Consider the following 107,500-nt stretch of genomic DNA (forward strand, 5'->3'; position numbering starts at 1 on the left):
AGAAAACAGAGAAAACAGAGAAAACAGAAAACACCAAGAAAACAGCAGGAAACACCAGAAACACCAAGAAAAACAGCAGACAAACAGAAAACACCAGAAAACACAGAAAACCACCAGGAAAACAGCAGAAAACAAAAACACCATAAAACAGCAGAAAAGACCAAAACACCATAAACACCAGAAAAATCAGCATCAACAGAAAACACCAGAAAACATCATAAAACACCATAAAACACCATAAACCACCATAAAACATCATAAAACATAAACACCATGAAACATAAAAACTTCATAAAAAAACATATAAAAATAAACCATCATAAACATCAAAAACACCATAAACACCAAAAAAAATCATAAAACATAAAACACCATAACATCATTAAACATCATAAAACACCATAAAACAACATAAAACATAAAACATCATAAAACATAAAACACCATAACATCATAAAACACCATAAAACAACATAAAACATCATAAAACACCATAAAACAACATAAAACATCATAAAACACCATAAACACTGTAAAACATCATAAAACATAAACCATCATAAAACATAAAACACCATAAAACATCATAAAACACCATAAACCACCATAAAACATAAAACACCATGGATAATGCTCAGCTTCAGATATTTTCCTTTACAGACTCACAGACAGAGTCACAGACAGACTCACTACTGACACATGGTAGAAGTTGTTGGTGGAGGATGTTGGGCGCAGCATGTCACATCCATCCTTCTTTCTACAGCTGTTTATTTCCCCCTACTGGTTGGTTAGAGGAACTGCTGCTCATCTTCTACAGATAAACTAAAGTCACCTCCTGGTCCACAGATCACATCTGTCCATCTGGTTGCCATGGCGATGGAGTGCTCAATAAAACCAAAATAAATAAATGACTAAAAATGGCAGCTCTGCAATCCATCTCAATTTTCTAAATCTATTACCTTTCTTTGTGTGTGTGCTCCAGCCCGATCTTTAAAAACTCAGCTTGTTCAACAATTATGATATAAGTGCAAGAATCCACTCATTCATCTTTACGCCCCTCCCCCACGCACACGTGACTCGGCTAAATGAAAAATGGACACGCTTTAAGAAGTATTGATTCCAGCTTTAAACAAAGGTACAGTCAATATTATTTACTCCTAAATATATCTTTGTTATCTGTGCTGCAGTCCTACTTACTGCTCCGTCCTTGTAATTGCAGACATAAAAATAATAGAGCAATTCCCACAGAATTGAGTGAGACAGGTTTGTGATGCATATTCTCTGCAGAGGAAATAAAAGACACAAAACTTTTCACATGCATCAAACAAATGTGCCTTCATGGTTTTTACATCAGTGCTTTTTATTCAATGTCCTTGGAATTATTCACTCAATGTTTGTTCAGCTTTTTCTGGATAATTACAGGTGATTTATTTGTGCAGAATCTGATAAAACAATCACCTCCTTTAAAGTAAAGAGAAAATGTAAAACATGAGAAATTAGTTCATATTACATTTTTCAAAAATATTTTTTTTCTAACGCAATGGTTTTTATATGTATTTTTTGTTATTAGTGAAAAACTAAAACATGTTTATTCAACTCTGATCTAAGCTATAATAACCTCATGTAAAGAATTTAAATATTCACCAGTGGTGAAATAATCCAAAGTTTGGGTCAAAATGAAAAAATAAAAATTAAGAATTCACATTAAAAAAAAAAAAAAAAAAAAAACAGTTTTATATCTTAATAGAGTAACATTTATACTATAAATTAAAACAGATTATTTTCTTACATTCCCACATACAGTTATTGACCAATGAAAATAGTTAAAAATAATAAAATATATATTTGCGGAAAACAAACACAAAATGGTGTTTTTTTTTTTTTTTTATCCTGCTGAGGATTTAAAAAAAACCCAAAATCAAACTGGAAATACAAAGGTTTTTTTTCTTATTTCCATACATTTCTTATGTTTGACAAAATATGTTTTAACATTTATCTTATATTTGTTAATATTTATTTCCACAGTTTAAAGGCATATGTATCAAACATGTATTCAATAGTATTTTAAACCATCATGGTGTGAAGTTAGGAAATAAAATGTTCCATATTTGGATAAAAGAAAATATTAAAGTATAGCTGATGTCCACTGGAGGGCGCTGTTTCCAAATGTGGGAACATTTTCTACTTGTTACTATTTTCTTTCATTCAGTGATTCTTTACACGTGTTTTGATCATTTTATTAAATCATTTATTTTCATTCAAACACTAACATGACACATTAAATCATATACAGTCAGCTTCAACATTATTGGCTATTTTATTTGTGTTTATTTTGTTGCACAAATCCACATCATTTGGCTGAACTTCACTTGTATCTTAATTACAGATATTAGTTTATTTGTGTTTATTTTGTTTCTTTTGTTGCACAAATCCACAGATATTAGTTTTCACTCCTGTTCAAATGTTCTAATGGAATAAATACTTCGTGGACTAAATGTTGAAAAAACATTTTAAAATTTCATTTTCACAACCAGGAGAAAATAAAAAGATATTAATTTTTTTTTTCAGGGGCCGAATACGAACAAGTTTGACCTCAAGTAGACCACAGAGGTTGGGAATCGAACCATTACAACATTAGTGCTACTTTGCATCTCATGTATAATATATATATAGTATAAATTAGGTTTGTTCCAATTATTCAAGATTTGAAAGGAATTCCATCATGTTCTACAAACATCTGCAAATATTGTAATAAATAATTGTGAAGTTCTACTTCCAAATAAATCTGTTGAAATATTAATTGTATTATTTTGCATGGATACCAATATTTATGTTTGCATATGATACAATGATTTAAAACTACTCCCAATTTCTGGTTAATTTCAATGAATAATTCCCATGAAAAGTTTCTATTTTTTAAAATTCCCGAGCTTAAGTTAAGAAATTTGCCAGATATTTTACAACTAAAGTATTAGGTAATTTACACAATGATTCATGTTTTCTCACACATTTTTAACTTTTCCCTGTGGGCCAGATTGGATGTTAAAAAGGGTCAGATTTGGTCCCCGGGCCTTGGGTTTGACACAGGTGCTCTAAGACCAGAGTGAAGGATCAGAAAACAACTTGTGATGAATTAAAACAAAACATTTCTTTCTGCATGAAACATAAATCAAACAATGATATGAATCCTTTCCTCACTCATTATTTTTGTTTCTGAGTTTTCATCAGATTCCAGTGAGAGACGTTTCTGCACAAAATGATAGGTTGGAAATGGAAACATTATTAAACTTTCTCTACATCCACTATCTATGTTAGGTTTCATTTCTACTAAAGTTCTACTTTGCACGTTGAAGCATGTTGGTACTTTGTGTGATGACATTAAATATCTCATCTCCACATTCATAAACCTTTAATAGTGTTTATTAAATTTAAAGACAATGTAGTACAAACAATTCATGCAATAATAAGTCATTTCTACAGTAATTTACATTAAAGTAGAGCCTCTGATTTTCCGCGATGGAGGAAAACAGACAATATTGAATTCACAAATGCAATATTAGTATTATTTATTATCTTTGATGAAGCGGAAAATGCAATATGACACTGAATATAGCCTCACATGCATGTTTTAGGATAATATACTGCATTTACACACACGTTGTCTTTGGAAACAGTGATTAAAGGAAAAGAAATGTTACATCTTGTAAATTGACTATGAAATCATTTAAATATGAAAATCTATCTAGTTTTTTCTAATTTCCGTGTTTTCCACATTAATCTTTTTAAATTCCGTTTATTAGAAATATTTAATCATTTTTTAAAAAAATATTGTTTTCAACTCTTGTGAGGAAACAAAATATTGAAAAACAAAACCATAATTAAACACACATTACAATAAAACAATTAAAAAGGTTAGATAAAAGTTGTAGTGACATAGATTATTGTGATTTATTTCATATAACGAGGTATGAGAGCAGCATTAATGTCACTCAATCAGTTTGCAGCACTTCACCACAAAGGGGTGGAGCTTCACAGACACAGGAAGTGGTGTCCTGTGTATTTAGGATGAGTGATGAGTTTCTACGTGTTTGAGTCTGGACAGATGAGTGGTCGCCGGAAACATCCGTGTTTAACAGTGGATTCTGTTTTTATTGGTGGATTCCATTAAGGTAGAAATTATAGAACCATAATCGCTTCACTTACCTTCTGAAATGGAAAACATCTATACAACACGTATTAAAACCGTTATTTAAATATGTTGGGACAATATCACACATTCTATTCTACCATTTTTTGCTGTAAAAATCTCTGGCTTTAGCAGGTTTTAGCAAACGTTAAATCTGACGTTATGACATTTTCTGCTGTTTGTAAATGTGAAATTATTGACATAAAATCAGAGGCTCTACAGGAAAACACAACAGTTATAGTCATTTAGAATATTCTGATAATAATAATAATAATGTAGTGGTGGATGTCAGGGTTGGAGTCAAGTACTTCTTCAATTACTACTCAGTTATGATTACATTAACTGGATTTTTTTAAATTACAAATTAAAATTATTTTTCCCCTGAAAGTCAATTACAATTACATTCTCAATTACTAAGTTCTCCTTTAATAAATAACCTTATAAAACGTGACCTCCCTCTTGTGTTAGCATCTCTAATGCTACGGGTCAGTTTGAACCATTGTCCTAAATCAGCTGTAAATACACTAATAAAAATTATCTATCATTATTAGTTTCTCATCTATTGATTACCTTGTTAGGATTCATAATCAATTAATATATTGGTATTAATATTTCTGGTGTGGACGTTGAGGTTTTTTTTTATGTCACTATACCCATAGATTTATATTATTTTTAAAATTATTTTCAAGTGTTGATATGAAACACGTTTTAATAATTATTAACTATGCATGTGTAATTATACTGTAACATGGTTCCCCAGGTTTGTGTTTAATTAAATTGTGAATAACTATTGTTTATAACTTTTTCATACCATAAGTTAATTACGATTACAACAGTAACTGATTTTTCCAATGACAATAATGTCATAATTGTAATTAATTCTAATTCTAATTGAGTGCAACTCTGGTGAATGTTAAACGGATTCATTTATTAACGTTATTAACGTTATGTTCAGAAACATTTGGCCATGTGTCCTGAGAGGTGGTGAGAGCGTGCGAAGCGTCTCATACAGGTGGGACAGGAGTACGGTTTCTCTCCCGTGTGAGTCAACATGTGGGTCTTTAGGTGTCCCGTGAGGCGGAAGCTCTTCCCACACTCCTCACAGGTGTACGGTCGCTGGTCGCTGTGGCTGCGCCGGTGTTTTCCCAGGTCTCCTGATGACGTGTAACAGCGGTGACACTCGGGACATTCGAAAGGTTTCTCTCCCGTGTGAATGCGTTTGTGCTTCACCAGGTCGCCCGACTGCACGAAGCTCTTGTCGCACTCATCACACTTGTAGGGTCGCTCTCCAGTGTGCGTGCGCTGGTGGTTACGAAGGTGCGACAGGCGGATGAAGCGGTTCCCGCACACGGTGCAGTGGTATGGTCTCTCCCCGGTGTGGCTCCTCAGGTGGATCTTCAGAGCGCTGAAGTCTGAGATCTTTAATCCACAGTCTCCACACTGGTGAGCCTTCTCCTTACTGTGCAGCTTAGTGTGGACCCTCAGGCTCCGCTGGGTGTTGAACTTTTTACCGCAGACGCTGCAGTGGAATGGTTTCTCACTGGAGTGAGTTTTCACGTGATGATCGCGACTGGACTTGAAGCCGAACTCCTTCCCACACTGGGGGCAGGAGTACTCCTTGGTGCCGGAGTGCGTGGTCAGGTGACACTTGAGGTGTTGGGCTCTCTGAAAAGCTTTCCCACACACCGTACATTTGTACTCTCTCTCCCCGTGTGAATCTTCATGTGCTGCCCTCCACCCCGCTGCGCTCCACAAAGCGTTTCCCACAGTCCCTGCAGACAAAGGGTCGGTCGCCCGTGTGCGTGCGCATGTGGTCCTTGAGGCTCTGTGGCGTGCACAGCTTCTTCCCGCACTGCACACACTGCACGCCGGTGTCCAAACACACGGGGCGGTCCTCGGGTTCTGAGCCAGAGAAGGATTTATGACACGTATGAGGCCCCTGGCCCCACGTGGATTTGAAGTTCTTCCCACAGTCGGCACAGCTGAGATGTCCTCCCCGGGTCACCACGGACATCTGGTGCCAGCGCTGGCAGTGGTTCTTCAGGTTCTTCAGGTACTGGAAGCTGCGAGCACAGGTGGGGCAGGGGTGGAGCCTACGAGGGGGCGTGGCCGGGTGGAGCTCCCGTACGTGGACCCTGAGGTGGACCTTAGAGCTGAAGGAGCGGCCACACGTGGGACACGGGAACTTTGGGGAGATGGGGAGGTCTCGGTTTGAGCCGCAGCTCGTCAGGTTCTCCAGATACTGCTTCTGATGGACCCACTTGATGTGTTTCTGCAGGAAGTCCACGTCAGTGAAGGAGACGTCGCAGTGGGGACACGGGAAATAATCAGAGGATGATTCTGAGATGACAGGAAGAGAAACATGTTGGTTTTACTGATCATTCTGGGTAAAAAGGAACCAAACTTTGTGATTGTAACTGGATTATCATTAATTACTAAAGATATGGACATTGAAATTATTTCTGACTAGGATTCATTGAGCAGAGAAACTAAAAAAAAGTGTCATTAGCACTGAAGCCAGTCAGCACTAAAGTAAGGGTGTGCGATCTGACAATTTTAGATTGTTAAGGAATAAAACAAAGCACTTTTTTTTTCACAGTTCACAGTATTTTTTTTACTTGCCAAATCAATCAATTTGCTAAATCAGACTCATATCAGCAGTACTCTCACTGAGAGCAACGCACGTCCAGGGGATCATGAACTTGGGCGCCGACCTGTTATCCAGGGCTGCGCCACTTTACAGGGAATGGATGTTGCACCCAGAGGTGGTGCGGCAGCTGTGGGCCCATTACGATCGGGCCGAGGTTGACCGGTTCGTCGGGATGGAAGCTCCCCTCGGTGAGACTCTGATTCCCTCCACCCTGTCTAGGGTGAAGGAATACGGGCACACACTGATCCTGATGGCTCCACTGTGGCCGGTCATGCATTGGCTGGCGAAGATTTACAAGCTGCTGTGTGCTCGTCCCTGGCAGCTCCTGCATGGACCTGCTGTCACGGGGGAGGGGCACAGTTCTCCAACCGCGTCCAAACTGTCTGGCACTGTGGGTTTGGCCCCTGAGTGGCTCAATCTGTCAGCTGTGGGATTATCACAGAGTGTGATCTCCACCATACATAGTGCTCGAGCCCCCTCCACTAGGTCTCTTTATGACTCTAGGTGGAGTCTGTTGATGGGTGGTGCCTCCAGAGGAACTTTTTCAGTGCCCGGTGGGAGTGATTTTGTCATTTCTACAGGACCTGATTGACAAAAACAAAGCCTTTTCCACTGTGAAAGTGTATTTGGCGGCGTTCCCCGCATGGCACGTTGGCTTTGGGGATAAATCGGCCAGTCAGCACCCGCTGATCTGCCGGTTTATGAAGGGAGCACGTAGGCTCCTCCCCGTGTCCAGATCACTGGTGCCACCGTGGGATCTGGTGGTGGTTTTGGAGGGACTTAAACGTCCTCCTTTCGAACCACTGGAGGAGGCGGGCCTGAAGTTCGCCTCTCTTAAGGCTGCCTTGTTTCTGGCTCTGGCTTCGGCCAAGAGGGTCAGTGACATCCATGCGCTCTCGGCTCGTCTGTCGTGCGCTCACACTCATCTCAGGGTCTTGCCACATCCTGGGCTTTGTTCATGGGAGTGTCTGTTCAGGACATCTGTGCGGCGGCGAGTTGGACCTCGTCTCTCACGTTTGTCCACTTTTACATGCTGGACGTTTCCGCCACGTGCAATGCACGGGTGGTTTTACTGTCCTGATGTGATCAGACTTCTGCCCTGGAGGCTGGTACTGCTTGATGAGCATGTCTGCTCTATGAGAGTCTCCATTTCCCATAGTGAGACATCTCACGAAATAGAACTTTAGGTTATGTACATAACCCTGGTTCTATGAGTAATATGAGTGAGATGTCTCACCAGACTACCCTTCTTGCTTGAACGAGGAGAAGAGGTGTTTATTTTGAATGGTGCGCATCTGTCCACGTCCTCCTTTTATAGGAGGTGGGTCTCCCCCTAGTGGACAGACGCGCTTCACCGGCCAATAAAATTGCAATAAAATCAAGATTGTGATTTTACAAAGAAAAAAATTGTGATACAATTTTTTTCCCCATATCGCCAACCCCTACACTAAAGTAAACAAGGTAAACAAGATGATGCAGCACAAGGCGGCTCTTACTACAAAATGTATGAAAAACTGTTTTAACACTTAATAAGTAGCATCACTTGTGATTGTAGATTTTGACATGTTGTAATTCCAAGTCCACATATCCAGAATGTAATTCTAACTAGTTGTAAATCTAATTATTGATATCTAGAATTGTATTTTCACAAGTGTAAATCACCATTGTAAATATCTGAAACTTCATTATAACTCGTCACAATGTCCCATTGACTTCCATTCAAATTGAATTACAGATAACGATAATTAACTTTTGACATGTTATAATTTCAAGTCCACATATCCAGAACACAATTCTAATTATTTAGATCTACAAATCTATTCTCACTAGTCATAATGTTAATATCTACAAATGTTCTTGCATTTCAGATATCATAAACTAAACTGTAGATATCACTTGTCAGAATTAAATTACTGATAGACGTTATCATTTTTAAAATCAACCAATGGCTGAACAGTATGATGACACACCAGGAATGTAATAGTTGATTTATAAAATTCTAAAACACATTTTCACGAGCTACTATAAATATAACATGAAAACTGAATAGTAGATATCTATGTTTATTCTTACATGTGAAAAAGGAATTACTGACATCTGTATTTAAGTTTAATCAAATTTAATTACTACATGTAAAAATATATTTGTAACACGTTAAAGATGTTTTCCAGTTATCTACAATTAACATTTCCACTATTGAAAACAACAATAGCAACTAGTAAGTAGAGCTGAGCAATATATTGAGATTTAAGATATAATTACGTAACAATATCACCTACATTGATATATATTTTTAAATATCGTATATCTACATTTTGAGAATACATTTTGAGATATGAGTTTTGGTCCATATGGCCCAGCCCTAGTAGTGAACCCTACATGTTAAACATGTTTCTCTGGATTGGTTCAATGAGTCCAAAACAAGGGAAATAAAAGAATCTCTGAGTGACACCGTGAGGACAATGTCAGTACCTGTGCCGTCTTCATCATCATTCTGCTGAGCACTGCTGGAACTCTGCTTCTGCTCCAGCTCCTGTTTCACCCACGGCTCTGGCTCCAGCTTCACAGGAGCTCCAGAGGGTTCTGGTTCTGGTTCCTCTTTGACGTCATGAGGAGGACACAGGTGGACCAGGAGATCCTTAGAGTCTGTGTGGAACCCACTGATCTCCTCACACTGAGGTTCCTCCTTTATGTAGACATGATGAAGGCCATCATCATCATCTTCATCAGTGTGTGTTTCTCTCTCAGCTTTCACTGTGATTTTCTGCTCCTGGGATTCTTTCCTCTGGCTGTAGTTCATGGTTAAAGTTTCACATCTGAGCAGCTGTCAATGAAAAACACAAATAACCTATATAAATATATTACATTAAACAAAGTCACATCTAACAGAACATAGATGTTTAACTCTATTAGAAACAGTAGCTTCATCTTAGCTTAGCTTAGCTTAGCTTCCAGCCCTTAGCCGAGCTGCTGCGGTGTGATTATTCCGTAAATTCAGGCGCCTTAACGACTAACAATAGTCACAATTATTAATAAATCATAAACATTAATCAGAAAACCTACATTGGCAACAGCTCAGCTGTGTTTTTGTCTTTTTGTGAGGCTTCAGCTTTCTTTCTTTCTGCAATGCGAACACTTCCGCTCGTCCTAGCCAATCAGCGCAGAGCAAACGAAAGGAGCAGCAGCCAATGAGAGAAGGTTTTACAAAGACGGTCAGAATCCTATGAAAACGTGTTTATACGTTTACACTGATTGGATCAGAGACATAAGTATGTTTTTAAATGTAGACAGAATTCTAAATAATGTCGTGAAATTAACTTTTTATACATTATCCGTGGTATTGTTTTACTGTTTGTTTTTGTTGCTATTTTATTTTTTGTAAAATCAAAATTTTAAGATTTTTTTTTTTTTTAATTTCAAGTGTAACATTATTATTATTTTTTCTGAGAATTTTTGTTTTGACAAAAACATAAATTTTCGTCATAGTTGCCTTACAGGGCCACAGAAAATGGGGACAAAATAATGATAATAATAAATAAAAGCAGAATAAATATTTAAATACATACTTAAAAAATAAATAATTGCTAAAATAAATACATAGAATGAATAAAATTAATACTTGTAATTTTGTCTTTGTTAATATATTATATATTTATTTACTCAATTATGCATGCTTTGTATATGTATTGATATATACATATATATATAGATATATATGCATTTCCACATTTTTTAATTACTACGTATTTCTGCATCTAATTAAGTATAAAAAACAAAGCAAACGTACAAAGTCATGATGCACAGACTTTATTTCAGCAGTGAGAATCTTCACATGGTCTTCTGTACAACACTGTTCCCTTCTTTAAAAACAAAACAATAACCAAGTTATGTACAAAAATAAAACATTTCAAAAACGCATACAAACACAAGACAGGAAAAAACCATTAATGCATGTACGGAGATGGTGTTTTTTAAATAGTGATGCATCCAGTTCCATGTTTATGTCATAGATCAGTGAAAGAAGCCAGTAGCACCATCAGAACGCACTTTGTTTCCTCTGATTAGTGAGACATCTCACAAAATATTACTCATAGAACTGGGGTTTTATGAGTAATATAAATGAGGTGTCTTACCAGACAACCCTTCTTGCTCGAGCGAGTGAGAAGAGGGGCTTATTTTGATTGAGGAACTGCACATCCACCTTCCCTCTTATAGAGGGTGGGAGTGTCCCTGGTGAATGGACAGTTCTTCCACCCAACCGGTGCTTGGTGGATTGAAAAAGTGCTTGAGGGCTACGAGTGTTTATCCCATAGTGAGACATCTCACTCATAATACTCATAGAACCAGCCGTTACGAAAGTAACCTCAACCTTTTCAGCCCATGACCCCCCAAAATAAGGGTTCTAGAGACATTAAAAGGAGCAAAAATATGGCAAGAAAAAAAAGAGTCATCTTAAAGATGGAAATCCTTGTTTTAATCACTAATAAAATGGTTCAAAGTGATCAAAAAAAAAATGGTGGAAAAGGAGGTGAAACGGGATTTTAAAAACCACAGAAATTGGTTCAAAGTTGTAAATTAGAGTGAATAAAAGATAAAAACAGACAGAAAAAGTGGTAAAAAGGTCTCAAAGTGCCAATAATGGGACAAATAGTTTAAACTGGCAAATAATGGGCATGATAAATGATGAATGTGATTAAATTGGCCAAAAATATTCATGAAATATGGTGAAAAGTGGTTAAAAGTGACAATAATGGGTCAATATATGACATTAGGTGTAAAAGTGGTGGAAATGGTTTATAAGTGCTGAACATTTGCAGAAAATGCATTGGAATGTGATGTAGAAGTGTCAGAAATGTGTGTAATGTAGCAAAAATACATTAAAAGGAGCAAAAATATGGCAAAAAAGTGATGAAAATAGTATAAATAAATTCGCTAGCGTGAGTAGTCAAGCTGCAGTAGCATAGGGTTCTTATGTATTCGCTGACACCACCTTTTTTACCTGGTCCGGTGTCAGAGGCTAGAAATACAACACAGGACGGAGAAATACAAATACCAATCTTTATTTAATTATTTCACTAAGACAGGGGTGTCCAATTCCGGTCCTCGAGGGCCACTATCCAGCATGTTTTAGATGTTTCCCTCTTCCAACACACCTGATTCAAATGATTAGGATCGTTATCAGGCTTCTGCAGAGCTGGATGAGGAGTTGATCATTTGAATCAGGTGTGTTGGAAGAGGGAAACATCTAAAACATGCTGGATAGTGGCCCTCGAGGACCGGAATTGGACACCCCTGCACTAAGAGATGCACACCCTTCAGGACCACTGCAACCAGGGTCAAACCCAACATACACTAGAGGGCGGCAGAGGACCACTTTTACTTTGAGATGACCCTGGTGAAGGCTGGACTGGGTGAATTAGGCATCAGTTGATTAAAAATAAGCTGCAAACATAATACAAGTGTAAAACAGTGAATCACGGTGTAATGGAATTATTTAAAATGGTAAAACTTATCTATTCTGCTGTCGACAAGACCCCCGTGAGTTCATAGAGTCTGCGGGAACACAGCGTCACGTCAGCAACCACAGGTTAACGTCAGGTCCACAGCATCGCTCCACAGGTGATAAAACAGTCACAGTTTTCTCTGTGACTCAGCAATGTGCTGACTCAGCAGGAAAAACTTACTTAAGTAAATAAGTAAAGAAAAATAAATAAAACGTTTGTTTTCATGATCATTTGCGTAACAATGATGCGTGAGGTAGATTGAGACATTCAAAAAAGAGATTGTTGTAAAAAAATGAAAAGTAGAAGACTTTCTTTTTTTCTACCCATGCTGTTAGAAACAATTCCATGGTCGTCTTCTTCTTCTTCTTCCACCACATTAAAAATATTAGGGTAACAGGGTCGAACCAATGTTGTGGGACACAGATTCCTTGCATAATAAATAACATTTTAAAAAGTATATCTATTAAAACAAACATTTCCACAATTACAACAGACGTATATCAACAAAATAATACAAAAGAAAGGATTGCATTTTAAGTGTTTTAAATGAGGTTTAATTTGGTCCTGAAGGGGGTGGGACAAAAACGGGGTATTCCATTTGGTATTTAAAAAAATATTTCCAATCTACATTTTCTCCAAGTTTATATTTGGTGTCAGGACAAGTACAAGTTACTCATCAAATAATTGTTTTACCAAATTGTACATGATATTAGGAAACTGAAGGGCTGGGACTTAAAATGTCCACCAGTTCTGGAATGACATATTCTTCTAGTTTGTTGTGGTGGATGGTCTGATGGACCCAAGTGAAGTGTTGGGACAGAACGCTGAGGTCAGTGAAGCAGACGGTGCAGAGCGGACACGCGTAGATCTCAAAAGGTGATTCTGAAAAGGAAGAAACACGTGTTTTAATGATTATTCTGGTTAAAAAACAAACAAACTGGATTATCATCAATTACTAAAGATATGGACTTTTTTTAGGTTTCTATGCAAAGTGATTACTGACTACATAATGGATAGAAAACTGTTTTAACACTTACAGTAATAAGTAGCACTACTTAGAATTACAACATGTCAATGAAAAGTCTACATATCCAGAATATAATTCTAGTTATTGATATCTACAATTCTATTCTCACTAGTCATAATGTTATTGTTTATCTACAAATGTTCTTACATTTCAGATATCATAAACTAAACTGTAGATACTTGACTCTACGTATAACAGTGGGGTACGTATAACAGTGGGGTACGTATAACAGTGGGGTACGTATAACAGTGGGGTACGTATAATAGTGGGGTACGTATAACAGTGGGGTACGTATAACAGTGGGGTACGTATAACAGTGGGGTACGTATAACAGTGGGGTACGTATAACAGTGGGGTACGTATAACAGTGGGGTACGTATAACAGTGAGTAGTATCTGGTTTGTGAATGTGGTTTTTTGTATGTATGAATGAATTAACGTTGTGTGTGACATTATGAACCTTTGGCATTTGTCTATGTTTTATGGTCTTATTGTGAATACTGTATAGCCTCATGTGACCCCACCTCCTTGTAACCCATCTCTTTGTGACCCCGCCCCCATTTGGGAGAACAGATGGAAATTAGTGACTGGCTACAATCTGGCGTGTTTACATTCATGTATTTTTTATCCATGTATGCCCATTAACATGCACTGTCCCAATCAAATAAATAAATAAAATAAACAATTCACTCACACATACTGTCCTTTATAGGCAAAAAAGACTAAAGTGCAACATATTGTGCAACTCTGTTAATAAATGAACTTGTTTGACATATTGCATCAGCAAATTTATCCCAGAATTGTCTTTCTGGTTGGACTTCATTTGAATTTATTTAAAATTATTGACATTTATATCGTATATAGACATTTTGAGAATACATTTTGAGATATGAGTTTTGGTCCATATGACCCAGCCCTAATAGTGAACCCTACATGTTAAACATGTTTCTCTGGATTGGTTCAATGAGTCCAAAACAAGGGAAATAAAAGAATCTCTGAGTGACACCGTGAGGACAATGTCAGTACCTGTGCCGTCTTCATCATCATTCTGCTGAGCACTGCTGGAACTCTGCTTCTGCTCCAGCTCCTGTTTCACCCACGGCTCTGGCTCCAGCTCTGGCTCAAGCTCTGGCTCCGTCTCTGCCTCCAGCTCTGTCTCTGGCTCTGGCTCCAGCTCTGGCTCCAGCTCCTGTTTCACCCACGGCTCTGGCTCCAGCTTTGGCTCCATCTCTGCCTCCAGCTCTGTCTCTGGCTCCGGCTCTAGCTTTGGCTCCAGTTTTGGCTCCGTCTCTGGCTCCAGCTTTGGCTCCATCTCTGCCTCCAGCTCTGTCTCTGGCTCTGGCTCTAGCTCTGGCTCCAGTTTTGGCTCCGTCTCTGGCTCCAGCTCTGTCTCTGGCTCCAGTTTTGGCTCCGTCTCTGGCTCCAGCTCTGGCTCCAGTTTTGGCTCCGTCTCTGGCTCCAGCTCTGTCTCTGGCTCCAGTTTTGGCTCCAGCTCTGTCTCTGGCTCTAGCTCTGGCTCAAGCTCCTGTTTCACCCATGGCTCCAGCTCCGTCTCTGGCTCCAGTTTTGGCTCCAGCTCTGGCTCCAGCTTCAGAGGAGCTCCAGAGGGTTCTGGTTCTGGTTCCTGTTTGACGTCATGAGGAGGACACAGGTGGACCAGGAGATCCTTAGAGTCTGTGTGGAACCCACTGATCTCCTCACACTGAGGTTCCTCCTTTATGTAGACATGATGAAGGCCATCATCATCATCTTCATCAGTGTGTGTTTCTCTCTCAGCTTTCACTGTGATTTTCTGCTCCTGGGATTCTTTCCTCTGGCTGTAGTTCATGGTTAAAGTTTCACATCTGAGCAGCTGTCAATGAAAAACACAAATAACCTATATAAATATATTACATTAAACAAAGTCACATCTAACAGAACATAGATGTTTAGCACTAGAAGCCACATTGATGGGTCATTTTATATTTATACCTATGGAGCCCACGGAATGGTCACTTGAGCTGAAGGCTTTTAAAATTGGGGCTTTTGCCTTTACTGTTCATATATATTTGTTATTATGTTGTTACACATATATGAAAATTGTTCTCCTATCCCTGGGGAGCAGTTCTGTGTTAAGGGACTGAACACCTTCTCCTACACAGACAAACAAAGGACCCACAGGAGGGGAGACACAGTTCTTTCTGATGATGCTCAGATCCTATTATAGCTACAGCTCCTCTGCTTCATACTCCTGTTTTTTCTCTGTTTACCTTTATTGTTGCTAATGTTTTTTATTTTATTTACTTTTTTAGTTTTAACTGTAAAGTGTTTTTGAGTTTTTTTTTTTTTTTTTTTAAATGTGCTTATAAATAAAATGTATTGTTATTATTGATGGTGAAGCGAGATTTCCGAGTGTGAAAAGCACAGTATGAGTGTGTGTGCGTGTGTGTGTGTGTGTGTGTGTGTGGCTACAGTTTCAGTTTGGACCACAGAGCAGAAGTGAGATATGAACTAATCACTGGTTAAAAATCCCAGTAAAACAATCACCAGTAATAAATATTATCTCCCTGGTAAAGACAGTAGCTCTAACAACAGGTAAAATAATAAACTGGTGATATTACAGCCACTGTATGAAGACACATTTATTATGCCTCTGGGTCCTAGTGCCTGCTGTACAGTGAAGCCTGTTCTGTTTACTGAGGTCTGTGTGTTTAATAAGTCTGGATTAGAGGTTTTAAAATGTGACACATTACGAGGAACAAACCTCTCAACATATTTAAGATGTCACAGTACAGTACATGTACAGTATCCTATTAGTGAGTCCTCATCAGTTTCATGAGGATGACCATTAGATGGTCTTCCAGAGTCAGAGAACCACACACAACCTCTACACCGTCTTTAACCACATGTAGAACCCAGTTTAACTATATGTAGAACCCAGTTTAACTACATGTAGAACCCAGTTTAACCATATGTAGAACCCAGTTTAACTATATGTAGAACCCAGTTTAACTACATGTAGAACCCAGTTTAACCACATGTAGAACCCAGTTTAACTATATGTAGAACCCAGTTTAACTATATGTAGAACCCAGTTTAACCACATGTAGAACCCAGTTTAACCACATGTAGAACCCAGTTTAACCACATGTAGAACCCAGTTTAACCACATGTAGAACCCAGTTTAACCATATGTAGAACCCAGTTTAACCATATGTAGAACCCAGTTTAACTATATGTAGAACCCAGTTTAACTATATGTAGAACCCAGTTTAACCATATGTAGAACCCAGTTTAACCATATGTAGAACCCAGTTTAACTATATGTAGAACCCAGTTTAACTATATGTAGAACCCAGTTTAACTATATGTAGAACCCAGTTTAACCATATGTAGAACCCAGTTTAACTATATGTAGAACCCAGTTTAACTACATGTAGAACCCAGTTTAACTATATGTAGAACCCAGTTTAACTACATGTAGAACCCAGTTTAACTACATGTAGAACCCAGTTTAACTATATGTAGAACCCAGTTTAACTATATGTAGAACCCAGTTTAACTACATGTAGAACCCAGTTTAACCACATGTAAAACCCAGTTTAACCATATGTAAAACCCAGTTTAACCATATGTAAAACCCAGTTTAACTATATGTAAAACCCAGTTTAACCATATGTAGAACCCAGTTTAACCATATGTAGAACCCAGTTTAACTATATGTAGAACCCAGTTTAACTATATGTAGAACCCAGTTTAACTATATGTAGAACCCAGTTTAACTATATGTAGAACCCAGTTTAACTATATGTAAAACCCAGTTTAACCATATGTAAAACCCAGTTTAACCATATGTAAAACCCAGTTTAACCATATGTAAAACCCAGTTTAACTATACGTAAAACCCAGTTTAACTATACGTAGAACCCAGTTTAACTATACGTAGAACCCAGTTTAACTATACGTAGAACCCAGTTTAACTACATGTAGAACCCAGTTTAACCACATGTAGAACCCAGTTTAACCACATGTAGAACCCAGTTTAACTATATGTAGAACCCAGTTTAACTATATGTAGAACCCAGTTTAACCACATGTAGAACACCGTTTAACCACATGTAGAACCCAGTTTAACTATATGTAGAACCCAGTTTAACTATATGTAGAACCCAGTTTAACTATATGTAGAACCCAGTTTAACCATATGTAGAACCCAGTTTAACTATATGTAGAACCCAGTTTAACTATATGTAGAACCCAGTTTAACTATATGTAGAACCCAGTTTAACCATATGTAGAACCCAGTTTAACTATATGTAGAACCCAGTTTAAATATATGTAGAACCCAGTTTAACTACATGTAGAACCCAGTTTAACTACATGTAGAACCCAGTTTAACCACATGTAGAACCCAGTTTAACCACATGTAGAACCCAGTTTAACTATATGTAGAACCCAGTTTAACCATATGTAGAACCCAGTTTAACCATATGTAGAACCCAGTTTAACTATATGTAGAACCCAGTTTAACTATATGTAGAACCCAGTTTAACTATATGTAGAACCCAGTTTAACTATATGTAGAACCCAGTTTAACCATATGTAGAACCCAGTTTAACTATATGTAGAACCCAGTTTAACTATATGTAGAACCCAGTTTAACTATATGTAGAACCCAGTTTAACTACATGTAGAACCCAGTTTAACTACATGTAGAAACCAGTTTAACTATATGTAGAACCCAGTTTAACTACATGTAGAACCCAGTTTAACTACATGTAAAACCCAGTTTAACTATATGTAGAACCCAGTTTAACTACATGTAGAACCCAGTTTAACCACATGTAAAACCCAGTTTAACCACATGTAGAACCCAGTTTAACTATATGTAGAACCCAGTTTAACTATATGTAGAACCCAGTTTAACTATATGTAGAACCCAGTTTAACTATATGTAGAACCCAGTTTAACTACATGTAGAACCCAGTTTAACTATATGTAGAACCCAGTTTAACTATATGTAGAACCCAGTTTAACTACATGTAGAACCCAGTTTAACTATATGTAGAACCCAGTTTAACTATATGTAGAACCCAGTTTAACTACATGTAGAACCCAGTTTAACCACATGTAAAACCCAGTTTAACCATATGTAAAACCCAGTTTAACTTTATGTAAAACCCAGTTTAACTATATGTAGAACCCAGTTTAACTATATGTAGAACCCAGTTTAACTATATGTAGAACTCAGTTTAACTATATGTAGAACTCAGTTTAACCATATGTAGAACCCAGTTTAACCATATGTAAAACCCAGTTTAACCATATGTAGAACCCAGTTTAACTATATGTAGAACCCAGTTTAACTATATGTAGAACTCAGTTTAACCATATGTAGAACCCAGTTTAACTATATGTAGAACTCAGTTTAACCATATGTAAAACCCAGTTTAACCATATGTAAAACCCAGTTTAACCATATGTAGAACCCAGTTTAACTATATGTAGAACTCAGTTTAACCATATGTAAAACCCAGTTTAACTATATGTAGAACCCAGTTTAACTATATGTAGAACCCAGTTTAACTATATGTAGAACCCAGTTTAACTATATGTAGAACCCAGTTTAACCACATGTAGAACCCAGTTTAACCACATGTAGAACCCAGTTTAACCACATGTAGAACCCAGTTTAACCATATGTAGAACCCAGTTTAACTATATGTTAAACCCAGTTTAACCATATGTAGAACCCAGTTTAACTATATGTAGAACCCAGTTTAACTATATGTAGAACCCAGTTTAACCATATGTAGAACCCAGTTTAACTATATGTAGAACCCAGTTTAACTATATGTAGAACCCAGTTTAACTATATGTAGAACCCAGTTTAACCATATGTAGAACCCAGTTTAACTATATGTAGAACCCAGTTTAACTATATGTAGAACCCAGTTTAACTATATGTAGAACCCAGTTTAACTATATGTAGAACCCAGTTTAACTACATGTAGAACCCAGTTGAACTACATGTAGAACCCAGTTTAACTATATGTAGAACCCAGTTTAACTACATGTAGAACCCAGTTTAACTATATGTAGAACCCAGTTTAACTACATGTAGAACCCAGTTTAACTATATGTAGAACCCAGTTTAACTACATGTAGAACCCAGTTTAACCACATGTAAAACCCAGTTTAACCATATGTAAAACCCAGTTTAACCATATGTAAAACCCAGTTTAACTATATGTAAAACCCAGTTTAACTATATGTAGAACCCAGTTTAACCACATGTAGAACCCAGTTTAACTACATGTAGAACCCAGTTTAACTACATGTAGAACCCAGTTTAACTACATGTAGAACCCAGTTTAACTACATGTAGAACCCAGTTTAACCACATGTAAAACCCAGTTTAACCATATGTAAAACCCAGTTTAACCATATGTAAAACCCAGTTTAACTATATGTAAAACCCAGTTTAACTATATGTAGAACCCAGTTTAACCACATGTAGAACCCAGTTTAACTACATGTAGAACCCAGTTTAACTACATGTAGAACCCAGTTTAACCACATGTAGAACCCAGTTTAACCACATGTAGAACCCAGTTTAACTATATGTAGAACCCAGTTTAACCATATGTAGAACCCAGTTTAACCATATGTAGAACCCAGTTTAACTATATGTAGAACCCAGTTTAACTATATGTAGAACCCAGTTTAACTATATGTAGAACCCAGTTTAACTATATGTAGAACCCAGTTTAACCATATGTAGAACCCAGTTTAACTATATGTAGAACCCAGTTTAACTATATGTAGAACCCAGTTTAACTATATGTAGAACCCAGTTTAACTACATGTAGAACCCAGTTTAACTACATGTAGAACCCAGTTTAACTATATGTAGAACCCAGTTTAACTATATGTAGAACCCAGTTTAACTACATGTAGAACCCAGTTTAACCACATGTAAAACCCAGTTTAACTATATGTAGAACCCAGTTTAACTACATGTAGAACCCAGTTTAACCACATGTAAAACCCAGTTTAACCATATGTAGAACCCAGTTTAACTATATGTAGAACCCAGTTTAACTATATGTAGAACCCAGTTTAACTATATGTAGAACCCAGTTTAACTATATGTAGAACCCAGTTTAACTACATGTAGAACCCAGTTTAACTATATGTAGAACCCAGTTTAACTACATGTAGAACCCAGTTTAACTATATGTAGAACCCAGTTTAACTACATGTAGAACCCAGTTTAACCACATGTAAAACCCAGTTTAACCATATGTAAAACCCAGTTTAACCATATGTAAAACCCAGTTTAACTATATGTAGAACCCAGTTTAACCATATGTAGAACCCAGTTTAACTATATGTAGAACCCAGTTTAACTATATGTAAAACCCAGTTTAACTATATGTAGAACCCAGTTTAACTATATGTAGAACCCAGTTTAACTATATGTAGAACTCAGTTTAACCATATGTAGAACCCAGTTTAACCATATGTAAAACCCAGTTTAACCATATGTAGAACCCAGTTTAACTATATGTAGAACCCAGTTTAACTATATGTAGAACTCAGTTTAACCATATGTAGAACCCAGTTTAACTATATGTAGAACTCAGTTTAACCATATGTAAAACCCAGTTTAACCATATGTAAAACCCAGTTTAACCATATGTAGAACCCAGTTTAACTATATGTAGAACTCAGTTTAACCATATGTAAAACCCAGTTTAACTATATGTAGAACCCAGTTTAACTATATGTAGAACCCAGTTTAACTATATGTAGAACCCAGTTTAACTACATGTAGAACCCAGTTTAACTATATGTAGAACTCAGTTTAACTATATGTAGAACCCAGTTTAACCATATGTAGAACCCAGTTTAACTATATGTAGAACTCAGTTTAACTATATGTAGAACCCAGTTTAACTATATGTAGAACTCAGTTTAACTATATGTAGAACCCAGTTTAAGGAGAAATGTTGATTCCTGACCATTGCTCTTAATTCTTCATTCTCAGCTTTCAGTTTGTTGATGTCCACACGGAGAACGTCACACTCAGTATGAAGTTGGCTGTACTTATTTATGAGGTCATCGTGGACAGCCTTAGGGACCGTAGCTTCTGAAGAAAACATAAGAATAACTAAGACATTTAGAACTAAAAAGGTACCATCCCAAATCCACATGTTGAAAACTGTTAAACATAATCATAAACAAATGCTTATTCAGCACATATGTACAAATATGATAATATGATTCATCCTATTTGTGACTGAGAGAATTTAGTTTTGATTAAAATAGAGGTTTTTTTCTTAAAGAAAATATGACCATGTTCACAGACAGTCTGGGTCAGAATAGTGTTGTGTTCTCACCACTATAAATAACAGCACGAGACTCTATTTCACAATCATCTGGAGAGGGAGAGGTAGGCGTGGACTGGTGGCCATTGTCCAGACATCTGCTAAAGGTTTCTACCCTTTGTCTTTTTCTCTTAAATCTGAAACACACATTAGAGAAGAATCATTTAGTACAGAAAGAAAAGCACATGTTTATTACAGGGTCAAGTCCAGTAACCAGACTCATACTGTGACATCATATCTGAGATGTCTACATACCATGTCTCAGTGAGCTTTATGACAAACTATAGACAACGTTAACTCCTATAACAAATATATCTACATTAACACAGTCAACATTAGGGTTGGGCATCGAAAACAGGTTCCAAATAGGAACCGGTTCCAGAACCGTTACAAAGATGTTTGAATTTCTATTCTTGTTATAATTCCTAAAAACCAGCATTAGTTTGTTTTTACAGCTTTCTCTGTTTGTTTACACAGGGTTTGTATAAGATGTGTGTGTGTGTGTGTGTGTGTGTGTGTGTGTGTGTGTGTGTGTGTGTGTGTGGCTACAGTTTCAGTTTGGACCACAGAGCAGAAGTGAGATATGAACTAATCACTGGTTAAAGATCCCAGTAAAACAAACACCAGTAATAAATATTATCTCCCTGTACAGTGAAGCCTGTTCTGTTTACTGAGGTCTGTGTGTTTAATAAGTCTATGTTTATGTCTCTGTCCATCCACACTGTTCATTATATCCATGTGTTTAAGGCTCTTATTAAATAGTCTCACTGGAGTCCAGGCCGCCGCCATCTTGGATTATGTCATCACCAGCGCAAGTCGCACAAGCGCAGAATGATATGAATGAACTTTTTCTTGACACGTGCGCTCCATACAACTATTACAGTATAAACAATTCACACATTTACCCGTTTATACATGTATGTATATAATATGTTCCCTACAATATAAACAGGTTCACAATATAATTATTTTTATAGTTTCTGTTTCTACTGTATCCAGAATAATAATAATAATAATTCTCAACAAGAACTATTGATTGATTTGTCACATGACTGATCCAGGGTTTGAGTTTGTTTTATTTAGTTTCACATCTACCTGTAGATCTATGTTTTTTACACTGATGACAACTTGTTTCTAGTTTTATTTTGTGAATAAATATCCTAGTTACATTACAGCAACCAATATAAACTGTATCAACTCAGTGAATTAATAAAAATGGTTTTTCAGATAAAAAAATGATCCTGTGAAATCTGTGACGTGTTGACCTGCACAACTCAAAGAATCGGAATCAGAATTGTTCAAATCCAAACGATGCCCAACCCTACGGAGCCCCCCCTGGTGACATTGGAAGAAAAAAATGATGCATGGCCACAAGCTAATAAACGTGTGGCCACGAGATAATGCTGTGGTGACGTGAGATACTTATGTGAGACTGATTGTTACTACGGCAACACCATCCAAGCTTCACATTTCCTTGGTCGCGCTATAAGAGTTTCACAATAATGCTGCACGTCTATTCTAGCATGTACGGTACAACCCTAACGGCTGAACAGACAACAACAAAAAACAAGGACGTTTACAGTGGTACCTCTCCAGTTTAGCATCGCCGTCTTTGCCAGACTGGTTTGAACAGGAGAAGATAGACGGGACAAAGTCAGGACTGTTGTAGTCATCAGATGCTTCTCCTGTACAAATAAAGAGGTACGTTATTAATAAAACCTTTCACATTCTGGAACTGTGTATGTGCGACCTGGGGGGGGGGGTCATAGGTCGAGAGGGATATAAACGTAAACAAGCTCGTTGACTCTGGTGATATTTCCAACCTAATGGCTTTTGTAATTATTCCAGAGATGTTTTAATAGTGTTTATATTATTAATATTACACATATTCAGACTAGAGGAGGGGCCCAGGAGCCTCATGTACAAAAAGTACGTACGCCCAAAAATGTGCGTACATCAAAACCCACGACAAAATACTGATGTTGAGAAACTGGAGTGAGCGTTGAAACGTGTGTACGTACGTTTCTACATAATAATGCTTTAAATTCTAAGGATTAATGAGCAACACAATCAAAATAATACAATACGTTCACACATGAACCTGTGAGCTACTGTTGACATGTATCATTTACACATTTCTAGTAAGTTACAGTTTTTAATTTTTATTTCTGTCTAACATGAGACAGACATGTTGTTCACTGTAAGTCAGAGCTCTGTGATCAGCTGATCTACTACAGGTGATCAGCTGACCTCTGAGTAACACACTTACGTCTGAACACTTTTTTTTTTTAAAGATATCTTCATTATTTTAGAAAGAAACATTTACATCAATTACCATCTTTTAAACATTACAGGCAAGAAAAAGCAAAAACTATGACCAAACCACATAATGCAGAATTAAGCAAGCGTGTATCACAAAAGCGTGATGTGGGCGGAGCAAGGAAACAAGAAAGAAAAAAAAAAACACATGAATAGGAGTAAATGTTATTACAATAACAAGAGATTATAAAAAGAATTCCAAATAAAATGGCTACAGATCCAAGACTTCAGGCAGTAAAGAGTTGATCAAAGGTCTAAAATATGTTGAACGAGTCTCTTTAGGATTATCTGTCCATGTAAGACCATAAACGCCTCTTCACACAGTCTGTGTTTTCTGTCGTCTGACGTAAGTTAGAACCAGGTCCCATATTTTATAGGATGAAGAGTGTTTGACCTTGAGCCAGTAGGTCATTGGCTCCAGGGGTAAGAGTTCTATTATACTTTGACCCACATTGAGAGCTGAGGAGGTTTGTCAGAGATCTATTTAAGTAAAATACATCTTCTAGCACCAAACAAAAGGACATCAAGGAGCTTCAACATGTTGGGATTAAGGTTAAGAGCAGAATGCAAACTGAGAATACAAGATACAGGCCTAAGATCTACATTTTTACCAAATATTACAGAAATTTCTTTACATACATATTCCCAAAACATTTTAATACGTCTGAAGACTTTTAACGCTTTCAGTCCAGCCATCATTAGCAGCTAGGGATGAACGATTCACTCAACTCCAGATACAATTCAATTCATGATACGATTCTCTCATATTTTACAAAATGGGACTGTAGACAAATGATGACTGAAAAATATTCCTTTAATTTTTTGGAAGAAAAAAACTATAAAAAACTACACTGTTTTCCTTTTATTTTTCATTGTCAAAAGAATCCCTTGATAAACTATTCAAAATAATGCAATTTAACTAAAAATTAATCTTGAATGAAATAAATAAAGGAATAATACAAACAAAGAAGAAGCCTATTAACTTAAATTCTGGTTCTATAGTAAACAATGCAAAACTGCATAATAGTTCTTTTTCTCTTTAAAAGTGCAACTGAAAATGTATTTTGTGACTTAACAATTGGACTTAAAAAAAACAAAAAACAAACAGTCATTTCACTGTATTTACGTCATATATTTGTTTGGACCAATAGAGGGCGCCGGTAACCCAGTGGTCGTTTGGCATGCAGCTAATCTGTGCAGTGAAGAAGAGATGCTATGCTAGCAGACAGAGCTAATAGAAAAACTTGACTTTTACAGATATTCACGTAATATTACAGATTTTTTTTCGGTGCTAAAGGGGTAAAGAATCATTTATGAACATGTTTAAGTGTAGAAGGCGGCCAGAAAAAAAATATTAGCAGATTCCGCCCGCCGCCAACACTTCTGGATAGCGCCCTCTGCTGGTTAAAAAAACATACTGCGATTCAATTTTCATAGCATCGATGTGAATCGTGATACCTATGAATCGATTTTTAACTGCTTTACGATTAATCGTTACATCCCTATTAGCAGCCACACACACACACGAGTCAGACTGATAACCACGACCCACCGGTGCGGTGTGTGTGCACGTGTTTGTGTCACGGGAGGGTCGTATCAGGCAGAGGGGGAGGTGGTGGGGTTGGTGATTGAAGTACTGGTAAACGGACTTCACTTTCATGGATTGCGTTAATACCAAAGTGTTTTACACTGAGTCATGTTAATCTGTTACACATCCACAGCCTGTTTGATGATCATTAGATAGAGACACACATTAATTCTGATGTGTACGATCAGAACATCATATTTTGCGATTAGTAGTATAGCATTTTACGTGTCTTCCTTAATCTGCTATCCATTTCTTAACCCACACAAGCATTCAGTGAACTGTGTGCATCAATATTAATGTCTATATTAATTCCAGTATCTTCACTGTTGAATCATCTCCGTCTCACATGTTTTAAAATCTCTTCTTTCCTGTGTTACTGGTGGTTAGAGCAGCTTTTTCTGATGACGCTGAAAGGAATCCCTGTGATGATCTCATTTTAATATGATTTACATATGTGGACGTGAACAGGGAGGGGAAACGTGCGCTCACATTCGCATTGATTCAGATGTTCAAATGATAGGTGCGTGGATCCAGTCGTACTCAGATTTGAACATCTGGATTTTTACGAGCGTACGCCTGTATCTGGAATGAGACGTATGCTTTTTTCACACCATCTTATATGCAAGTCTGTACATAAGGCCCCAGGGCGTTTCGCTAATGCCACTTTCGGCTAATTTGAGCACAAACCGATGGAAGCAGCAGTAGCGATTGTTATGTAGTGATTGATATGTATTTTTTTCTGTATTTACCTTTACACAGTGTCTATCTGTATGTAGCCAAGAAAATAAATAAAGAAGTAAAAATCGCTCTGAGTCTGTGTGGAAAAACAAACATAAAAAGTGTTTCTATCGAAGCAGAGCTGTCTTCATGGAGCTCATTCCACCAGCAGAAACACACGAACGACCAATCAGCTACAGATGGGTGGACTCAACGTGCATAAACAGCCTATCATATCTCTGGACGTCACCAGTAACAGGCAAACAGCCAATCATTCAGCAGCTGTGGAGTTTGGTTGCCATGTTGGTATGTTTTCAAGTGAGTAGCGTGCAGTGTGTTTAGACTGTGCAGAAGGAGAGCAGAGGCAGCCGCTATGTAGCGGAAACTGGTACCAGTAGTATCGTAATCTACGGTAGTAAAATGAAATGCAGAAAATAGACATTTCAGTGCTAGTATTAATAACTTCTCTGTAAACATGGACACATACTGTATCAGTGCTGAATGAACTGGTTTTATGAAAACTGGAACATTTCACTGCATATGAAACATAAACATATCAGTCAGTACATTATCCTGGTATCTATGGTCTCATATACAACAACATGTAACTTTTCCTACAGATCTACTGTAGCTCTGATGAGATGTTAACACACTGAGCAGGTGAAGATGCTGCTCTCCACGAGAAACAGACGTAGTTTCAGAGACACATTAAAGTTAAGCAGGCACTGGTGAGATCTGTGTTCACTGGTTATTTATGTAGTTTTTTGGTATTTTAAATGTGGTTTCAGGTGGTTTAGGAGCTGTTTAATGCAGCCAGGACAGGAGCAGGAGGGCGTCGCCCCTAATAAACACTCTCCAGGAACACGTATTCACATAAAAAAGGTTCTTTCCTTCTCAGTGATGCTTTTCATGTCAATTCTGTCCATTTGATTTTGTCCGTGATTCCATTAACGTGGATTTTATATGACCCTACACTTAATTTGTGTAATAGGAAGGATGAAAATAAATTTAAAAAATAAATTTTTAAAAATTTCAATAAATAAATATCGATATTTGGCGCCAGTGAATCCATAACATCAAGGACATCACCGACCCCCACCTGGACCCCCTGCAGTTTGCCTATAGATCCAACAGGTCAGTAGACGATGCTGTAAACCTGGCTCTCCACTTCATCCTCCAGCACCTGGACTCCCCAGGCTCCTACGCCAGGATCCTGTTTGTGGACTTCAGCTCTGCTTTCAACACTATAATCCCAGCTCTCCTTCAGGACAAGCTTTCCCAGCTGAACGTGCCAGACTCCACCTGCAAGTGGATCACAGACTTCCTGTCTGACAGGAAGCAGCACGTGAAGCTGGGAAAAACCATCTCTGCTCCAGGACCATCAGCACTGGATCTCCTCAGGGCTGTGTTCTTTCTCCTCTGCTCTTCTCCCTGTACACCAACAGCTGCACCTCCTCTCACCAGTCGGTCAAACTCCTGAAGTTTGCAGACGACACGACCATCATCGTCTCATCTCTGATGGAGACGAGTCTGACTACAGGTGGGAGACAAACCGGCTGGTGTCCTGGTGCAGCCAGAACAACCTGGAGCTCAACGCTTTAAAGACAGTGGAGATGATAGCAGACTTCAGGAAGAACCCAGCCCCCCTCACCCCCCTCACCCTGGGAGACTCTACAGTGAGCTCTGTGGAGTACTTCTGCTTCCTGGGGACCATCATCACTCAGGACCTCAAGTGGAGCTGAACATCAGCTCCTTCATCAAAAAAGCTCAGCAGAGGATGTACTTCCTGTGGCAGCTGAAGAAGTTCAGTCTGCCAACAAAGATGATGGTGAACTTCTACAGCTCCATCATCCAGTCCATCCTCTGCTCCTCCATCACCATCTGGTACCTGCAGCTACGGCCAAGGACAAGGCCAGACTGCAGCGTATCATCCACTCTGCAGAGAAGGTCATCGGCTGCAATCTGCCCTCCCTCCAGGACCTGAACCCCTCCAGGATTTTGAGGCGTGCAGGAAAGATTGTGGCCGACCCCTACCACCCCGGTCATAAACTGTTTCAATCTCTCCCTTCTGGAAGGAGGTTTCGGTCCATCAGGACCAGAACCTCCAGACACAAAAACAGCTTCTTTCCCTCTGCCACCATCCACATGAACCCCCCACCCCACCCGATCACCACCTCCACCAGCTTGATATCTGCTGCACTGTATATATATATTTATATTTATCCTATTTATCCTTTATTCTCTATCCTTTATTTATCCCTCATCCTTTATATTTATCATTATTATTATTATTATTGTTGCTGGGTTGTTCTTTGTTGTTTTGTTTTTATTTCTTTTTGTTGTTTGTTTTGTGCACCAACCACCAAGTCAAATTCCTTGTACTGTCCTTAAAACGGTACATGGCCAATAAAACATTTCTGATTCTGATTCTGATAACTCATCTCTAGACGAAACATCCTGTTATATCGTCTTATCAAGATATTGTCACATTCCTACATCATACCCCCCATTAAAACTTTCCGTTCAGTTTTTTGGTCTATTTTGAGGTCGTAGTTCTAGTTCTAATCTCTATGAACAACACGTTGGTAGAATGTTCAGTGGGAAAGATACGTACATTCTTGGCGTAGCTGGACTAACTCATCAGAGCAGTACGCTAAATGGGCGGGGCGTGCTACCAGGGCTCCTCCTGCCGGACCCTACTGCGCAGACTCTGGCTCCAAATTTGCAAGATGGCAGCGCCCTAAAGCGCTGTGTTTTAGCTTCAAAGAGTGGGAACAGCTACAGTGCACGCCCACTGGTTGGCGCTAGCATGCTATGGCTTTAGCAACGTATTTTAGCAAATCTGAACCAAACTTACCAAAGTTCTCCAATTTCAGGAATTAATAACTCACTTTTTTATACATGAAAGACTCAATAATTGTGTTTATAAAACCAGCGACGGTGATGCTGATTAGCTTGTTACATTAAATGAAACTTACCTGATATGAAATGATCGCTGCAGATTGTTGCGTTTTGTATCATCTGCTCGTTCCAATCGCTTCTTGCAATGGCCTGCAGCCAAAGACGTCTCTTGTTTGTATTTAAAGTTGTACCATTTGACGGAATTCTGTAAAACTTGCGCGTTTTATTGTTTTTATCCAAACGGTTTGTGCATCCAACCACACAGCAAAACATGTTTACAGCTGCTCTTTCTGCAAGAGACATGCTCAGTGTTGCAGGAAGTGACGTAGAGTGACGCAGACCAATAATCCCGCTGCTCCTCGGAACGAGCCCGTCCTTTACTCTGATTGGATCAGACATAAGCATGTTTTTAAATGTAGACAGATTTCTAAATTATGTCGTGAAATTAACTTTTTTTTTTTTTTTAAGTTCAAGTGTTACATTTCTTTTCGAGATTGTTTTTATTTTTGACAAAAATATGAATTTTAGTCATAGCTGCCTTATTGGGCCACAAAAAATGGGGGGGGATGACAATTATAATTAAATAAATAAATTCGGAATAAATAATTAGACATATACTTGAATAATTGCAAAAATAAATACATATAAAGAATATTAGAACTAATTTTGTCTTTACTATATTTTTATATTCAATTATGCATGCTTTGTGTATATATATATATATATATGCATTTCCACATTTCTTTATTTACTACGCATTTCTGCATTACATGTTAATTAAATATATTAAAAAAAACAAAGCAAACGTACAAAGTCATGATGCACAGACTTTATTTCAGCAGTGAGAATCTTCACATGGTCTTCTGTACAACACTGTTCCCTTCTTTAAAAACAAAACAATAACCAAGGTATGTACAAAAATAAAACATTTCAAAAACGCATACAAACACAAGACAGGAAAAAACCATTAATGCATGTACGGAGATGGTGTTTTTTAAATAGTGATGCATCCAGTTCCATGTTTATGTCATAGATTAGTGAAAGAAGCCAGTAGCACCATCAGAACGCACTTTGCTTCCTCTGATTTTTCACATGAACAACGGCTCTATGCAGTGCAAAAAACACAATTAAAAACACACACAAAACAACAGTAACAGTAAAAAGAAAAGGCAGACAAATGTGTTCAAAATCTCTCACCAGGAGAACATTTTGCTTTAACGACACTTTAACAGAGAAATGTTTTTTTTTTAAATCAGTTTAAAGTTGTTTAAATCAAAATGTATCTAAAGCGCAGACAATCATTTTAAAAGACGTGTCAGAGCAAAGCAGAAATGTTGTAAATATTTGTTTTCTGTTGAGTTTTAATTTGGAGATCCTTCATTATTCCTTAATTAAACGGTTAGCATCCTTCAGGAGCTAATGCTACACACACTTTATCAACAAAGACAAGGCAAGAAGTGAAGGCAGACGAGCAACATGTCGCTCACACATCAGTCCAACAATGAGTCAGCATCAAGTCCTCGTTTTCAATGAGATCCACAACCGTTTCACAATCCGTTTGTTAGTTGAACTGCTAATGCTAATGCTAGTCCTGTTTGTATTATGATTGTCACTCTCTGTGAAGCAGTGGTTCTCAACCTTTTCAGCCCAAGAAGACCCCCAATATGGCAAGAAAAAAAATCATCTTAAAGATGTAAATCCTGGTTTTAATCACTAATAAAATGGTTCAAAGTGACCAAAAATGGTGGAAAAGGAGGTGAAATGGGATTTTAAAAACCACAGAAATTGGTTAAAAGTTGTAAATTAGAGTTGATAAAAACAGACAGAAAAGGTGGTAAAAAGAGTTCAAAGTGTCAATATTGGAGCAATTAGTTTAAACTGGTAAATAATGGACATGACAAATGGTAAATGTGGTTAAAATGGCAAAAAATAATCATAAAATCTGGTGAAAAGAGGTTAAAAGTGACAATAATGGGTCAATATATGTGACATTAGGTGTAAAAGTGGTAGAAAGTGATGAACATGTCTGGAAAGTGGAAAAATGTGTAGAAAAGTCATTAAAATGTGATGTAGAAGTGTCAGAAATGTAGCAAAAATACTTTAAAAGGAGCAAAAATGTGACATGAAAAAGCGATGAAAATAGGTTAAAATATGATGAGTTTGGTGGAGTTGTAGAAAAAGGGTAAAAATAAATATTCTTTGTTTCTTGAAGACATGCGACCCCCTCCCAGAGTTTCGCGACCCCAAATGGGGTCCTGACTCCCAGGTTGAGAACCCCTGCTGTGGAGCATAAAGCACACGTGGTGAGTGGCTCCTTTGTCCAACACTTATTTCTTCTTTCAATGGATTTAACAAACGTTTGGTGACGTCTGATTGGTTGAAGCGGTTGTAGCTCATTCTACTGACACCAGGGGGAGCTCTCAGCCTCACACACAGTAAATCAATAACATTAATACAATAAAATACAGCTAGAGCTCATTTTACAGTGTATGTACATGTGTTCAATACACTCACATCCATCCTCATGTTTCTCTCAGAAAAACCCATGACTTTACACACTTATTTATTAGTGTTTATTTATTAATATATTCTTCGTTGTTGTTGTTGTTCACATGGCCATGGTGGTCAGGTGCTGATGCCCCAGCAGCCCCTTACGTCCTGCGCCCCCCCCTGGGTGCCCGCTCCCGTTGCCATGACCACAGTACTCCTGGAGGTTCTGGCGCAGCGTGACGAGGGCGGAGCCTAAGCAGGCGCGGTTAGGGGCGAGGACGCCGCCTGGTAGCTGGAGGAGAACGGTGGCCACGCCCGCCATGCCGTCGTCCGTGGGCTCCAGCGTGATGGGCCCCACCTTAAAAGAGGAGTAGGAGAAGCCCATGAGCTGTGACAGGAAGGGGTCGGAGCGGCAGAAGTGCTGGTAGCCCCCGCTGTAGGTGGACGGGTGGTGGTGGTGGGGGTGGGACCCCAGGGTCCCCCCGGTGGTGCCGGCGTAGTGATGGCTGCTCAGGTAGTGCAGCTGCCCGCTGTTTCCCCCCAGGTGGTGGTGGTGATGGTGGGCGGGGTTTCCTGAGCCCGAGTCGTGTTTGTAGGTAACGGCCCCTGCCCGGCCCCGCCCCCCCACCACCACCCCGCCCACCTTCCCTGTGCGAGCTTGAGCCAGCGTGACAGCTCCGCCCCCTGAGGGCAGGTAGATGAGCTGGGGCTCGTCCGGCTCCAGGTAGATGGTGAGTTTGGCGAAGGGTCTGGACGCCATCTTGGTCATTTCCTGGATGTGGCGGCGCTGCTCGCGTCTGAAGTCCAGGAACTGTTTGACCTTCCACAGGAGGACGCACACGGACAGGAAGAGGAAGAAGCAGGAGAAGAAGACGGAGAAGAAGACGAACAGGTCGATGTGAGCCTGGTCCTGGCGTAGGAACAGGAGCCCCTGGGACTCCCCGTGTTTATCACCAGAACCCACGCCACGCAGAGCGATGTAGAAACGACTGGACTTCAGAGAGTGGACCTGAGATAGAGGAGATAACATCAGCACTAAATACACCACCACAGACATTGGTGGGTCACACACAGCTTTTTGTCTTTTATTTTGAAAGAAACTTTTCTTTTGACAGTAATGCTGTGAAATGCATGTTGCATATGGAGAGAAATTTGTCTTTTTTATGCAATTCAACAAAAATGGATTTGGAAAAAAGATTTGCAAACAAAAAAAAAAAAAAAAAACAGCATTTAAAAGAAAAATAGTAATGATAGTTTTGTTTGTAAATCTTTTTTTAATTTCAAATCCATTTTTTGTTTGAATGCATAAAAAAGACACACATTTCTCTCCATAGTTGCACAGGAAAATATATAGATTTATGCTTTAAAAAAGATTATATATGTATATTTTTTTTTTTTTTTTTTTAAAAAACTACATTTGGTTGGATTCTTAAAAAAAAAAAAAAGTGTGTCACGATTTAATGACCATGGAAAAATGTGGGTCCCAGGGTGAGACCAGCTGAGAACCCCTGGTTTATCAGACAAAGTGGGATGAGAAACATTGAAATAATTACAGCAGGATTTTTCAACTTCTACTTTGGGGTCTTGACCCCATGTGGGTTCTCCTGAAATCTCCAGTAATAATATTTAAAATGTAGCAAAAATACATTAAAAGAAGCAAAAATATGGAAAGAAAAAGTGATGAAAACAGGTTAAAATATGATGAGTTTGGTTTAGTTGCAGAAAAAGGGAAAAAATAAACAAAAATGGGTTCAAATTGTTCAAAAAAAATTCTTAGTTTCTTAAAAGGGGACCCTCTCACAGTGTCCTGCAACTCCAAAATTAATAACAGTAGTTGACTATTGTAGTATTATTTCTTCATCTTATTATTATTATTAATAAACAGGAACATTTGATAAAATCTGAACAAAAACATAAAAGTGTAAAGTGACTGTAAATATTTCCTGAAACGTATTTGGGTAAAACCAGACTCAGTTAATAATGACTAATAATGTACCTCGTGAGGGAAGGTGATGACCACCCGGTCCCTAACTCCTCGGACCACCAGCACAGTCTGAGGTTTCCACACGGTGATGTAGCTGATCAGACCCTCAGCTCGCTCCTCTCTCAGCTCTCTCTCTGCTCCTCCAGCTTTGGCCTGCAGCTGCAAAGGATTGTGGGAAATGAGCTGCCCCCCCAGGTTGGACGAGGCGTTAGGAAACACCTTGATGGGTGACGGCGGTGAGTCCTTCTCCGAGGGTGTGGCGGCGCCGCGGGACTCATCCTCTATCCTGATGGTGTGGATCCCCGTCCAGCGGTTCACCTCCACCATGAAGGTGTCGTGGGAGTTGGACACGTACACCTCCACCTCCCCGAAGGTGACGTCGATGGTGACCCTGATGTCCACGTTGGTGAACTTTGGCTGCGCGGCGAAGAAGACGGTGCGCCCCTTGGGGAGGTTCCGTATGGAGGGGAGGTGGAAGCAGTTGGTCTGGGAGGTGGGGTCAAAGCAGCACTCTGTGTCCACGTTGAACTGACGGTAGCACTGACGGCCGTTCACCGGGGTGCCGTTAAACGAGTCTTTGCACTTTGCACACTGGAATACACAGTTTAACCATAACAACATTTAGAGGAACTTTTAACACTTGAAAACATCGCTGAGCCTTATTTTATTCTTTAATCCTTCTTTTTTTGTTTTATCTGAACAAAGTCACTTTTAATATGTGGACCAAAGCTGAAAAAACATACTTAAGTTAATACTAAGGGTTTCATTATTCATCCATTAGCTTAATTAATAGATTTATATTCCTACGATCCAACTACATGGATCTGTGCTCGGCTAGTTGTCCTTCCTGATCACACACATTGATCTAAAATGGTTTTCAAAAGTAATCAATGGATACAAGTAAATAACTGATACATTTAATCACAGAGTTTATATGAATGTGTTTTAAAGCTCTTTTAATAATAAAAATGTTAGTGTGTGACGTCATGGCCACGCCCCCAGCAGACAACTAAACATAGTTACAGATTGAATTGTTGTAAACGAACCAACAACAAATCGTGATTCAAAATAAATCATAGTTAATACACAACACTGTAGAAATTAGGGGTGGGAGAAATAATCGATGCGTCGTTAATCAAACATGGTAATCAGTTATTGATTCATACATTTCCAATAATGGTTTACTTTAATAATGACTGTAGAATAATATTTCAATGGATTACTTTATTTAGTTCATGTTTAATAAACTTTATACAGTTTATCATTTAGATTTAAACTTGTTTTTTATTGTGCGATGCCTAAAGATTCCCACCATAGGACAAATGCTAGGTTATGTTTCTATTGTTTTGGTGACTGAGCTCCTGTTTACACAACAACGTTTTGCCTCTGTTTCCGTTTTTGTTTTCAAAATGTTCTGCATTCATACATCAACGTTTTCAAAACGATCTCTGTTTACATGGGACCGCTGTTTACATGAGCAAACACAATAAGAGTGTTCGTATGCGTCAGTCTTTGGATTTAAACTGAAATTCTCCAACAAAGTGTTGATTTATTTCATCATCACTTGGATCAGAGGAGACATCATTCATATCTCACCAGATTCTGACCAATCACAGAGCTGCTCTCATACTGAGAGATATTTGACCAATCACAGAGCTGTTTTTTAACATGGACTCTGGTTGGACGCTACGCGGTGATGGTGATGTTTACTGAGGAGGTGAATGGAGGCTGTCCTCTGGTACATGAATAAATGATGTTATAAAGGTGTAAATGACTAGTTTGTGACACGTTGTGTTACTGTGTAAGTCACATGTGCAGAGCAACTCTCTGAGCTGTGTGTGTTATAGCATTAAACCTCTACATAGCGTCTGTGCGTGCTGTGCACTGATGTGAATAGTGTAGCAGTTTTGGGTTAAGAAGAAAAAGAGAGAACGTCGTTATTCTGGTTCAGGTCGTATTCTGACGGCTACGGGTCACGTCTGACATTATAGGTCTGATTAAAGCTTAAGCTAAAGCTAACATCTGAGGCTCTGCATCCCATCAGTGAACATGCCTGAGATACAGGAGGTATCATTTCCCTGTTTACACGGACACGGAGCAGGTAGCGTTTTCAAAAACTTCCACTCTGGAGTCCATTTTTAAAAAGTTCCATTTTAAACCCTAAAACGCTGTAGGCATCTAAAAGCACCGCCAAAACACAACAAAACGTTTTCACGAGAATATGTAAACAGGGCTTTAGCAGCAGCTCTGTGTGTGTGTGTCCACCTGTTGTCTGTAGCAGTCCTTGCGGTCGCTCTGGGGGCTGCTGAGACATGATGACGTCTCCGTGTTGTTCTGACAGGGACACCCAGTGCCGTCGTGTTCATTACACGTGTCTGCGTGTCCGTTACACTGGCACCTGCAGAGAGGGGGAGGAGCCTCTAGTAATCAATCACACCTTATCCAGGAGTAGAAGCTTTACTCCTCCTTCAATACGTTTGTGTTTGTAATGATAAACAATGTGGACGTTTTAAAGCTGATTATTTTAAATCAGGGGTTTCAAACTCATTTTAGTTCAGGGACCAAATACGGACAAGTTTGACCTGAAGTGGGCCACAGAGGTTGGGAATCAAACAATTGAAACATTAGTGCTACTTTGTATTTCCAAGTATAAATGATATAAAGTCTGTGATATTCAGTATAAAACCCTAACAATATCAATCAACAGGTGACAGGTAGGGGCCATATGTTTTTAAATTTGGGGAAATTTTGTCAAATAATTTGAGGATTAAGCAGAATTTTGGAAAAATTAGGTTTGTTCCAACAATTCAAGATTAAAAATGACATCCATGGTGTTATATAAGCATTAAAAAGCTGAATGTGAGACAAATTCAATAAAACTCCACTTGAATAAATAATAAATAACGTTATACTTCCAAATACATCTGTTGAAATGTTATGTTTTTTTAAGTGTATGATTTTGCATGGATGCCAATATTAATGTTTGGATATGATACAGTGATTTAAAATTAATCCCAATTTCTGCTTCATTTTAATAAATAATTCATATGAAAAGTTTCTATTTTTTAATATTGTCAACATTCCTGAGCTTAAGTTCTTGTGGAAGTTTCCCAGATATTTTACATCCCTAATGAGATTATTACACAATGATTCATGTTTACTTCACCCTGTGGGCTGATTAAATGTTTAAAAGGGCCAGATTTGGGCCCCGGGCCACAAGTTTGACACAAGTGCTTTAGGGCGACTCATTAAACGTTACTCACTTCTCACATTTCCCCTGTAGGAGGAAGTACCCACTCAGACAGCTCTCACACTTGTCTCCTACGCTGTTGTTCTGGCAGTTCACACACACAGCGTTGTCCTCAGTGGGACCCTCGGACACCCAGTTCTCAATCTGAGGGACAAAAGAAAAGGGACAGAATTTAAAGCCCATGTGTCAAACACAGAGCAGCACAGAATCTAATTTGGCCTGTGGGACAATTTATTTAAATAGGAAATGACAGGAAATACATTCTTCATTAGAAACATTATATACAATATTTATTGATATAAACAAAGGTTATAGGTGGACATTTTATCATTTTAAAATAAGGAATCAACTTATATGGTGGAGTGACTTATCTGGGGTTTTTTTTTTTTTTTTTTAAATTAAGTCTGGGAACTAGGGTAAAAGTCTGTTTCATTATTTATTTATATATATATATATATATATATATATATAAATAACACCTCTGCCATCAGTGTGAGGTGGACAACATGATACTTTTTATATCAAACGCAGCAGAATAAAAGTTCATCTGTTGGTCGTTCTGTGTGATGAGATTAAAACATATGAAGCTCTCGTCCTAGTTTCCTCGTAAATATCCAAATATCACATAAACAAAACCAGATTTCATTTCACAACAGAAAAACACTGCTTGTTTGGTTTTTCTGTTTCTGGTTTTAACTTAAAAAAGCTAAAAAACCAACACGTTTTTAATTTTTTCAATTTGGTTTTGAAACAAAATAACCAAAGAATGAAGGGAACACGGATCTGATTATTATACAGTTGTTTACATGTGGTAGTGTTAAACAGTGAAAAACAAACTGGACTGAATGTGTCCTCAAAGATCTGCTCACGCTGCTGGGGTCCAGAGGAAACAGTCGTGGGTTTTCAACCGTCTTCTTGTGTTCGTCGCGGGAAAGACACACCACGCTGTTTCCTTTGCAGAAGTCACGACACGGATGGCACGTCCCTCCGGCCTTAGCCGAGCCCACGAACAGAGGTTTGCACTTCTCACAATGCTTTCCCTGGAAAACATGGAAATAATAACGTTCCTCAGACACCAACGACCTAATAATAACGCTAACGATGACGTCAGTGTGAGAGCTTACGATGGTGTTGTTGTGACACTCCAGACAAACATCTGGCTGACTCACTCCAGCACAGTTGCTGTGTTTGTTGCAGCTGCACTGAGAGGAACAGTTTTCTCCCACAAAGCCAAAGTGACACTGACAGATTCCTGGAGACACACACGTGCCGTTCACACAGCCCTGCGCACACACGGGCTCACACTGACCCGACACGCTGTGTAGGGAGCAAACACAGAGTCAGTAACGGAGTGGAGTGTGCACCATGTTTGGTACAGGGTGGGAGTCAATTACATCTTCAATTATCCATGTTCAATTACAACTCAATTACCATTACAGTGAAAATCAGTTTTCCCAATTACAATTGAAATTATTATTTTCCCCCTGAAAGTCAATTACAATTTTGTTGTCAATTACTAAACTTCAAATTCAATTAATCACAATTACTGAGCTTTTAATAAATAACCCTTATTAAATGAAACCTCCTTCTCGTGTTAGCTTTCTGTTAGCATCTCTAATGCTAACGGGTCCATTTTAAATCATCTGTAAAATACACTAATAAATATGATCTATCATCTTATTAGTTTCTCATCTATTGGTTACCTTGTTAGGCTTCATAATCAATGAATATATTGCTAATAAGGTTGTACAACTTAGGTCAATCTAAATAAAATACTCCACTTGAGATGAGCTTTTCATAAATGTGAGCATCAAACTTGTACAATATATATTCATAGAGATATTTTGTTTTACGAGAACAATGTATTTGGAAATGTTCCATTTTCAAATACAATTATAATGATAATTGAGCCCCAGCCTGCTGTTACATGTGTTTAACGTGTGTTTAACGTGTGTGTGTGTGACCTGCTGAGGATGTATCCATGCTTGCAGGTGCAGTGGTATCCCTGTGTGAGGTCATGACAGTCCTGGGTGCTGTTACAGTGGTGATGGCCGTTAGAACACTCGTTCTCCTGTGGGCAGTGAAGGAACGACCAGCTGCTGTTTCTGAGGGGACACACACCCTCACTCACACCTGGGACATGCACGCACGCACACACACACACACGCACGCACACACGCACACACGCGCACACGCGCACACACGCACACACGCACACACGCACACACGCACACACGCACACACACGCACACACGCACACACACGTTTGCTTTCAGGTGCCTGTGAAAAATTAGTGTTAAATATTCATTTGAAGGATTAATTAAATCTAAGGCTACAGTTATATGAGATTTTGACAAAGGATAAATGAATCAAAACATAATAAAGTGTAAGTACACCCTAAAACCACTTTTCCCTGCTGAATACATATATGATTAAGTATGAAGTAATGTAGTTTATTGATCCTAGTCCCACTCTACACATTTTAGTTTAAGTTACATGTGTCAAACTCATGGCCCGGGGTTCAAATCCAGCCCTTTGGAGCATCTAATTTGGCCCGCAGAAGTGAGCGAAAATTACAAAGAAAACATGAATTATTGTGTAAATGAAACTAAACACTCCTGATGCTTAAATCACATGATTGCAGTAGTTTTTAGTGTAAAACTGTTGAATAAGTCGTACAAAATCCTTTAATTTTCCTCAAATTATTACATAATGTTTCCATTAATTAAATAGAAATTGGTCACAAAATCTAGGAGTTTAAATCCTGTTAGGACTGATATCTGTCACTTGTTTCTTACATATTTTGTATTTCATGTATATGTAGAAATGTAAACTAGGACACAATAATGTTGTTAGTTAATTGGTAAAATATCACAGTGACTGCCCTCTTTGGGTTGAACGCTGCTATTAAAATAAAATATTTCTATTGGCTAAGATTAGATCAGTCACTGTTGGCCCCGCCCCCTCCTATCAAAGATGAAGATGAACTGGTTTCCTCAGTGAGCATTAATTGTCAGCTACATGTGGAAATGTGCAGCGGTGTGGGGGCGGGGCTACTGTGACTGACTGGGCGTGTCTTAACTACACTAGGAGCCACGCCCATAATCAAGGCATTTTTTTTAATTTCTCCTAGTGGCAACTCAGCAGACCCCTGGGGGTGGATGAACACTATAAATGATTATAATCAATTTCTTTGGTTAAAAACTATTTTAATGTCCTCCTCACCATCGAGTCCTCCTTGCATGCAGTGTCCGGCCCCGTTCCCTCCGCGGGCAGCGCACCAGCCGCACTGAGGTCTGGAGATGCAGTGGGAGCACTGGGTGAGCTGGGAGCAGTGGGGGGAGCAAGAATCCCCCCCAGAGAGCAGACGACCACACTGGCCTGCTTCACACCTCAGGGGCACAAACGAGGGGCTCATGCACTGCAGGAGACACAGAAGTTAGTGTTGGTCATCATCTATAGTTACACTACAAAACCAGGACCAGTTATAGTTAATAATTCATTACAATTATAATGCAATTACAATTGTAATATATATGTTTAAACATCTGTTGCTGTTGTAATTATAATTGAATTGTAATTGAGTAAAGATAATTGACTTTAATTGTAAGTGGCATAGAAATATAAAATATATTATATATTATACATTGATATATATATAATATAAAAATCAATTACAATTTAATTAAACTCAAACCTGTTGAACCATGTTACAGTTCTATGCCTTATATATATATATATATATATATATATATATAAATATATATATATATATATATATATATATATATATATATAGCCAGCTCAATGGCAAGAACAAGACCCGGGCAATAAACAGCTACGCCCTGCCAGTAATCAGATACCCTGCAGGAATAATAAGCTGGCCAAAGGATGAGATACAGACCACAGATGCTAACCATGCACGGAGGGTTCCACCCCAAATCCAGCACCCTGAGACTGTACGCTAGCCGTAAGGAAGGAGGCCGAGGACTAGTGAGCATGAGAGCCACTATCCAGGATGAAACATCTAAGATCCATAAGTACATCAAGGACAAGGCTCCAACAGATGACGTGCTCAGTGAATGTCTCAGACAATGGGGAACAGAAGATGAGGTGCTGGAGGTTCCATCATGGGAGGACAAGCCCCTACATGGGATGTACCACCCAAACATAACTGAAGTGGTGGATATCAGGAAATGGTACCAATGTCTAGACAGAGCTGGACTAAAGGACAGCACAGAGACACTCATCATGGCTGCACAGGAGCAGGCCTTGAGCACCAGAGCAATAGAGGCCCAGATCTACCACACCAGACAAGGAGGTGCAAAGAGGCCAATGAGACAATCCAGCACATAACTGCAGGGTGTAAGATGCTGGCAGGGAAAGCTTACATGGAGCTCCATAACCAAGTGGCTGGTATAGTGTACAGGAACATCTGTGCAGAGTATGGGCTGGAAACCCCAAGGTCAAAGTGGGAAACACCTCCAAAGGTGGTAGAGAATGACCGAGACAAGATCCTGTGGGACTTCCAGATACAGACGGCCAGAATGGTAATGGAGAACCAACCAGACATTGTGGTGGTGGACAAAGAGCAGAGGAAAGCCGTTGTGGTTGTCATAGCAACACCGAGTGACTTCAACATCAGGAAAAAGGAACACGAGAAACTAGAGAAATACCAGGGGCTCAGAGAAGAGTTGGAGAAAACCTGGAGGGTGAAGACATCAGTGGTGCCCGTGGTCATTGGGGCACTCGGGGCAGTGACCCCCAAACTGGAGGAGTGGCTCCGATCCCAGGAAATACATCAGACATCTCAGTCCAGAAAAGTGCAGTTCTAGGAACAGTAAAGATACTGAAGAACCCTCAAGATCCCAGGCCTCTGGTAGAGGACCTGAGCTTGGAGAAGAAAGAGAGAGAGACCGCCCACAGTGGGTGAGGAAGAGTTTTTTTTTTTTTATATATATATTAATGGTATAGTGACAGAAAAAAGATTCAGACGCCCACACCATAATTATTAATACCAATATATTAATTGATTAGAAAGCCAAACAAGGCAACCAAAAGATGATAAACTAATTAGATGATAGATAATATTTATTAGTGTATTTTACAGCTGATTTAAGACATGGGTCAAACTGACCCGTTATTAGATAAGATTAGATTATCCTTTATTTTATGCCACAGTGGGTAAATTCACATTTTACAGCTGCCAAAGACACAAAGAGCAAGCAAGAAAGCTAAATACAAATACAAAAAAAATATAAAAAATAAAACAAAAAATAGATATTGGTCAAGATAACAGTACAGAAAAGATATAAATAAGCAGTAAGTGGGGTTTTACAGTGAGTACAGAGTAATATTGCACATAGTAAGGCAGTGGAAGAACTTTATTATTATTAATATTCACAGTAAAACAACACTCCAGGTTTACCTGCTGCAGGGCCACGCTCCACACACAGTGCTGCCAACCTCCATCAGAGCCTCGGGAGCCCAGGCAGAGGGTGCAGTTGTGCAGGGTGTGGCAAGGGGGAGGGCAGGGCAGGGGGGGGGACGACTCCACCTGCATGGGGGACACGTTGAGCAGAGCGTAGCTGAAGCATGTCCAGTCGTACGTGGGGTTCACGCTTAGGATGCGCCTCGTCTCGCCTGAGGAAGACAAAACAGCTCAGATTTATATCCTAAAGCCTCACAACAACCATGACACTCCACATTCTGAGCCCCACATTCTGATAGGGCTGCACAATGAATCGAATTTTAATTGTGATCACGATTTTGGCTGCCACAATTAAATTAACCCGATCGGTAATACTTTATTTACATTTAAAATACGGACTCTTTGGTACATTTTAAATTATTGGGTTAATTTTATTTTATTAATATATTTTTTATTTAAAGGAGACATATCATGGTTTTAAATCCTTCCTTTTTACATATAAATCATACAGTTGTGGTCTATATAAAGTGGAACTGCACTGCTTGGGTCTGAATTCCTCATTATTATAGCTCCACCCCTTTTCTGATGTGCTTCTGAGAGCAACTCGTTTTGGTGCTGTCTCTTTAAATGCAAATGAGACACTTCATACCCCGCCCCCTCTTCAGGTGACACTCAGTTCAACTCCACCCTGCTCGGCCATTTTTGTAGTTTGATAGAAGAGATACGGCTATGTAGCGGAGCATAAACTTATTATTCAGAGGTTATTTACAAAATGTCAACAACGTTAGACTTGTCCATCCAGCCTTACATGTTCCAGCCAGAGTCTGACCCAGTGGAGCGAGATGAAAATTAAGATGATGAACCTGCAGAACCCTAACAAGTGAGCTAACACAAGCACCGAGCTAACGCTAGCGCCAAGCTAACGTCACGAAATGTATTTTAATACAGTCTTTTCAAAGACAAAAACGTCAAAATGAAATGACTAATGAAAACTTTAGACTTAAATTAAATCACGTAGGCCATATCATCAAGGATCTAAAACGAGCACACAGCGCTAACATATGAAGACGGTGCAACTGCTAATGCTAACAAAACAATGACAGGGACGTCTTATCATCATCACTTTTTAGCGTTATTTACAGCTTACCGAAGTGCTCTGTTCATCGTCTCCAAAGATAGAAGGAATTGAACCCTCAATCAGACAAAGTCTTTCTGTAAATCCTTCTTTATACTGGTGGAGGTTGATGAAGCAGTCATCATTGAAGTGCTTCACACACACAAAAATGACCTTATCCACAGATGTGGTACATTTCTATAAAAAATAAAACTCAACCAGACACTTTGAAAAGGTTCTGATGCTGGGAGACGGTGTAATGAAGCGTGTGGGTTACTACATCCAACAACCCAACATTTTGACTTATCCTCTCGTAACTTCTGCATCCTAGAGCTTGGACTACAAAATAAAAGCCAGAAATAAAAATGGTGGATTGCTCGAAGTGTTGGACCTGGAGTTGATGTCCTAATTTGGCAGTTCTGCTGCAAATACTGTGATGTAATAGTTCAAAAAACATAATAGAGAATAGAAAAATCGAAACAGATTGAAAAATATGACCAAAACATAATATAAAGATATCTACGGAGCACCTGAAGAGACTAATTTGATTTTTTCTGTACTTCTAACCACTCTAAATATACAACAAAATGCATTTAAGGGCTAAAAAAGTGGATTTAGCATGATATGTCCTCTTTAAGAAGCTTCATTTTGCACTGTAGACCAGGAGTTACCAACATTTTCTGAAACCATGAGCTACTTCATAGGTACTGTATAATCTAAAGGGCTAACAGTTTAAATACCACATGTCCATGGTTTCACTTTAATTAGAGGGTAAGATAATAAGGAAGGCTAACAATAACTTAAAAAAGTAGTAAATGTTTCAACACGAAACACTTAATTTCTCCTAATTTATTCAACTGTTTTATTTTCTACATTTCATAGAAAATCCCCATGTTGCTATTTTACTAGCTACTAACAAACAACATTTAACTAATACAATTTGTAAAATCCACCTTGTGTTTGTTAAAAATATGTTATGTCATACCATAACCCATACACCAAATCTGCAGCATACGTGAAAATAAACATTTAAAGATGGTTATTTTAACACTAAAACTTTATCAGCAGTATTTAACACTACTAAGAAATAACTACATCTTTCATCTGTATTTATCTTTGTGGGTTTGAATCATGTAAAGTAAATCAGATTTTAGATGGAGCTCATTAGTGACTAGAGCTCCTGAGAGACCCTCACATGGTGCCCACAGGCACCGTGTTGGTGACCTCTGCTGTATACTGTTTGTTTAAAAGTAATGTAATAAAAACACAGATTTTTCCCTATCATGATAAATAATTGTGATTACAATATTGATGAAAATAATCGTGATAATCATTTTGGCCATAATCGTGCAGCCCTATGTTGTGATTACCTGTGCGTTTGAACTGACGCGTCCACATGCACTTCCCGGAGGCGGTGCACTTGGGGCAGTCGGAGGCCTCGCAGCTCGTCTCCGTGCAGTTGCTGGAGAGGAAGATCTCTCTCTGGTTGATGCGACAGTCGTGCTCTGACGTGCAGCTGACTGAGCTGCTGATGCACGCCCCCTCTGGACAGTTGGTGCACCACTTGCACTGTAATGCAGGCTGAATAATGTAAAAAGGAGGGATTTTACCTCCCAGTTACACCCACGTAGTGGGTGAATTATGCTGCGTTCAACTGCACTCAGAACCCGGATAAATCTAATAAATCGAATCGGAAAAGCGCAATAAAGCGGCCCTTGAGCTCAGGACCCCGACCTGGGCAGGATCCAATCAGCCCGAGTTGATGGGAATGACGTTTTATCAAAATGGCGGTCCACACTGTGAGATGTAAACAGTCACTTTCTGTAGCTCTTATAGGTTCCCACAAGAGGTCAGACTATGCTAATTTAAGTTTGTCAAGTTTTATAATTATAAAAGAAAATCCACAACAAATATGTAACAGCGTTAAAAATGTAAACATGTATTTAATAATTATTTTAACATGTAAAAAGAATAATTTACCTTTGAACTGGAGGTGAACGTGTGCAAATAAAGGGAAAGAGTCAAGACACAAAGTATGGTGATGAAAATGTAAATTTTCTGCCTTGAAGAACCTGTTCTACAACTGGTCAACTAGGAGCACACTGTAATATTATTTATGTCTAGTTGTACATTTGAAATATGTAATTTGTAACTTACTGTATATGTTAATGTGCAGAGTTAAAAACACAGCTCTTGTGTTGTCCCATTTACAGTTTTCACAGTGTTCTACAAAGCTTTTCTACTGCTGAGAAGAAATGAATGCTTGTGGAGTCGCTACACTCACTCCTCAACTTTTACTTTCATGTGTTGTTTAATTTGTCGTTTATGTAACTAAAAGTGTAGAATAACTTCGTAGAGGTGTTTTCATTCCCCATCAGTAGTGATGCCGTGTACTTCAATGCATTCTTTCTATGGTTCAATGACAAAGGATTCCCCTCACTGGTGCATTCAAGTCAAACCTAAAGTATAGGACGTTTCTCTCTCTCTCTTACCCTCCAGTAGCTCATATATATTTCCCCAGAAAGCATTTTTGCACCTCAAAAAATATAAACACAAACAGAGGTCAGAGGTCAGTCATGTTATCAGAGCTACTGAATGAAACACATTTAGGAAGATATTGACGACTCACATCTTTAAGAGTGCAATCGAACACAGCATATTAAGTAAGGAGTTTGAACTTACCTGCAATGAACCGGAGAACGTTTTAGGGTGTCTGGCCAGGCACTCGCTGCATGTCTTTAGTCTGCGGCACTGGTCTGGTTGGCGAGGGGTGGGGGAACAAGGCGACAGGCCAGTGAAGCAGCTCAACCTGAGCCCAAACAATCACACGTTTTATTCAGCAGGTGCAAAAAAGAAACAAAAAGATAACTTTCAACTATAAAAGGAAGGTATTTATTCAGCTGATCACCTTTCTGCCACATCGGAGGACGTACAGTTTCCTCTGCACCAGACGCAGCTTCCTGTGGTGGCGTTGCAGGCCTCAGGTGTGGGCAAGAGGGTACAGGGGTCAGAGGGCACGGACAGGGTGAGGAGTCGGCCCAGTGTCACCCCGTTGAACCCCCCCGACAGGAAGAGTCGACCCCCCCATGTCGTCATGGCCAGAGATACTGAACGATTCACAGGGTTCCCAAGAGCTGAGACTGAAGAACAGATGGAAAATTATACTCCTGCCCTGTAATTGTGTAATTGATAAACAATTACAATTATGACGTAATCATAATTACATTTTAATGTAATTGTTTTGCTGTTTTAATCATAAATACATTGTAATTAAGTTCAGATAATGAACATTGTAGTTATAATTGGCATGGGATTTTGGAAATTAAAAACTGTCAATTACACTTCAATTAAACGAAAAACTGGGAAATCATGCTACAGTTCTAGGTCTTACACATATGTAGTTAATGAGTCTAAAATCATGTTTCATATCAAGTTTATATATACAATATAAATCTATGGGTATAGTGACATACAAAAGGCTCGGACACCAACGCCATAAATATTAATACCAATATATTAATTGATTAGGAAGCCTAACAAGGTACCAAGAGATGAGAAACTAATTAGATTATAAATAATATTTATTAGTGTATTTTACAGTTGATTTAAGACATGGGTCAAACTGACCCGTTAGCATTAGAGATGCTAACAGAAAGCTAACACAAAAGGAAGGTTACCTTATTTACTAAAGACTCAGTAATTGTTATTAATTGTAATTGAACTTTAGTAATTGAGAACATAATTGTATATAATCAGTTGTAATTAAACAAGAATAATTGAAGACGTAATTGTAATGGCAAACATACACACACAGAAACACACCTGGCTGTATCCAGGTGTTACAGTTGATCTGGTACAGTGACACAGAGTTACTATAATCTTCTGATTCTGTTCTCCCACCAACGATGACCATGGTGTCTCTGATCAAAGCTGCAGCGTGGAAGAAACGGGCCAGAGGCTGCAGAGCAGACACACAACAGGAGGTTAAACTAACCAGTTAAACTAACAGGTTAACCAGTGACTAGTCTGAATAATAAACAGCTCCTCACCTTGTTCCCCTGTGAGGGCACTAACAGGGACCAGGTGAGGTTGGGGTAATACAGACTGTACAGCTCTCCTGACGGCTCCACCGTCTCCACATGGAAGCGATATCCACCAAACACGTAGATGGCATCGGTTTGCTCGTGGTAGATGGCAGAGTGGCCGTATAAACCTGGAAGAAGAGAGGTTAATGGGAGGTGAAAAAGTGTTTTTACTTAATGTATTTATTTATTTTTCACTCGTCTTTGAGAGATATTTATTTAATTTCTGTATTTGTCAATGTTTGTCTCATAGGACCTGACACTATGTTGTACGGTGACCCTGAGGAATGTAAAAAAGAGAGAACACACACAGAATACAAACACAAAAGACAATTGAGTGTGTAGTGGTTAATACGTTAGTGGTATGCAGGGGTATAGACTACTTCTTCTACAGGCCACCTAGATGTGTGTTCAGTCTGCTAAACTTTAACTGTGACTTTAACTAGAATAAACCACATTGAAATGCTGTTCAATTAAAAGATCTGGGAAGAAGGTAGAGGAAAAACCTTGGAAAGACAGACATTTCTCTCCACATCCGGGTCACTGCACCATATTGTCTAAGCTTTTTTCTCTGCCTTCTTCTCTGATCTTTTAATCCAACAGCTCCAAGGACAGACGACAAGATTAGTATAATTTTAATGAGGTTTATTCTAGTTACAGTCACAAGTAAAGCACTAAGCACATGTGCAGGTGGTCTGTGGAAGAAGTAGTCTATGTCTAAATCTCACAGTCATCTTCTGGGCTCGGCCCTCTCCTTGCACCGTACACATGAGAGGCTTATATAGATGTGATCTAGCTCTATAACACAGGGCAGACCAACAATGTGTGTGTGTTCAAACCAAAGCCACAGAGTGTCAGGGCCTACAAGACAAACACTGATAAATACAGAAATAAATAAAGATATGTGGTCTGGTTATAAGAGTGCCTCACAGACCTGTGGGTGGAGTTCCAGCGTGAGCAGAAATGCTCCAGTTCCCAGAATGTGGGCTGAACTCCAGCAGGTGGTGGTTGAACCCATTTTCTGGGGAATATCCTCCAATCAGAAGCACCGACGAGTCTCTGCGCACAGTTAGTGTGTGACCAGCCACCGGAGGCAGCACTGAGCTCTGTCAGAGGTCACACACACATCAACATCAGGACTTCTCTAAGCTTTTGCATTTCTTCAATGGGTGGAATAATCCCAAACCTTGTGTTCCCTCCACACCAAACTGCTGAGATTGAGACTCCAGGTTTCCATGGAAACGCCACTTTGAGTGACTCCGCCTACAACCAGCATGAAGTCGTGAGTGGCTCCATGGCTTCCTGAGGGCGACTCGTGACTGGTGAGCAGAGCAGACGCGTGGTGGTAGCGAGGCCCCGGAGTTAAACCCTCATCCACAGAACTGGTCAACATCTGGGTCCAACGACGCTCAGCCACAGAATATCTACACACACACACACACACACACACGCACACGCACACGCACACGCACACGCACACGCAGACGCAGACGCACACGCACACGCACACGCACACGCCAGAGAATGTTAAAATACTCACAGGTGGAGTTTAGAACCTAGAGAACACTCTAACCTGTAAACATTCCCCAGGATCCCCTCAGACAGAGAGAGACCACCGTACATCCACAGGTTCCCCTGAGGTCCAGACACAAGGGTGTGTCCCATCCTGTGCAGGAACCTGTGGGCCTGGTTCTGTCAAAGCAATACACAGTCCAGTTCAGTGTGTGTGTGTGTGTGAGTGTAGGTGTGCGTGTGTGTGTGTGTGTGTAGGTGTGTGTGTGTGTGAGCTCTTTCATCTGCTCATGCTCTTACCACAGTGAACGCCGTGTCCAGCAGTGTTTCCCACACCAGGCTGTTGGAGTCACGAGGAGCAGAGCAGTCTGATCCCGCCCATCCGTCAGAGCACACACACACTCCCAGAGACTAAAACAGCAACAAGAAACAACGTTACATCTTTATATTCTCAAAACAATGTAAAAGAATGTTAAAGCTGCTGCAGACCAATATTTATTTAATCAAAGACATATAGTAAGCCTCATTGATCAATATATAAATCAAGGATCTTTAAACAATATCTACACTGTAGGAAACCTTTTGTGTATTGCATTGTATAAGTTAAAATATGGAAAGTTTGGTGTAGTTGCAGAATAAAGTAAAAGATAAGCAAAAATGGGCTCAAATTGCTAAAAACATCCTTAGTTTCTTGAAGGCATCAAGCAGAAGGAAAATCAGCCTGTGGACAGTTAAGCTGGAAAAAGAAAACTGGAGATAGCTGAGAGGAGAAGAGGTGTTTGAATGGTGCACGTCTGTCCACGTCCTCCTTTTATAGGAGGTGGGTCTCCCCCTAGCGGACAGACGCGCTTCACCGGCCAATCAGGATTGGCAGATTGAAATAAATGCTTCTGAGGAATGTAGACAGAGGTTGTATCCCATAGTGAGACATCTCACCAAATATTATGAAATAGAACAGTGGATATTATTCAGATGAATAAATAAATGTGGTTATCACAAATTCATAGAACAATGGACCATCATTTTGCTGACTTTATGGATGGACCCCAAAAATCTCTCCCCTTTATTCCTTCAACCATTTTCAGGTACAGTGGGGGTCAGTGGTTCAGATTGAAGTGTAAAAACTCAAACTCACTGCGTTACAGACTCCTCTCCCTTCGGTGAGCCCACAGTCCTGAGGACACATGGGGCGGTCACAGGACGCTCCCCTGTACCCCTGGGGACACTGGCAGAGCCCCCCCTGGCACTGAGCTCCACCCGGACACACGGACGATGCCTCCTCCCCCTCTGCAGAGCTCTGCTGACATCGTCTGACCCAGAACGATGCGTTAAAGCCTTGAGGTTTGTTTGAAGAGACGTTGGCCTCGAAGTAGACTGAGATCAGACCTGAGAAGATCAACAGCATCCAATCATCTACTGCAGCTTTAGACACGTGTCAGAGATGTGTATGTGTGTGTTTAAATATACCCGAGGTGGCTTCAACTGTGATAGGCTCAGTTCTTGTTGTCCCACAGAATGCTCCAATCAGGTTGTGATCAGAGCGCACCACCCCATTGGCGAGGAACTGGGGAAGCCCGTCAAACACGTAAACATAGGAGCTCTGTGGAGAGGGAAACCATCAGTGTCTGAGCAGCTCGTAGGATCGTTGGCTCATGTCTGGACTCACTTTACAATGTGTGTGTGAGTCGGGGTGCAGGGTCACGGCCACGGGGGGGCACAGCTGCTGGGGCTGACACGGCGCCAGGTTCTCCGTCACAGACAGGACCCACAGGCAGTGAGAGAGGCCGCCTTTACCCTCTGAGCCACCACGCCACCCGAGAGAGGAGGACAGAGGCACCGAGGAAGAGGAGGAGGAAGAGGAGAGCAGGACGGCGCGGCCCTGACACTGACGGTAACACGTGCCGTTATTCCTGGAAGAGAGAACAACATCATGTGACTATAGCCAGACTAAATGCAGAAAAATAATACTAAATCAATGACAAAGATACAAAACAATGTAGTAAAAAAAAAAAAAGAAACAAGGAAAATGGTGTTAAGGACTAAAATAAACCTAAATTTATTTCTTTCAATCAGTTGCTGATTTGGAGACAGTGTCGGGATGGCATGAAATGGGTGGGACATGATGTTAAAGCTGCAGTATGTATCTTTTTTTGTGGCGTCACTTGATTGAAAATCCATAATAATCATCTTTGAGCATATGGTAATCTAAAGGGTTCTGAGTGAACAGTGAATATATTCTCTTTCTCCTGACCCGGTAAATTAGGTTTATAAATCCAGGAGCGTGACGCTGGACTTCAGCCAATCAGAGGTCTGTTTACAGAGTGCTCCATCAGCTGTTTTGGGCATTACTATTGGCCGCTCCACTGCAGTCAAGCGCGTTTACGTAGCATTGATAGTAAAAGAGTAATAGTGGACGTTCCAGCAGAAGTGAAAACTCTCCATTAATCCCAGATAAAGTCCCTACATTGGTCACTCGTGGCTCCACAGTTGGAGCGTTCACCAGGATACAGGTAAGAGACGATAAGTTTGGAAACTCTATTTTCTATAAAAGTTTCACGATTCTACATATTGCAGCTTTAAATGAGCCAATCAGAATCTTTGTGTGTTTGGTTTCGGGATTTGGATCTTACGGTTGTGGAATGGTGGGACTTAATTTTTTTATACTTGTTTCTTGCATTAAAAGCGCTATACAAATACAGTTCTGACTGATTGGGAAGATATATCATTACCAGATCAATAATACAAGTAGAAGTCATTTAATAGTTATAATTACAGCAAGTTTATTTTGTAAGGTTTTATTTATTCAAACAACTTCTTTCAGAAAATGTCTTTGATCTCCTAAAAAAGTTGTCTGAATAAATGAAACCTTAACATATATTATAATTGTATAGTTAACTAAAATAATCAGCATTTTTTCAACTGAAACTAGATGAGGACGTTCAGACAGAATGGATTAAACATTAAAAAGGTATGATGATTACCTGGGGTCTCCATAGTAACCAGGTAGGCAGGATTCACAGTAGGGTCCCTGGGTGTTGTGTGTGCAGTAGCACTGTCCTGTCTGGTTGTGGCAGTAACCTCTCAGTGGGTCACCGTGTCCGTTACACTCACAGGGAACGCAGCCCCCGCCCCCGGCCAGGGCGGAGCCAAAGCTACCAGGGCGACAGTGCTCACAGTGGGGCCCCGTGGTCCAGTCTGAGGGACAGGGAACATGTCAACACAAACACTCCAGGAACACTGGGAATAATGAGTGAATAATGGGCTCTCACCCTGACATTCGTCACAGATTCCTGGGGCTGTGATGCAGGTGGAGTGGAAGTTACATCCACAGTCCACGTCACATTCAACTCCACTCAGAACCAGGGTGGCAGGGTCTGAGGTCCAACCCAGAGAACACTCACACTCAAACCGTGGACTGCCACTGCACTGACCCTCACGGCACTCATTGTAGCAGCTGTGGGAGCAAATATAAAGCATTATTAATAGTAGGGCTGGGCTTTGACGTGAAACTAGGGCTCACAATTAATGAAATCTGATCGTCTGCAATATTTACATTTAAAATATGGGCTCTGCACTCTGTAATCGTGTATTTATTTCATTAGCCTTTGGAACATTTTAAATTCTTGGGTTAGTTTTTTTTAATTATTTTTTTAGTATAATTCTTATTTACAGCTTTATTTTTGAACTGTAAGCTCTACACATTATTGTTTGTTTAAAAGTAGTGTAATACAAACAGATAGTTTTCCCAAACATGATAAATAATTGTGATTATAATTGTGATTACATTATTGATAAAAATAATCAGGATTATTATTTTGGCCATATTAGTACATGAATCTGGTGATACGATATGATTCATGATTTGCATGTCACAAAACATCTCAATACTAAACAATAAAATATACATTGTGAATAATCACAATATCAACAGTTACAAATTTCTGCTTTACAAGTACAAAATGGTATGAAATAATAATAAATAAGTAAATGGTAACTAATGAGGGTGTAAGAAAAAACGATTTGGTGATATATCGCAATATTTCACCACGCGATTATCGTATCAATCCTAAAAATGTCCAAATAATTTTTTTTTTTAACAACAAAACTTTTTACTTGCGCTAACATACATAGCACCTAAACTCCCAGTCACTAGGTGTCAGTGAACGCACCATCAGACCTTGTTAAACTACATCACTCCTCAATAACTTTTATCTCCAGTATGTTTTATTATGTAAAGTATGTGGTTACTTTTTATTAGGAATTTAAGAACTTAACGGAATCAGAATCTGTTGTTGAAACAAAAGTTAAATTTTTTGTAAAATGTAGTTAGACAGTTTGATAATCATACCACTTGTTTTTTTTTATATTGGTGCTTGAATTACAGCTAATTACCATTTACTTATTCTCACAAGGTTAAAAAAATTAATTAAATTGTATTTCATATCATTTTATACTTTTATACTATAAATTTGTAATTACTGATATCGTGCAATATTGCGATGTATATCGTATTGTCTAGTATCAAGATGTACACCCCTAGTAACTAAGCTTTCTGACTTTTCCTGCACCGTTTATCCATCTTTTATGTGATAATGCACAATTTACAAAGTGTGATAACTTGACAAAAACCATCTGTGTTCTTACGTCTGGTTGCAGTGCAGCGTGCCGTCCCCGGTGAATCCTCGCTCACAGTGGCACTCGTAGGACGTGGGCGTGTTGATGCACGTGGCAAACGGGTGACAGTTATGGAGACCTAGTCTGCATTCCTCTACGTCAGGACAGGTTGGGTAGGACCAGATGGCGTCCTGCTCTTCATCCTCCAAGTGCTCCAAATCCAGCTCCATTTCCAGGGGCCGAGGAGGGGCCGAGGTCTGGGGCTCTGGGCTGCAGGAGTGAGAAGAAGTTCAATTCTGATTATTTCTTCAGCTTTAAATAATTAGGTTTCCCTGAGAACATTAACTAAAAACAAGGAATACAAACTAATGCTGGTTAATATTTGAATTAATTCTGTCTTATTTTGGGTAGTTTGGTATTTTAGTTTTGTTTCTTTAGTTTTTAACCTTGTCTGAACATGTACTATAAGCAGTGAAATCTTTATATGACAGCTATCCATTTTTGATTGATTTTTAAACAGATGTTGACAAAAATTCTAAACTTCAAAACTTCTGCGTTGCAAATTTTTCAGTCATACAGCAAAATATGAAATCCTAATCTGATCAAATATCTTAAAATAAGGTGATATTTGCTTAATTTTTTTGCCTGATAAGATATTTTTTTCTTACCAGTTGGTTTTTGTGTTGGATGTATTTCATTAACTTCAAGATAATTATTTACTTGTTCTAAGACATCTTTGTAATCCAGATGTTTCTGTTCTGTTAGCAGATAATTTAGCTCATCTTAAGTCAAATATATATGAGACATATATTGCCTTAATTTAGGATATTTCACTTTATTAAGATTTCACTTTTTGCCGGCACATGAGAAAATTCTGCCAAATTATTTCAGACAAAATTTTAGATTTAAAAAAGGAGCAAAGAAGCAGACTTTAAAATATTTGAAGAAATAAGAACAACTGACTGACTCGTAAGATAAAAACTAAAAAATCTTTTCTCTCTTACTTTGCATCTCGTGCTTCGGCCACAGCCACGCTGCAGTTATAGACGGATGGATCATCTATTCCAGCCCAGTCTCCTCTCAGACATCTGGAAAGATTGTTTGAAAACACAAAGAAAGTGATTAAAAAGCTTTAATCATCTATAACTGATCTGAGGATAGATCACTGATGCTAAACTCACTTTCCAATAGTGGGATTATTGTAGTCGCCGCACCAGCCACACTGGAACGTTCTGAGGCAGTCTGTGCACGTGCTTAAAGCTGAGCACTGCTTGCACTGAGGCACTGAGTGGACACTGGCAGACATACATAGAATGAGGATAAGACATCTATTGAGCTGTTTAAACAGAACAAACCAATAACACGGTGGTAGAAAGAACTTAAAGTCTAAAAGGTATTTTACATTCAAACACCAATGGTGATAAAAGCTATAGTGCAACATTTTCCATTAATTTCCAACTTCAAAGGTTTATTAAATTTTGCAACCCCAGTTAAAGTATTATATTTTTAATTGTAGTATTGATTTTATTAGATTTTTTTTTGTATTGCATACAGTTATTTAAAATCACTCCCAATTCCTGGTTAATTCCAATAAATAATTCCCATGAAAAGTTAAGGCAAGGTAATTTTTTTTTATTATAGCACATTTCATACACAAGGCAACTCAATGTGCTTTACATAATAAAACATTAAATTGTTTAAAATCAATAAGAACATTTAAAATCATCAGTAAAATCAATTAAAATCATCAACAAACACATTACATCATCAACAAACACATGACATCATCAACATGACCATAAATCTCTCTCAATCATACACAGTAGAGAAAAATAGTTCCTTTAACTTTGATTTAAAAATGTTCACATGTGATGCTGACTTCAGCTCTGCTGCAGTTTGTTCCACTTCTTTGCAGCATAACAACTAAACACAGCATCACCATGGTTACTGTGAGCTCTGGGCTCCACTATCTGACCTGTGTCCATAGATCTGAGAGACCTGCTGGGTTCATACCTGACTAACATCTCACTGATGTATTCTGGACCAAACCATTCACACATTTATAACCAGCAGCAGAACTTTACAGTCTCCTCTGAGGCTGACTGGGAGCCAGTGTAAAGACTTTAAAACTGGACTAATGTGTTCTGACCTCTTTGTTCTGGTTCAGACCTGAGCTGCAGCGTTCTGAACCAGCTGTAGATGTTTGATGAAGACCATTACAATAGTCCAGTCTGCTGGAGATAAAAGCATGGACCAGTTTCTCCTGATTTTTCTGAGTCATTAAACCTTTCACTCTGGAGATGTCCTTTAGGTGGTAGAAGATGTTTTTGTGATAGATTTGATCTGATGCTGAATGTCAGATCTGATCAATCAGAACACCAAGGTTTTTGACTTGGTCTTTATCTTCTAAAGATCCAGACTCAGATACTTGCTGACAGCAGTCCTCTTTTCCTTGTTACCAAAGACAATCACCTCCATCTTGTCATGGTTTAGTTGAAGGAAGTTTTCACTCATCCATCAGTTTACTTTTTCTAAGCAGTCACACAACACCTCAATGGGACCATAGTCATCTGGGTTCAGTGATAGATATAGTTGTGTGTCATCTGCGTAGCTCTGATAATCAACCTTACAGTTGTGTAAAATGTGTCCTAAAGGAAGCATATAAAGGCTAAACAGAAGAGGTCCAAGAACAGATCCCTGAGGAACCCCACAGGACATTGGTAATCTGTCAGATTCAAAGTTTACAATGTTTACAAAATAACTTTGATCCTCCAAGTAGAACTTAAACCATTACTTTAACATTTAGTCCAACTCATGTTTACAATCTGTGCAACAAAATTGTATGATCTACAGTGTCAAATGTAGACTTAGATCCAATAGAATGAGAACAGATACTTTTCCTGAATCATTGTCATTGATCACTTGATCAGATCAGTTTCTGTGCTGTGATGAGAACCAAAACCTGACTGAAATTTATCAAATATTTTGTTGAATGTTAAGAATTGACTCAGTTGGTTGAAGACCACCTTCTCAATGATCTTGGCCATGAATGGAAGGTTCTGATTGGTCTATAGTTAGCCAGTATAGAGGCATCCAGTGTTCTCTTTTTAACAGAGGTTTAACAGCAGCTACTTTCAGGGATTTTGGTACGGTGCCTGATTGGAATGATCAGTTAATTATCTGACACTAATCAGTGATAAATGACTTCCCACTGAAATTTTCCACCCCTTTGCAAACATAGTACTAGCACTAATGTTACTATGTATGATACTAGTAATTTAACTAAACCTTCATTGTCAACAGGTGGCAGTAGCGTGCACATGACTAGGTGTATATTATTAGAAATTGCGAGGACTCTCTTGAATGCATACACTATAGTGATCTTAGACAACACTGCTCTAAAGCAGTGGTTCTCCAACTTTTCAGGGTGAGATCCCCATAATAAAGGTCCCAGAGAGCGGGGACCCACACTGTAGCTGAAGGTGGTTGAACACAAACATGAACATTGAAGAACAGTCATGGGCAAAAATAAAATGGGTTCAAAGTGACCAAAAATGTTGGAAAAGGTGGTGAAATTGGATTTTAAAAACAAAAGAAATTGGTTAAAAGTTTCAAATTGTGGCTACTAGACTTTAAAAATGTAAGGAAAATAAGTTTAAACTGGCAAATAATGGGCATTACAAATGGCGAATGTAGTTAAATTGAAATAAATAATCATGAAATCTGGTGAAAAGAGGTTAAAAGTGACAATAATGGGTCAACATATGTGACATTATGTGTAAAAATGGTAGAAAGGGTTTATAAGTGCTGAACATGTCTGGAAAGTGGAAAAAAATTGCAAAAAGGCATTGAAATATGTAGAAGTGTCAGAAATGGGAGAAATGTAGCAAAAATAAATTAAAAGGAACAAAAATTTGGCAAGAAAAGTGATGAAAATATGTTAAAAAATGGTGAGTTTGGTGTAGTTGCACAAAAATTGTAAAAAAATAAACAAAAATAAGCTCAAATTGTTAAAAAAAAAAAAATTCTTCGTCTCTTGAAGGCGTCTTGCGACCTCCTGCCAGTGTCTCGTCACCCCAAGGTTGAGAACCTCTGCTAAGAGCTAATTTCTACGAAACTTTAAAGCTAATTACATGTAAAAACACATCATCAGCTAAAAACATACTTTCAGGAAAAACAAGTTTTGTATCTCACTCATTTCATGGTATTCACAACTGGACACATTTTAAAGTTTTGTGTCAGAATGCAGATGAAGAGTGATGTTGTTGTACCTGTCATACCAGTCCCTGCACTCTCCATACGGGTACTTTGTGAGGTAGGCGGCGAAATAGAAGCAGGCCTGAGCCGACTCACACCACGCACACTGACTGGAGTTAGAAAGACACTCGCCGCACGATTTCCTCCTGAGAACAGAGCAGTGAGGATGTCGGTCAGAAGCCATCATTGAAAGTGAGTCAGCGATAAAGAGAAAGGAACATAGTGTGTTTCCACTCACTGGTTGCAGACTTTAGGACAGCCTCCTGGGTCACGGATGGATCCATCCAGTCGTCCCCGTCGACTGCACTGATAATCTCCTTTCTTATTAGAGTTGATCTGCCACTCACAGTACGGGTCCTACAGAGCAGAGTTAGTGGAGTCAGAGGAGCTCTTTGTGTTGGGATGATAACAGCGGCCACTGGATTTTTTTTCATTTGGAATTAGTTATTCCCAACTAAATTATTCAAACTTAGTTATCTCGAATTAAATTATTCAGACTTAGTTGTCCTGAATTAAATTATTCAGACTTAGTTATCCTGAATTGAATTATTCGGAATTAAAGTGTTCTGCTTTGTGGTTTACATGGAAAACCGATTTATTCAATTGTTCATTGGGTCTGGGGGTTGAGAAAAGTTGTGAATGGACAGGGGGAGAACGTGACATATTTTTACATTTTTTTTTTTTAATCTCTGCATTTAACCCCTTCCTGAGGAGCAGTGGGCAGCGGAGCAGTTAGGGTTAAGGGACTTGGGGACTTGCTCAACATCCCACAGCGATGGCCCAGGTGAGATTTGAACAGGTGACCCTCTGATTACAAGCTCCTTAACCACTAGGCCACCACTGCCAGACTGGAATTCAAGTCTATCGAGAAAAAACGCACAACAAACCTTTTCTTTTTGGCTCCAATGCTGAAGAACACATGAGAAATATTTTCACTTTTATTTTGATGGTAGTTTTTTTTTTATTGTTTTTTTTAAGCAAAATAACATGGTTTCATTTTGGTCAGCAGAGCAGGAGAAGGAGATAGAAGACGTACTTTGGTCAATCAGAGCCAGTGGTTAATGTAACAGCTGTTATATCTACACTATAGAGGACGTAGAGTGAAAAATGAAATTGTAACATTAGTGAAGCTCTGGAGCTTCATGCCCCGATGAAGCCGTTCTGTTTGTGGATCTCCGTCTGTGTGAATGTCTACATGTTTCTGCTCCCGTCCATCCACTCTTTCCATTATATCCATGTATTTTAAGGTTCTTATTAAATAAATAGTCTTGGCTCCAGTCCGGGCGGTCATCTTGAATTATGTCTTCACCAGCGCATTATCGCCGGAATTAAATTAAAGCGGAATTGAGTGTTTACAAGAAAAAGGAATAATTTAATTACGAATTCAAATCTGAATAACCAGCCACCTAATTCAGATTTAAGTTTATTTTGGAAATACATTTGCTTTAGGAATTAAGTGCCTACAAGGTCAGTTTAAAGAGGATTTAACTTTTATTCTGAATTAAAGAGGAATTAAAGCTCCCATGTAAACGTGGCCATTGTGTGTCATACCTGAGTGCATGCTGAGCAGTCCCTGTACTCCTCACACAGGGTGCAGTGCTGGGGGGCCAACAGCAGATGGCGCTGCCCTTCCCAACTGCCTTCATTGTCCTCCAGCTCAGGGCAGGGTTCAGGGTCCTGACCTTCTCTGAGCAGACAGCGAGACAGGGAGGGACACCAGCCACACGATTGGTCAGAGAGACACGCCAGACATGACATGTGTGAAGAACAGAAACCAGAACGGAACGGCTCCAGGAAAAGGAAGGAGATCTCCTGGAGGAAGAGAACATTTAAAGATTAATCAGAGGAACTTCAACTTAAATCAATGGACGACTTTAGTTCTCTACATGAAAGGCAGTTTTGTATTTTAAAACTTGATTTGAAAGATATAAAGAAAACCTAATTAAATGTTGTACATGTTTACATAAAGTAGCATAAGAACACACAGAAAGAGGAAAAGTTTAAAGTTCAAACAAGGAAGAACAAAGACTTGTAATAATTGGAATCTTTATTTGTTTTAATGAAATGTTTAAAAAAGCAGATGTTTACAGATATCACAGCACATTCTTTTTGTAATCTCACCAGATTCTGGTTTGTTTTTCCATCTACCTCAATGAATGTGAAGTTTTCCCATAGGTTACACATTAGACCATCATATGTGTTATTCTATCAGAATCTAACCCTAAGGAAACAGGGAGGAGATACTCGAGGTAGTAAATGTAAAGGTTGGAGAAGAGTTGATTATTTTAAAGTGAAACGTGTAGTTAAAGTTGTGTATATTGTGTTTATTGTGTTGTGTAATCAAACCAGTCTGGTGACCAGTGTGAAGCTTAGGTATAATGGTGGTGTCTGTAGACAGAGGGAAGGAGTGAATGGTAAAACCTAAAACTGGTATTTAGGATCAACGTGTCTAAAGTTAAGCCCAGTTTTATCTACAGTCTAAGACATGTCAGTGTATCATAGACCAGTGTATGTGTAAGAACCACTACTGTAAACTCTGGACATGAAGATGTAGCCAGGCTAGCAGAAAGAGTTGGGGCCAGGGAGCCCCAGGCCACCCCCCACGGCCGAGCAACCCCTTGACGTCCCCGAGATCCCAAGCCGAGAGGCAGCCATCACCCCCCATATACACACCCAAGAAAGCCCAAAGGAGCAGAGGACCCAGCGCACCCCGCCACCGACCCCCAATCCCAAGATCCACCCCCCCCCACCCTCCACACCCAACCCCCCGAGGGAAGGGCCCGGAAAGCCCCCCGCCCAAGACCCTAGCGGAGGAGCCAAGGCCCACGCCCAGCAGACGGCCAGAGCCGCGCCAAACGGGCAGCCAGCAGCGCCCACTGGCGGGCTCAGACCCCAGACCGGAAGGACCCAGAATACCGACCAAGCCCCCCAGATCACCCTTTATCGATGCGGCCCGCGCGATGAGCCTTCGTTGTTGCTAAAGTGGAGGTGGTGGTTGTACCCTCTGGGGGGTTGTATGTTGAAGTGTGATTAAAATTGGAAGGATTGGTAGGGCAACTTGAGGCCCCCTCCACCCCCAGCCCCACCATCCAGCCTCCCCCAAGGGTTGGGTATGGGTGTGTGGTACACCAAGTGAGTGGGCCAGACCAGCTGGGAGTGAAGTGGCGTCCATGTAGGAGGCCTGTCTGGTGTGATCCCAGCCCGTCCGCTTGGCGGGCCACCGAAGAAGGTAAATGGCACCGTGGGCCCCAGCGCCAAGCAGCACAGCCGGACACCCACCCTGCAGCACCCCCAAAACCATGCTGGCCCCACGGAGCACAGCGGCATCCTCCACCCCCCCAGGTGCAGCCGGGCACCAGCCACATCCCCCAGCGGCCCAGGGCTTGACCCCCAGGGCCCGCTCTACCGCAACAGGGAGTGGCCGAGCAGGCAAGCAGGAGAGAAGCCCACACCCACACCAGGGTCAGCACAGGCCCGCACGGCGCCACAATACAACACCCTCCACAGGGAGGCGGACCCCCCGATGAGAGAGAACGCCATCTAACCGCTCAAGCAGGGCCATCCCGCCAGTCACGGACTAACAAGCAGGCAAACCCAAGCACCCCCAGCCAGGCACCGCTACCCCACACCATTGCCGCCAGCAAATATAATGGTGATTATTATTTTTTCTATATTTGAGCAGCCATAATTGAGAGTGTATCTTTTAAATAGACAGATTACATGTTGGTCAAAAAGTGCTCATCTGAGGCTGTACTCACGCTCCCTCCTGGTAAGGTTCTGTTCCAAATCAAGGCCATCTCACTGGTTTGTCCAGAACCAGAGTTGTTGAGGTAGCCTTCAGCCTGGACCAGGTAGTGGTTTCCTCTGGTCAGGTTGGAAAACAATTTACCCCCATCTGCTCGAGTCAGGAGCTTCAGCTCCTTTTCCTGCTGCGCCGCCCAGCGACCCACCACTTCCTGTTAGTGAGAAGATGTTAACAAGTAGAGTTAATAAAGGATTCATTACAGCTGTAGTTTTTTTTAGTTCAGAGCTTCTTCTACTACATCAGTGGTTCTCAACCTGTTCAGCTCTTTAGAAACCCCAAAAATAAATACCCCCACTGTAGCTGAAGGTGGTTGAACACATTGAACATTGAAGAACAGTCATGTGGAGACAGGACCATCTATAAGGGGGAATAAAGGGGAGAGATTTTTGGGGTCCATCCATAAAGTCAGTAAAATGATGGTCTATTGTTCTATGAATCTGTGATAACCACATTTATTTATTCATCTGAATAATATCCACTGTTATCCAGGAACATTTATTATTATTATTATAGTCATCTTAAAGATGGAAATCCTGGTTTTAATCACTAATAAAATGGGATCACAGCTCCCTGTCAAACTCAGAATTGAGTATAAGATTTCCCTCCTCACCCATCAGTGCATCCATGGATCTGCCCCCCATTACCTCCAGGAGCTCCTCACCCGCTAGACCACCTCACCCTAACCCTCCGTTTAACATCCACACACACCCTCAGACAACCTACCACTGAGCTACGCACCATGGGCATTAGAGCCTTCTCTGCTGCTGCTCCTAGGCTGTGGAACGCCCTCCCTGACCACCTTTTAAACCAAGCCTTAAGACTAAAAGCCTTCTATAAATGTCTCTTTTAGAAGTTTTTTAGGTTTTAACAATCCTTTATTCTTTTAAACTCTGTAGCACTTTCAGATTTTTGAATGTAAAGTGCCATACAAATAAAACACATTATTATTATTATTATTATCATTATTATTATTATTATTAAAAATGATGTAAAAGGTGGTAAAATGTGATTTTAAAAACCACAAAAATTGGTTAAAAGTTGCAAATTAGAGTGGACAAAAAAAGAATAACAGAAAATGTCTGGAAAGTGGAAAAATGCATTAAAAGAACCAAAAATATGGCAAGAAAAAGTGATAAAATAGGTTAAAATATGGTGACTTTGGTGTAGTTGTAGAAAAATTGTAAAAATAGCAAAAATAGGATGAAATTGTTCAAAAAATAATCTTAGTTTCTTGAAGGCATCTGGCGACCCCCTCCCAGTGTCTTGTGGCTCCAAATGGGGTCCTGACACCAAGGTTGAGAACCCCTGTACTAAAGAACTGTCAGTCTGCTGTTCCTCACCAGCTGGCTGGTGTTGGGTACTGATGCCATCCGAGCCTCAAAGTGAAGCCTCTGTATTCGAGCCCACATTGAAACGGTCTCTGCGGGTGGGGGGGCCGGGGGAGGCCCCCCCCACAGTGGGTGGATGAAGCCCCTGAACTGCAGCGCTACGTCCATTTCTGTAGTGGGGCTGAGGCTGATGGTGGTGCTCCGGAGGATGGAAACCTGGGGGGTGGGGGGTGGAAACATCAACAGAAGCAGTATTCTCTACAACACACATGGCAAACTCAAGGCCCGGGGGCCAAATCTGGCCCTTCAGAGCATCTAATTCAGCTCCCAACACAAAACAAACAAAGTGTGTAAATTATAAACTAATTCAGTTGGATTATTTTATCATTTTTGATCTCAAATCGTCAAAAGAACTCTAATTTTTTCACAAATCCTGCAATTTTCTTCAAACTATTTCACACAAATTTCCCCAAATGACATAAAAATGAGTAAAAAAAAAAATCAGATAAATTGAAAGTGAAGATCCTGCAAGAACTGATATGTGTCACTTAAAAAAACATTAAATATGATTAGAACTACAATTTTACTTTATTCTGTGAAATAGTTTTGTTTTCTATAATGTATTTATTTTATATTATGTAATTTTACATTATATTTATAATAATAAACAATACATATAAATATATTGTTATTATAATAATGATTATTAATAATAGGGGGCTCACAGCAGCACAATGGCATATTTGCAGACAATAGATAGGTAGTTTAAAAAAATGTTTTTTAGAACAGTTAGGTGAAATCAAATAATTTCCCACGGCCCCATTGGTTGAAAAACCCTGAACTAGAGCACAATAATGATTAAACTACTCATTTTAACAGCTAAAATCTGCGGCCCATTTAAGATAAACTACTCTGTATTTGGAGCAGTTTCTCGTTGTTTTTTTAACTAAAATGAGTTTGACACCCCAGGGGCTCTACATCTCTGATTCACTACAAAGCAAAGCCAGAAAAATAAAAGAGAAGAGACGAGTGAGGGTCAAAGACTTGAATAAACAACAGAAACGATTAGCAGAGGAAGATTCTGATGTGGAAAAGGTCAGATTCCTACAGGAAGGAAGGAGGAAGGAAGGAGGAAGTGGTCCTAGCAGGGGGTGGGGGGAGTAGAAGCGTTAGAGATGGGGACTCCGTACCTTGTCAGGCTGGGAGTCGTTGCGGGGGTGCTGGAAGGTGAGCAGGTGCAGTCCCGGGACAAAGTTCTCGGTGCGACAGGAGTGGAGGGAGGTTAGGAAAAGGGTACGCTCCCCCCACCAGCCGTACGCCCCCGAGATCTGGTCCACACGGCACACACTGTGCTCTGTGAGAGCGAGAGGGAGAGGTCAGCACACAAACAAAACACCTGACCTCTAACAGCTTATACCAGTGATTCTCAAAGTGTGAGGCGCCCCCCCCCCCTGGTGGGGAATAGAGGTATGACAGGTGGGACGTGGCACACTTCATTTTCATACCAAATGTCTTTCTGAAATAATGTCTTTCTGAAATAATTAACACTAAACACACAAAGAAAGTGATCATAAGAACCTATAAATGTAGCAGAAATTAAACAAGCAATAAATGATTAGACTGTATTAAATATGGACCAGGAACTAAATGTAACGTAGAACTAAAGTGAAAAAATATTTCCTGTATTTTTGACTAATTAACAATTAGTCATTAATTCACACCTTTACATTTGGTTTTCGTGCAGGTGATTAGTTTGATTTAGTTTTTTAGTTTTAATTTATTCATGAAATATGTTAGTTGCATTATAAAACATGATGTTTTGTTCCCTGTACGTGCACTCAATTTACTATATTGTTTTCATTTTGTCACAAATTGTAAACAATGTTCCTTTATTTACTGTATTTTGACTACTTTCGTATTTGTTTTTCATACAGGTGATTCCTTTAATTTAGTTTTTGTTTCTTGAGTCATTATGAAATATGACATTACGTGTTCTGTTACATTTGGAAACATGTTAATTTGTCAGGATTTTTGGGGGGGGTTAATGGGCTCAGTTTGAGAACCACTGGTTAAAAGTTACAGCACGACTGTGTGGCACGAGTTCAAAGAGAGTAAAATGACAGGAAGTCACTGGACCAAGGAAGCGTGTGATTGGACAGGCTAGTGATGACTTTAGCAGCCCGTCCACTCACAGCTGGGGTGACGTCCGGTCACTGCTCCGCTCTGAAACGTGCCACACGCTAATCTCCACCCTCCCAACATGTTGTTGTTGTTTTCCTGTAGACTTCCTCCCTCCTTCCTGCTTCCTCCCTCGGTGGGTCTCACCTGACACGGGGAGGCAGGACTCGTTCTGAACACACCAGCCGAATTCTCCGGGGGCTCGCACCAGAGAGGCCGGGGTGCCGCTGAACACCAGACACGACTGGCAGTCGGATAGGAAGCGAGCAAGGCCCAGGCAACCGTTGCTCCCACACTACGACCAGGAAACAGGAAACAGAGGGATTCACTAAATAATAGAGTTCTATTTCTTTATTTCACAAAGAGATAAACTATGGCTGCACAATTACTTTCATAATCCTGATAACGACAATAGGACCCAATATATCGATCCAACTAGTGCACAGCCAGCCCCGCTACATGCTAAGCTAGTAAAAACATGTGGGTCTCATAGCTCAGGGGTTCTCAACCTTGGGGTCACCAGACACTGGGAGGGGGTTGTCGGGTGCCTTTAAGAAACTAGGAATATTTTAACAATTTCAGCCCATTTTTGCTTATTTTGACCCTTTTTCTGCAACTACACCAAACTTTCCATATTTTAACCTATTTTCATTACTTTTTCTTGCCATATCTTTGATCCTTTTAATGTATTTTTGCTACATTACTCCCATTTCTGACACTTGACATTTCAATGCCTTTTCATTTTCCAGACATGTTCAGCACTTATAAACCCTTTCCACCACTTTTCCACCTAATGTCACATATGTTGACCAATTATTGTCACTTTTAACATCTTTTCACCAGATTTTTGCTAATTTAACCACATTCACATTTTGAAATGCCCATTATTTGCAAGTTTAAACATATTGTTCCTATTTATTTACTTTTCTGCCAATTTTAAGCCAATATTGACACTTTGAACCCTTTTTACCACTTTTTCTGTCTGTTTTTGGCCATTCTAATTTGCAACTTTCAACCATTTTCTGTGGATTTATAGGTGCCAAAAATGACTTGAAAGTAGAAAAGGGATTGAAATTTGATAAAGAAGTGGCAGATTTGGGAATAAATTAGCAAAAACAGTATTCAAAGGAAGAAAAATATGGAAATAAAAAGTGATGAAAAAAAATTAAAATATGGAAAGTTTGATGTAACAGTAAGTAAAAAAGGGTAACAGTAAGCAAAAACGGGCTCAAATGGTTAAAAAAAAAATCTTAGTTTCTTGAAGGCATCTGGCGACCCCCTGCTGTAGAGAATAACTGTGATGCTGCAGTGATTGGTGGAGCAGTACCGGGTCTGTGGGCTGATACTCTCTACATCGTCCTTCACACCAGCTGCACTCGGGGTTCTTGAGGCACATGCTTTCATCCAATGCCTCGGCACACACCGCGTCCTGGTTAGAGAACACACAAACACACACACGTCGTGGCTCTGAACTCCTCCTGTGTGCTGTGGAAACCTACCCTATCCCCCTGATGACTGAAGACAAACAGCGGCACTTTATAGGCCATGAGGTCACCACGGGCAACGCCGCTGTAACCCCCAACAACCAGCAGCACCCGCCCCTCCATCACAGCAGCCACGTGTGAGTAACGCCCCCTCACTGTGTCACCGCCTTGGGACAAACAAACACATTCCTGTTGGAAATACAGTAGCCAAAAACATAAGATGTGATAAAGGGACGTACTGTGTGAGCGCTTCTCCCCCGCAGACACCCACTGGTGACAGCCCAGATGGTAGAAAAAGATCTCCTCATCATAGCACTTCTCCTCAAAGTAATGAGTGTGCACGTTTCCCCCTGAAGGAGGAAAAAACAACATGCGTTTCAGGATCCTCCAGTGAAAACATATTTATCAGCTGATTCTTTGGGTTCTCACCGTAAACAACCATGTAGTTTCCCATGATGGAGGCTGAGTGGAACGCTCTCTCTCTGGGGCCCGTCGCTGGGAAACGAGAACGGAAAGAAGTCCAGAACCTTTTGTCCACGTGGAATACATCGGTGTTGTTCACTCTCACACTAAACCTGTGGGAACGATTCAACGCACACACTTTGTTACCATAGAGATAAACTTTAACTGCTGTCAAAATAACACTGAATTTTTCACTATAAAAAGACAATATGGTTTGTGTATTTTTAAACATCTTCAAATTACTGCACAGGGTTTATTAGTTCTTCATTCTGAAACAGTTACCCTTGTTCTTTTAAATTCAGCTGCTGAGGCACAGTAATCTGTCTACATCTCTGCAAAAAAGAGCAGCTCTTTTTCTAAATTACTATTAATTTAATATATATTTAAACTAAAATTAACGCCCACAAAGCACAGCAACGACTTCTCCTCTGGTTCTCCTGTTTCTTGTGTTGTGGTCTGTGTATCAGTATTATGGGGATACCAGGAAATGAGAAAGGTTCCGCACTGGTTGGAGTGCAATAAAAATAAAGCGAATAACTGCTTTATTATTTTTTAGTGCATTATTTTTCTGTAGTTATTCAATTGCAGTTAAGGAGTTAAAGTCCCAGCCTTAATATATACGGTACGTGTGTGTCGTGTGTGTACCTGGCTGTGGTTGGCCTGTGGCCTCCATAGACCAGCAGTGTTCTGGATGGGCTGTGGTAAACCATAGAGTGTCCAGCAGTAGCTGGAGGTTTCCCACCAGTGGGCTGAACCAATTCCCACACACCAGAACCGTTCAGGCTGAACCGATACAGAGCCGAGGAGAACATGTCCTCCTCAGTACGACCTGGACAATACATTTAGGTCATTTAAATAGATAAATAAAGAAAAATAAACTGATTGAAAGAACAAGGGGAGGTCTGATATTAAACTTACCTCCAAATACATAAAGAAAACTTTCTACTACAGCTGAGGCGTGATTAGCGAGCTTGGGAGCGCCGTGTGAAGTGGAAAAGCCCAGTTGTTGCCAGTCGTCGTGGAATGGTCTGTACATCCATACGTCAGCGGCCAGGGAACCGTTGGCTAGCTGCCCTCCAAATATAACCATGTTACCCATGAACTCCACAGCTGTGTGGGAGTGACGGGCCAGCTGACCAGGAGGGGAAATCACAAAGATAAAAAATGGGTTCACAATAGTGGATCTGATTAAAATAGCAAAAAGTACAACTTATGCACCATAGTTACACTAACTGTCATTCAGACCTAATAACAGGTGCATGTTTCCAATTAACATTCAAGATTTTGATAGACATAGAAAGCTTAAGATAGTTTAAAGCAAAGGTGGGAAATTATATTACAGCAGGGGCCACAAAAATGTGTTTGTTTGATGGAAGGGCCACATTATGTACATTCATGTCAGCATTTAGAGTAATGACCCATCTGAGCATTAACACAGGAAATAAATAATTTTTTATAGTCATTTTGTGTGTTTTTCTGTCATTCTGTGTATTCTTGCTTATTATGATTGCATTTTGTGCATTTCTGTTGTTGTTTTTCTGGAGTCATATTGTGCATTTATTAGTAAGTAAAGTAAGTAAAGAATTTATTTCAAACCTGCACACAACACAATACAACTTACAGGCATACAAACAAGTGCATGGTTTGAAAAGGTGATGGATGAAGCAGACACTTATATAATTCCAATCCCCCCACTCACCCTCCACAGACACTACTTCACAAAATACAATAATAATACAAAAACAATATAATACAATAAAAATACAAAAAAACAGCAAAACAAAAAAACAAGCAGCCCAAACACTTCCTGACCCCACACCCCCTCTCCCTTAATGCTCACAGCTGAGGGCATCAGTCTCTCTCTTCCAAATATTTCAGCATAACATTTTTTTTGAAAGTGTTTATAAATTGGATAATGTTTGAGCTCCTAGGCCAAACCATTCCACAAGATAACTCCCCAAACTGAGATGCACATGGATTTTAAAGTTGTTTTAATTTTTACTTGGTACAATTTGTTGCTCCCTCTTAAATTATATGCATGATGTGCGTCTCTATCATAAAATAATTTTTGAATATTTGATTTTAACAATTTTTTTGATGCCCTGAACATTATTTGAGCCGTTTTGTATTTTACCAAATCAAGTAGTTTTAAAATTGATGATTAAAAAAAAAGTGGCTTTGTGTGTTCATTATATTTTCTTTTGTGAACGATTCTAATAGCTTTTTTCTGTAAAGTAATTAAAGGCAATACATTAGATGGGTAACAATTTCCTCACACCTCTAAACAATAATTTAAGTATGACATCACTAACGAATGGAACAATATCATTAGGGCATTGTGAGTGAGAGCATGGCTAACTCTCCTCATAACACCCACACATTTTGCAACTTTTGTCCTTAAATAACTAATATGAGGTTTCCAAGAGATTTTCTCATGTATTACAACTCCTAAAAATACAGTTTGTTTTACTCTTTCAATGTTTATGTTATCAATGGATAATTGAACGATATTGTCATGTTTCCGATTTCCAAATAACATAAATTTTGTCTTTTTTAAGTTCAGTGATAACTTGTTTTCATTAAACCAGTATATTAGCTTATTCATTTCCTCAGTTATCTGTACCAAAAGTTGCTCCACGTTATTTCCTGAACAAGTAATCGTTGTGTCGTCCGCGAACAGCACAAATTTCATTGATTTAGATATTTTGATTATGTCATTTATGTACATGTTAAATAGAGTAGGCCCCAGTATTGACCCTTGAGGAACACCACATTTTATAATTTTGTGCTGATTTATATTTCTCAATTTGAACAAACTGGGGTCTCTCATTCAAGTAGCTCCAGAACCATTGTTTAGCTACACCTCTAATGCCATAGTTCTCCAGTTTATTAAGCAGTATTTGATGGTCAATCGTGTCAAAAGCTTTTTGTAAATCAATAAATATTCCGAGTGCAACATTTTTTTTTTCTATACAATTTGTAATTTCCTCTATTAAGTCGTTATGCTGTCATTTTGCATTTTTCTGAGTAATATTTATGTATTTCTGTTGTGGTTTTGCTTGTTTGTTATCATTGTGGGTTTGAAGAGTCATTTTTTGTATTTTTCTTGTCGTGTAATTTTGTTGTTATTTTCTCTAATTTTGTATATTTTTTTAGTCGTTTTGTGATATTTGAAGTAATTTTATGTATTACTGTTATCGTTTTATTCATTTTTGGAGTAGTTTTGTGTGTTTTTGGAGTATTTTCTGCGTTTTTCTTGTCTTGTCTTTTATTGTATTTTGCTACAATGTTGTAATTCTTTGTATTCTTTAATGTGTTCTTGCTTTTGTACGTTAACATTGGGGGCCGTATGAGATCAGACCAAGGTCCACGTGTGGACCCTGGGTCGCAAGTTGCCCATGTCTGGTTGAAAGACTTCGTTCCGCGCCTTTAATAAACAAAATAAAGAAAATCTAATCAAACTTTAAGGATGATATCAGCACAGTCCTGCTTTAATTGTTATTTTGCTTATTATGTCATGTTACATGTTATTTTGGCATATTTCTAGGTGCATATATGCACAAAATTAAGTACATGGCATAGAAAAAAAAACTCAAATGTATGTGCTGGAGATGATGTGTGCAAAGCACTTACAGGAGAGTGACCATAGGACCTGCTTTCCCATTGGTTGGAGGTGAAGTTGTATTTGATTAAATCACCCAGAGCTCTATTCAGGTCAAATCCTGTCAGGAAAACATGAATCATGTTGAAAACCAGATGGGATACCACAGCTGTATGAGAAAAAATACCTTTGAACAATTCTATGGCAAAAGCAGAACAAACCATTAAAGGGATCCTCCACTGTTTTTATAAACGTGTCCTAAAACCTTCTAAATGTCCTTATTAGTAGATCTATGTCTAACAAAACATTATAATGCAACACATTTGTTGTATTGCCTTTTAAAAATAAAACTACTTTACAGTTTTAGAGCCTGTGTTCCTCCATCTTGAATTCATGTGATTGATGATGTCACACAGCCCCACTGCCTGTAAACATCCCATTGTTTTCTATTGGAGTGAAACATTCAGCCTGATTTTTACATCATTTAGTAGATTTTTAGATCATTTAGTAGATTTATAGATCATTTAGTAGATTTATAGATCATTTGATAAGTTTTTTTTAATCTAAAAATGTGTAAAAACAGTAGAAGATCCCTTTAAAATGTTTCTACTGTGCTTTTCTCTCACCTCCAAACAGGTACATAGCTTTAGGGGAGGACAGGTAAACACCAGCAGACCCTGTCCGAGGTGGCGTGTAGGGGTTTCTGTCAGTCACACGCCACCACTGCCCTGCCCCACTGTTGTCATGGAGACTGAGCTGACAGCTGTGACCCAGGAAGCCTGCGTTACACACGCAGCGCTCTTGTTTCTGGAGACATACAGACCAGATGTTTATGGACGAGTCGACTCCAGCAGATGGCGCGAGGTCGTTCTTACCTTGTCACACTGGCCGTTAACAGCACAGGCCTGTGAGCACAAGGGCGTAGAACAGGAGGGTCCCCCCCAGCCCTGATGACAGCTACATTTAGACGTAGACGAGTCACAGCGGCCGTGACCACCGCAGCCTCCAGGGCACAACGAGAAGACGTAGGTGGCGTTGAAGCCCAGCAGGTGGTAATTAGCATCACTGAAGAGATGAAGAAGCATCTGGAACAACATGATTACATGATGGTTTTTCATTCAGAATTAAAGTGTAGTCATTCCAAATTGAGGTTAAAACAGGTTAATTTGGCTTTAACCAAATCCTCTTTAGGTGTGGGGGTTGGGAGGGGTTCTGATTGGACAGGGGGCGAATGTGACGTATTCACGTCTACTGGAAACAAACGAAACAAACCTTTTCTTTTCAGCTACAACATAGAAGACCACAAGTACTATTTTCACTTTTTCTTTTGATTGTTAGTCCAACGCTTGCGTCCTGGATAATGTCATCACCAGTGCAACATCGCTTCAGGACGACCGAAATTAATTTAAAGCGGAATGAACGTATACAAGATCGAGGAACTATACAATTCCAAATCAAAATCAGCCACTTAATTCAATTTTTTATTCAGAATGACGTGTTTAATCTTTTTAAGGGGTTTATTTTTTATTCTGTATTAAAGGGGAAGTAAAGCTCTCATGTAAACGTAGCCATTGAGCGTTAACCCTTCAGGTGCTGGAGGCTTTGCAGGAAACCTTTTATATAAAGTAGGGATGCACCGATTGCAATTTATTCCGGTTTTTGACTTTTGATGTGACAATTTTATTTTATTATAAAACATTGAACAATACCTGTGAAATGATACAAACGTGTGGCTTTAACTGCACATGAGGTAGCTATCTCAAATATAAATGAAGAGCATTGCTGTCCAAAATACTAAATAACAAACTGCAGACATGTTTTCAGCTCTTTGACTAAAATAAAGTGCACAGTCAGCAGTATTTAAGTTTCACAAATAAAGAAAATCACAGGGTTTGAGGTAGATGATAAAATAATAATCTACCAAACATTTTAAAGCACCAATAAAGTTTCCTTGTCGTGTAAAAAGAACAAACGTCCAAATGCAGCTCATTTGTGGATATTTAAATGTAAAAATATCTACAGGACAAAAGCTCCTAAAATTCAAACATTCTTGGCATGGCACAGGTTAGTTGTTCTCACACTTATAATTACAGTCACTTAGTGGAAGGTTTTTATTATAAATACTTAAAGAGACTGTAGCTTTAAAGTGGTTGGATAAAAATTAATTCTAAAAATGAAAAATGTATTTATTTTGGCCCAAAGTTTGTGACAATGGTACAATTTCATTGGCTATTTTATTTAATGCATAAAAAAGACAGTGATCGACCGGCATCGGCTGGCCAATATTTGCGTGTTTTACGTGTATCGGCATCGGCCGATGCGCGCCGATCCACTTTATATACAGAGCGGCTGCCACAGGCTGCTCCGTGTTGCTGGAAACAGACTGCAGAGAGCACAGTGCAGAGCCCCTCCCCCCACTAGCAGAGCGTGACGGAAGCTCTTCAACCTCAATGGCAAGTCTTAAACTTTCAAAGCACCTTTTAACTGTTTAACATAGCGTAGTGCCGTGGTTCCACGTGTTGTTGTCACATTTGTATTTAACGAACAGCTGGCTGGAGGTTTGGTGTGCGCGCGTGTGTGTGTGTGTGTGTGTGTGTGTGTGTGGGTGTGTGTGTGTGTGTGTGTGTGTGTGTGTGTGTTTGTGTTTTGGCCCCAAAAAACCAATATGGGTCGAACCACAAGTCACATTACCCATACCTGAAAGTCACACTTTGGAACAAACATCTGATTAAAGGACAGAAATGCTTCTTTAAAAATAAAACACACCCCACATGTGTCAAGTGCACTGATTGGTTTACCTTTCCAGATTTCGCCTCAATAGCTTCAGGCGTCGTGTTTCCACTCAGACTGGCCAGTAGGGGGCTCTGGTACGAGTCTCCGTCGTACACAAACAGGTAGTCATAGGTGCACTCAGTGTTCATGAAGGTGAAATTCAAAACGATGCGATGACTGTTGCTGGGAGCTGGAAGAAAAGAAATGTTAACCACCTGACCGCATTCAAGAACTGTCAGTCAGTCACTAAGCTGATAATTAACTAACTTTATCTTTCTTTTGTTTTGTTTTTAAAGAAAGAAAAAAGAGAAAACCAAAAACCCTATTTAGCATATTTGGTACAATTTCAGGAAATACATTTTAGTCTAAAGACTATGACTAAATGTTGTTTCGGTCAGGCCAGTCTCTGCCAGTAGAGAGCAGCACTAAACTCACAATTTAAAAACTTTGACTAAAGTGTGAAGACTGAGACTAGGATCAATGAAGTACATTACTTCATACCAAACATAACCATATATGGATTTAGCAGAACAAAGTGGTTTTAGGGTGGACTTACACTTCACCATACTAAAATTAAGAGAGATATTTCTCTTTAATTCTTCAACCTTGTCATGGTTTTGAAAATGTTTGTATTTTTTACGGACGTCCCGATACAACTTTTTCATTTCCAATATGATACCGATATTGCAGCCTTGCGTATTGGTCGATACCAGTATTGATCCGATATCAGCATGAATCATACCTACTTTTTTTTCTGAATTTTTTCATTTTTTTTCCTCTCTCTTTTCTTTAATAAAAAAAAATCATTATTTTGTAGTGTGGAATATCAGAAAAGGCTTGATCAAACAGAGAAGAATAGTAGGGATGAGAAAAACTGACCCATTTACTATTAACCAATTGGTTACATAATTTTTTAGCTTCAACATAATATCTACAGTATTCTACAATTGAATAAAAAAAAAAAATGAATTGTAAAAACAAAACAAAAAAAACAAGCAAAAAATAATAAAAATCGAAAAATCTGGAAATTTCAATCCAATATCCGATATTCGCTTTCAGGCTGATATCAGACCGATATCCGATATCAATATCGGATCGGGACACCACTAGTATTTTTATACACTTGGTCTAGAGTGCTGCAAAGTTTGAATCCATATTAATGAAAAACATCTGCAGATGCTCAAAAACCAAACATCTGTGGTACTTGCAGTACAGCACAGTTACAATGTGTTTTTAAAAGTCTACTTTTTAATAAATTACATTTGCCTTTTCATACCTTTAATGAGCCACTCGCAGTTCCCATTGACAGTGTAGTTCCCTGGTCCATCCGTCACATATCCTGGTGATCCTCTCAACACCTGCCGCCGCCCTTTACAGTTCACCGAGTGGCACAAAGGTGACTCAGCAAATATCAGGACCACCAGGATGAAGGAGACGGGGATGGAGGAGGCCATCACAGGCACTGCCTGAAGCAGAACAACAAAAACCATTGGTTCTGCTTTCAACAAACCCACGTCCTCTCTGAGATTCGTAATGCCTGGAATAAACACAATCAGTTTAAACAAGAACAAAAACTGTTCAAAGTGTTGTTGCCTCACATTAGCAGCTACGTTGTGCTAAAAGTCATTAGCAGCAGCATTTGTCTCCAATCGGACAAAAAAAATAAATCACAGATTTTAACTGTAAACTCTAAACAGAATGAATATACATTTACAAAATTACTTGACTTTCACAATAAAATAAATAAACATCTCAGCTGTTTTCATATGCATTCAACATGTAATTAAAAAAAAAACTTTTATCACAGTAAGGCCACAAAAATTTGATTGTCTGATTGCCACGTTATCAACGTTCATGTGAGCATTTAAATTAAAGACTGGAGAATAAAAGACAGGAAAGAACAAAGGGTTTTGTCTTTGTTGCCTTTTTGTGTAGTTTTATTGTTGTGTGAGTTTAGAGTCATTTAGTGAGATTTTCGAGCCATTATGTTGGTTTTTGTGATTATCTTGTGTGTTCTTGCTGTCATTTTGTGTATTTTTGTTGTCAAGTAGTGCATTTTTCCATCATTTTGTGTAATTTGTTGGCATTCTGTGTGTCCTTGTTGCCATGTTGTGTATTTTCGTGGTTATTTGGTGTTTTTATAATTACAAGTACAGTTTAGTCCTAGCATGAATCCTTTATGGATCATACATTTTACATTACATTACATTACTAAATAATATTTTGTGCAACAGTCATAAATAAACCTGGCTGAGCACCTTAGATCTACTATGACCCACAATTACATATTATTCTAATTTGTTAAGGACCATTTGATTAATTATAGCCAAATTACTAATGAGTAAATAATGTAAAGGTGAAGTTTCTGTTAGAAATCAAACACATTCAGTCTAATAAAGTCTATAGAAATTGTGATGTAGTCATTAACTAACGATATACGAGAGATTTAATTGAATAAATAAAAATGTAATCCCGTAAACTCAGATCAAAAGACAAAACCTTCATAAATTATTGTAACTGGGAATATTCTGAATAGCATTTCTACTGACGGAAAATCTGCAGTATTAGCATTAAACAAATCAAATTCTATTTAAAACAAATTCAATAACATCAAAATATTGCAAAATCTCCTGTAATTCATGTTTGTAGTATGTCTTATTATCAGTGTAAAAACCTACAGAAGCTATTAGTGAGCTAGCCGCAGGCTAACACAACAAAACGCAGCTAGGCTAGGCTAGCTAGCTCCCTGCACCGTTACCGTTAACCGGGGACAGTTAACGGAAAAAAGTAGCCGTTTTACACCTCCAAACTTACCGGTTCCCGTCTCATTGGCCACATGGTAAATCACATCTTCGGCAGCCGGTGTGGTTATCTTCCACACAGGCTAAATGAAGGTCCGTGAGGGCTGAAGAAGCCTGGGGGATAGCCCTGTTAAAGGGCAAACAGGAGCTGCTAGCTGCAGCGGCTAATGCTAATGCTAAATCCAGATGCGCAAAGACCTTCAGCCACTGCTCGGTTTAGCAGCAGCTTTTCCTCTCAGACTCATCGTAGGAACAGGACTACAGACTGTGGACAGAAGGTCTGTCTGTCTGTCTGATGATGTGGACGGAACCAGAACCCTGTCAGTGGGCGTTACAGCAGCTTTTCCTCCTCTCTGGTTCTTTACTGGTTCCTCTGTTTTTTTTTTTTTTAACTGGTTCTTCACTAATTTTTTCTGGTTCTATGATGAGCAGAGTCCGTTGTTTTGGTGCTGAATCAGGCCGCAGTGCCCGTGAACCACCAGTTAGAAACCCAAAGAGCAGCACTGACACCCAGTGGAGATGGAGACGAGCTCCACACATTTGGATAAGATTCACCTTCTGCAACATTTAGCAACAAACCACGTTTAAAAAACAGATTTACAGCAAATTACATTTAGATTTAACATTTAAGATATATTTAAATGTAACATTGAGATTTTGATTTAATAATTAATATTTACACACAGATTTAATATTTAACAGACATTTTGTTGCAAAAGATTTACAGCAAATATTTAGATTTCAATGTAACATTTAGATTTAAGATTTACATTTAAATGTAACATTTAGCATTGAGATGAAGATTTAAAATGTATATTTAAATGTAACATTTAGATTTAAAATCTATATTTAAATGTAACATTTAGATTTAAAATCTATGTTTAAATGTAACATTGAGATTTTGATTTAATAATTAATATTTACACCGATTTAATATTTAACAGACGTATTTTGTTGCAAAAGATTTACAGCAAATATTTAGATTTAAATGTAACATTTAGCATTGAGATTAAGATTTAAAATTGATATTTAAATGTAACATTTAGATTTAAAATCTATATTTAAATGTAACATTGAGATTTTGATTTAATAATTAATATTTACACATATTCAATATTTAACAGACATATTTTGTTGCAAAAGATTTATAGCAAATATTTAGATTTAAATGTAACATTTAGATTTAAGATTTAGTATTTAGATTAAGATTTAAATGTAACATTGACATTTTTGTTGCAAAGGATTCACAACATTTAGATTTAAATGCAACATTTAGCATTTAGATTAGGATTTAACGATTAGATTTAAATGTAACATTGAGATTTAATGTTTAACATTTAGATTTAATATTGAACATTGACACATTTCTGTTGCAAAAAAGATTTACAGCAAACAACATTTTGATTTAGATTTTAACATTTACATTTAAGATTTACGTTTAAATGTAACACTTAGATTTAAGATTTATATTTAAATGTAATATTTATATTTAACTTTATATTTACCATTGTAGTTAAAAAGAACATTTTGAAAAGTAGTTAATTTTGACGAAAGTTTTTGTCAACTACGGTACATTTTTTAAGTGACAATACCTAGACTATTTTCTTTTACAAAACATGTAAATGTGTTGAGCTGCTGTAATAAACTCAGCATAAGTCCAAATGCCTTGATTTGTGGAGATAAAAACAAAGAAGGATAAAACCAATATCAATAAAAACCACAGGATCAGAACATGTGGCTCATTAAAAGCTTTTAATCAAACAGTTTATGACAATCAATGAACAATAATGATTCCTGATTACAGATAATTCACCAAGAAGAAACACTAAATTAAGATGAGAAATTAAGGTTATTTAATGGCTCACATCATCTGGAGGCCTAGCTGCAACATAGCTAGCTGCAACTAAAAGATAATAAAATAAGTTTCCATGTAAAAAAAAAATAATGTGCAAAAGCAAAACAAGTAAACTTTAAAAATCAAGAAACTGCAGCAGAAGAAAGATGATTCATTTTTTTCTGAAAAGTTAAAACCACAATAATTCTTACACTATTTAAGGCACTTAAATTACTTTGTATGGCTTTGACTTCTGTTCTCTTGATCTAACTTTGTGTGTGTGTGTGTGTGTGTGTGTGTATATATATATATATATATATATATATATATATATATATAGGGCTGATATATCAGTCGACCTCTACACATGTGCTTTAGATAATTACTCGACATCAGAAAGCGCTGATGTCATACGTTAAGTGTGCAGAGTCGTCTTCCCTGGAGCTAAACTCATGGGTTTGCTGTGGAGGGCGGGGCCAAATATGGGGAACATCCTTTCATCAAATCTGTGTGTGAGGGTCACCAGGTGTGTTGATGTGTCTCCATCGTAGAACGACACCTCTCCTTTGTCCCAGTCCAGTTTGATCCGGATCCGTTCAGGACGCTGAGGGACCTCCAGCTGTTGGCGCTCTGCTAGCAGGGCCTGGTACACTCCTTTACTCAAAGAAATGGCCCACACGCCACGGTTTGGGGACAGGGTGAACTTCTTTTTGCGAATGACAGACTCTTTGCACACGCCCAGAACCCACTTGGGGCTGTCGCTCACCATCACCTCCCACTTGTGTCTCCCTGAGGCGTATCCTTCAGAGCCCAGGACCAACACGCAGGGGTCAAAGCGCTCTGGGTTCTCAGGGGCCGTCGTTCTCTCAGAACTCTCCTTCATACTGGTCAGGTCATCACTCAGAGAGAGCCACGGAGAGGCGGAGTTAGGATTCAGCACCACTGGGTCTGAAGGAGACACACTTTATTCACATTCATTCAGCATCACCACTAAAACATGTGTGATATAACATTTGATGTGAAGTGATATCCTAGCCCCTCCTTTAGAATGTCCACATGATTTTACTCACAAACAATTATTATTATTATCAAAAAATTATATTATTTTTTTTAATCGGTAGTGTCGTAATAACTGTTGCACACTTGGACACAAAAGGGACTTCCAGGTGTGCAATCGGAATCGAAACAAGGAATCGAAATCGTTCAAATTCAAACGATATCCCTATCGATATCAGTAAAAGAAAAAAAACAAAAACTATGTATGTATGTAAATAACATAGTTTAATGTGTTATTCTTAAAAGAAGAGGACATAAATGTGTCTCACTTATTTACCTTTTCATTTGAGATGTTGATATTAGTTTTTGCTGATATCTAATATTGTTCAACATTTAATTTCTGATATTAACTGATATCTACATAAACGTGGAGAGAAAAATTAATAATAATGATGATAACAATTAAAGGATGATACAATATTACATTTTATAGACAATGGCATATGTACGTTTATGTCAGTATATAAATTATTAGATTTTGTAGATCTGTGATTGGTGATATTTTGCTCAAATAGAAATAGTTCAATGACGCACTAAACCCTCCTTGACATGTTTTAGAACCATATCAAACATTTCTATGGTATTTTCCCTCATTTCCAGTTAAATTCTATAATTTCATTTAAACCATAAACCAAGTCTGACTCACAGTATTTGACGTGTGACTGCATGTTCCTCCAGATGTTGAAGCCCAACGCTCCCACGTGCTTTCCCACATTCAGCAGAGAGTCGTGGCTGAGGCGCGGCTCTCTGCTGGTCCACTGAGCTCTGAGAAGAAACATGACCACCATCAACTATAGGTTCATTACCCACACACAGCACACATTAGGTTTTAAACTGGCTGTGACTTACTTTCTTTTGAAACTCTGGAAATTCTGCAGCAAAAAATAAAGAAAGAATGAAATAAATATTTAAATACATTAAAAGGAATGAAAAGTAAAGGATTATTGAGAAGTCTGTGTTTACCCTGAGAATGTTCAGGTCTGTGTCCTGAATGTCTTTCTTAACACTGTCGATCAGCTGATCCAGGGCGATGACGTCCTTGTTGGTGTCGTCAATCAGCTGGTTTAAGGCGGCGATCTTCCGCTCTTTTTCGTTGGTAACGGTCTGCAGACGCACACACTCTTCTTTGTGGAGAAGCTCGTGGAGCCTCTGGAACTCTTCTTTGATCTGTTTCTCTGTCAGCTCGGCCTGACCCTGAAAAGCCAGAAAGAAAGGTGGGTTTGCATGTTCTCCAAAGGCTTCCAGACCAGCATTTAAAAAAGAAAAGGATGACCAGGAAAGAACAACAGGTTTGTGTGTTTTTGTCATAGTTGTATGTGTTTCTGGGTTTTAATTATTGTTTTGTGCATTTCTGGCATCATTTTATGAAATTTTGTTGCCATTTGTAGTATTTTTGTGAAGTTCTTATTGTTTTCTGTGTTTTTGTTGTTTTGCGTATCTTCTGTCATCTTGTTGCCATTTAGTGTGTTTTTAGAATTATTTTGTGTTATGTCGTGGGTTTTTTTAATCATTTGTGTGTTTTTGGAGTCATTTGGTGAAATTCTGTGGTTTTCTGTCAATTTGTGGCATTTGGTATAGTTTTGTCATCATTTTGTGAACGTACCTTAATGTGATCCACTGCCTGTCTGAATTTCAGGCTCTTCTTCTGGTACGATTCCCTTTTCTTTTCAAAGATCTGCAGCTTGTAATTGAGCTCATTCTGTAGAGAACAGGAGAATAAACTCAAACTAACTCAAACCTGACTTTGAGTTAGTAAGTAATCAGACTGTTGAAGCACTCCCACCCAGAAGTTGGAACTGTCAACCCCTGCAGTCAAAGATTTTTTATGGGTCCCAACAGTTTTTATTTTCTTTCTGAAAACAAAAGAGGTTTATATCGACATCGTTAACTTTTCCTGTTTTTTTTTTTTTTTTAAGAGCAACCTAAAGCAGCACACGTTATTTTTACTGAAAAATCTACTAAATGATGTAAAAATCAGGCTGAATGTTTCACTCCAATAGAAAACAATGGGATGTTTACAGGCAGTGGGGCCATGTGACATCATCAATCACATGATTTCAAGATGGAGGAACACAGGCTCTAAACCTGTAAAGTAGTCCCAAATTCTTAATTTCAAGATAATATGAAGAAAATTATCCCACAAAATGTTGGCAATATTGTATGTTTCTTGCGAAAGTGCCAACTGGAGAACCACATTGTTGAATTTTTGCTTTTTTACTTCCACAAAAACATGTATTTTTCTGGTCCGGCCCACTTTAGATCAAACTGGGTCATATGTGGCCCATGAACTAAGATTTGACACCCCTGCTTTTAGGTTTTGTTACAGCTACAGTATGAAATGGGTAGGTTTAGGGCTAAGGTTCAGGTATGAAAGGGTGATTCAGAGCTGCCAAGCGTCACGCTTTGAGTGTGACAGTCACGCAATTTGACGCATTCTAACACCACACTTGACATTTCCCTTTTCAATACTCTATTTTTTCATGATAACGACCTTTGGTCCTCGCGGCTTGCCACAGTTTGAGTAACTCTGATTGACTGACCGAGATAACCAATCCAGGACCAATCCATGTCTCCTTGTGCCTAAATCTAACCAAGCACGGCAGGCATTACGCAATAATCAACCAATTAGAAGCAACGTAAGGCGGGTCTTGACGAGCCGACTCTAACTAGTAACTTTCACACACACACACGAGTCGTCGACATGCTTTCAGAAAGAAAGAAAGTTTCTAGAGGACAGACGCCGTCTGAGACGGTATGTCATTTTGTTCACTGTTTATATTGCTGTGTGTGTGTTATAGTGTTAGTTTACTCATCTAAAAAACTAACATTGTGTGTGTGTCTCTCTCTCACCCCTACATGTGTATGTCTGTGCTAGACATTTACTTAAATTAATTAAAACTCTTAATCAGCTACTAGCAGTGTTATGAACACTGCTAGTAGCTGAATTACACTTGTAGGTTATATCATCATAAATACATAGTAAATGAAACAAATACCTTGTCTAATCTAATGTTCATTTGAACTGTTCTTATGATTATTTTTGTATGTAATAGTGTATTTCTATAGACATTGAGTCTGCTGCTAAGACATTGATTCAATGAAAAATGACTTGATGTTTGAATGTTTTCTACATGATGATCTTTTTAATGACGTCCTTTCTGTTACAGACAAGGAGAGCTGAGGTAAAGGTAGCACTGCCTTGGGCCACAGTGTTAAAGTGGGAGCCCCCTGCCTCTGTCATCATCAACATCTGTGACAAACACCTACAACATGAGACATGTCCCCAGATAAATGATGGACAGTTGGTAGATATGGTAAAATGGTAAATGGACTTCATTTTATATAGCGCTTTATCACCACACTGAAGCAGTCTCAAAGCGCTTTACATATCAGCGCATTCACTAGGGATGTAACGATTAATCGTAAGGCAGTTAAAAATCGATTCATAGGTATCACGGTTGATATCGATTTTCTGAAAATTGAATCGCAGTACTTTTTTTTAACCAGCAGAGGGCACTATCCAGAAGTGTTGGCGGCGGGCGGAGTCTGCTAATACTTTCTTTCTGGCCTCCTTCTACTCTTAAATATGTTAATAAATGATTCATTACCCCTTTAGCACCGAAAGAATATCTGTAATATTACTTGAATATCTGTAAAAGTCACGTTTTTCTATTAGCTCTGTCTGCTAGCATAGCATCTCTTCTTCACTGCTAGAATATCTGCATGCCAACCGACCACTGTGTTACCAGCGCCCTCTGCTGGTCCAAACAAATATGACGTAAATCAGTGCAATGACGGTTTTTTTTTTTTTTAAGTCCAATTGTTAAGGCACAAAATACATTTTCAGTTGCACTTTTAAAAGAAAAAGAACTATTATGCAGTTTTGCATTGTTTGTTATAGAACCAGAATTTAAATTAATAGGCTTCATTTTCATTTGTATTATTCCTTTATTTATTTAATTCAAGATTTATTTTTAGTTAAATTGCATTGTTTTGAATAGTTTATCAAGGAATTCTTTTGACAATGAAAAATAAAAGGGAAATAATACAGTATTTTCTAGTTATTTTCTAGTTTTTTCCCCCAAAAAAATTTGTCTACAATCCCATTTTGTAAATGAAAAAATCGTGAGAGAATCGTATCGTGAACCCAGTATCGTGAATCGAATCGTATCGGGAGTTGAGTGAATCGTTACATCCCTAGCATTCACACATTCACTCTCACATTCACACACCAGTGGGACAGGCGCTAGTCGACCACTGGGAGCAACTTAGGGTTCAGTGTCTTGCCCAAGGACACTTCGACACATAGTCAGGTACTGGGATCGAACCCCCAACCTCTCGATCAGAAGACGACCCACTACCACCTGAGCCACGGTCGCCCTATGATATGAATTGAAGGATATGAAATATTGATTAATTTCTGATTGATTAAAACTAGCATTAGGAGGCCACAGTGCAGGGAGAGCTGCTGGTATGGAGGTGATGACATCATTCTGAAGGTAGAAATCAACATGTCAAAGTCATGTTAAAAAAGGACACTTTTTTTTTTTTTTACCAGAACGCATCAGGTCATTAAAGTCTGACTATTTTCTGAAACTTGGCAGCCCTGGTGATTAAATACATATGTGTTGGATAACTTCTGTTACTGTACCTACCTTACACCTGGGCAGAGCGTCCTTGAGTGTGAACAGCCTGTGTATACTATGCAGACACACACAGTCCTCACACAGAGGTTCTTCATCCTTCTCACAGTAGAACTGTAGAACCTTCAGGTGGAGGTTACAGGTTCCCTCAGAGCTGGATCCGGTCAGACTGGGACTCTGGGTCTGGTTCTGGGTCTGGTTCTGGGCCAGGAATAGCTCACAGGCTTCTCTTAGAGCCCGGTTAGAGAGGGCCTGTTCCTCTACATACGGGTCCCTACACACGGGGCACGAGCCGCTCACGTTCCTCCTCACGCACTCCCGACAAAAGCTGTGCGTGCACGGCAGAAGAACCGGGTCACTGAACACACACAGACACACTGGACAGGAGGGCCCCTGTTGGAAATTGGCCGCCATTATGGAACTGTCTGTCCTGACGTCACTTCCGCCCCTCACTAGTTTGGTTTCGGTTTGTCGTCTTCTTCTTCTTTTTGGGTTTTATAGCAGTTGGCAAACTAAAAGTGCATTACCGCCACCTACCGTTTCTAAGTGGATCATAGTTTAAGAGGACCATAACTTGCAAAAGGAGTTAAATAATAGTAATATGCAATAAACAATACTAGTCTATCCAGAGAAATGTTCCACTTATATGCTTTCTCTGTTTGATTTCCACTATCAATTTGTTCCTTCTCCTCTCTCTGATCCTGAGATGCTCCTACATAAGCCCTCACTGGGTAACTTATGTACCCCACCATTACTCTGTGGGAGAACCACTCCTTCAAACTCTCCTCACTTTTTACCCTCTCTCCATTTCTAGTAGTGAGTAACCTCTTTACTCTTTTCACTCCTTCAATCTCCAATTCCAGCCTCTCCAAACTTTCCTTAACTGCAATCCCAGATATAATCCTTATGTAACTCTGTTCTCTCCTATCACAAACCTATCTAATACCTTCCATCCACATACCCTATCTATTTTCATTGATTTATCTCTTTGTTCTTTTGTTTTACAGATAATCAAAAACTCCCATCTCTCACAAACCTCACCATCTCAATCTCTCCATCATTATTCATCAGTTCTCTAGTCAACCTAAAGGGATTTCTAGTCCCTCTCCGTTCTTCTGTTCTTCTTCCTCCTGTGAAATGTCACTCTCATCCATGGGAGTCCCACGCACCCCCAACTTTGCCGTTGACTTCCCACGTGTTCAGCTTTCACTCCACCAGGAAAGGACCTGTGCCGGTTTGTGTTTGTGACCGTAGACTAAAGGCGAGATGCGGATTCTGCCTCATCATCACCGGCGGCCAGCTAGCCCCGGGCAGCTCTCTGACAGAGTCTGTAGAACCAGAGGGAAGGTGAGTGATCTGCCAAACGGAAATACTTTTATCTCGCAAAAATCTTGACGGATTTACATACGGTTTAATTTCTAACAAACGTTATTAACGTGGCTACAATTCGGGATGTCAATTGATTCAAATGTTAAAATTGCAGCTTTACTCTTCAAAAAACTATTTGATCATGCAGTATAGTTGTTTAAGGCTGAGATCACCTGATTTAACTTGTTAAAAAAAGTTGTTAAAAAGCATCTTACATTATGATTCTTTTAGCAAATTAATGAGTGAAGAGTGAAGTGAAGATTTCAGACTTTTATGCAGTTATGGATGCTCTAATCGCCGTTCTGTTGGAACCAGAGCCCGTGGGATCACCTTTCAAATGTAACATATTAAAATATTTTGACTATATTTAGAATAATCGTTAGTTACTTAGTAGAGGTATTTACATAACAGGTCCTGTTACAAAGGAACAGTGGGGCTAACACAACACAATTGCAAGATTGTTAGGTTGCAAGGTTTTTTAGAATATGTTTGTTTACACAATCACTGAATGTTTTTTTTGGACACCTTTTTATAACTATTTGAATGTGGTTATTATTAAAGTATCGTGTTAAGTATTCTTATGTAATAAATATTAATTATTGATTCCACTATGTATTTTGGGTAATTTCTTATCTCTGTCCTCCATGTGTTTACCTCCACAGTAGTCTAGTTCTGGGATTTACAAATGCATTTGAAACATGCAACGTGTATTTGTAAAGGGAAATCTTGTACGTATTTTTTTGTGCAAATAAATGTCACATTTATAAAATGTTACTATGATAGAATATTTTGAATTATTACTTGTTTAAACTAAACATGTAATAATTAAAATTATTTTATCATTGCCATTCTGTACACCGAGTTTTAGTACCTCTTATATTGATTTGACATATTAATAACGTGTGTGTGCATGTATGCATTGCACCTCTGAAGTCCAATGGAGAAATAAGTAGGACATCCAAAACTATTGACCGAAAGTGTAATATAATTATCCATAATTGCAGTGTTATAACGACACCTCTGACCTTTATAACAAAATAAATCGTTTGAAAATTGGTAGAAAATTGAGCAAGTTATGGTTATTTAAAAGGTACATGTACCACTGCTACACAATATTATGGGTGAGCAAGCTGACAGGGACAAGATGGCCGCCAGTGCGGACATGCGACTCCATTTGCCAACAGCGCGTATGAGACATCTAGCCTTTGTCTATATGTCTATGTTTGTGACGCACTTAGCTGCTGCGTCCCCTGCAGGAGGACTAAGGGATTATTCAATCATCAAATTTATTAATTATTAATTAATGTTTATTATTTGTATTGTATTGTATATGTTTGAAGACAGCCAAGAACAAATAAAAAAAAAAAAAAATATATATATATATATATATATATATATATATATATATATATATATCTTAAAGGCACACCGCTGACTTTTTGACCCATATGAGTTATTTTAAATGATTCCTCAGACCAATATACAGCGCTTGACACTCAATCAATCAATCAATCAATCTTTATTTGTATAGCGCCAAATCATAACCAATGGTATCTCAAGGCACTTTACAGTAGAGCAGTCTTAAGGACGGACTCTTAATTTTATGGATACACACATATGCATATATACGTATATACACATACATATGTATCCCACACCCAACATGAATTCACTATCAATGCTCCAAGCGGGGCTTCCCTCTTGAAATACCAACCATGTAAGTTTAGAGAGATGGACCGTCTTTGGCCAGGTCATGTGACCTGGAGAATGCTTGGAGAACATTTCACTTTAGGGCAGTCACGTGACCACAGGCTCGGATATACTCATTGGGCTAAAAGGCTTTTGTTACTATTTTTCCGCCTGTTCGACTCCTGGTCATGGCCGAGGCAAGCAAAAAGCTTAAAACTGCTTCTGAGGAACCTAAAAAGAAGCCGCCGAGATCTGGCCCCCTCCGCCAACCAGCCTTCCGTCCGGCGCTGGAAACCGCCCCTCACACGCAGGTTCGCCCGTCCCTTATTTGCCTCGACCCCGGCAAAGGGGGCCAATGACGGCTGCGAGGCAAGGGAGTAGAGGGGAGAGCGCCACCGACGCAGCGAGGAGAGGAGGGAATGACGCGAGCCCAGCCCCGCTTTGCACCCCAGCCCGACTGACCAAGCCCTTAGAGCCAATCCTTATCCCGAAGTTACAGCTCAACTACTGTCAGCATACACAATCAAAAGACAAGGGAGGCTGGCCCGACTGACTGTTGATTTTTGCGCCCTAAAAACACCCCTAGTGGCCAAAAGTCCAAGGTGTGCCTTTGAAAATTTGAACACTTATTCTCTTATTTAGAGTGAGTTATTATTTGATTTTTTTTCCATTGAATAATAAATCAATCAATCAATCAATCTTTTATTTGTATAGCGCCAAATCATAACCAATGGTATCTCAAGACACTTTACAGTAGAGCAGTCTTAAGGACGGACTCTTCATTTTATGGATACACACATATGCATATATATGTATATACACATACATATGTATCCCACACCCAACATGAATTCATCATGGCGGCAAGGAAAACCTTCTGTTAAGCAGCAGGAACCTTGTGTGGATCCCATTCCTATGATGAACAGCCATCCACGTTATGCTGTGTTGGGTGTGTGCAGAGGAAAGGGTGGAGACAGAGTTGTTGAGACTCTGTAACTCCACACTGAGGATCCCACGGACCTGCAAGACAAAAGCCAGAAGGAGAACAGGAGCAAACACACAAGGGAAGAAGCAGACATAGAGGGAGTGTTTGAGAGAGGAATGGGACCCTCTCCGGTCCCTCTCTAACCTAAATGACCTCTCTCTTAACGCCCTCTCCAACCTCTCTCCAACCGAGCATGCCAGACCCCCCCAGGCAGTCTATGCCTATTGCATCTTAACTATGAGCTATGAGCTGGTTCCTAACTAAAAGCTTTATCAAAGAGGAATGTTTTGAGCCTAACCTTAAAGGTAGAGAGGGTGTCTGCCCCCCGAACCGTGGTTGGTAGATGGTTCCAGAGAAGTGGGGCCTGATAACTGAAAGCTCTTCCTCCTATACTACTTCTAGAGACAAATGGAACAACGAGTAGTCCAGCATTTTGAGAGCGTAGTGTTCTGGGGGGATTGTATGGCACTACAAGCTCCTTGAGATAGACTGGTGCCTGTCCATTTAGGGCTTTATAAGTGAGAAGAAGAATCTTGAATTCTATTCTATATTTTATGGGAAGCCAATGCAGAGAGGCTAATACAGGAGTAATGTGATCTCTTCTCCTAGTTTTAGTCAGTACACGTGCTGCAGCATTTTGAACCAGCTGAAGTGTCTTAAGCGACTTGCTCGGGCAGCCTGCTAAAAGAGAATTACAATATCTGAGACAGGATAGATCTGATTTTAGCAATGTTACGGAGATGAAAGAAGGCAGTTCTTGAAGTTTGTTTTATGTGAGAGTTGAAGGATAAATCCTGATCAAATAGAACCCCAAGGTTTCTAACAGTTGTGCTTCGTGCCAGAGTAATGCCATCTAGGGCAGTTAGGCTAGCATAGGTTTCTCTAAGGTGTCGTGGGCCCAGTACAATGACCTCAGTCTTGTCTGTTAAGAAGAAGAAAATTTTGGTCCATCCAGGCCCTAATGTCCTTTAGACAGGCCTCAAGTTTAAATAGCTGATTTGTCTCACCTGGCTTCATTGTAACATACAGTTGGGTATCATCAGCATAGCAGTGAAAGTTAACAGAGTATTTTCTCATAACATTACCAAGGGGGATCATATAGATACAGAAGAGGATTGGACCTAGCACAGAGCCCTGAGGAACCCTGTAGCTTACTTTAGTGTACACAGAAGACCTATTATTCATGTGTACAAACTGGTACCTATCAGATAGGTAGGACTTAAACCAGTTTAGGGCAGTCCCTGTGATTCCAAGTAATTCCTCTAATCTCTCTAGTAGAATATAGTGATCTATAGCGTCAAAAGCTGCACTAAGATCTAATAAAACCAGCACTGAGAGTCGTCCTTCATCTGAAGCCCAGAGTAGATCATTAGTTACTTTAACTAAAGCAGTCTCTGTGCTGTGTTGAGCTCTAAAACCTGACTGGAAGTCCTCGAACAGGCTGTTGTTTTGAAGGAAGTCACAGAGCTGAGCCGCCACAACTTTCTCAAGAATCTTTGAAATAAAAGGAAGATTAGATATAGGCCTGTAGTTTGCTAAAGTGCTGGAATCAAGAGTAGGTTTTTTGAGAAGGGGTTTGATTACAGCTACTTTAAAGGACTGTGGCACGTAGCCTATTGATAGGGATATATTTATTGTCTCCAACAAAGATGGGCAGACCAGGGGAACAACTTCTTTAAACAGCTTAGTTGGGATCGGATCTGAAAGGCAGGTTGATGGTTTGGAGGATGAAATAATAGAGTTAAGTTCCTGAAGTCCTATATGTGTGAAACAGTTTAGGTTAGGCCTATTTACATTTAATGGTACAGCAGGCCCAGGTGAAGGCAGGGAGTGGCTAATTTTATCTCTAATCTTATGAATTTTATTGTTAAAAAATGTCATAAAGTCCTCACAGCTGAGGGCTAGAGGAATCATGGGCTCAATAGAGCTCTGACTTTGTGTTAGCCTGGCTACAGTGCTGAAAAGGTACCTCGGATTATTTTTATTTTCTTCAATTAGTGAGGAGTAGTATGTAGATGGACTATGTCGTAAGGCTGTCATGTATTTACTATGGCTTTCTTGCCAGAGTATTCGTGACTCCTCTGTTTTATTGGAGCGCCACATTCTCTCTAATTTATGGGTTGTTTGTTTGAGTGTGTGAGTTTCAGAGCTAAACCACGGAGCTTTCCTCTGACGTTTAATAGTTTTTTCCCTCAATGGGGCAATTGAGTCCAAGGTGGATTTTAGTAGACTAGCAGAGCTATCGACAAGCAGATCCAGTTGAGAGGGGTTATAATTAATATCATAGTTATTTATTGGATGGTGCACTGAGTTTAAGGCAGCAGGAATGGCCTCTTTAAATTTAGCCACAGCACTATTGGACAGATTTCTACTCCTAACTATTTTATTGCACAGTGCGAGATCCTCTAATATAATGTTAAAAGATATTAAAAAGTGATCTGATAGCAGAGGATTTTCAGGGTAGACTTTTAGTTCATTAATATCAAGGCCATATGTTAGAACAAGATCAAGAGTATGATTTAAACGATGAGTAGCTTCATTAATAGTTTGAAAAAAGCCAACTGAGTCTATTAGGGTCATAAAGGCTGAGCTCAGGCTATCACTATCTTTGTCCACATGGATATTAAAATCTCCTACTATCAGTATTTTATCAGAACTGAGGACTAAGTTTGATATAAACTCAGAGAATTCTGATAGAAATTCAGAATAAGGGCCTGGAGGACGGTAAATTAAATAAAGACACAAATCTACCTCCATTAGCATTTACAACACATTTTGACTTAATGAGGCCATTTACTGACATTGTAAACATTGCCAAAAACACAAAATATTAGATAAAACACAATGTTCACAACATTAGATAAATTAGATATTATACAAAATATTAGATAAAACACAATGTTCAGTTTGTGGGTTTTAGTCTTTTTGGGGTTTACAAATTAATTATCTGTTTACTGTTAGAAGCAAATCGTCTCAGTTTTTTCTTTATTTCTTTATTTATTGTCGTTTTGTGGCATTTTCTGTCATTTTGTATGTTTGTCATCATTTTGTGTGTTTTGGAGTCATTTTGTTTGTTGATGTCATGCCATCCATGGGGTCTTTCAATTATTCATGTGTTTTTGTAGTCATTTGGTGAAATTCTGTCGTTTTCTGTGTTTTTGTTGTTGTGTCGTGGTATTTTCTGTCATTTTGTGTAGATATGTTGTCATTTTGTGTGTTTTTGGAGTAATTTTTTTCTCATGTCGTGGGGTTTTTGAGTCATTTATGTGTTTTTGGAGTCTTTTGGTGAAATTGTATTGTTGTTTTTTGTGGAATACACCCCAAAACATAAGAAGTTCTAACTAAAGAAGGACAGGACACCAACAACCCTCCCAAGTCCAGAAGTCAGCAAGAAATCCAACGCCTTGTCAAAGAGAGAAGGGAGCTGAGGAAGCAATGGAAAAGAGCCTCAGTGGAGGAAAGAGTGGGCATTGACCTCCTGCAAAGAAATAAAAGAAAGGGCGAGAACATAATTCTTCAAGGATTCCTTCAGATTTGTAAAAGGACTCTTCACAAAGGAGAAGAGTGGGTCACTGAAGGTGCCAAAGAGGGAGTTAGAAAAAACAACCCACACAGACAGCCAAAGATGTAAACAGGGGGAGATACCACCAGACATAGCACCTATTCCTCAACCAGGTTACCAACTGGAGCAAGGTCGAGAAAGCAATAAGGAAGGCAAGGGCAGCTTCAGCTCCAGGACCAAACGGAGTTCCATACTGGCTGTATAAAAACTCCCCAAACATATTACACTTTTTTGTGGAGGCAAATGAAGGTTATTTGGATGAAACAAACCATTCCAAAAGTGTGGCGAAGAGCACAAGGAGTGGTAATCCCCAAGGAGAAGGATGCCTCAAACATTGATCAGTTCCGCCAGATCAACCTGTTGAATGGGAAGGAAAGATCTTCTTTAGCATTGTGGCTAAAAGCATGACAACATTCTTGAAGCAAAACAATTTGATTGATTGACACATCTGTGCAAAAAGCCGGCATACCTGGTTTCTCAGGATGTTTGGAGCATACCAGCATGATTTGGCACCAAATCCAATCTGCCAAAAGGGAAGAAAGAGACCTGCACGTCTTATTCCTGGACCTTGCCAATGCATCTGGACAGCCTTCAACTTTTTTCACATCCCAGATACCATCACAAACCTTGTGAGAAACTACTTCCAAGATCTGCAATTCTGTATCCAAACAACAGAAAACACAACATAATGGCAATCTCGGAGGTGGGAATAATGGCTGGATGTACCATCTCCCCTCTAGCCTTCACCATGGCAATGGAAGTGATTATTTAAGCTTCCAAGTGGGTTGTGGGAGGAGAACGTCTGCAATCTGGACATCGTCTACCTCCTATTTGTGCCTACATGGATGACATGACCACCTTGACCTCAACCGTTGCATGCACCAAACATCTACTGGGAAAGCTTTAGGCCAACATTGCGTGGGCAAGGAAGTTTAGACCTAGTAAATCCAGGAACATATCCATCGTGAAAGGGAAACTGGTGCACCAGAGGGCACACATCAAGGATACACCTGACCCGTTGGTGTCAGAACTGCCAGTGCCCTAGGCCGCTGGTACAAGGCGAGCCTCAAAGATGCAGACCAGTGTGATCAGCTGATGGAAAAAACCATCAAAGGCCTTGTCAGCATAGACAGTTTAAATGCACCAAACTGAGGCTGAACATGACCCTGACCGAGTCGCAAGATGACATGACCCGAGTGGCTGCTCCCAGGTTGGCAACTGCGTGGAAATGAATCCCATCTGAGGCCATACAGCAAGCAAAATCTGCTCTCTGGCATGGGTAAATTGTGGGGCAGGTGCAACAGGGAAGATGTGGGCTTGGACTTGGGACAAGTAGACCCACATGGCATATGGCAGCATCAACCCAGATGAGAAAGCTGGTGGTTGCTCATGTGCGGCAACAAGAGGAGGCAGACAGATGTGCAAAGGCAGTCTCGCAGTCCAAACAGGGTCAACAGACTAGCTTGGAAAACCTGGAGCATCCTAAGTTCAAATGGAAGGAGCTTTGGGAGATGGATGAAAATCAAATCACCTTTATCATCAGAGCCACCTATGATGTTCTTCCCACACCCACAAACCTTTACCAATGGTTTGGAGAAGATCCTTCTTGTGCGCTGTCAAACCCCTGCAACACTGAGACACATCGTCACTGGCTGCAAAACCAGTTTGTTTCAAGGCTGCTATACTTGGAGACACAACTAGTCCTATGACACTGGCAATCACCCTGGAAGGAAGGAGAACTACCAACAGTGCCCTCCCTCCTCCAATGCCTCGGCACACAAACACCACCCCCATTTGTAAGAGCAGGACAAGTAGAAGCAACCCTCCTAGACACTTCCCGAGACTGGAGAATGCAGGTTGACTTAGACCAGAGCTTCATCTTTCTGCCTGAGATCACTACAACTAACCTCAGGCCGGACCTGGTCTTGTGATCAACTTCTCAGAAGTTTCTTTTCATTGTGAAACTAATACCATGGAAGTACCATGGAAAGCTGCAGTTGGTGAAGCATATGAGCGTAAGCAACTGAAGTACTCCGACATAGCAACTGAGGCAGAACAACATGGCTGGTGTGTCCAGGTGCTTCCGATTGAGATTTGGTGTAGAGGATTTGTTGCCACGTCCACAACCAAGCTACTCAAGGAAATGGGAGTGCGAGGACAGGCCTTCCGACAAGCTGTCAAGTCACTGTCAGATGCTTCTGAACGAAGCAGCATCTGGCTATGGATCAGGAGAAAGGACCCCAACTCAGCTGCAAAGTGACCATCGAGGTGTAAAAGCACATCTGAGATGCCAGGTGTCGTTGTTGAGCCATTTGGAGCTGTTGTGGGCCTTTGAATAAAACACCAATGAAGAAGGGTCCCCACCTAAAGACCCCTGTGAAGCTTTTACCCCTTTAAACCCACCTCTACATCGAGTACTGATTATCTAAGAAATTGTACTATCTAGCCCTATAAGCTAAACTAATTCAAACCTGACTTTGATCTTGTGCTTCTCCTCATTGTTTTCACTCACACTTTGGAGTTCCTTTCATCACAGCCATTCAAATTTAATAATTAAACGATTTATTTTATTTTTTCTTTCTTTTTCTTTCTTTTTCTTTCTTTTTCTTTCTTTCTTCAGAATCAGGGAATAGTTTAGTATTAAACAAGATACATTGCTGATTGCATGTTTACTTCTACTGGCTCCTTTTCTAATGCCTGTTTTTGTAATTGTATGCATGTCTGCAATGAAATACATAAACATATTCATTCTTTTGTTTTTTTATTACAATCTTTTTAAAATTGAAATATTTGCTTAAAGGCATCTACTTTAAATAAGAAAACATGTACTTTGCACTGAAAGAAAGGCCATTTGAGGTCTTAAATGACCACCAACTAGAGACACTGTCTCCCTCTAGCGGTGGTAATACTAGCTACAGTCTGACGTCATTGAGACTATTTCGCTCCTTCCTATATGTTTGTAAACGTGAAGACCATAGAACTTTGTATAGAATTTGAACTGTAAATGTAAATTGTAAACAGAATTATTTCTCTCTCTTTAATTTATTTTTATACCTGTATGTTAATTACTGATATGAAAGCCGACGTTTGTAATTGTACATAACTCAAGCCAGTTTGCTTTGTTTCATGTCACCTATTTTAAATTGTAAATTGTATCAATAAAAAAAGTTTGTAAACATTTATTTGTCTGTTTTGTTTGTTTCATTTTTGCTATTATGTTTTTTAATAGTTTCTTTATTTTTTCTTTATTTTCATTATCATTAGTAGTAGTATTTTTGTTTTATTTGTTTACTGTATTTGCTTAATTATCTTTATTTGTGGCTGCATTTCTGTTGTTAAATGGTTTGGTTTGATTGGGAAATCAAACAGAAGGTAACATATCCGTTGCCATGAAAACCACCCTCCTCCTCCTCATCCTCTTGCAGTGCGTGCACGTCCTCCACCCATCCCAGTGTGTGTGTGTGTGTGTGTGTGTGTGTGTGCGTGTGTGTGTGTGTGTGTAAGTGTGTGTGTGTGAGGGGAACTGGTTCTGACTCTGTAACCGGAGTAGGTTACAGTTGTTGTTGTTGTTGTTGACACCACCGCCACAGACACTGGACGATGCTCGTGCTTTATCTGACCCTCCTCACGCTACAAGGTGAGTGGATCAACCTGGGCGCGTGCACGCGAACCTGTTGTTTACACTACTTCTTTTTTCTCTAAAACTTATTTATGTTTGTTTACTTCTACCACGTGACGAGGCTCACACACACACACACACACACACACACACGCACACACACACACACACACACACACACGCGCACACACACACACACACACACACACACACACACACACACACACACACACACACACACACACACACACACACACACACACACACACACATTTTATTAGTGATTAAAACCATGATTTCCATCTTTAAGATGACTATAATAATAATAATAAACGTTCCTGGATAACAGTGGATATTATTCAGATGAATAAATAAATGTGGTTATCACAGATTCATAGAACAATGGACCATCATTTTACTGACTTTATGGATGAGTTTATATTATTATTATTATTTTATTTTTTTTTGGGGGGGGGGGGTGTATATGTGTTATATTTGCAGTCATTGTGCTGTGGTTTGTTGTTATTGTCTTTAGAGCTCAGCAGATTTTCATATTATTGCTGTTTTCCAAGTTCTTTCCCTTTATTTGCGTGCCTAGATTCATGTAAAGCGTAATCAAGTATTTTTTCATGCCACTAGGTGGCAGTACTGGTTTGTTGTGTTGTATAAAGTGTGCAGTGTGACCTCATCTCCTTAAACCAAAGAAAATTCTAGAGCTGTGCACCCTCTGTTTGGGCTGAAACCACAAACTAATGCTAATGGTAGTGGTAATGCTAATGCACTTAATGGATGCATGGAGAGCCACTTTACGTCCACATGGAGCCATTCAGTCTTCAGCACTGACAGGAAGTGGAGCCACATCGGCTTCAGTCATTCCTCCATTGGCTCTACTGCATCCTGGGAATCACAATAATCACATTAGTCACATTACACTCACAGCGTCGATGCTAAACGCATTACAGAACTGTGTAAGACGTAAAAGCCATTTCAGGGATTCAACTCCACTTTAGCTTTTTAAATTCTTTCTCTACTTTTTCAGAACTTGATGATTGGTCACTTTTTATGTTAAAGGTGCAGTCTGCAACTCTTATAAAAGTAAGTTTTTGTCATTTTTACTAAAGCTGCCACTATGTAAGCATAGTTTTACATCAAACTAGTAGTTTGTGTAAAAAAAAAAAACAGACTCATTGAGCCCCGCCCCCTGCTGCTCCTGCAGCCTTTGGCAGATTGCCAGAATGCACCGTGACCGAGCAAAAAGAACCAATCAGAGCCAGGGTTGTGTTTGATGGGCTGATCTTTTTTTTTTTTTTTACAGTGATATGGTCTGGAGGAGTAGAAGATGGAATTGGTGACTTTTCTGCTTGAAAGGTCACCTGCTTGATTTACATTATGTTTGATTTGCATGTGTTCATGTGCGCACAGCAGCCTCTGTGTGGGCTGTTGTAAGTGACGCTGTGTTGTTGCTGCTGCTGCTGAGGTGTGTGCACATAGAGAGAAAGCGCTGCAGTAATATGCTTTCAACAGAGCATGTTATATTACTGTGATGTTGCTGTCAGGCTAACGTTAGCTTCTTAGCTCCTCTGAGGGAGGGACTTTGAAAAGTTTGGACGCAGGGCAAGAGAGCAGCGGGGAGAGAGGGATCTGAGAGTTGAGGATTGCACCTTTAATGCTGACTTAGCATTATTCTGAAAGGTTTAAAAAAATAAATCAATTACATTCAGATTAAAATAAGACATGTACCATTTCTAGTCCTGTAATATGTAAATGTTTCATTTATTCAAACTAGTGTGTCTTAGGAAGTCACCTGCCAGTCTTCATCAAAAGCGTCTGCTGATCGCTTTGATCTTTCCTTTGAAGTTTCCTTGACCTCTGTGTAGTAATTACATCAGGATTATTTATGTCTTCTGGTTTTATTAGAGGACAGTTTGCATAATTTTCTTTATAACTGTCAGTTGTGATAAAAGGAAGCAGAATAATTTTTATTGGGGTCGAATATGATATGTATTGAATTTAGAAAAATAAATAAAATAATGATAAAAAATCTAATGTCATAATAACAAAACTAATACAGACCATACCAGCCTGTGATTGGCTGATCTGGTTCGATCTGTGAAGCTAAGCGGGTCTGGTCCTGGTCAGTAGATGATGGAGACCACTGAGAGTTCCAGGGTGGGGGACAGTCACCTCAGTGGTATCTGTCATTGTGTCCTTGGGCAAGGCACTTCACCCACATTGTCTAGAATGAATGTAGTGTGTGAGTGAGTGTTGGTGGTGGGAGGGGCCTATGGCGCACTATGGCAGCCTTGCTTCTGTCATTTTGCCCCAATGCAGCTGTGGCTACAATAGTAGCTTACCCCCACTAAGTGTGGAGTGAAAGAATAAAGCCTTAATTCTGTAAAGTGACTTTGAGTTCCCAAAAAAGTGCTATATAAAATTGATGTATCATTATATAATAACAAACACCACTCACCTACATTATCATATTTAATTTATTGCTTAACAAAAAAAAAATATGTTATTCAAGTATTAAAAAACTGTAAATGAATAAGTTCAATATTATTTTGTAATCATTCTGTCAGCTGGACATCTTAATGCTTTCAGGTGATGGTTTTGAACAAACTGTGTCACATGACTGAGGCATCTCATCCAAATAGAGGAAACCACAAAAAAAGAAAGTTTACAAAGCAACATTTGTGTGTGAGACACAAAGTGCAGCAGAAGGCTGATGTCCTGGATACAGATGGACCAATCAGAAGAAAGAACAGGAGCTCATAACTGCTTCATCACCAGTTTCAGCACCGCCTTCACCAAGGAAGTGCTTCAGGAGAATTATGAGTGTGTGTGTGCGTGTCAGAGCCTTACACACACACACACAAGGTCAAACACACATGATGAATCAGTGCGTGGAGACGCCACATGACATCGTGTCAAACATGACGGGAGCACAACATCGTCTGAGAGCAGCAAGGCTTTATTTCTATAACAGAATCACACAGGAAGTGTTTATCTATAGATCTACAGCTTCCTGTTTAAATAAATGTTTACTAAAACACATCATTTGTCCACAGTTTGACGTGATCTCGGCTCTGCTGGAGCACTTTTTCTTTGAGATCACGACAAACTACAAGTCTTATAGCAGGATGCAATGCAGGGGTTCTCAACCTTGGGGTCAGGACCCCATTTGGGGTTGTAAGACACTGGAATGGGGTTGCCAGATGCCTTCAAGAAACTAGGAATATATTAATTTTACAATTATTTTAATGTATTTTCACTCCATTTCTCTCATTTCTGACACTTCTGCATCACATTTTAATGCCTTTTCTACACATTTTTCTCCACTTTCCAGACATGATCAGCACTTATAAACCATTTCTACCACTTTTACACCTAATGTCACATATGTTGACCTATTATTGTCACTTTTAACTTCCAGGTTTCATAATTGTTTTTGCCAATTTAACCACATTTACATTTGTAAAGCTCATCATTTGCCAGTTTAAACTAATTTTCCCTACATTTTTATATTCCATAACAATTTGCAACTTTTAACCAATTTCTGTGGTTTTTAAAATCCCATTTCACCACCTTTTCCACCATTTTTGATCACTTTGAACCATTTTATTAGTGATTAAAACCAGGATTTCCATCTTTAAGATGACTATAATAATAATAATAAACGTTCCTGGATAACAGTGGATATTATTCAGATGAATAAATAAATGTGGTTATCACAGATTCATAGAACAATAGACCATCATTTTACTGACTTTATGGATGGACCCCAAAAATCTCTCCCCTTTATTCCCCCTTATAGATGGTCCTGTCTCCACATGACTGTTCTTCAATGTTCATGTCTGTGTTCATGTGTTCAACCACCTTCAGCTACAGTGGGGGTCCCTGCTCTCTGGGACCTTTATTTTAGGGGTCATGGCCTGAACAGGTTGAGAACCACTGGTTTAGACCAGTGCATGGAGAGAGATTTCATCATTTTTTATTTATTTAATGATCTAAAATCAACAGATTTCCATCCAATCCAACATCTATCTGTGGGACATTTAGGAAGGTGCATCCAATGAAGCCAAACCCCAAAACAGAAATGCTGTAAAACAAAAAGTAATTTTGGTTCATGACTGTATTCATTTGGTTCTATTTAATTGTTTTAAATTTTTAAACCTAGGGACGAACTTTGATTCACTGTTGGGGTCTCCAGCTCTCTTTTATTCCGCCTGCAGTGGAAACTTTCCTCACCGCTCAGCATCTTGGGAAATGTCACCAACGACTGACATTTCCCTGCGGTTACTTTACCCGTGTGTGTGTGTGTGTGTTCTTGTTAGCAATGCTGCCATGGAAACAGATACTGTCATCCCTCACCTGATTGTGTGTCCCTCGTCCTATTTTCCACCCTCATGAAATTTAAATTTCCACAAGGAGGACTATCAGACCAAACAAGGAGGACTATCAGACCAAACAAGGAGGAATATCAGACCAAACAAGGAAGACTATCAGACCAAACAAGGAAGACTATCAGACCAAACAAGGAGGACTATCAGACCAAACAAGGAGGACTATCAGACCAAACAAGGAGGACTATCAGAACAAACAAGGAGGACTATCAGACCAAACAAGGAAGACTATCAGACCAAACAAGGAGGACTATCAGACCAAACAAGGAGGACTATCAGACCAAACAAGGAAGACTATCAGACCAAACAAGGAGGACTATCAGACCAAACAAGGAGGAATATCAGACCAAACAAGGAAGAAGACTATCAGACCAAACAAGGAAGACTATCAGACCAAACAAGAAGACTATCAGACCAAACAAGGAGGACTATCAGACCAAACAAGGAAGACTATCAGACCAAACAAGGAGGACTATCAGACCAAACAAGAAGACTATCAGACCAAACAAGGAGGACTATCAGACCAAACAAGAAGACTATCAGACCAAACAAGGAGGACTATCAGACCAAACAAGGAAGACTATCAGACCAAACAAGGAGGACTATCGGACCAAACAAGGAAGACTATCAGACCAAACAAGGAGGACTATCAGACCAAACAAGAAGACTATCAGACCAAACAAGGAGGACTATCAGACCAAACAAGGAAGACTATCAGACCAAACAAGGAGGACTATCAGACCAAACAAGGAGGAATATCAGACCAAACAAGGAGGACTATCAGACCAAACAAGGAGGAATATCAGACCAAACAAGGAGGAATATCAGACCAAACAAGGAGGACTATCAGACCAAACAAGGAAGACTATCAGACCAAACAAGGAGGAATATCAGACCAAACAAGGAGGAATATCAGACCAAACAAGGAGGAATATCAGACCAAACAAGGAGGACTATCAGACCAAACAAGGAAGAAGACTATCAGACCAAGCTGCTCCCAGTGGTTGACTAGCTTCTTAGATGGCAGCTCTGTCCCATTGGTGTGTGAGTGTGAATGAGCTGATATGTATAGCACTTTGTGATCTCTGTCTGTGAAAGCTGCTGCATAAATAAACATTACTTCCTCATCAACAGAAGAACTTTAGATTCTGTTCCAAGTCCACAGGAATAAATCATAATAAATAATAAAACAAGGAAGCCAATGAAGAGGAAACTCTTCCTCCTGCTTGGATCAGTTTCAACTACAGCATTTAAATCATCACATAATCTTAATTTTTTTTGTGCTCCTTTTAAGCTCTCAGTGGTGTTGTGCACTTTTGCGCTGCTCAGTGTTTTTATTTTGTGTTGAAACGCAGGATTAAGCCCCACATTCCCCTGTCATGGAAATAAAATCCTAATCTGTAATTTCTGGAATATCCTCTGTTGCATAATCCTTCACACTGCTCTGCTTATGATGCAACAGATTTGCTTTTTTTTGATGATGTTTGCACTTTGGGGGAGAGCTGCTGTGTCTGCTCCTCTCTGTGTTTTTGTCTCGACTCGTTTCTCTCAGAATCAGTCATGTGTGGAAACATCGTCATAAATCAACGCTGATGCTCAGATTTGCTGCAGGTTGAACGTCTGTGCTGTGAAACGACCTCTGCTGGCAGCTGAGGATTAGCATCAATGGCATCTGGCTCAGATTTTAGCTTCATTTAATCAAAGCACTCACATTTGTAACAGACAGACAAACTAACAGATGAGACTGCGAGTGTAGACAAATTTACAGGAGCTCTGTTTCACAGAAAGGGAGACAGAATGTGGACAACAAAGAAATAACAACGAACACTGAATAAATAAAACTCATGTGGGTCGTTCCATATATTTTCAACAAATGGTCCACGCACTTCAGTCGCAGAAAATTCTGACATTTTTATCAATTGTTCCTTAATTATTCAACTGACACACGTAGACTCATTTCATTATGACATTTCACACATTTTCAGAGACCCTCCATTGTGCTACTGACTAAACTTCCTGTTAACTTCAAAATAAGCATATAACGGAGCATCTTTCTGCATAACATCCTGGTAATGGATGAGACAGTCTTGATGGTTGGCTTTGGAAGCCAAAGAAGATAAATGATTTGTTTTTGATTCAGGCTAAGCTCAGTTTTCGATCTCCAGCAGTAATCCAGCTTTTTAGTAGCTTTTTAACTTGCAAGCCGAGCATTTAGCTTCTTCAAGTTGGATTAAATTTCACGTTAACGTTTCAAAGCAGCTCCTGCTTAGTTTTGAAATCATTCATCACATGAGTCTGAGTGTTGAGAGTCCTGCTCCATCCATCAGAAACGACTGGCAGCCTTCTCATAACAGCTGCCAACGTAATACAGACTCTGCGATAGGTCAGAAAGCTGCCAGCTCCAATCAGCAGCATATCTGCTACCATAATTCCAATCATGTAGATGTCTTCCACACGTAAAGAATGGACAGACACATGACCCGCCACTAGCTCCAAGGGTCGAGCGCATATCCAGCCGCTAATGTACCGCTTGGACAGGTGAGCTCACCTCTGCCCGTTGTTTTTGTTAAAAACATTTGGTTGATTGCATTGAGAGACCGAGTGATCAATTCCATAATTTCGGTTTTTGGATGAGATACAAAGAGAAGCTCCTGTTAGATTCACAGGACCAGACAAAATAAATCAGCAGCAAGGACGATACGGGTGGGAAAGAGGGAGCAGAGAAACATGTGACCGCCTTCATCAAGGAGCAGAATCCTAGTAGTACGTTAGTATGAGTATGTTAGTATTAGTACGTTAGTATCATTACGTTAGTATTAGTACGTTAGTATTAGTACGTTAGTATCATTACGTTAGTATTAGTACGTTAGTATTAGTACGTTAGTATCATTACGTTAGTATTAGTACGTTAGTATTAGTACGTTAGTATCATTACGTTAGTATTAGTACGTTAGTATTAGTACGTTAGTATTAGTACGTTCATATGAGTAGAACATTAGTATTAGTACGTTAGTATTAGTATGTTAGTATGAGCATGTTTTGATGAGTAGTACATTAGCATTAGTACATTAGTATAAGTAGTATGTTAGTATGAATAAGTTTTGATGAGTAGTATGTTTGGATCAGTATGTTAGTATGTGTAGTACGTTACTATGACATCATCAACACGGCTCCATCTTGATTTTTTCTGGTGTTTCATGTCCTATTTGTGTTGTTTCTAAACTTCTATTTTCTGTCCTTTTTTCCTCTGCAGTTCAACAACTGTCCACTTCAAACCTGAATCAAGTGATATGTTTAAGCTTTAACAGAAATACTTTTGTGTTTTCCTTGTTCACCCACCCCCCACCCCCACCGCTCCCTCCCTCCACCCTCTGATTTCAAAATAAAAGCTTCCCAAGAGGTGAGAGGTGAGGGTAGCCCTCCATCTGCATGGTGCAGTGTGAGACTTTTGGAGTTACAGGTGTGTAACTCTGGTCTAGATGATGATGATGATGATGTCATATATAGACATTTCTATATATGAGAGTCAGTTAGTGACGTACAGAATGCGTCCTGACAGCAGAGCTCACTGCATCCTCTTTATTTCCCCTCAGTTTCACAGATCCCAAAAAAAAAAAAAAAAATCACCCCAAACTGACTAAATTCCCACCAATCAGAGAACTGGAATGATGAGTGGAAATAAAAACAATGCAAAGCTAAAGCTACGCCTCAGAAAAACAGAGACGCATGGGATGAGCCAGCACGCACAAACACAGGGGCTGATTGGACGCGTTTCAGTCCGAACACGTGTTCAGGAGGCTGACCTTTGACCCCGTGACCCACAGACAGACAGACAGACGTGCTCTAACCATCGTCTGTCTCTCTACCACAGCGTCCCTGTGTGGTGGTGCGTGCGTGGAGGTGGACTCAGACACTGAGGCTGTGGTCAATGAGGGCTTTAAGCTGGGATGTATTTCCTGTAAGAAAAGAGGAGAAGTTCAAGCCATCGCCTTCATTGACTGGTTCTTCCAAGCCTCTGACGACAGTAACTTCTCACACGTGAGTAAAACATGGAAGACAAGAATTATTCCACTGTGCCCCTGGTTTTAGGTGATGTTACGGCCCCTCTAGGGTGTCTTGTCAAAAGTATATATATATATATATATATATATATATATATATATATATATATATATATATATATATATATAAAATAAAAACGTTACAAGTAAAAATTGTCTTTAAACCTGTAAAACATTCTACAGAAGAATAAAAGTAGGTGATAAAATGTGTTGTTCCTGTGGGGGTGAGGAGTTTATCTGACCCACTTCCTCTGCAGACGAGCAGCAGTCGTACATTTATCATGAGCTCACCGACACTCCTGCATTTTTCATCACGGCCTCTTTTCCACTCCTGCTCACCACAGTCTTCCTCAGCAGCTCCATGAAGAGGTATGAACAGTTTAGGTCGAATTTTGTCCTGTGAAATGTGCAAAATGACTCCAAAAAATATACTAAATTACAGGTAAATACTCAAAATTATACACAAAAACACACAGAATGACAACAAAAATACACAAAAAGCATAAAAATATACAAAATACATAAAAAATATTAATACCATACAATATTATTATGAAAAAACAACAAAATGACAGCAGAAATACACTAAAGAACTACACAAAATAAGAAAAATACAAAAAAAAAAAAAACACACAAAACAGCACCCGAATGATTAAACAACTCCAAAAACACACAAACCTTTTGTTCATTCCTGAATTAATTCTCAGATTGGTCCTTATTGTAAATATGATAACAGCTGTCCATCACATGACAATAATGTGACTAAGAATAGGAGTGGTGGTGGGTTAAATGTTGCTTTATATTAGCTTATTAAAACAAAAGTGAACGAAAAATCTGTAGATTGGTCCTTCCTCAATGTACTTTTGCAGACCCTAAACAAAGTTAAAGTCCTACATATTTTTATTTATTATGTTTATTTATTAGGATCCCCATTTCCCACAGCGAAAGCTGCTGCTATTCTTCTTGGGGTCCGTAAAAAATACAAAATATACAATTACAGAAAATACAATTACCCAGCCAGCAGACCAAACACGGGTCCGCCAGGCCAAGAGCCACAGGCCGCACCCCCACACACCCACCCAGCACGGACGAGGCCCCATTACTGTGGTGCTGGATGACAGAGTAATGCTATCCAGAGACTAATCGTGTCTCTGGGTGATAGAATGGTTCAAACCCATTATCATACAGTGTGTCTTATATATTTAAAACTAGTTTGTTTTTATTGATCCATTCAGCAACAGCATTTAACTCTGACTGCAGTAGTCGTTTAGTCGACTAGTTGTTCAAAACCGTCGTGGTCGACCAAGATTTTCATTGGTCAACCAGCAATGGTATCAGTTTCAATACCGTAAAAAAAAAAAATGCAATGCACTTATATAGGTGATAAAGATTAAATATCAATTGTCACTGCAAATTTACGGTTGTCCTCGTTTGAAAACATGATTTGTCCAGTCAACATATGATGTGTTTATAAAAAAGGATTTATTATGAACTAAATGAAAAGGAGTACAAAAAAGGTCTTCCATCCTGTAGGAAGGGCATGCGGCCTGCAACTAACTGGAAAGTTCCACAGCATAAACTTTTACAGATAGGAAGAGCCCCGCCCTAAGATGAGAGGCAAAGAGAGGGTGAAGGGAGGAAGGAGTGGAAAATCACTGTTACAGAGTTCTGCTTAACTAAGTTTTGGTATGAGACCTTGAGCAGAGACTGTTTGTTGCTGTGAATACAGCACAATCTGTCTGTACTGTGGGTAATCTCATCTAACATGACTCAGCAAAGGAGCAACGCCTCTGTTCAAAAGTACAATGATATAATGCAGTCATCGTGTAAAAACACATGACAAATTGTACACATGAACACACATTTGATGATATGATGATTAATATAATAATTGCCATAACACAATATAATGTATTTAATGCCTAAACATGATTCTATGTTAATCATCAGCTGTGTGTGAGTGAATGCTGGCTGCAAAAAAAAAAAAAAGTGTTGCGCTTCAACTGTCACTGCATTGTGCTGTCCTCAGATCAGATCAGATCAGATCAGATTAGATCTGATCTGATCAGATCAGAGAGGGAACAAATTAAGACAGGCTTAAGACAAGCATCCACTGTTAAATCAATCCTTTTTCTGCACAAGAACATGGATTATCCTTATATTTGATACGTGGCTCCAACCAACCATGTTCTTGGTTGACTACAGCCCTAAACTGCAGGACAGTATTCAGCTCTTCTGTAGTAGCAGCTGATGTATACATTGTTGAATCGTCTGCATACATAATCATTGTGGCTTTTGTAAGAGCTAGTGGTAGATCATTAGTAAATATATTATATAATAAAGGACCAAGACAACAACTACCCTGTGGTACTCCGCATGCCAAACTTCCGATGTTGGAATAACAACCATTGTAGAAAACAGTATGGGTTCTCCCTGTTGAGTAGCTATTAAACCATGTAATAGCAGAATCATCAAAACCATAAGCAGTCAATTTATTAATGAATATTTTATGGTCAGTTATATTGAAAGCAGCAGAGAAATCTAGCATTAGGCCCATTAACAGCTTTTATTCAATGTCTGTCAGCCAATCATCAGTCATCAGCTATTTTCTATAAACGTGCTGATTATTAATGAACAGTTCATTGTTGCTAAAATAACTTATGCATACACAATATTTTCCATGACTTTACCAATTGCTGAGTAAACTTACTGAACGACTATTTTGACCAGAAAAGAGTTTCTTCTTGTTTTTTAGAAGAGAAATAATTTCCAGTTGTGTTGACAAACACCTGTAGTTAAGCTTAGATTTATTATGTAACAAATGGCTGTTAATCCAACATTTCACTCATTGTAGTGAAATATTTGCTATTTGTATTTGGAGGACAGTAACAACATCCAACCAGTAGGTGTTTTACATGAGGTGTATATATTATATCTGCACACATGTGACTTTAATGTTGTATATAGTTCATCATGTCATTTCTCATCTTCGCAGGTAAATGAACTTTCACATAGAAGGCCACGCCACCTCTATATTTATTTCTATCTTGTCTGAAGATGTTTTATCCTTGAATGTTCAGTTCACAATCCTCAAATGTTTCATGTAAGTGAGTCTCAGAGATCAGCGATCATTCAGATTATTAGAGGACAGAATATCTGAGATTTCTGATCATTTATTCCTGACACTGTTTATTTTAATATGTCCAATTTTCAAACCTTTTGCTCTATGTCCATTTGTTGGCATGTTGTATCAAAGAAGGTATGGATTCATAGCTAATGTGACACTTGTATAGACACAACTAAGTGACCCGTAGGTGTGCTGGGGGGTGGATGTGTATTTATCATCCACAGCTCTACACCTACAAGGACTTAAAGGGCCACATCATGGACCAGCGCTTCTCCGAGCGTCTGAAGTGGAAGGGCAGCAATAACACCACAGACCTTCAGGATGGCTCCATCTACATCCTCAACGTCACCAACAACGACAAGGGCACCTACCAGTGCATCTTCAGCCGCACCCTCATCTACAAAACCAACGAGGTCCAGACCATCACCACCAAGAACATCACCATCAACGTGGTCCCCCAACGTCAGTAACAACACATGCTTCTATCATCAAAATGTGATCCTAAAGTCACTTTATCAACATTCATGTCAGCATTAGAATAATCATAATGAATAATAATAATTAGAACCATCTGATCATTAATACAGAAAAGAACAAAAGGTTTTGTGTCTTTCGCTGGTATTTTTGGGTCTTATTAGGCATTTTTTGTGTTTTTGTTGTTCATTTTGTAAACTCTACTTTTATTTTTTTGTAGTTTTGAGGTATCTTGCTTAAGAACAGTCATG

General features: G+C 39.2%; 6 protein-coding genes across 14 annotated transcripts in view; 1 reads left to right on the forward strand and 5 right to left on the reverse strand.

Moving 5' to 3' along the window:
- Positions 1-5,137: 5,137 nt before the first annotated feature.
- Positions 5,138-5,879, reverse strand: LOC114477803 (oocyte zinc finger protein XlCOF6.1-like). The gene is made up of 2 exons (XM_028470418.1): positions 5,871-5,879; positions 5,138-5,803 (listed from the first exon to the last, which is right to left on the reverse strand). Exons 1-2 carry the CDS (start codon positions 5,877-5,879, stop codon positions 5,138-5,140), a joined length of 675 nt encoding a protein of 224 aa, XP_028326219.1.
- LOC114478129 (oocyte zinc finger protein XlCOF6-like) lies at positions 5,763-9,997 on the reverse strand. Of its 2 annotated transcripts, none has more exons than XM_028470972.1 (3): positions 9,900-9,997; positions 9,309-9,660; positions 5,763-6,526 (listed from the first exon to the last, which is right to left on the reverse strand). In XM_028470972.1, exons 2-3 carry the CDS (start codon positions 9,634-9,636, stop codon positions 5,907-5,909), a joined length of 948 nt encoding a protein of 315 aa, XP_028326773.1. In that variant the 5' UTR covers positions 9,637-9,660; positions 9,900-9,997; the 3' UTR covers positions 5,763-5,906. The 2 variants fall into 2 exon arrangements, with proteins under 2 accessions (XP_028326773.1, XP_028326774.1); XM_028470973.1 differs by having other exon boundaries at positions 9,309-9,684; positions 9,900-9,984.
- Positions 9,998-12,871: 2,874 nt separating this feature from the next.
- On the reverse strand, positions 12,872-29,573 carry LOC114478277 (pinin-like). Of its 3 annotated transcripts, XM_028471245.1 has the most exons (7): positions 29,341-29,573; positions 23,327-23,423; positions 21,751-21,875; positions 21,373-21,500; positions 14,718-15,218; positions 14,393-14,675; positions 12,872-13,222 (listed from the first exon to the last, which is right to left on the reverse strand). In XM_028471245.1, exons 1-7 carry the CDS (start codon positions 29,564-29,566, stop codon positions 13,050-13,052), a joined length of 1,533 nt encoding a protein of 510 aa, XP_028327046.1. In that variant the 5' UTR covers positions 29,567-29,573; the 3' UTR covers positions 12,872-13,049. The 3 variants fall into 3 exon arrangements, with proteins under 3 accessions (XP_028327046.1, XP_028327045.1, XP_028327044.1); XM_028471244.1 differs by having other exon boundaries at positions 14,393-15,218; positions 21,373-21,497; XM_028471243.1 differs by having other exon boundaries at positions 14,393-15,218.
- Positions 29,574-31,422: 1,849 nt separating this feature from the next.
- On the reverse strand, positions 31,423-76,921 carry megf8 (multiple EGF-like-domains 8). Of its 3 annotated transcripts, none has more exons than XM_028470392.1 (45): positions 76,442-76,921; positions 74,904-75,093; positions 73,654-73,817; positions 71,731-71,940; positions 71,482-71,662; positions 70,888-70,976; positions 68,173-68,386; positions 67,900-68,083; positions 67,222-67,367; positions 67,032-67,142; positions 66,808-66,959; positions 66,636-66,737; positions 65,456-65,603; positions 64,321-64,484; positions 63,143-63,346; positions 61,756-61,953; positions 59,549-59,809; positions 58,236-58,354; positions 58,012-58,143; positions 54,922-55,035; positions 54,745-54,828; positions 53,771-54,010; positions 52,396-52,580; positions 52,108-52,321; positions 50,793-51,036; positions 50,594-50,726; positions 50,262-50,512; positions 49,427-49,537; positions 49,188-49,306; positions 48,801-49,038; positions 48,549-48,720; positions 47,582-47,745; positions 47,355-47,490; positions 46,441-46,672; positions 46,215-46,341; positions 44,903-45,101; positions 42,416-42,630; positions 40,213-40,408; positions 38,952-39,120; positions 38,112-38,304; positions 37,857-38,027; positions 37,001-37,131; positions 36,003-36,135; positions 33,750-34,328; positions 31,423-32,762 (listed from the first exon to the last, which is right to left on the reverse strand). In XM_028470392.1, exons 1-45 carry the CDS (start codon positions 76,463-76,465, stop codon positions 31,872-31,874), a joined length of 8,634 nt encoding a protein of 2,877 aa, XP_028326193.1. In that variant the 5' UTR covers positions 76,466-76,921; the 3' UTR covers positions 31,423-31,871. The 3 variants fall into 3 exon arrangements, with proteins under 3 accessions (XP_028326193.1, XP_028326192.1, XP_028326191.1); XM_028470391.1 differs by having other exon boundaries at positions 44,903-45,113; XM_028470390.1 differs by having other exon boundaries at positions 44,903-45,113; positions 66,808-67,142.
- Positions 76,922-78,207: 1,286 nt separating this feature from the next.
- trim35-28 (tripartite motif containing 35-28) lies at positions 78,208-84,414 on the reverse strand. 2 transcript variants are annotated; one of them, XM_028470890.1, is made up of 7 exons: positions 83,974-84,196; positions 81,102-81,171; positions 80,922-81,017; positions 80,282-80,512; positions 80,168-80,190; positions 79,965-80,083; positions 78,208-79,210 (listed from the first exon to the last, which is right to left on the reverse strand). In XM_028470890.1, exons 1-7 carry the CDS (start codon positions 84,057-84,059, stop codon positions 78,678-78,680), a joined length of 1,158 nt encoding a protein of 385 aa, XP_028326691.1. In that variant the 5' UTR covers positions 84,060-84,196; the 3' UTR covers positions 78,208-78,677. The 2 variants fall into 2 exon arrangements, with proteins under 2 accessions (XP_028326691.1, XP_028326690.1); XM_028470889.1 differs by lacking the exon at positions 81,102-81,171 and having other exon boundaries at positions 78,216-79,210; positions 83,974-84,414.
- Positions 84,415-95,008: 10,594 nt separating this feature from the next.
- scn1ba (sodium channel, voltage-gated, type I, beta a) overlaps positions 95,009-107,500 on the forward strand; it is a 16,094-nt gene continuing 3,602 nt past the window's right edge. Inside the window, exons 1-4 of one of the 3 annotated variants that reach the window (XM_028470891.1) lie at positions 95,009-95,202; positions 102,977-102,994; positions 103,459-103,625; positions 107,000-107,237. In XM_028470891.1, the coding sequence (XP_028326692.1) occupies positions 95,166-95,202; positions 102,977-102,994; positions 103,459-103,625; positions 107,000-107,237 (460 nt within the window). In that variant the 5' untranslated portion in view covers positions 95,009-95,165. Of the gene's footprint in view, positions 95,203-102,976; positions 103,048-103,458; positions 103,626-106,999; positions 107,238-107,500 lie in introns of all 3 variants that reach the window. The other 2 variants (XM_028470893.1, XM_028470892.1) reach the window with 2 other exon arrangements.

Source organism: Gouania willdenowi, chromosome 16 (assembly GCF_900634775.1).
Source record: "Gouania willdenowi chromosome 16, fGouWil2.1, whole genome shotgun sequence".
NCBI classification, from domain to species: Eukaryota; Metazoa; Chordata; class Actinopteri; order Blenniiformes; family Gobiesocidae; genus Gouania; species Gouania willdenowi.

Coding starts and splice junctions, on each gene's coding strand:
- megf8 (XM_028470390.1), bottom strand. CDS start 76,465: ATGTGGCCAATGAGACGGGAACCG. Junction 61,954..63,142: donor TACCCAACACCAGCCAGCTG/GTGAGGAACAGC, acceptor TCTCACTAACAG/GAAGTGGTGGGTCGCTGGGC. Junction 49,039..49,187: donor ATCCTGGGGAATGTTTACAG/GTTAGAGTGTTC, acceptor GTGTGTGTGTAG/ATATTCTGTGGCTGAGCGTC.
- LOC114478277 (XM_028471243.1), bottom strand. CDS start 29,566: ATGTCTCTTGCAGAAAGAGCAGCTGTAAACATGTTTTGCTGTGTGGTT. Junction 23,424..29,340: donor CAGCGATCATTTCATATCAG/GTAAGTTTCATT, acceptor TTATTTGTACAG/GAGAAGCATCTGATGACTAC. Junction 21,876..23,326: donor GGCGATGCTAAACTGGAGAG/GTACCACTGTAA, acceptor TGTGTGTTTCAG/ATTTAAGAGAAAAAGACAAA.
- LOC114478129 (XM_028470972.1), bottom strand. CDS start 9,636: ATGAACTACAGCCAGAGGAAAGAATCCCAGGAGCAGAAAATCACAGTG. Junction 6,527..9,308: donor TGATGATGAAGACGGCACAG/GTACTGACATTG, acceptor CTGTCATCTCAG/AATCATCCTCTGATTATTTC.
- trim35-28 (XM_028470889.1), bottom strand. CDS start 84,375: ATGGCGGCCAATTTCCAACAGGGGCCCTCCTGTCCAGTGTGTCTGTGT. Junction 80,513..80,921: donor AGGCAGTGGATCACATTAAG/GTACGTTCACAA, acceptor CTGGCTTTTCAG/GGTCAGGCCGAGCTGACAGA. Junction 79,211..79,964: donor GCAGTCACACGTCAAATACT/GTGAGTCAGACT, acceptor TGTCTCCTTCAG/ACCCAGTGGTGCTGAATCCT.